Below are 114,750 nucleotides of genomic sequence, written 5' to 3' on the forward strand. Positions count from 1 at the left end.
ACATCCCACTCTCAAAAAGCGAGATGTGCTTTCTCACTTTTAAAAAGTAGGATATTGTTTGATTATTATATTTTACTCCAAATCAATTTTCCATAAGTGTTTATTGAATGTAGATTTGGTAAAAGTCATGGGGACAAGCTTTTACAATGTGGTGCTTCAAAATTTTTAATGTTATAAAATTTTATAAAATTTTTTAAACATTTGTAATATATTATATTTGTATAATAGAAATTATAAATTATCATAAATTAACATTATTTTTTATAATTATATATTTAAAAATATATTTTACTGTATATAGTCTAAAAATATTTTCATTTACCAACTAACTTTAAAAAAAATGTCCAAATATAAATTTCATTACAACAATTGATTTTTATTAAACTGACTTTTATTAAATAAATTTTTTACAAACAGGCTTTTGTCTAATGACAAACCAAACATGCACTAAGCTTTGAGACATATTGCAATTTAACTTACCAAAACTTTTGTTCATTAAAAAAAAATGCAAACTAAGATTTAGTATTATCCTTGAGCATATTAGATAAATTAGCAACCAAATCATTAGCAGGCCTTGGCCCAAAAAACAAAAAACATATAAATAAATAGCAGGCTGATCTGGACATATGGCTCTTCCCAAACACAGGTCCACCGCAAAGCCTTATGCAAAATTCTAAAAGCAAATCCAGAGACACCTTTAACAGCAGCAGCATAAAAAACAAGTATCCGCGTTAAGTTGGAAAGAATTTTCAGCTTCGGAGTCCAAAAATCAGAGAGACTGTTGCTAGCAAGTCTGCGCTGATTACCCAGAAAACACCAGTCAAACACCTCATTATTGCAATTGGCTTTCCAAACGTACCAGCACAAATAAGCAGCTAATTAAAGCTTGATTACAGTCATTGTTCATGAAATTATTGAGAGTCATACATTTAAAGGCCAACATTCAAAACTTCCAACCTCAAAGGGCAAGCAATCCAAAGTTACGGCATGTTCAATTATTTTCCAATTAAGGATGCGTGACATTTATGTTCCCTAAGAGCCTCTCTAATAGGCAAGGCAATGAAAATCCATGGGGCATCCAACTGATTTAAACACTAGTTCAAGCGTTAATTCACAATTGAAATATAGCCAAATTAATTATAAACAAAAAATTTTATTGGATTAATTAATATATTAGTTTAACAATTTATCGGTTTAATACTGTAACTACAAACCTTCCAAAGAAAGTGATTGATCTTAAGTTGGAATTTTAGAGACCAAATTTATTTTCCAAAAAAATATTCAAGTCTCATTTGGTTGCTAAAAAGAATAAAAATGGAATGAATTAAAAAAGATAAAATAAAATGAATGAAATCACCCTTCCACTTCATGGTAAATATAATAAAACTCAATATTATATATTACAAATGTGTAAATCATCACATCATTCAAAAATCTCATAAATCATTATTCCTAACCCTATCAACTAAAATTACCCTTCTTTCTTATGAATATGATTCATGTAACATCCTGAGATTTTAACTTTGAAATTTTAAATGTTTAAGAAGGATTAATTGATCAAAATAAGTGATTTTATGAATTAATGATGGTTTTGGATCACTACTATGATCATTAGACCTTTGGGCAGCTGTGGAGATGAGTTAGGGTGGTGTTTGGGTCAATTGGGCCCATGTGCAAAGCCCAAATTTTTCTAAGATTTGTTGTGCTATTTGCAACAACAGACACATGATGCATCATGGTGAACGAGCCTAAATTTTGTTAAATCAGGTGCATGATGACGGAACAGAAGAAAAAGGAAAAAGAGAGATTGGTGAAAGCACAACTTGGCTCTGCTAGAGCTTCATCTTAGGAGCATTTTTTTAGGGCATCTTGAGCTTGGAATCGTCATTGGTAAGCTTTCTAAACATTCTCCCTCTCCCTTTATGCAAAATTTTTGTGATTTTGAGTATTGTTGGGGTTTGATTTCATTTTTCTGGAGTTGTAACCAAACTCATTGGCTTAGTTGGGGCCTTGAGGAGTTAAATTAAACTTTTTTGTAGTGATTTGAAATTTTTTGTTAGAGTTTGGACAAACCCTAAGTTAAATTTCAGAGTTTAGGAGTAACGCGGGATAAAATTTATGTTTATTTAAGTGTGTGGGTGTTACATGGAATTAATGGAGTATGATGGAAGAGTTAATGGTATTAAAGTGAGATTTTTGGTATAATAGATACCCAAAATTAGACTAAAAAGGTTAATTAAAGTGAGAACTAATTATTAAATATATAATTTTATAGATTAAATATTGATCTAGCGTTGTTATACTACTTGACATTTGTGAGGTTAATATTTGACCACAATAACTCTTTTAGTGATAAAAGAGTTGAAGTAACTAAATGATTTAAACTTATTATTTATATGTTTCGATGGTTATGTGAAATTGTGAAAAATTATACTGTTGTTTCAACTAGTGTATTAGTAATATATATAATGTTTGGAATTTTGGAACTCTATGTGAAGTGGAATTTATTTGTATTTTTTTAGAATTTGGGTTTTTTGAAAATAGGATTATGTTAAAATCTAGACACGCACACACATTTGTGCAACTAAATGATTGGTTATAGTAATAATTGTCCAAGAGCAATTGCATGTATGTGGCTATATGTGTGAAATTATTGAGCATAATCATTGTGAAAAGGTGAGAGTTCGCCCTAGTGTTGTCAGAGGACATTATATGAAATTCATATGATATATTAGCATCGTGGAGGTCCCAGTGCATAGTTTTATTCTTGTTTGAAAATCCATTAGTATTTAAAATAAATTGGGCATATGACACTCTGGGTATTCAAAAAAAGGGAAAATTTATAGTTCATAATGGGTGAAGGTGCTTTTGGTCAGAGTTGCCTCCTATGATTGGTAAGTTTAAACTAGTTTAGTCACATGGCCTTAGTTCTATTGAATTGTCAGCCCATGAATTCAGTCGAAGAAACTAAGAAGGGTATAAGGCGGTGTATTAATCATGCATATCATTTTTGTATAGCCTTGTGTATCTGTAAATTTGATATTTTAATCATATGTTTTATTGTTACTTCATATAGCACTAATTGTTCTTATGCATGAGTAGTTTAATTAGATTATTTAGTTATTGAGTCCTCAACTCATCCCATATTTATGTTTTACAAGTGAAGGCTCTAACATGGGCAAAGGGAAGGAAGACTTGGTTGGGGATCTGAGGAGCTAAGATTTATATAGCTCTTCCCTATTCTTTTGGTTTTGTAACAAAATGTATAAATATGTCAATTTAGGAACATATGTTGTTTTGATTCACTTACATGATGATGTGTGATTGTGGTATCTCAGTCTAAGATGTTATAACTGTGATGAAATTTTGTAAAAGGTCAAGATATTAGTGCAAGTAATATTATTTGTTTGGTGTGTTTGATTAGTCAAGGGGATTGTGATATGTAAATAATGCCACCATTTTGATTTATTATGAAAATGGGCTTTAATGGCCAATTTATGTTTGAAATGCAAGTATTGTTGTATGATTGTTTAATCAATTTGTTTGCAGTCCATTTGAGTTAGTTCAATTGGTTTCAAAGTCATTGGTACTAAGTTGGGAAAATTAAACACCATTGTGTGTGCTTTAAAAGAAAAATAGATCAAATTATGTTTGGATATCTAACTTTTGAATAGTTGAGTATTTGATTGTAAAACCGATGCTAATGGCTAGGCAACTTTGAGAGCTACATGTAAACACTAGAATCGCTCAAATCAAATATCAGATGGCAAAACAGCGTGCTCTGAAAATTGGTCTTGAAATGCTATCATAATAGTTATTCATAACAATAGGGGTGCGCTACAGCATAAGGTGTGTGTGTCGCGGCACATTACACAACGAGAGATCTGATCTCTCTGTGCCATCCATTAAGGCAAATAACACAAGAGCTGTAGTAGACAGTGCATTTTTAGAGAATTTCTAGATTGCTCCATTTGATACTTTTAAGGACTACAATTGATTTCTATATTTTCACTATTTTATTTAACTTGTTTTAAATTATGGTTTAAGTTCAACCATCTTTTCAAAAAGAGTTTCTTAGGATTTCAATATTTTAAACTTTTCTTTAAACCTTGAGTTATGATAACCTCATATAAAAAATTTAATTAATATTAATTATCATAATGGTGATTTATGTCTCGTGTTTTGTGTCCTAATAATGTTAAGGAGGACATTACAATTCACCTATCCTCCCTTCACATTTAATAATCTTACATTTACTTTTATTTTTTTAAATCAATTTCTTTCTAATAACCAACTATGACATATTGAGTGTATACAAAATGCCTTGTAGAATATCATACAATCCTTCCTTTTAAAAAATATAAGGTAGTTTTAATCTTTCGAAGTGTAATTATTGCTTTTTTAAAAAAAATATTCATATTGATAAATAACTTTATATTCATTGTAGAGTATTTAATAAGTATAAATATGAAAAGATAGGTTTAGTTTGAAAGTTGGTAACTACTTTATTGAAGGATGATATTCGATTAAACATGTTTTATATTTTTTAATGAAGAAAGTATAAGAAAGGAAGATTTATGTGCAATCTCAATTTTTTTAATAAAAATATAAGCACATTGATCCTAGCTAGAGCTTATCAAGGCTAGTACATACCTCTAGATTCTTAGAATGTTTATAAAAATACTTATAAATCACTTATTAATAATGTTTTCATATTGGCAACAAAAGTTGGACCCATAACTTTATAAATTATAAGCTAAATCTTTATTAACTAGATCATTTATTGTTATATGCAATCTCAATTTTAATTTTTCATTGTCTGCGTATGAATAGATACATATAGATTGAATTATTGAAGAAATGTTCCTTAGAAGCGAAGGATCGTCCAGCGCGGGACTTGCACGCGAGTTTTGAAGCCAAGTCAGTGGACGGCTCAGAACAAACTGCAAGGTCCACGTCACTCTACTTTTCCCACCAAAATCAAATTGGAAAGTAAGCAGAAGCTCACCGTTGCTGAAAAAACAACAGAAAAGCTAGTTCCCACGAAGCTGCTTCTTCCTTTCCTTTCTCTCTTTCCACTTTCCCTTTTGGATTCAGCTGATTAATTCCACTTGAGGAATCAGAATTTCCCATATCAGATTTCTTGCCTGTGAACTCAACTATGGCTTCCGCGCACGCCCTTTTATCGTCCCCTCTGAGACTTTTCGTGGACAAAGAAAGAAACAAAGTGGTTGTGGGCGAAGCAAGTGCAGATTTCATAGACGCTCTCTTCAGTTTCTTAACCCTTCCTTTGGGAACCATCGTTCGGCTTCTCTCCAACAAGCAAACGTATCGATCACCAGAGGTTGGCTGCATCAACAACCTCTACCAAAGTGTCCAACATTTCAACACACAGGTACGTGCACTAATATTTTTGAATGTCCATGTTCAATTTTATTTTAAAAAATAAAAATTGCATGGATGAAACAAAATTTGTGTGTGAATAGGTTTTGTGGAATGGAATCTGCAAGAAAATGTTGCTGTGTCCGCGAAATCCGTGCGAGAAGCTTTGCCAGAAACTAAGATTCAATGTGGATGACACAGAGCCTACCAAGTATTTTATGTGTGGTTCCTGTAGAGGTTTAAGCGAGAAATGGCTAAGTACTTTTGAAGGAGCGAGCTGCACATGTGGGAAACTGATGGAACAAGAGATGAAGGTGGAGGGGGATGAAGATAATAATCCAAAAGGAGATGGTGTTTTTGTTAGAGGCGAGAGTATGTATTTGATCTTTGATGATTTGACAGTTCTTCAAAATTCTGCACGCAACACTGTCCACCAACTTGTCCAGCTTGGCTACACAGACTTCACCAAGCTCACCGAAATCTCTCCAAACGTTGGCTTAAACCAGGTCATTATTGTTGTCGCTTTCACTCTGTTTCACTCGATACACATATAATACATTGATTGAACCTGATGTTCAATGTGTGTGTTTTTAGATTATGGAATTGTTAAAGCGTGCTTTGATCTCAGCATCTCCTCTCAGTGACGTATTCTTGGCTCGAGAAGCTCGTGGATCCAAGCCCGTGTCCTCTTTTGCACCCAGACTAGCTTCACAAGATGTGCATGGGGGTGATTCTTCATATAATCTCCAGATAACAGTGAGCAAGTCGAAGAACAAAATCCTGTATGCTGAAGCTGAGGAAGATTTCGCTGATTTTCTATTCAGCTTTCTCACCATGCCTCTTGGATCTAGTCTCAAGCTTTTAGATGGCGATGTCAATCTGGGTTCAATGCATAATCTGTATAAAAGTGTGAAGGATCTGAATCCTTCATGGTTTGGACATTATCGCTCTCGATACTCTCCACTCTCTCCGTTACTGGATCTAAAGGTGGCTTCTCAATATGGCTGTAAGAAACAGCGATTAGATGTCGTTGAAGAAAATAGACCTGCATACTACTATGGCACAGGTGTGTATCGAAATAACACTTGCTATTTAAGCAATAATGGAGTGATTTCGAAAGACCCTTTTAAGATACAGAGTTCATCGTCGCTGATGTTATATGACCCAAGATCTGGTGATGGAAGGAGAGGATCTGTGGGATTTGTTAGGAGACCAGCCCTTTTTGCTGTGATGGATGATCTTCAAGTCACGCCATTGACCTCTACTTCAAGCATTTCTTTTCTGCAGAAATTGAAGGTCCCCCTGAACGATTTGGAAGAGCATAAGGTGACAATTCACAAGAATGAGGTAAAAATCTGCTCTTTTAAAGACTAAATTATTACGTGAATTAAGAATATGGAAAAAGCTGGGAAAAATTTGTTATTTTCATAGCTGTGACATCAATTATTTTACATGGTTCAGGCACTGAATCTGCTGGGAGCATCTTTGACATCCAAAGCTGCATTGACTAATGGGCTTTTCTACCTGGTGAAGAAGCAAAAAGAAGAAGCCACAACCTGAACATTTTGTATCTGGTTAAAAGGGAAGGGGCATGCTAGAGATTTTGTCATATATTTAATTTGGATGTTTAAAATTTATGCTAGTTTTTGTAAACTTAAAAGAGTGAAACAATTGTGCGCAAGTGATGGAATATTATTAATAAATAATATATCGAAAAAGGAGTCGGATCAAAGTCTTACCAGATTGGGGCGTAATAAAATCTACCTGACTACTCACATGAGATTAGACTACTAAAGACTTATTAAGGTAATAGAATTTTCCAACTAGTAGAATTTTCCAACTACCTACATAAGATCGGACTACTAGAGTCTATCACCTTTATTCACACAAGTTTAGACTACTAAAGTCATATTTAAGGCATGGGTGCACATCAAATGAATGAATGAACATTGAGAGAAAGCTGTTCACTCCAGGGTGAGTTTTTCCTTCAATATTCATCCATCACTATTTATATTGTGGAGGTCATCATAAAAAAGATAAACACAATTATCATAATTCGCCTCATAATAAAGGAAATAATTTAATTGGAATAATCACAATAAATGTGGAGAATGACTTCCTATTTTGGAACCACCACTAATTCCTGAATTTCGATCAACTTTCATAAATCCAAAATATGTCAAACCTCCACTAATTGATTCAACAAAATGACCCAATTTTCATTAGGGGTGGATAAATAAATTCCAACAACACGAAAAACCTCAAATGCTGAATATATGCATTCTGTTAATCTTGTTAACCTGAACAAACTCATGGAGAAAAGAGCACAAACAATTAATCCAAAAAATGAATTTGAACTAGAAATCAATATTAACAAAACATATAATTCTAACAGGTAATTCGGGTCAAGCCTGACAGGCCAGCCCGAATTTACCTGAAAAAAGTTAGGACTGAACTTGACTATATGAGTTTTTTCAAGAGAGTGTAATACTTTAAACTTGACTTGAATTGAGCCCAATCTGAATAAGCTCAACCATTAAAATTTTTGACTTTTTATGTATATAATGTTGATAATTTTGGTCAAATTCAATGAGTCAGTCCAAACTCAGCCAAAAAAAATTAGAGTCAAGCTTGGCTATATTAGCTTTTTTAAGAGAGTAGGATATTTTAGCCTGATCTAAATAAGCCCCGTTCAAATTGAGCTCGACCCAAATAAGCTCAACCAGCCCAAATTATCGGCTCTACATATAATGAATCTATCCTTTAGTGATTAGAACTAATCCCCACATGAGGTGAGGGATATGACCTTGGCTTAGAATTAGAAGAATCTATTTCAATTGTTGTTGTGAGATGACCAACACTAGTTATTTACGTTGGAATTACATCTACTACCTCATTGGGAATGGATATATTAATGAGTAATTATATGGCATTGATGATCAATAATTCCTTATATTTAGTTTAATAAGACGTGACTAACATTGTTCCTGATTAAATCCAACTCAAAAAAGTTTACCTACGCATTTAATATGAAATATTTTATAATATTAATTTCTTTTAATATGAAATGAATTATGATGATTAAAATTTCTCATTTCCTGACTTACACTATAAATAATTAAATATAGTGGTGGTGGTTGAAAGGAAAATTCACCCCATAACAAATATCTTTCTTTCAATATTTGTTTTTCTCTCACCCTCTCATGCATCTGCTGTGCATCAATAAAAGACTTCCCCGGTTAATAATTTTTATAGGTTCCGGATTATTATTTGTTTATAATATCCTTCAATTTTGATGGATTGTCTTCAAGTGGTGCATTGACTTCTTGTTCAAGCAAGCATTTCAGCACTGCCACTTCACCATAGCATTTGATGTGTATTGATTTGATCAGGGGAGGTGTAAATAAATAACTATCCATTCATTATTACTCACTAGCATATGATTTTTTTAGGCAAAAATATATTTTTCATTCTTTAATTTTATATAAAATTTTAATTTAATTTTTTAATTTTATAAAGTATTTTTTTTAATCTTTTAACCTTAATATTATTAGTTTTAAATGATTATTTTTTGTTTCACTCATTATTATTTTAAAAAAATTAAACTTAATATGTCAACATTTGAAGATGCTTTGTTAATATTTGAAATTCAATGTAAAAATTTGTCAAAATAAAATTAACAATATTAGAGTTAAAAGTTTAAAAAGACACTTTATAAAATTAAGAGATGAAAATAAAACGTTATATAAAGTTAAAGGATTAAATATATACTTTAGCCATTTTTTTATTAAAAAAGCTTTAAGATAATCATAAAATATTGTGTAAAGTTAAAGGATTAAATATATACTTTGACTATTTTTTATTGATAAAAGTTTCAAGATAATCATAATTTTACCTAAAATTTTAAAAACATGATGAGTCCTAAAGTAATTGTAACATTATTAATTACATCCACATTTGGTCAATGTTATATATTTAAATTTAAATTTATAATAATAATAATAATAATAATAAATATTAAAAATTTAAATTAATCAAAATTAATGCACCTTTCGGTATTCTTTATCATTATCCATTTTAACATGAATTGATTAGATTCATGAATATGAAAAGAAAGTGAAGAGTATAAATTTAACAGTCATTTTCAGGCCAAAGAAAAATTTAACAGTCATTAATGCTCTAGGGAACCTATCTATGTATAAATTTAATCATACATCTAAATCTGATGCATTCTTGAAGCTCTTTCATTATTCTCTTATGCTCCAGTCTTTACTGTTCAAAGATTACTTAATTATAATTTATAATGAGCACAAACTTAAAGAGAAAACCTATCTTAAAATGCTAGCCTTTTAAATGAGAGAGCTCTTTATATTTTTAAAGACAAGACTTATATATTTAATATATTTTCATCCAATTAAATCAAGATATGTAAATTTTAAGATGTTAATAATATTAATAAAAAAATTTATTATAGAATAAATAATCTATAATACATGCATATGCCTTGATTTAATTGAAAACAAATACCTTAAGTATGTAAGGCTAAGTATGTAAATTTTTCCTTATCTATAAATCTTACTCAACTTGTGAGGCTTCTTGACATGAAACTTGTGACAATATCATCCCATCAAGAGCCGACATCTTCATTAACTTCACTCTATCATGATACTTCACTAGGCCTCTTGCCAATTAAAATGTCGATGTGGATCTTATGACACAACTCCTTGCGGAATCAGCCAGCGCCATCCTCAAAGCAAATTTCTATTTGAGAAATTTTACCTAATAGATTTCATCTTTGCTTGCGAGCTAGGCTATGGCTTCCATGCAAGACCAATTATCTCCTTTGAAACTTTTCGTCGACAACGAAAGGAACAGAGTGGTGGTGGCCGAAGCAAGTAGAGATTTCGTAGACGCTCTGTTCAGTTTCTTAACTCTTCTATTGGGAACCATCATTCGACTTCTTTCACTAGAGATTGGTTGCATCAACAACCTCCACCAAAGTGTGAAAAATTTCAATGCACAGGTACGTTGACTGAAATAACGTGGTGCTGCTGTGTTCCATTTTAGAGACCATCAACTTTTTCTTTTTTCTTTTTTGAAGGTAAATTATCAACTTGATATGTGTGTTTGTATGTGAAGCTGAATTTGTCTCTATACAAAGGTTTTCTGGAATGAAATCTGCCCAAAAAAAAAAATTATACTGTGGCCACGTAATCCGTGCAAAAAGCTTTGGCAGAAACCAAGATTCAAGTGGATGACACAGAGCCCACCAAGTATTTGATATGTGGTTCCTGGGGTGTGGGTGGAAAATTGCTGAGTACTTTTGCTGGAGCGAGTTGCTCATGTGGGAAACTTTAGGCTAGAGAGATTGCAGAGAGATAATTCCAAAGGTGATGGTGCTTTTGTTAGAGGCGAGAGTATGTATTTGATCTTTGATGATAATTATTTGACCTAGCCAACACTGTTCAACAACTTGTCCAACTTGGCTACACAGATATATTAATTAAAAAAAAAAGATGATGTATTCTTGGCCTTGGATCCATTCTAAAGCTAGTAGGCAAGATGGATACAGGATAGAGAGCAGGATTCAAAATTCCTTTGGTTGGACTTAGTTGTGCTTTCTTCATTCATGTTTTTAGATTATGGTGTTTTAGTGGGCCTTGATCTACAAATCTCCCCTCACTGATGTATTCTTGGCCTTGGAAGATGGTGGATCTAACTAGCTCCAAGTGCAAATGATTGTTCAATTGATCTAAAGATAACAGTGATCAAGTCAATGAACAAAATCCTGTATGCTGAAGCTAAGGCAGATTTTTCTGATTTTCCATTCAGCTTCCTGACAATGCCCCTTGATCTATTCTAAAGCTTTTAGAAGGCAATGTTACTGCCGGATCTATACATAATCTGTGCGACAGTGTGAAGGGTCCTATTAGCTGTTGGGATTTGAGAATGGAAGAAAAAAGGAGCTTAATCGAAATTAAAATTTTTATTACAATCTCAAAAAGAAATACACCACTCTTAACTTTTCTCACTTCTTCTCAGACACTCTTTCTTCCGTCACTCCTCTCTCTTTCCTTATTCTTTTATTCTTACGCCACGCCCCGCCACACCCTCTTCTCTTTCTCTCTTTCACTTCCTCACACTCTCTCTATTGCTCTATTCTTTCTTTTCGATTACTCTCTCCATGTCACTCTTTACACCTAAACTATAAATAGCTTCTATGTCGGTAATAAAACTATGTGGACAGTTCTTCCCCACCGGTCCACCACCATTAGCCTAGAATCTACTGGAAGCTTGAGAGATAACTTAATAATATAACCTAGAAAATTCTAGAGGGAGAGAGAGTTGGTCGGTGACATCTTAACACAGCATCGCAGAATCTAAATTACAGGATTTAAAAGTGGCTTCTCAGTATGGTTGTATGAGGCAGCCATTTTTCTTTTCTTTTTTTTTTTGAATGAATGTGAGGCAGCCATTAAAGCTCGGTGGAGAAAAAAGTCCTACTAACTTTTCATATGGAAACGACATAATTTGAGTAACCAAAAATGGATATGCTTCGTGGTTAACCAAAAATGGAGACGCTTCATGGTACTGGCACCACTGGAGCTATAATATGGAACCCATGAAACTTTTCGACCGAAGATGTGCTGATGGAACCCATGCTGTGGGACTTGTGAGGAGACTAACACCTTTTGTTGTAAAGGATGATCTTCACGTCTTTCCATTGACTTGTACGTCAAGCATCTCGTTTTTGCAGAAATTGAATGTCCCACACGACGATTTGGAAGAGCATGAGGTGAAAATTGGCAGTATTGATGTAAAAATCCATTCCTAACTGATTTCTAGTAAGACCGATGATATATTAAATAATGTAAGTATATGAAGGCACCAAATCTGGCGGTTGTAAGCTCTAGTGGGTTGCACAATGACTAATTATTTTACATGTTCAGGCACTTAATCCGGTGGAAGCATCTTTGGTTGTCGAAGGCTGCATTGACAAATTAAATGGTCTCTTGTACCATGCGAAGAAACCGAAGGAAGAAGCCAACCTTATTGGCCCAAAAAAAAAAGCCAGCCTTGAACATTTTGTATCATATAACAGAAGCTGCATTGACAAATATCTGTTGGAAAATTTTTGTTTCTGGATATGAGGGAAAAGGGCATTCGAGAACTTCTGCAATAAGTTTGGATGTTTTGATTTTAAGCACAAAACGATTTGTTACTTTCTTAGACTGAGAGTGAGAGTGAGAGAAATATATTGGTTTAGAAAGTCCATGGTTGATGAGAATGCTCCTGGCATATGATGACTGGTATCCTCAGACCTTAAATGCTATGGTGATATGGTCGTATGGTCCTTCCCTGCTTACCAGAGATGATGCGAAGTGCTTTCATTGATAGAATCTGTTTCAGCAACCAGAAGAAAAAATTGCTTAGAGGTAACTAGCTCAACTAAAATAGAACTGTCATGACGGCATTAAAATAGAGAGGAGACATAATAGCAATATAACGCGTTAGATGAAGAGGAAACGAAGAGACCATTGTGCAGAGAAGTGCACACCAGGAAAACGAACCAGGCATTTTTGTGATATAATACATATCAGTCAAACATCAAAGACAACGAGCATCTTCATATATGGAACTTCTAAGTTGTGAAAATAGTTGGAGACCATAGGAAGCTAAGCTATCACCTTACCAATTGCTGCGCGCGCACAAAAAATGAAGTTTCTGAAAAATAACGGTGTTACTGTGAAAATGAGCACCTTTCAATCTTGACTACATTGACTTGAATTACCCGATAGAAATGTCCTATTTAGGGTGATGAAGTTAAGATCATAGTTCAGAAAGTTGCAAGAGCCTGTTTCACCTGTTATACGAGTTTTGGAGGAGCAGGGTCTTTCAGATGCTTTGTGTCTAATGCAAAGAATCCAAATGTGGAAGAGGACAACGACATGGATAAGAAACTTATCGACCCACTACGTCCTGCAAAAACTGAATGTTCCTCTTGACGATAGTATGTTAAAAGCATTGATTAGGGGATGAGAAAATAAGAAAAATCCGTTGTATATATAAATAAAACTCGTTCCTGTCTTGTAACTTTTGCATATTTATATGAACCAGATTCATGAATATGAAAAAGAGAGTGAAGGGTCATTTAACTCATTAATGATAAATTGAGCCATTTTAACTAATCTATTTTTAATATAGTAAATAAATATTAAAACATTTTCATTTATTTTGATATGTATTTAAGTATCAATTACTAATGTAATCATTTTTGGTGTATCATATGCAATATACAATACGCAACGGGACCTATTTATATATGAATTTTTCAGATCAAAAAATCTATATATAAATTTTAATCATATACGTCTCGCTGTCCTAAACACTATTAATCACAACACCATACTCAGAAAAATCCAATTTGAGAAATTTGACCATAACAGATTTCACATCTTTTCTTGCAATTGCTAACATGGCTACCATGCGAGAGCCTTCATCTACTTTTCGGCGATGAAGTAAGGAACAAAGTGGTCCGAATCAAGTAGAGATTTTGTAGACACTCTGTTCAGTTAGTGGAGAGAGTGTATACTTGATCTTTGATGATTTAAGGGTTCTTTCATATTCCCCAGCCAATCCTTCACCGACTTGTCCAACTTGGCTTCATTGTGTTGTTCACATGTGCATGTTTAGATTGTGGACTTGATGAAGCGGCCTTGCTCTCCATAAATCTCCTCTCAGTGATGATTGTTATCTCAGAATAACAGTGAGCAAATCAATGAACAAAAATCCTATATGCTCAAGCTAACGAAGATTTTTCTGATTTTATATTCAGCTTCCTCAGTCCTCACCATGCCTCTTGGATCTAGAAATAGCATATTTTGTGTAGCCAAAAATGGAGTCACTTCAAGGTACTGCAGAAGTTGAATGTCGCTTTGGACAACTTGGAAGAGCATGTGGTGAATATTGGCATGAAAATGAACTCTTTTCTTCCCTGTCTTCAAGATCAGGTTGAAGACGCTGTCATTACGTACATTATGTGAAGAGTACTCGCTTTTTCTCGGGAGCTTAACTCTAAGATCTTTTCTCATAACTCAAGGTTATGAATTCGCTTCCCAACAAGCAATCGCTTCCTTTTTAACATAATCTTATTTTCTTTCCTCTAATCCTTTCCCACACTACTCTTCTAAATTTCCTCTACGAGTGCCTTAGCTCAAAACTAGTATCAGTTATGTTGGAGATAATTAGGGCAGTGGTGGAGGAAAGTTGGAAGTTCTGAGAACACAGATGTTGGTTGAAAGCTTTAGTAAATGCTAATGGTTGGAAGATATGTTGAATGTCGGTATATGGTAGTTTTGAAATTATCCTATGGCTCATATAAGGTTTGAGGAGTTGTAAATCATGGAAATTTGCCTATGGTGACTTGAATAACCTCATAGGAATTTTCCTATAGTCGGCTTTAAAATGTTATTACTTATAGGTTAACAAATAAATACTTCTTCCTAAAATTTGATATTTGATTTATTGTTAAAAAAACCAAATGAATGCCCCAAAAAAAAAATCTTATGAGCTAGTAAAATATGCACGAATATTTGCTACATAGCACCAACATAGTAACAAATGAAACGTGGCGGTCCCGCAGGGAACGCCACTATGTGACAAGTGAAAACTGGAGGGGAAAGGGAAAGAAAAAATGGGACTGGTATTATAACGTGCGCTTTGGTTTGGTTTGTTGGGGCTAAGAACAAGAACCCGCGTTTGCAAGAAAGTGGACCCCACTCCTCCTGTTAATCATTGGTTTGGTTCAGCCCGGCCGGTTGCGGCAGATTATATATCTCTATTTGACTTATCGGCAATTCAACTTCCTTAGTGGCAAAGGCAAATACCTTGAATAAAATGCTTCGTACCCACTAGTCCTCGTGTCTGATTTCTCGGAGAACAGATAATTATCAATATGGAGCAGCCTCTGCTATCGGGTACAGAATTTTCGCCGGCAAGTTTCAATTTTTAGCGATGCTTTTCAATGTTACTCGTCTTTTTAATCTTGGTTTCTTTTGGGTGTGATTGGATCTTATAGAAACGAGACGTGAATCGGCTGATAGAGAGAGTGGAAAGTGGAGCGCGTATCAGTATGCGGGAAGGACGGGTTCTGGGATTCCTACTAATTCATCATTGGCTGGCACTGAGGTGACTGTCGATGAAATTCGTTCTGCCGCCGCTGCTTCTTCCGATTATTATCCGCCCTCTATTCATGGCGCTTTGGTGGGCTCGCCTGAGCCTGAGTCTTATCCTCCAGGTGGGTAATCTTGTTACTCCCAATATTCATTTCACTTGTGTCAAGTCTTATGAGGTTAATGTCCTAAGAAGCACATACTGACACAACAGGTTCCTGTTAATTTCAAGTTTCATCACTTTCATGTCACATACGGGTGTCTGGTGTGTCAATATCGGAACAATATGACTGTGTCGTAGACTCATAGGTTTAAAGTTCATGTCGCTTGTTCTGATTTTCTTTCCAAAACTATTTCATGGATGTGCTGATTCACGGCTTTTTTTTTTAGCTCGGTGAAGATGGGAGAAATTACCGGTTTCAAATTAACAATCTTTATGGAAACATGTGACCGTTTATTTTTCTTTTTCCATCATCTTCTGTAATTACAAGGCAAAGATGGACTACAACTTTTTAAGTTTTCTTGCTTAAAGTTTATTTCAAAATTCTACTGGCATTTTGTAAGCCTGGATGCTATGCTTTGTTGCAGAGCAAGCTATTGTTCCCCAAGTAGGATATGCAGGAGACTACAGTGGAACCAGAGCTGAATACCAGAGGTATAACTGATAGGGACTGTAAACTATTTCCCCTCCTGGAGTGTTCATGTTCAGATTCTTTGCCGATCAAACTGTATAATAGTTCATAAAAGAAGTGAAATCTTGGTTCTATCCTAGATTTCTCTCTACAACTGCTGAAATTATAGTGACGTGTAAAAAGTATGTCGTAAATCATGGATTACTAAAATGCATATTTTGCAAATTCTTGATGAAAGACACTAATGGTTTAACTACTATTCTGTATAGGTGAGGGGTTGATTTTTCAGTTGAAGTTACTATTCTTTCTAAAGTTAAACAGACCATAAGAGATCCAATCAACTTCATCTCAGTAACTGCAATGCATCATTATGGAGCATTCTTTGTGATCATTACTTCCAATGGTGATGCTGAAACATGTCCAATCAGTGTAGAGTTTATTTTTTTAAAAAAAGAAAGTGTTGCTGTTATTGTGCATTGTAGAAGCTACACTATAGACCAAGATTTGATCGAGCTGGTTAGCTTGCCAATTACAAAATTTATATGGGAGATCGGTGTCTAGTCTTCACTTGGTACATCTACTGTGCTGGGGCTTTCAGAACAAGTTACAAGATAGTTGCAGTTTGAAATTTGGAGTCATAAGAATTCAATAGGAACTAGCTATTTAGGTTTTCTGAGTGGTTTAACTCAAGGCTAAAGGAAGTATAAATAGGAATGTTTTTTTTGAATTATGTTAGAATCATAAAAGTAGTTAAAACAGTTCCATAATAAATTCCTTCATATTTAGACAAGTTAGTTTGATTGATGTCAGCAAATAAGGGGTAGACTGAAACTTGGTTTCGATCGCTTCGGTTAGATGTTGGTCTCCAAAGAATCAAATTATCTTGGCTTCTTGAAATTGTGAAATTAATGATTTTGGGTTGACTATATCTACTTTCATATTATGCACCATCCATAGAATCACATGCAAATGATAATGTGTCATGTATACAGCATGTAAAAATATTATAATTTTAGAGGTTGAGGTAACATTATAAAAGGGACCATTGTTTATGTTTAAGATAGAATATACTCTCTCCATCCCTAATTATAAGACACTTTTGAAGGAGTTTCTCCATTTCAAAATATAAGACACTTTGAATAAATTAAGATTTCATTAAATGTATCAATTTCAATATTACCCTTTCTTTCTTTATAATTAATTTCTGCCCCTTCTCTTTTCAATATATTAAATGATGGGTATTTTTGAAAGTTTATATTTTTGTTTTTAAAAGATAAGGTTGTTAAGTGTATTTAATAAAGTTTATTAGTGTATGAAATTTTGTCTAAAAGTGTTTTATAATTTGGAACGAAAGAAGTAATAAATACTCAAATGGGTTTGACATTTGTGAGAAATACATTAGTAGATTTCACCATTTAATCATGTCTTAGGATCATTGGAGTAGTAGAACGTTTTGTTATCAAGATTGTATGCATATTTATTGATAACTCAACATAATAGTCATGTCTGCTTTTGCATAAAGTTGCAATGTTGACACAAATCTTGTAAAATGAATTATCTATTTTTAGGGGAATCCTGGATGAAGTAGCAATACGAGAACTGCTCATTGATCATGTTGGTCATCGCTATTGTTGGGGTAGCCGTCCTGCTCGAACGTGGAAAATTCATGCTGTGGAAGACTGCAATGTTTATGTGGGAACTCTAGATACTTTTATTGAGGAAAGAGAGGTCATAAAAGAGACTGAGCCATATACTGGTGGCAGTGTAGATGGAAAGCATAATGGGCCTGAACTTGGTGTCTGGGAATTGGATTTAAGGTCTCAGTTTCCTGTGCTGTTTGTGCCATACAAAGAAGTGCGAGAAAAGATTCCTCATTCTGAAATTATTGAGAAATGCCCCGGTAAGGATTTGAGATTTGCTCTCTAGTTTTCACAATTCAATATGTATTTATTTTCTAACATTTTCTTTTTTTTTTTTATTTCCTCACAAAATCATGGAAAATACTTGCAGCTTGTGAAGGACGAGGTAGTGTTGTCTGCTCTGTATGTAATGCAGACCAAGAACCTGGATATTATAAAGAAAATCAGATGACCAAATGTATTGCTTGCCACGGAAGGGGTTTGATTGCTCATAAAGATGGATCTGATTCAGTGTGAGTAGTTTAATTGCTCAAGTGGAGATTAGATGATTAATTGAAGCCATGATACATGGGATCATGAGCTTTAATGATTGATGCTTGATGTCCAACTTGTTATTCATAGCGTGGATTGTCTAGTAAAACTGTTGTATTTTATTTATGCTGCAAAGAACTTAGCAAGGCACAAGATCAAGAATTTATTACATTTTAAATTCAAGGTTAAGATCTCAAGGCTGTGCTAGTTTCTATGAAGGCATCTGTTTATTTATACTCGTGGTTCACTTACATTAAGTTTTCTTGCAGATGTGTTAAATGCAATGGTAAGGGAAAGATTCCTTGTTCAACTTGTGGATCTCGTGGACTGATCAAATGTGCGAGCTGCAAAGGAAGTGGCTCTCTTTTGGCACACAACGTGGCAGCTGTTAAATGGTATGTCTTTGCTTATGTACATTCATGTTTACCTAATTCTGAAATTCATATCAGACTATCATCAAGTCACGAAACTCTGCATCATAAGAAACAAGCTTCACTAATAGGTGTTGGTCCTAGTGGCAGGGACAATGAAATTGACTGTCCCTGAGCTTTTAGATATTACCATGTGATGAGAAATATGGCAGATAGGATGAAATGTTGGAAATCTCACAAGCTTCCCTGTTCACTATTGTGCAATATCTGTTCTTTCAATTTGCTTGTGGCGAGTGCACTGTCCTTATACAATGCCCTTGTTTTTTGTGAAAATGCAAATTAAGAGAACATTTATACGGTACAGGAAAACACTGTCAACTCGAAAAGTAAATGCAAATAGTGGAGCAGCATCGGTTCCGGACGAGGTTTTCCATAGAGCCAAAGGGGTTCAGTTGTGCAACACTCAGGCACAGCAATGCACTCCAGGCTTCTTTGCTGATTCTTTCTTCCTCAACAAGTTTTCCTCCGAAGTCATTGCAGAAAGAGCCGCGGTACCTGTCACTGCAAGGGTCATCTGTGAGAGGCACACCATCTCGGTTGTGCCGGTGACTCGGGTCACCATGGCTCGCCGACGGCGATCTTTCAGCTTCTATATCATAGGGCATAGCAGGGAGGTGTACATGAAGGACTATTACCCTGCTAGATTTTGTTGGGGTTTATGCCCTTGCATGGAGTGGTTGAAGTTGTGATCCGGAAAAATCTTCATCCTATGAGCATTATGGCCTGTTTTTTATTTCTCAGATATTTGAGAGTGTGTTTTGCTCTGATTGTTTTTAGCAGTCAGAAACAGATTTATCGGTTCAAGGGATTGTATATGGAGCACTACACCAAGTGAAATATAGTATCATGTTGTATTCATTGTGTGTTAGTTTAATTCATATTTTATTGTGTTGGAAGTTTTTTATGCGTATTTTATTTCAAATTTAATAAATAATAATATGACATTATAACAACGTATCAAACGGATTGGTTGTTAACATAGCACAATAATGCCTTGTGGATTTCATCTAGTGGATTAAGGTTTGTTATAATAAATAATAACAACATTATAACTTGTGAAGAGAAGCATTTGTTTCTGGTGAGTTTTGGAGCTAGTATCCTGTGTTTTTCCTATTAAACGTTATTTTTACTAAACTGAATTTTTGTAAAAATTGTTGTCTATGGTACTGTTTACTATTTTCTCAAATCAAATCCGTGCAACACACAAAATTCAAAAAATTGTAAGAAATAATAAAAATAACAATAATTCAGAGCTAACTGAGTGGATAAGATGACACCTCAACATTTTGAATTGTAAAATTTAATTACTAATGTCCTTTTATTTGATTTTCTTATCAAAATGAAGTTGTTTTTCAAAATAATTTTCGGAAGATGGAAATGATGTATTTGTTGATGTCTTTAATTGCTTTCTACTTTACTTTCTCTGTTATTTAGATTCATGTTTGTAGGGTTCTTTCATGAAAATTATCACGCGGATATCTTCCATTAAATTTTGTATATAACGATAAGCGTTAAATCCCGTGCGTTGTACGGATTTATCCCAATACAATTAAGAGAAAAATCTAATAACTCAAACTTTTAATTTTTAAAAGTCAATTGATATTCTAATTTTAGAAATATTTATTGGTTCCAAATTATTTTTATTTGTATTATTTCTTACAATTTGTTGAATCCTGTGCGTTGTACAGATTTGATTTAAGAAAATTGTAAAAGTATCACAAGCCACAACTTTTACAAAAATCCAATTTAAGTAAAAATATTGTCTTATTAGATAAAAACATTTACATACATGCATATATAAATACAAACACACATTCAATTTAATGAATTTTCTCTCCCCTTCCCTCCAACTTAAGGGTATTCCTTCTCTCCCTCCCCTTTCCCACCCTCTCGCTTACCCCCACCCACTAACCATATAAATGGAATCCTGTGTGTTACATATGCTTGTTGCAAAAAAAAAAAAAAAAAATTCAAGATAGTATAGATAACAACATTTACACAGTTCAAATTTAAGCGTCTGCGCGCACGAGTGTTATGTTAATGAATAATAGATTCTTTAGTCATGGTTCATGTTGAAATGTGGAAGAAATTTTTTACGTAATTGATTTCTTGTTGTAAACATGAGATAAATCAAATATCTAATACTTTTGTTATTACCCTAATTTCAAAAAATTCCCACAAAATGAAGATTGAATTGGCAATTATTAACGTGGGTGGTGAGTATATCTCATTATCTTGTGCATTTACTATTATGTTAATATATCTAATAATTTTGTATATCTAATTACCAATTTAGTGTATTTATTTTTTTGAAATTGGAATTTTCAAATGGAGATTCTTTGGATGGGAAATTGTGATTGGAGAATTTTTAAATTTTTAAATTTATATCATTTTAGAATCAAAATCTAACTTCGAGAAATGTAATCAGACTAAGTGATACATTGTAAAAGCAAAATATAGATACATGAACGCAGGTTTCAAAATGATGCTAAAGTAATGATAGGATCAGACTTCAATAGGTATCAAATGTCTGGAAGGATGTTGCAATTAATGAAAAACACATAAAAGTGATACTATAAACATCCTCCTCAGCCCTATTTATAAGCTAGAGAAAAAAAATAATTTTTTTATCCTATTTATAAATCATGTTATTAAAGTTTTATCATAAATTTACTTTTATATCTTTCATTGAATGTTGAAGAGAAAAAATATATTACTGAAGTATGTATATTTAACAAAAGTAAAGTTAAGAATTTATTAAATTTTAAAATAAAATTAATAAGTTTTAAGATTTTTTTTGACACTGGTAAAACATGTTGGAAATAACTTATAAATAGGATCAAAAAATATATCTTCACTGTTAATCTTCACTAATGCATGCACTAAACATCCTCTTGCCTGTCTCAATAAAGATATCATATTATTCCTGGAAAGTTAAGAAGCACTCATAATGGAAGGCCTAACGAAAGGCCTTTTGCAATGTGGAAATATGAAGAAGTTTCCAAATTAAACCTCAAATGCTCAGATGCAAAGTAACGATAGCAATAGAATTGACGAAAGAACAGCAATTTGGTCTTCTAAAGAAAGAACATTATATTTAGTTCATAATCTCGTATAGGAATCAGATTGAAGAAAAAATAAATTAAAGCAGAAAAGATATCATGGGAAACTGAAAGTCGAGGATGCTATGCTTGTTGTATAATATGGGCATAGATATGGCAGCATTAGACGTCAAGGATGCTAATCCTATATGCATTATAACAACCTCTTTCTGCTTCGAGCATTTATTTAAGGAAAAATTGCTACTAAATCCCACAGAAGCATTTCAGTTACTCAAAAGTCCCATGAAATGAAGAAATTAACTAAAGTCCCGAAAGACTTTTGGGTAAATAAGTTTTGTTGTCTAATTACTATATTAGCCTCTCAATATTCCCCTCCCATATTCGAAACACTCTCTCCCCCCATCCTTGCTCTGTCAAAAACAATGGCCTCCGTGCGTTTCCAACAAAGTCTTATGTTTGATAAACTTAGAATCAATGCCTTGAAGTTCCACCAACAATCCAAGGATATCCAAGAGAAATACTTGCAATTACAAGCCCCCTAGCTTATCCACTTATTGGAAAGAGCAGAGACCTACTACCTACAAGAAGAGACAGGAGAACAAACTTATTGGCTTTTGGCAAATGACATGCCCTCCTTGCTTCTAGTCTCCAGCAAACGACGTCCTCCATCCTTTTGGTTTCTGTTGAAGCTTCTTCCCCCTCATCCTCCACCAAATTCCATCAGTCCAAGCTCAAAACTTCTTACTCTTCCTCAGCCAAACGATCATAATCTCCTCCGTCGAAGCTTCTCTTTCATAAACCCCATCATTTCTCTTCCTGTATCATAGATCTCCTTCAATCCCTCCTCTTTCTTTTGAAATTTGTTCTTTAATTTTTTGGAATATGAGAATTTGTTAACTATTGTTTGATTTTTCTAAACATTCAATAAGGATGGCTTCAATTTTTTGAGATTGTGTGATCAATCATAAGGAAAGTTGATAGCTGAAGGTTGATTGTGTTTAGGAAGAAGGGTAGAGTTTTGAGTACTACTGGAAGAAGAAGATTCAGAGGGCAATCTAGTAATTAGACAATAAAACTTATTTACTCCAAAGTCCCCTGGGACTTCCAATTAATTTCTTCATTTCATGGGACTTTTGGATAATTGAAATGCTTTTCTAGGACTCAATAGTGATTTTCCCTTTATTCAACTCATGCAACTCTCTAACCATATACAAATTAGCAATGAACTATAGTGCTACATTTAAAGAAATTTTCAAGAATTCTTCAAAAGCCTCCACCAATGTACATTACTATATCATTTTTCCCATCAAGCTCACTGATTTTTGTTTTTTGAAAAAAAGTACAACACAACATTGACCTCTCATTGAGTTTCTAGATTGACAAAAGGATGAAGAAAAACAAGGACCTAAATGTAAGAGAATAAAAATGAGAAATTGTTCTACAATGAAAAGGAGAAAGATGCATGCATTAAGCTGGGACATATTATGTTGCCAAAGGAGGAAGGGGGTTTTAGGCTAAGAAAGATGTCATAAATGAACGAGGCTTTAATTCGGAAAATTGGCTGAAATGTGGTGACAAAGCCAGAGAATCTTTGTTTTCGAGTGTTAAAGGGAAAGTATGGAAGGAAAGCTGATTTACACCAATTTGTACTGCAAAAAATACTGACTCTCATTTATGGAAACATTTAGCTGTTATGTCACCTAAAATCATCTCAAAGATTTGTTGGGAGGTGAGGAATGGGATGTGTAACATCCTAAGTTTTAGTCTCCTGATTAATTAAACCTAATTAGGATAATTAAGTAAGTTAAGGTGATGTGTAGCTAGGGAGGTCTAATAATCATATTTCATGATATTTCAGCCCTATTTGTGGGTTCGATATCAAGACGAGCTACCCGGGCATTAAAAGGAGAAGAAAAGGAAAAATTGATGGTGCTGTGCCATATGCCACAGCGCACAGACGTTTTTAAATGAGGGAAAGACCTCTTTGTGCCATACGACATAGTGCATTATGCATCTGCTATGGCGCATAGCCATTTTGTGCAGTTTATCAGACGCGAAATAAGACAAAAATAGAGAGAAAGAAAAGAGAAAACGTAGAGACACACTAAGCTCTACTAGGATTTACTTGTGGACGACATTGGGAGTATATTAAAGGCTATAAACACCCAAGGTAAGTATCATACTCATTAATCTCTTCATTTCTTCCACATTTAAGAGTTTATGATTAAGGTTTAATAGTAGAATTGGAATTTCGATGCATATGGGTTATAGGTCCGAATTTATTGATTCAAATAGAGTCAATAGAAGTAGATTAAAGTATCTAAATTTAGGTATAATGAGTTTTGTGTCTTGAGCTATTGGGTGCCATTAATATCTAAAAATCTCATTTATTATGGGTGGTTGAAAGATTGTGATGTCATTAATGAAAATTTAATGACTCATTAATGTTATTGGAAATTAAAGGTAGTTATTAAACCCAACGAAAGTCAAAATTTGCAATGGTTAAGAAAGGTGTTAGAGGAAGAGGTTGTGCAAAAAAATAGATCACTGCCTTCTCCCTATGAGACATATAGATATGATGAAATTAAGTGGCACAGAGGTGTTAATGGCAATTATTCTGTGATAGGCATGGTATTGAAACCCGGACCGGACCGGCCGGGTCAACCCGGAAACCGGTGACCCGGTCCCTTGTCCGGTCTGGGTTTACCCCTAAACCGGTGACAAAATAAACCGGTGTAACCCGGTCAACCCGGGTTCAACCCGGTATAACCCGGTTAACCCGGTGGGTTGACTGGGTTAACCGGGTTATTTTTTTTGAAATTTTTTTTTTCACTTTTTATTTTTAAGAGTGCTGAATTTAGAAATAAGATAACAAAAAAAAAGTAAAACTAAAGTCAAAAAATAAAAAATTAGAGATAGAGCACGCTAAGTCCAATTCAGATTTTCAAACAGCATTTATTTCGGCCTTTCATCTGTGTCTCTCCTCTCTCACCCTAACCTAATCAGTGTCTCTTCTCTAGCTTAGTCTCCGTCTCTTCTTCAGGCTCCAGCTCTATCTCTGTCTTTGCTATCTTCATCTCTTCTCCAGCTTAGTCTCTGACTCTTCGTCTTTTTTCTAGCTCAATCTCCGTCTCTTCTCCAACTCTATTTCCATCTCTTCTCTAGACTTTTAAGATTGAAGAGTTGTAAGTGTAATGATAGATATTTAAAATATTGTATTTTATTATTGTTAGACTTTTGAGTGGTTGAATTTAGTTGAATATTTTTATAATTAATGTCTTTTTATTTAAATTGTATTATTTTAATCATGACCGGTTTGCCACCGGTTCAACCCCCGGTTCAACCCTAATTGAACCACTAACCCGTGACCCAGTGTCATAACCGGTTCAATGACCGGTCCGGTTTTACGTACCTTGGTGATAGGTATGTACAAAACATTAATTAGAGGTGAGAGGGGTGAAAAGAGGATTTGGAAAATGGTTTAGAAATGGAGTGGTACTAGAAGAATTCAAACTTTTTTATGGCTTATTGTACATGATAGATTACTTACAATGAGTAGAAGACATAAATTCATGGGTGGTAATCTGAATTGTATGAGATGCCAAGTGAAGGAAGAAAATCTGATACATATCTTAAGAGATTGTATAGTGGCTAAGGAGGTGTGGATGGCTTTAGATAGAAAGGAGGTGAATGATGATTTTTTTTTCTCAAAAGGATTGCTAGTTTCTGAATAACTTGGGTAAAGGTGGTGAATGGATTATATTTTCTTGGGTTTGTTGTTGGTAGTTATGGAATTGGAGAAATAGATCTTTGTTTGAAGAAGGTCTTGTTATGCCCGATCATCTTGAAATTATTATTAAAAAATATGTTTGGGAGATATGTGAGATGAGAAGGAATCAGGAAGCTTGTAGACTAAAAAAAGAAAACAACAGACCTTTATTAAATGGTTCTTTCCTCCTACTGGTTGGATTAAACTAAACTTTAATAGTGTTGCTAAAGGATGTCCTAGAAGCACAGGGTATGGAGGGGTGTTAAGAGTTGCGAATGGGAAGTGGATTTGTGGATTTGCAAAAGAGGTTGGTATCACTGTTGCAATATCAGCAAAGTGATAGCGTGCTGTCTATGGCATAATATTGGCTCAGGAAATGGGTTTTTCTCAATTGATTGTTGAAGGGAATTCCTCTACTATCGCAAAGCTACTGCAAGATGCTTGGGATGGAATTGAGGTAAAAAAAATAGAATAATCAATACTATCATGAAAAACTATAATAAAGATTGGCAGGTATGTTTTACTCATACCTATAGGGAAGGAAGTTTTTGTATAAATTGACTATCAAATTATAGTCTTAGTTGTGGGGAGGATTTGAATGATCCTCCTGAGAATATGATAGATTTGTTGCATAGAGATACTGTGGAAGTTGCTTGCCCACGTCTAACTTTGATGTAATTGCTATTTAATTTTGGACTTTTTACCCCATGGACCACAAGAAAAAAAACAGAGAGAGAAATTGGCCTTCACTGTTGCCTTAATGTTGGCTTCAACTACACCATGAAATCAAACATAAATTAAGTAACAAATTAAATTCATTTAATTCATGCCTATCTTGCGCACCTAGAACACAAGAATCTAAAATTGGAGGAGAAATAGTACAACCCCAAACCACAATCTTAATTAGAAGAATAGTCAACAAGAAGCTAATGAAAAATTTTAAATTTAATTTAAACTAATGAGATTATTCATGGACAAAGAGAGGAAATGAATTTGATTGAGAAAAGGGTGGAAGATATAAAACCTACAAGTTCCATCAAAGCAAGCAGCAACAATAGCAGCAGCAACACTATAAAACAATAAAGATATGATGATGAGCAAGAGAAAATAGTTAGTTTTTCAAATAAATGAACATGCTAAGACAAGATCAGCAGAGGAAAAAGGTAATGAAAAAGAAATTATGGAAGATGAAGTCAAAATTATGAATATAAAAAAAACCAATATAGAGAACAAATATTCCATAATGCGAATCTCTCACCCGTTAGCTATAAAATCTCTAAGTAGACAAATCAAGTTATCCTTACTAATCTACCTTAATCTCCAAAGCTAAGATAACCAAAGGAATAACCTAAAAAGATTACTGACTTTGTAAATTTTTAAGATTTGAGATTCTAAGTTTCCATAATTTAAAACACTTCTAAATCTCATATATTTATTGAAAATCAAAATAAAATCACTATATGGAAGCATAGGAATCCAAGTTACATTATAGCATTTGCAAAAAAAAAAAGTGAAAAAGCATCAATTTCAATAAAACAACTTGATGCATCATGGCATGCTACATGCAAGCCATGGCTCATCAAGCTCTATGTCATACGCTGTGGCACATTATACAAAACTTGACAACACAGAGCTGTCACATGATAACACTTAGGGCAAATTTCTGACACGCCTCAGCACTCTGTTTGATGTCCAATTGAAATTATCTAAGTATCTATAGAGAGCATTCTCTTAACTCTAACTAATGGCATGTATTTCACAACTAAATTATTTTTCAATCAAAAGATGGACATCAATTTCTAAACTCACTCCTTTTTTTCACAATAATATACAACCAAGGTGTCCATTTCATAAAACAAGAACTAAAAGCCTACATAAACTCTTAAACCACACTCAAACGACCATACAGAACTCATACAACACACCACAGCCAAACAATCACCCATAAAGCATAATTTCAATACCTAAACCCTTGATTCACAAAAACATAAAGAGGAGCTAAATTCACATATAAATCATAATATGCATTCATTTACACCTTTCCCTATTTGCACTAGTATTTTAGTCCTATTTAACTTTACAACCACATTATAAATAGCCCAAGGCACAAAATACATATTCAAATCATTTCAACAATAGTGTAATAAAGATGAATCACATGTAATCTTAGTTGGAAAATAACAATTCAAAATACACATAATTAACTATGAGGCCTAAAAGTAAGATTTACATAGAATCCCATGCCTCCGATTGTTTTTTTGGTCCTAGTCCTAGTCCAATGAGCAAGTTTTGTAATATTGAAGAATGAGGAGTGAATGCAACCATTCAATAACGAAAGTCAATTTAGCCTTTGCAAATGCATATCAATTAATTGTAAATACAATTGGTAATTATAATTCTTTTAGCAATCAGTATATACATATCTTTTAACCTTGACCACAATACTAACAATCATATGGCCAAGTACAAATGAACATCATCACATATAATCAATACTGCATATATAGGGTCACAATAATAATAATAATCATGCGCCCCTATCAAGATGCACCGAAACACAATAATAACAACCATGTGGTCAGAATATAAAATGCGTGATTAATGCCAACCTTATAGTCCCTGATACCTCAAACATGAAACTGATGGTTATGTAGTAGCTATGTTCATAACTTGAACTAATCAAGCCTTTCACCTATAAGAAGCTACTTAGCCAAGTCTAACTCTCTCACTTATGATTTATAATGCCCCCCAATACTAATAACCATGAGGTATCGTACCTCTAATCTAACTTTCTCATAAATCGATTGAGACTAGTTAGATTTAAGTCTTTTAAAAAATAAGTAGGACAGTCCCTAATCAACCATGAGACAATTACTGTCTTCTAATTTCAATAATCAATTTTGAGGCAGACTTTTGATTCCAATGATAAGCCACCACTTCCACATGGGCTTAACAAATCTACTCCTCTTCCTATAGGTGAACTCCTGCTATAAATGACCATGTCATGCACATCAACATATAGTATGCAAATTCATATCATTCCAAGCATGAAAATTTATTTTCATAATAGCATGCTTCTTACTCACAATATAGCATACAATACATATAATCACATTCTCAAACTCCTATTTCATTATGCATAAATAGAGTAAACCCTCATTTCTCACCATTTCGCTAACATAAATTCATACCCATCAAGACTTGCCAAGATTTGCATTAAATAAAATTTATAAGTATCGATAAGTTTCAAATCCTTTTTTTCTTTAACATAATTAACTTATACATAAAAGTATAAACCAAATTTCCTCCGATTATATCAAACTTGTGAGAAATTAAATGTTTACCTCTCAAAACACAAACTTCCAAAGCTCTCCTCAAACTTGAATGGTGCCAAATTTTTTAATCTACAATTTAACCACAAGGATACTCATTAATATCCTCATTCAAATAATTTATAACACTCTATCTCATCCTTTCCAATTCACATAAAAAATATAATATAATCTCCCACTTCTCCTCACACCTATTAAGTTTACTAGATTTCTTTAACTCACATTGTTATTAATGAACCATCAAACTACTATTAATAGCCATTAAACACTCCCAGCCACTATCATTAATGCAAAATTTAGACATTAATGACATACACCAACCAAGAATGTGTAAAACCATTATTATTAGATTTAAATAACCTAAACAACTTTCATTAACTCTATTTAGCTAATGGGTTCGAACTCATAACTTATATGGATTGAAAATCACTTTTTACATTCAAACCCTAAATCAACACTTCAAGAAAATGGAATAGAAAAGGAGAAGAAAGCTTAGTACACTTACCTTACGTGTTCTCTAGTTTCAAAATGCTCCCAACCCTCCAATGTAGCAAGCTCTAGTAGAGAATTTTGATTGCTCTTCATTTTTTGTTTCTTCCCCTTCTAATTTTCAAGTCTAGTCATGCCTAATTTTTGTAAATTTTTGACTACGCATTATGGCACACATAGCAAACATTGCAATGCATGACACAGAGAGGCTCAAGTTCATGAAATGGCACACATGCACCACGACAAAGGTGGCGCACGCCACAGCATGTGGCACAAAGCCTACTTCTCTTTTCTTATCACTCTTTGATGCTCATGTGGCCTGACTTCATTTTAAACTCGAATTTAGAGCTGAAATTATAATCAAACACACTCATTAGACCTCTCTGGTCATATGCATTATTAATTAACTCAATTACTCTACTCTACTTAATTTGATATTAAATTTTTGGGATGTTATATTAGCAACCCCGCAGCAATGATGAGAATGGAGGAGAGAACAAAAACCGCTAATCAAAGAGGATGGAGTAGGAATCTATGGCCAAGCTCAATATTCAATGAAGGATGTCTGGCGGGCAATCGAAGGAAGAGGGCTCCTCTTCCCCTCCTGTCAATGCCATAAATATAGACGATGGTGGCCGGAAGAAAGAAAGGGATTGTGATGGACTTGGTGAGGTAGGTTCTGCAATTTCTTTGCACCATATTCTTTCCATGAGATCGAGAATGTAGAAAGACTACCATCTTCTACGCTTACTTGAAGACCATTAATTTAAAATTTGAAACTAAAAAGTGCATGGGGAAACGGATGGGGTGATAACCATAATGGAGACGACAACGGAAGTTATTACTGGCGAGAAAATCGGAAACATTGATTTCGAAGTTGAAAAATGAAAGAAGAGAGAACGAATGAAAAACAATATAAACATAATGAAACTCACCAATGATAATTCAAAATTTGCCACCTACCAAAAACACCAACGAGTGAGGAGGGAGAATTAAGTTTAAGACGAAGTTAACAGCCCAATGAGAGAAAAAACAAATTGACCAATCAGGACACTTTTCCATGAGATTTGTATATGTAGAGTTGATGATTTGCATTTATTTTACTCATCAGTTTGCTTTAAATAAAGCACTGCATAGAATTATCAATTATGGAGCAATGCAAAGAATCTCAATCATGAATGCTAAATAGGGATGTAGTTAGGGACAGGCTGAGCAGAGCATTTTGATGGAAGGTTGCGCTAGTCTTGCTGGCAACCCTTGTATGGTTCAATCAGAATATGTACATTTGGATTGTATATTCTTATTTTTTAAAAAACAATTTGATAATCAAATTTAGGGAAAATTGGAGAAAAGAATCTAAGAAGCAAATTAATTGAATAAAAGGACCTTACTTGCCGCACATGGAAGAAAATATACAGAATCATGGAAGAAAAAATGAAGATTTTGAATATGGTCTCTCTATTCATCATGGAAGGACAACTCACAACCTTTGATTAAAGCGCAATCAATCACTGGTATCTCTTGATTAATTAATCCACTTTGTGTTGTCTCAAATCCCCCTAACACCTTTAATTAAAACTAGAACATGCTCCCTTCAAATACCAAAAATACAGGTTCATGCTCATCCTATTTTTCATAAACAAAACACCAAAATTGAAAAATAAAACTGAGAATAACAAATAAATCACACCCAAATAAACAAATACCAAAAGAGTACTGCAAAATAGGGTAATTACTCTAAAGTGCTTAAAAATTTATCTTACATAATTTTAGGATTTTTGTTATAATGTTTTATGAAGTTTGTTAGTAATAATTTTTATAATTTTTTCATCAAAATATAAAATAAAAAGAAAATCAAATAATACTCATGTTTTAAGAGCAACTGTAATGTTATCTTGTTAAAAATAAATAAATTTTATGACAATTATATTTTCAAACAACTGTAATGGTTGAAATACTTATACATAAAAGACTATTATAAGATTAAAATAAGAATTTCATTTAGCATTTCAAAACTTTTACAATATGTTAATTTAAGAGGTCAAAAATATAAAGTTCTTATATTTTACTTAAAAATTAAAAAGTTAAGAGACCTTGGTTTCTGCTGATTCCCCTATTTTCAACTGTCACATAGGGTGATCACGAGTGCCATCTCTGAAGATCAGGTTAAGCGCTTCTAATAGAGTCAGTGAACATGAACACGGGGGACAATTGATTTCGCTAGCACACTTTCATTCCAGCATGTATGGCTAAGAGTTCAGCTTCGGTACCGGAGACAAAACCCAACTTTTGTCTGAAAGCCTAGGATTCTTAAGCCTTCAGAATTTCTGATTACACCTCCACATGCTCCAAGACGATTTGGTTTAACAGGCATCCACGTCAATGCGTAAAGTAGATAGATCTTTGTTTATTTTTTGGCCTAAAAAAGTAGATAGATTCAATTATAAGCTTTAAACATGCAGTAAATAAAACTTTTTTTAAGCAGTGCCTTTGTTTAGGAAAGTTGATCAAATTGGTTCACATTTCATTTATTGTCTCTCCTTTTTTTAATAAAAGCATAGCTAGAAAATCATAATAAATACTTTAAACAAAAGACTAATTTTTTCTTACAAATAGGAATAAAACTTCACTTTTAAAATTCTCTTATAAATAAGAGTGGAGGAAGCACATTATAGCATTTCAAATTCATACAAATTATTTACTTACTGCCTAGTACTATAAAGTTAGATATTTAGATATTGTCGAGATTAGTATTCATGATGTTATTTTTTCCATTCATAAAGTTTGAATCGTCAGCCTTATTTCAGGCCCCAAAAAAAAAAAATCGTCAGCCTTATTTAAGGAATATTGAGTTCTTTCCCCTCAATTCAACCATTCTTCGTCTCACTTTATATATTTTAGTCATCAGCGGAAATTTATTCAAATCAATCTAATAAAAAATATCATTAGTAAGACTTAGTTTAGTTTTGAAACCTTAACCAAAACCTGAACCATATCTTTTATGTTTTTAAATATAATCACTTCTTTTTAAATTACAAGATATTTTTATACAAAATCTTACGTACTAATAAATTTTATTATATACACTTGGCAATCTTTTTTTTACAACAAAAATATAAACTTTTAAAAATATTTTTCATTTAATATATTCAAAAAAGATAGGGATGAAATTAAATAAAGGAAAAAGATAATATTATAATAAACCTATTTAATGAAATCTTAATCTTTTTAAAATGTCTTATATTCTAGGATGTCAAAATTTCCTCCAAAAATACTTTATAATTTGGGGCGAAGGAAGTATTATTTATGAATAATATTAGACTATTAATGTTTATTTTTTAAATTTTGACTTCAATTAAAGTCTAGTCTAAACTCAAAATACTTTAATAAAATCTTAGACCAATCAATTTGTAATTTAACATGTTTTCCTCTGTTTTAGATGTTAAACTTAACCAGGACCAGTGGCCAAGATTACTTCATAAATATTTTTTTTGGATAATTTTAGATATAGATAGTACCTTTCTTTGATTTAAAATGAGTTAGTTTTCATTGTAGACATCAAGATAATTTGTAATGAAATTTAACTCATGTTATTTAAAAATGCATATACTCTAGTATTTATTGATAATGAAATTTGAATATTTTCCTTTTGGATATAATATTTAGGAAAAATCATGATGAAGGACCTCTAGAGCATTTTATTTTAAGAAAATGACTAAATGATTCTAAATTCATTCTGCATGATCAATGAACCAAAATATAATTTAATTTTAATATGAAAAGACAAAATTACCTCTCATTTTTTTAAAAAAAGATATCCTCACTACCACCACCCCGATCACTAAACCAAAAAAGAAGATTGACCAAATTTTTTTAATATGGCCAAGGGGGTTTGAACCCACATCCCCTTGGCTATCAGAAAGATTGTTAGCTATTAATTCCTTTCAATTATATAATACAAATATTTATATATATTTTTAACTTTATTTTCACTTTTCATGCTAATACTTATAATAAGCTTAATGGTTATTGTCATTTTATAAATGACTACTTGTTAAATTACTAATGAAACTTATTAGAAGTTTTAGAAAAAATATAACTTTAAGTCCCTGGACTTTACTCACTATTAACTTTTAAAATTTTATGTCATTTCATCACATTTTATTTAGATTTTGGTATATTTTATCTCAATTGTATATATTTTGGTTGTCCAAATTAGAAAAATGTGTATCTTATTTTGGGTTTGCATATTTGGCTTTAGTTTGAAATTTTTGAGCTTAATTTGTGTTTTTTTTAGTTTAAAATTTGATTAAATGCATTTCTATAGTTTTTATTGATGCTTTTGGATGAAGAAATCAAGTACATAAAGAATAAATTTTGTTAATAGCAAAAATAGTGTAAAATTTTCAAAGTCGTGACTTTTGTCGCTGTCAGCAAAACACTTTATTTTATTTATCTAAAAATGCTTGGGTAGGAGGCATATACACTGAGAGCTTGAACTAGAATGAATTCTACTCACTTTAAGACACAATTGGAGCATGGGTGTGCTGGGGTTTAAACATTAGAAGAGCTTGGAGCAAGGGATTGGAGTTTTCAAGACATTTGGAACTCCTTTTCTTTAGTTTTTCTATTTCTCTTCCCTTTGTCTCTTATAATCTTAAATGGTTCCAAGTTTTTTGTATATTTATAGCTTATGGATGATTATGAATAGCTAAATTTTTTGTTTTAGGATTATCTAAAACACTTTTATGGATTAACATTAAATTTCCCATATCTTTTTGTGATTAATGATGCGTGTGTGTGTGTGTTTTTTTTTTTTTACTCTTTTCTTAATACTTTTAAGTGTTTAGCTACCACTTAAATGTTGGATTCACTTGATTGATACTTAAGAGAGCTAGATTGAGTGTAGAACTTAGGTAAAATAGTGCAAAAACTTGAAGTTTACTTATTGAATGGATGGTTATGTTAGCAAGATAGATATACTTACTAGCATTGTATAGCCACATTAGAGTTAGTGTTTAAATTTGAGTTTTATTAATTGTAACAAGAGATTGAGTAATTAATTTAACTAAAGACTTATTCATGACTTGAGAGAACTTATCCAAATATTTTTAAAACTTTAGGTTAGCATTTATTTTTATTAAAAGCATTTAGGAGAGGAGATAATTTTGGTGTTATGAAATGCAATAAGGATAAAAAATCCTAGGTTCCATTTTTTGCTTAAAGTTTGTGAATAAATTACTTTTTTTTAGTATTAATTTAGTTTACAAAATTGACTTTCTCCTATAATTGTGTTTGACTCAACTTGATTGAATTCACTTCATTTTTTGTTTGATTGTTGTTTTTAAACAAATCCTAAAAAAAAAATGATACTTTACTCTCATTGTATTACTTGTTATAAGCCGTGCTATTGTGGAGAGCAACACTCACAGTTTGCTATAGGTCCCTGCACTTTTTTTGTATTTTAGATCCCTATACTTTTATTTTTTTTAATGTTTTAGGTCCCTAAATAAACAAAGTATAAGAACCTTGAAAGGACTTAGAATACCAAACAATGAAAAAGTAGAGACCTAAAATATTGAAAAAAATTTAGGGATCTATAGCAAAACGAGAGCAAAATGTAGAAATCAAAAGTTATATTTTTTTCAAAATTTTAATATGCATTAATTTTTATAAATGTTTACTTGTTTTTATTACTAAAAGTGACAAGTCCCTATTGGTAATTTAATAAATAATTATTTGTGAAATGACAAATGTCATTGCTAACTTTAAAAATTTTTCTTGATCATAAAATGACAAGTCTCATTATTGGCTTTGAAAATTTCTTCTGATAATTTGACAAATAAATTTTAATAAAATAACAAGTTCATATAATCTTTTGATGTGTAAACTTTTGGTAATAAAAATAAATAAATATTTATAAAAATCACTTTAATCTTTAACAAATCTTTATTGTTAATTTAAAAAGTATTATTAGCTTTAAAAAAATTTCTTAATAATTTAACAAGTATATTTTAGTAAAATAATAAATTCATATAAACTTTTAAAAATAATTAATGATTGCACATAAATTTAATATTTTTTTTATGTAAAACAGGTAGTCTCACTTTTAAGTTACAAAAGTAATTCCTCTTAATCATTAAATTATAATCATTTCAGTTCTCTCTATTCAAAAAGTAAATATTAGATTTTGGTAAAAAAAAAAAAGTAACATTAGATAAGCATTATTAATAAAATCTTACTTTTGTTAAATTGTATTATAATTTGAAACAATATAATACTTCTAAAATTATTTCATACTCCCTCCATTAAATTATATAAGATATTTTTAACTAAATTTTATATCTAATAAAGTAGTTTTTTATTTTCAAACTAACACTATCTTTTCATATTTATATTTATTCAATAAGAAGTTTCACCCTAAAATAAATATAAAATAATTTATTTAATAGAATAATTTTTTTTAAAAAAATAATAATTATATTTTAAAAGATTAAAAATATTTAATATTTTCAAACATTTAATTTTTAAAAATATACCTAACATTTTGTTGGGAAGTAATTTTGAAAGGAGAGAGTAATGTATTTTATAATAAATGTTTTATTCTTTCTTTTTTTTTAGATACGACGGAAATAAAAAAATGTTTTATTTAAATTGGTTTATCATCTCCAATGAGTGCGCAACACGGCATAGACGCTGCGGAAGTGCGGAACACAGAGAACGTGCTGGCATTTCGCAATCAGCAAAGCCTGATTCTCCTGTTTCATACCTTCTTCATTATTAGCCAGCACCTAGCAGCCCCTCCGTCACTACGCTACCTCTTCCCCCCATCGCTTCTCATGCTCTCTAGCTTCCCATCCGTCTTCTGATCAGATGGGTCCGTAATCCAACGGTTGATAAATCACCAAAGGATCATGATGAGCCTCAACGGTCGAGTAGAAAAATGGACCTAATGGAGCAGGGAAACCGACAGCGGGAAAAGACAGCTATTCGGTGCGGATAATTGGAACGCGGTTCCCTATAAAATGACACGTGTCACCACTCATTTCTCATGTTCGGAATGTTAGTCAGAAAGTTACGAGAAAAGCTAGTCAGACAACTAAGATTGCATTGTTCTCTTCCACTCCAACAACGCGCCGTGCCATGTTACCGTAACTTGTATTCAAAGCCTTTGTTTTGCTGCATGAAATTCCATCCCCGTCCGTGAATGCTTTGTCTGTTCGCACTACAACTTATCATTATCTCCTAACTACTATTTTCCCTGCTCTGTCTTTTAAAATTTTTTTATCCTTTAATATAAGAAATTATTAACATATTTTTTAATAAATAAATTATTATACTCTTATTAAATTAAAAATAAAAAATATAAATACTTTTATTAATTTATTTTAAAAAAAGAGAATATTTTTTATTTACACTAATTAAGGATAAAATTAAAATATTAATATAATTTTAATTAGATAATTAATTTTTATTAATTTACGTAATTTGATTAACAATATTTTATATATAATGACGAAAAAAATATCTACTAAATACTAAATCAAACTCATGGGTTGGAGATAAATATAGGATTAAGGTGCCAAAATATCTGCAACTTTTTTTCTTCAAAAACTTGCGATATTCTTGAGTCCAAAACAGTGATTGAATACTTATTAACATTATTAAAAAGAAATTAACCTTTTACAATCCGTTAAAATATATATTTTGAGTATTATATAATATAATGACATGTCAATTATTCTATAATATACATCCTTGATCTTGTATACTTAACTAAAATGTCTTATCATATACTTAAAGCGCTAATTTTTATGAAAAAAAAATTGAATTAAGGTAAATGAATTTTTTTCACAATTTAAATTTACACTCTTTATATATATATAAAAAATATTTTACTGGTTCAAACTCTGAAAAACTTGCCTCTTAGTTCAATTTTACTTTGAGTAACGTTGCGACAGTTTTCGTCTTTCAAGGGATTCAGTTTGCTACCGTCAAGTCATATTTGACTAAACTAACTTCAGTTAATAAAATAACAGTTTTTTTAAACAAATTGTGGTGGTTTATAATTATCCTTATAATTGAGACAGAGTTAAATCACCCAGAGAAACCAGGCAAAAACTAGTTGTTAAAAAAAATGAAATACGCTATTTTAAATATTTAATTAATTTTGACTCAAACGGTTTGGATTTTATTTTTTATTTTAATTTTTTTCATAATAGAAAGTTAGTGAGAAATTTTAAAAAATACAATTTAAATAATTTAAATTAAATACTGAAGATCTAAATGTTGATTTAAAAAATATAACATGGTGTATGACTTGTCTCGAGACAACATTAATTCCAAATGGAACAGGCAAAAACCGTCAAATCCAATGAACGATGCAAACCATATCGTTGAACTTGGTTTACAGAGCAGGGTTTGTTGAATAGGTTCTAATTAAGTATATATCTTGCCTTTCAAGTCATTTCATAGATAATTAACATATTCATTACTCAAAGGGGCAAGTCCAACTGGGTGCTCACTGCAAAAATTGAATTAGTGAATAGCTTAGCCTTACTTAACTAACAAAATTGTTGCTTTTTGGACTGCAAGGAAGTCTGGAAGGGTGTCCATGTCAAGAATTCATTTTTTTTTTTTAAAGAGCAAGTCTAGCTTCAAAATATTGTAAAAAATATCGCAGACAAGCTTTTTATACAGTAATAATAATAATAAAAATAATAATAATAATAATAGTTGTAGTAATAGTAATAGTAGTAATAATAATGATAACTATCATATGATTAAATATTGAAATGATTTTACTAATATTTAAATTTTTACTATTTTCAAGGAAATTCATAGCAAAAGTGTGTAAAATAATCCCTATAATTATACATAACTCTACTTCATACCAACGCAATTTTTTAAATCATATGAATAATAATTAGTTAATTTTGATCCCCGTCTTAAAATAGGATCTTGAGTCTTGTGAATTAAAAAGAAAAAAAAAAAGATCTTTACCATTATATGACCTAGCTACTTGATGCAAAGAATTAGGTTCAGGTTCAAGTTCAATGTATTATGAACGTAAAGAGTTCCTATTTCCTAATGACATGAATAAACTTTAAAATCATATGAAAACGATTTCAAATAAACTTTAAAATAAAGGGTATCATCAATCAAATATCAATCAAATATAAAATTTATGTTATGTTCATGAATCATGAGCCATCAGCCCATATAACATTCATAGGTTATAAATGATGTAATTTATTTCCGAACCTCCGTATAAGAATAGACTAAGTACATTACTAACTAATTTTTATCATAAACATAAAATAAAAAACTGAGTAAAGGTAAAACGATAGGGAATCTTATTTCTCGATTGAGCAATCAATAAACCAATGGCCAAGGAATTAACCGGGGGCAAAAACGTCATTATGAATAAAATCATTTTCACGATGAGAGAAGGTGGTGCATATATAACCGGACTAGCAATCCGAGATCGAAGAATGGCGCATTGCCTGGTCTGTTGTTCGCCTTTGATTTCGGAGTGTCTCCTTCTCACCTTCTCAAACCAACACAGCCATTCAAACAGGCGAACCCTCCCTCCAACCTTCAACGACACCTCTCCAATCCCCACATTTTCTCTCGCCCACCACCAAAATTGAACATAACTCTTGGGACTCCTTCTTCCGACGAAATTTCAATCTTTTTTAAAGGTTTTTCAGAATTTGATTGCCATTTATAGATAATTTTCCGGCACCGGCGATGTCGTCTGGCGGTCCTACGGGCTCCTGCAACACCAGCCCAAGGATGTCGGGGCCTACCACCACTAGACGACGCGTCGCAGACAATATGGACGCCGAGAAACAGACTGCCTTTTCAGATTTCTGTGAGGTCGAACAAGACGACACCAACGGCTCTAATGCTTCTGTTTCTGCTTCTTCTGCTGGGTCCCACCACCATCATAACAACCACCTTCACCCCGTGATTCGGTTTCTCCTGCTTCGCATGCGGATACTCTTCTTTGTGTCCGATTCGTTCGTCCTTCGCATTGAACACTTTTTCCTCTGGCTTGCCACGGTGATTCAGTCGATGAGATCCGGCAAGAACAGGGGTCGTAAGATTCTAGGGATTTTTATGTTCTTGATAGTTATACCTCTTATCGTGAAGGTATCGTTGATTGGTGGTCTCATGGAGGTTAAAGGGAGGAGTATAGGGCATGGTCATTTGATCTTGCAGAGGTTCAAAGAGGACTGGGTATCGGCGCAGAGAGTTCTCACCGAGGCCCAGACGGAGCCCTCCATGCCCAAGCGAGTTCTTGAGAGGGTATCTGTAAGTTAACATTTCTCATCGCTTTAATCAGTGTGTTGTTATTAAGAATCTATCGCTTTCATCTGAAAGGAAATAAAGTTCCATACAGATCCTGTGTCTCCTCATAAAACTCTCTAACTTTTAGGTGTAATTAACTTTGGTTTTTTGGTAATTTATTGAAAGTTAAATCTTTAGAAATAATAAGCTTATTATGAACGGCCTTTTTGACGAGTCACTTGATGAAAAAGAATTGAGATGCAGGATTTTGTTACTTTGGAGGGCTAAATAACTATCGGAAACAGAAGCATCAACCTCTTTCTTGTTTTTTTGTTTTTTGTTTTTAATTGTTTTTTGCTTTGGGGTGACCCCGTATAATTCACGGAAATGTAAAAAAGGTAAATTTTAGTGATGGAGCTCAACTTTTCGAATTGCTTCTTTTTCTTTTTTGTTTTTATATGCATATCAATTCAACTTTCGTTTGATTTTTCTTCCAGTGGTGGGGTCAGACTTTGGATATTTAATCAAGCTGTTTCATTCGTAATTTCTGCTTTTTGGGGTGCGAGTTTTGGTCTTGGTTTTAAACGCTGATGATGCTTTGCTGTAGCATTCTAAGCAAAATTGGTAATATTAATTTTGCCTTCACACTTCGTTGACTCAAAGGCTGACGGCAAAAATGCCCCTTGAATATTAGGCACTGGCAAAGGTGGCGCTGACCAAACACTAACATGGATTTCAATTTTTCCTTTTCATTCTCTCATATGGCAGCTCGTGCATGTTGATTTGATTGATAATATTTGGATGCTTTTTAATTTCTTGAGTTGTAATGTTTTTCTTGGTAATATCGCTGCTCCTGTGAGAACATGACGGTGGCATAATTATTATTTCTTTTACTTTTTTCTGTTCTTTCAATAGACTCCCGAGATATGGATGAAACCCAATAGCGACAACTATTATAAATGCATTTCACGATCCGGGAATAGAACCGGTTTGTACTAATACTCTTGATTTTTGTCAAGCATCGCTGCGCTAAATTCTAAATGAAGGCTTTGCTGACTTGTCTTTCCACTTTTCTGTCTTTCAGAGACACAAACAAATGGCTATCTTCTTGTTCATGCTAATGGCGGGTTGAATCAAATGAGAACAGGAGTAAGCTTCCCTTATGTTTCAACAGTTTTTTCCTAAATGGTATTTTCTCGTCTAACTCTTGGAAGCTTTCACTGGCTTTGCAGATATGCGATATGGTTGCAGTGGCAAAGATAATGAATGCCACCCTTGTCCTTCCATCTCTCGATCATGATTCCTTTTGGACTGATCCAAGGTCAAAGTTTCATTTAATAAAAGTGGTTCTTGCAAGTAAACTTCTCATATTGTCATTTCCTCCAACACGTAACGCGCCTAATATTTTTCAGTGGCTTTAAAGATATATTTGACTGGAAGCACTTCATCCAAGTCTTAAAACCTGACGTTGAGATAGTTGAGTATCTGCCAGTCAAATATGCAACTATAAAACCTCTCGTGAAGGCTCCTATTTCTTGGTCAAAGGTGTGAAATCCAGTTTGAATGCTTAACTAGATTCAAACAATCATCTTAGTGGTGTAGTGTCCTTAATCACAGATGTTTCATTTGCAGGCTAGTTACTACAGAGGTGAGATTCTCCCATCATTAAAGCGACATAAGGTCATTCAATTTACACACACAGATTCCCGAATAGTCAACAATGGCCTTGCTTCCTCTCTTCAGAAGCTCCGATGCCGTGCCAACTATGAAGCTCTAAGGTACATCCCAGACATTGAGGAGCTTGGGAGGACTTTGGTTGATAGGCTAAGAAACTATGATGAACCATATATTGCCCTTCATTTAAGGTATTTTAGATTATAATAGTCCTTTCTCGTTACTTATTACACCTGTGATACATTAAACTTAAGTTTTCTTTTCTTCCTTATTTTATATTCAAAATAGATACGAGAAAGATATGCTAGCTTTTACTGGCTGCAGTCACAACCTTACTGCCGAGGAGGCTGAGGAACTTAGAATAATGAGGTACGGAGTCCAGCATTGGAAGGAAAAAGACATTGATGCTGTTCAACGACGACTAGAGGGTGGTTGCCCTATGTCCCCTAGAGAGGCAGCTATCTTTCTCAAGGCCATGGGTTACCCTTCCACTACAACAATCTACATCGTTGCAGGGCCTATATATGGTCGCAATAGCTTGTCTGACTTGACTGCAGAGTATCCTAATGTCTTCACTCATTCCACCCTTGCAACTGAAGAAGAGTTAGAGCCTTTCAAGCCATATCAGAACCGCCTTGCTGCCTTGGATTACATTGTGGCGCTGGAGAGTGATGTCTTTGTTTACACTTACGATGGAAATATGGCCAAGGCTGTGCAGGGCCATAGGATGTTTGAAGGATTCAGGAAAACAATTAATCCTGACAGGTAAACATCAATCAGATGCCATTATCATTTTTGTTTGGGTAAATTACAGTTTAGTTTTCCATGCTTTGGTCCAAAATCATATTACACCAGGTGCTTCAATCCAGTATCACTTCACCATGATGGATGTTCCATCTAAAAATTGAATCGAAATAATCGTGTCAACATTTAAATGAAAAAAAGTTGTGTTGAAAGTCTGTAGCACTTACATTGTTTATCATTCTAAGATTCACGCGATAGGGGAACAATTATTTTGAGCCAAACCACGAGATGAACTTTGATTTATCATTTTCTTTTCTTTCCAAGTTTTGGTTGGCATGGTGTGGTTGAGATGCACTGATTCCCCCCCCCCTCCCTAAATCTATTTCAGAATGAATTTTGTTAGATTGATTGACCAGCTTGATGAGGGTACCATGTCTTGGGAAGATTTTTCTTCCAAGGTTAAAAGTCTGCATTCGAATCGGCTGGGTGCGCCTTATCTTCGGCAGGCAGGTGAGTCACCTAGGATGGAGGAAAATTTTTATGCCAACCCCTTTCCTGGTTGTGTCTGTAACAAATCTCAGGAATTCATCACAAGCCTGAAACTTGACCAGAGACTGAATCTAGCTGCTGAGTCACAAAGATAGTATTTTTTCCGCTATGACTATCCCATGCACCTTTGTTCATGATAGATTATGAATTTATGATGTCACTGCCTAAGAGGCACATTCGGGTTGTGGTGGAAAACGTACTTCATTTCACAGCCTGGTTGATGGTAGGCTGCTGTGAATGATCAAGGAGCTTTTCGGGTTTTCATGCCACTAAAAGAGGAGTTTCTGTTTAGGCAAATTCCGTGAGAAGGTCAAAAGGAGGCCAAACAATGTAGGAAGTAAAGGCCAGTCGCGAGTTAGTTTATAGTGTGAGATTGATTGAGAATTTGAGATTGGAGAGTATATATCCCCATTGGTCTGAGAGTTATACCATTCGTTCGTTCATTCGTTGATTCTTGCTTTGACCATAAGTTGCTCACAGAGAGAGCATCATCTGATTTTTGAATGTAACATTTGATACAGTCCGGAGTAGAAGTTTAGCTTCACACGTTGACGTAGATGTATTGTTAATAATATATTCTGTTATTTGGTGTTGCCACTGTACAATTATTATTCCTTCATGTACTGAAAAGGTTGTGATTTTGAAAAATTCAAAAGAGTTCAGAGATGCTTTTGGTTAATTTTTAAAGCAAATACAATGCAAGCTTCTTTGAAAAAATTATTTGCATTTTGGCCCTGCAAATACTATGCGAGTTTTTTCTAATGAAAATGTGATCCATTACTCAAAAAAATACAAAGTCCAGAGTAGAAGCTAAATCAACAGCTTCTTATCATCCGGATAAACTGTAATTTTATGGAAACAATTTAGTCATGGGTCAAAATCTTTTAATTTTTTAACATTATCAGTAGGAATCTGAGGTATATGATATATCATAGAATTTTCAAGGGACATTGTTATAATAGAAAAATTGGCTATAAATTTAAAAAGAATTAACTGCAAGAAGTTACTTCATTATAAATAAGAGGTTCTTGGGCTCTGATGAATGCTTATTATTCTTGTTCAATAATAGTAGTTCTCAGACATGGAAGGATAATCTTATTTTGCCAATGAACCAACTTTCTCATAGCGTAAAATCAATGTATCAATCAAATAACATTATTAGTAAAATAGAAGCTATATATTATTCACAAGTTCTAAAAAAATGGTTGATTTTTTATATTTTGCACAACATAGTGGAAAATAATGATTATAACTTCGGACTCTGAAATTTAAAATAACATATCTTTCTCACATGAGTGATAATAATTATACATCTTGGCATATTTTTTCAGGTCAAGTATTTTTTCTCAGTTTTTTTTTTTGTCTTAATATGTTTAGGTGGAGATAAAATAGGGTCTATTTTGTACATTACATAAACAAGTCAAACTATTGCACCATCAGACTAGTGACTACTCAAACCTTATTTTTCAAGGCTTCAAATCTTACCTTCCATAATTAGATTTCTAGGAGGCTTGTCACCTACTTTAATTAAGGTAACAAAAATGTGATTAAAAAAACAGCTATTTGTCCTTATATAATAAAATATAACAAATGCCTCAAATTAAACTCTGTTGAAGGATTTGACCACAGAGAATTAGAGATGTACTTTTGCAATATTCCCACGCAGTCATAACATCCGACGGATACCCAACAGGTACGTTGGCAGAGTCATTCTATACCGTTCGATCCTGGCGCTGACGACTGCCAAGCAAACTGTGCAGTCCAAATGGTGGAGGGGGTTTCGATATTCCTAAGATGTTCTTCTCGAAATTTCTAAACTTCACGGCGGGGTTTTCTGTTTGTACACCTCATCATTAGTTGCCGGAACTGGAGTTTGCCGTTTCTGAACTGTTTCGTTTTTGGGTTCATCATTTTCACAGGTGAGAACGAAAGTCTCCTCGTTCTGATCATTTGAATCTCTGCTTTGAGCCACCCTTCGGTGATCTCATCCTTGGGGTTGTAAAATCTTTAATTATATGTTTTTTTTTTTGTTGATTTTACTAGATATGAGTTTGAACATGGGGCTTTGTTGCTTATGATCCATTCTATTGTATGTTGGTAGTTATGGTAAATTTGTATAAATTTGTGTTCCTGGGGTTTTAAGTTGATAACGTCAATAATAGATTTGTTTCGGATGAAAGGATTCCCAAGTTGTTCTTGCTGACCAAACTGACTGCAAATTACTTCCGATTTTTTTTTTTTTAAAAGCTCTCGATCTTTGCCTACAATGAATAAGCGCGAGAAATGAACTGTGCAAAATTAGGATGCCAATATTGAAGTATACCTAGATTTCCTTTTGGATACCTGAATTCCACGCCTTCCCGACTCTGAAGCACCTATGATAACACTTCAAATCAAATTACATTTGAAGTTTAAACTCTTTATATCTTGTGGCCATGTGATCGTTGCCTCTTTTCTTATCTATTTTGTTATGGCTATTACTCACAATGTATCTCAGAACACGAGTATACTGTATAGACATATATGACATGAGATTTGTAACACCTGAGGGGCTTGAAAGATTGTTGAGAAACAGGATCTAGCCACAACCATAGGGATATGACATTAACTATCAAGAAGATCTTTTTGTTTCAATTTTCTTTGGGTTCCCCGTTGGTTGAGCCTTAGCATTAAACATTGATGCATCTTGAACCAGTTGGATTCTTAGTTGACCCCACCAATGTTTGGTAGCTCCATGGTCAAATTCTTTCTCACTCTCTTCCCTTCATCATCCTTTGTTTTTCCACTAGTAAACATATGTTTGCCATTCTTCAAAGTTGGTAAAGTGTGTATCTATGTTGATCGTAAAGAATTATTTGGCTGTTGATATTGTGCAGAAAATGGGTTTCTGGACCTTGTTAGAAGGGTTTCTGCTCTTTGCAAATGCATTGGCAATACTGAACGAAGATCGTTTTCTTGCTCCCAGAGGATGGACAATAGCAGAAGTAACTGGGCCCAGGAGGAATACTCTCAAGGGGCAGATTGTAGGGCTCATACATGCATGCCAATTCTTGAGACTTCCCCTTATACTGTTGAATATCATCACCATAATTGTGAAGCTCTTCACTGGTTGAGTTGGAGAGACTGAATGAAAATCTATGTTCACTTTATGAACTTATAAGCTATACCAGCATCATCAATCGTGTATTGTTATTTTCTGTTCCCACCTGCAGCTGCATGTCGTTGCTTTTACGGTTGCTTGGAAATGGAATGTGAGGGAATTTTAATTTCTGGAGCCTCTGGAAACTATGTATAGATGTAACAAATTGAGAAAATGTAAAATTTATTTTCTATCTATGTTGCGAATTATACAAAGATGATTTTTTTTCTCGATATGTCAAGCTTAAATGTTTGATAGGTATGCCAGGGCCTAGGGAGATGAATGATCAAGATGCTCGTATATCGATCTCAAAAGGGAAAAGTACCATTTACCTTTTTGAAATCTAGTTATAACTTTAAATTTAACATATAATCAAGGAATAATAAAACTTTTAATATTTTAAGATTGTTTTAGTTATCGATTTAATTTTTCAAATTTAATTTTTATTAATTTAGCTTAAATTAATTATCAATTTAATATACTGTGTTAAGTATATTGATAAATTATCATGTATGTATAGTTAAATAATAATAAATTATCTTTTAAATTAATTTGATTTTTATCAATTTAGTTTTCAGTGTTAAAATTTTTTCCTTCTGTTAAATTTAAATTTCAGGAATTAAAAATTTTATTATCCTATTAATCAAACACATTTCTAAAAGGAGGATAGAACACTCCTCGTGTGCTGGTAGAAAGAACACTTCTCATGTCATGAGATTAATGTCATTTTTGAAAGTTTAGGAAAGAACAAAATGAAATCAATAGTGATGGAATGAAAATTATTGTTATTTTTGAAAGTTTAGGAAAGAATAAAATGAGATCACTCGTAATGGAATGAAAATTATTGTTTCGAGAGATTTTAATAGTTGGATTTCCATGAAAATTAATTAGAAGAAATTGGCTTAATGACTGTGAAAAATATATTAACAAAAAATTATTGAAGAAGTTTTTGAAAATTGTGAAATGTGGTTTATTTACAATTAATTGGGGTGTGATGTTCCCCTTTTATTCCCAAAACAAATAAAAAAAACTTGTACAAAAGAATAGTAAAATTCTAGTAATTGAATGATTATAACTGTGACCCATTAACAACTATATGCCACTTCAATATTTGAACACTTTTGAGTATTTCATTATTAGTTTAGTGGGCATAATATATTTTAGATTTGAGAATGAGAATATTCAGATTTGAGGAGAAATGATCTTTTGTAATTTCAATTTAACTTGAATATTAATCCAGCCACATTGCAAAATATTTGAAATGTTAGGTTATTATTTTTGTTCAATCCTATGTGTAAAAATTCCAATTAATCATAGAGATTTTTTTATGAAAGAAAAAAAAAAGAAAGTATTTTTTTTTCACTCAAGGTATTACCGCAGTCGACAACCATAAGGCTAATCTCTCGAGGAATTTGAGTGCTATTTAAAGGGTTATCCTCTCTCAACTAATATCTTTTTATACACACCTCCAAAAATTAAACCCTAAAATAATATTTAAGGAGTCCAAGCTACTATCATCTATGTTACATTTGCTACCAACTGCTACCTCTATGAGTTGAGTGATCGCTCTGGCAAGTGTACGAGATCACAGTAATAAATTACCCAGAGCATTTTAGGTGTCGAACCCACGAGGAAGTTAAACTTTTACTAATTTAAATAATTAATAGTTTAAGAAAAATAGATAAAATGGATAAATTTGATAAAAATATAAGGAATAAAATTAAATCAAGAAAATAATGATGATAAAAACACAATCACTTGAAGCATTGGGATTTAGGATTCACCCTATAGGTTGCTAGTTTCTACCTTTTGAGTTGACTCGAATCAATTATAGTGACAACTATTCCTAAGGTGTCCTAATATTCTCTGAATTATTAGTTCTTTTTTAATTAGTCTTGAATTCATTTTCGCGATACCCAAACAACTAATTAAACTGTGAATCTATAGTTTAAGTCACCATAAATTTGTAGAACTATCCCTAACCTAGTTATTTATGTTTATTTCTCTAGATCTAGGTTCTCTCTTCACCTCCCAATCTATCAAGATTATCCATAGATTTGATTAAATGGTGGCCAGTCATTAAATTAATATGAAGAACAAAAGAAATAAATATAATTGAGAAAAAGCAAAAATATTCATAAATATAAATGCAAATAGTCAAAATAAAGGAAATAGAAAAATAGCTCCACAATTGGGCTAATCCTTATCCCAACTGGGTAATTTAAAAACATATAATAAAATCAAATAAAATCATTCTAAAATCCCCAATCATGAAAAATGATCACAGAGAAAATTAAGGAGTAGAAAAGAAATAATTATAATTTGTGAAACTCCTCAATAATCTCACTTTTAACCTTCAGAATGCTTTCACAAGCTCCAAATATCTCAAAGAGAATTTTTAAGGTACTTAAATAAGTGATTGGATGCCTTCTCTCTTGATAAAGGGAGTATTTATAGTTAAAGTAGAGGCTCTTTCTTTTGTTCCTTGTCGATGTGAGACTCTAATATATATATATATATATATTTTTTTTTTCTTTTATTTTATTTGGTTTATTCTTTTTCTCTACAAAATATAAAGATAAAAAGATATGAGTAAATTTTATATTAAAATTTCTTTTTATCTTATAATTAAGTGATGAGGGAAAAATATATAAATATCAATTAAATAGATATGAAATCTTAATAAATATAATCAAATTCAAACTAAAATTTACACCTATTTAATTATAAAATATGCACTTATTAAATTCCCCCACACTTAGCTTGTTGCTTGTTCTCAAGCAAATACTTCAGCGTTTAGCCTTATTCTTTAAATAAGTATATCAAATACAGGAACTTTACTCAAAGTACTAGTAAAACTTAATTGTATAACCAACCTACAGAGCTTCAATGTGAGAGAGAAAGCTAATAATTATACTAGTACCACCACAAGGAGTGAATTAAATTCTGATTGAGCACTTATCTGTAAAATAAATTTGTCTATACCCTTAGACTTTACCTATTTCCTTTTTTGAGTTGGTGCAACAGGGTCACCATCCTTAACTATTCATGAATTGCCTTTCTTTTTAAATACTTCTTAGGTCCTTTTGACGTGAACCCTCATATTGATGATATAAGGGTCCAGTTACTCAAACTTCAAGAACTTTATTGGCACACTCTTGATACTTACTAAGCTGTTTGACGCGAAGGCCAACATTGGTGATGAAGGTCCCCGATTACTAGGCCTAGTTGGCATCAGTGGAGTGGGTACTCAGCAATTTTTTTCTCTCTCTTTTTTTTATAGGATCATTCCCCCTTTTAATTACTTTGCAAGGTGTTAGCTTTCTAGGCATAGATATAAATAATTAGGATAGATAATTCATGCATTAAATATATTTTTGATAAACTCCTATGGGATATTAACAGTTTTAAATTCTTTTTTCAAACACATAGTTACCCTCAGTAGTTATATAACTAAATAAAATAGTACAAAAGAGCAAAAAGTTGTAAAAAAATTCAAAAAATTTCAAAATTAAGGCTGATTATAGCATGTAAATTGCTAAGGAAATTATAACAGCATAAGCAATAAAAAATTATCATAATATTCCCTTCCCCACACTTAAATTTCACATTATCCACAATGTTTGCAAAAAAGGAAAAAGATATAGGAACTGAAACTCTGCTGATTTAATTTTTTATATATAACTTTAATAACCTTTAAGAAGCTCCCTTTTAAGCATTGTAATCCTGTAATTCATCTTAGAGGGAGTTTTAGTGATCAAATAAAATTTTATGGGGATAACAGACAGTAAAAAGAAATTAAAATAACAAAAAAAAGGAAATAAAAATAAAATTGGGTTGCCTCCCAATAAGCACTACATTTAATGTCTATAACTAGACATTGCTGTGAAAATCAAGAGATTCCTTTTGAGTATGGTAGAAATTATTGTCCTCCTAAATCAGAAGACACCTTCTTATTCCAACTAATATTTATCTTCTCCTTGGAGAGGGTTCTTGTTAATGAGTAAGGGACTTTCCAATTTGATTTCAATATATGAGTGATAGAGCTTTTGTGAGGACTAGTGAGCAGATTTTTAGGTTGCCTTTATAGCTCCCTCCCTTCTCCATTGCTAATTTCCTCCTCTTTATTTTCTAAAGTATGTAAGGGAGGATCTTTTGGGTATTTCTCCTCTTCCTGTGTCACTTGTATGCTACATAAATTTAAATATCTCTTTTTCCTCACCTACTTTGAATATTAATTCTCCCTTAGGCACATTAATTAAGGCACCTCTAGTGGCTAAAAATGATCTTCCTAATATAAGTGAGACATTTCAATTATCTTCAATGTCTAAAATAATAAAGTCTGCAGGAATATAAAGTTTACCGACTTTCACTATGACATCCTCAACTACACCATATGAATATTTGAGTGATCTATCTGCGAGTTGAAGAGTCACATTGATCGGTTTGATATTTATTATACCAAGTTTCTTGCATAGAGAATAAGGCATTAAGTTAACACTAGCACCCAAATCACATAAACAATTTTCAATAATATTACAACCGATATCACAAGGAGTAGTGAAACTCCCTGGATCCGTCAATTTGGGTGGTAGCTTTTTTTGTAGAATCGTATTACACTCTTCTATAAGTGTAACCGTGGCATATTCTTCTAACTTTTTCTTGTTTGAGACCAGATCCTTGATATATTTGGCATAAGCAAAGATCTTTGCCAATGCCTCTATAAAGGGAATATTAATTTGAATTTTTTTTGAACATCTCAAGGAATTTTTGGAAGCCTAAATTTGAATCTTTTTGTGGAAGGCACTCGGGGTATGGAATGGGGGCATATAAGGTTTGGCTTCAGAGGGAGAATGCCTACTTTTAGTTCCACTATCGACCTCTTAGGATTCCTTACCATTCTGTATGATGACTACCATAACTTACTCTTGTGGATTGACTTCGATATTGCTTGGAAGTTTACTTTGACTCTTTCCAGTAACTAAGCTAGCCAAATTGTTTATTTGAGTCTCCATATTCCTCAAAGAATTACCCATTTGAGATTCTATATTCTTTATAAAAGCTTGAGTTGAAGTAATTGTTTGTTTTAGTTAGTCAATCTCTTGATTAATACTCTTCATGCTATTCACTTGGTAAGTTGCCATTTGAGCCAAAGCTTCCTCCAACTTCGTTGTACGATCTTCAATTATGTTTCTTTATTGTTGAAAGCCTGGCTGTGCTTGTGGCCCCTGAGTAGAGAAATTCTTCCAAGAGAAATTTGGATGATTTCTCCATCCAAGGTTATATGTGTTGGAGTATGGGTCATTCCTTAAATTAATTGGATCATTACTAGCTTCCATATAATTAGCCTCCTCCACATAGTCACCATCACAACATGTATGAAGAGAATTATTAGTAGAAGAAAGGGAATTAACAGAACCAAAATTTTTCAATAATAAATTCAAACTCTTTATTAAATCCCCTAGTTCATGTGAGACATCTGATATAGAAACTTCATTAACCATCGCCCTCTTTCCTCAAACTGCCTCCTGCCTTCAATTTGCTGCTAGCATTTTATAAATCTCCTCCCTTTTTTCAGCTGTCATATTACTTGGATCACTTCGAGCTACATTATCAACTTTTGATTGGCATTCAACATTAAGCCCATTATAAAAAAAAATCCATCAAGAGTATGTGTGGAAATTGGTGATGAGAATATTGGCTTATGAGGAGATTATAACGTTCCTAGGCCTCATGAAACAATTCACTATTTTGTTGTGTGAAGAAGTGAATTTTATCTCTTAATTCTGAAGTTTTTTAAGGAGAATAATATTTCAATATAAATTGCTCATACATCTCCATCCAAGAGCTTATGGAAGCTTCTAGTAATCATAAAAGCCATTGACAAGCTTCTTCTTTTAAACAATACAGAAAGCAATGTAGCTTTAAATCATCATTCGATAGATTATTTAGCGGTAGTGTATCAATTACCACATAAAATTCTCGTATAAAATCCAAGGCATCTTCAATTCGGTGCCCGTTGAAATTAGGTAGCGCATTTAAGTAAATATTCTTAAATTCATAATTACGTGTTCTCGTACTCAGTTGGATGCATGACAGATTAGATGTGATGAATGGGCATTGAATATCTATAAATGTAATGGATGGCTCTAGAATAGTTTCATCACCCATCTTTCTTCTTCTTTGAGATATATTTTTCCTGCAAAATCGTTCAATTTCTAAATTAATAGGAATCAAATTTAAATCACCAGAACTTCTTAGTTGCATAAAAAAATAAAATAAAAAATTAAAATGAACTAAAAATTAAATAGTTAGTAAACTTGTGACTTCCCCGGCAACGGCGCTAAAAACTTGATCACTCTCGTAAGTGTATGAGATCACAGTAATAAATTATCCAGAGTATTTCAGGTGTCGAACCCACAGGGAAGTTATACTTTTATTAATTTAAATAATTAATAGTTTAAGAAAAATAGATAAAATGGATAAATTTGATAAAAATATAAAGAATAAAATTAAATCAAGAAAATAATGATGATAAAAACACAATCACTTGAAACGTTGGGATTTAGGATTCACTCTATGGGTTACTTGTTTCTACCTTTTGAGTTGACTCGAATCAATTATAGTGACAACTATTCCTAAGATGTCCTAATATTCTCCTGAATTATTAGTTCCTTTTTAATTAGTGTTAAATTCATTTTCACGATACCCAAACAATTAATTAAACCGTGACGTTATAGTTTAAGTCATCATAAATTTCGAGAACTATCCCTAACCTAGTTATTTATATTTATTTCTCTAGATCTAGGTTCTCTCTTCACCTCCTAATCCATCAAGATTACTCATAGATTTGATTAAATGGAGGTCAGTTATTAAATCAATATGAAGAACAAGAGAAATAAATATAATTGAGAAAAAGCAAAAATATTCATAAATATAAATGTAAAGAGTCAAAACAAAGGAAATAGAAAACTAGCTCCCCAATTGGGCTAATCCTTACCCCAACTGAATAATTTAAAAATACATAATAAAATTAAATAAAATCATTTTAAAATCTTCAATCATAAAAAATGATCACAAAGAAAATTAAGGAGTAGAAGAGAAATAATTATAATTTGTAAAACTCCTCAATGATCTCATTTTCAACATTCAGAATACTTCCACAAGCTCCAAATATCTCAAAGAGAATTCTTGAGGTACTCAAATAAATGATTGGATGCCTTTCTTCTTGATGGAGGGAGTATTTATAGTTAAAGTAAAGGCTCCTTCTTTTGTTCTTTGTCGATGTGGGACTCTAATATATATATATATATATATATTTCTCTTTTCTTTCTATTTGATTTATTCTTTTTCTTCACAAAATATAAAGATAAAAAGATATGAATAGATTTTGTATTAAAATTTCTTTTTATCTTTTAATTAAGTGATGAAAAAAATATATATAAATATCAATTAAATAAATATAAAATTTTAATAAATATAATTAAATTTAAATTAAAATCTATACCTATTTAATTATAAAATATATACTTATCATTGAGATTTTTTTTTTTTGGGGGCCAGCAAAATGAGATTGGTAACCGTCACGCGTTCATCTAATTTAAATAAAATTTAAAACATGACGTTTGAAGAATCTTTGTTGCCCCAAAGCTTGGGGGCAAGTTCATGTTCAGTAATTATGAATGGTTCTTTTTCTTACACATTCTGAGAGACGTGGGCTCCAATCGTTGAATTTAAATTCAGCCCAAAAAAAAAAATTCTATTTAAAGTTTTTGCATTGAATTTATCTTCTTAATAATGCACTACTCCATGCTAATGACAACGTTAATTGCTTTGTAATGAATCATAACGCATTATTCTTTATGGTTATGATATCAATTCCTTTCTAAGTATGAGGTTTGCGGACCAACTGCAATATCTATATCAATTAAAATAACACACATTCGGTAAGGTGAAATGATTAAAACATAATAAAATTAAATGAGTTGGACGGGAAATAATATTTGCGTCATTGCTTTAAGCAACTAAAAAATATTCTCACAAAAAATATTATCCAACGTAAATAAAAAAAAAATCTCTTCTAATTTTAAAATATCTATCATACTAAACGGCAAAGAGGAAAAGTTACAAAGTAGATAGAATTACTTTTATTTCGAGCCTTTCAATTTTCGAATTTAACAGAATCGACAATATTAGATATCAAATTATCACAGTCACTGTCATTATTACTATTGTTTTTATTATTATAAAAATGACAAATAGCAATACAATGAGTGAATGAGGGACGCTGTTGTTAACCCTTTTTGTTGGGCTGAAAGGTTAACTGTTAACCTAATCAATCATATTAGTTAAGAAAATAAGAGAAAGAATAACCAGACCGAAATTATTAAAAAAATAAAAAGAATGACCTTGACCAAGTTTGCATTATTGACAAGGCAAAGAAACTGTAAGAAAAAAATTCAAAAGGGAAAAAGAAAATACCACAGATTTTCAATTCAATTTTTGTCTCGAATAATTAAAAAAATAGCATATAATTTTTTTTCCATTGATAAGATTTCAATCCAATTACAAATCTCCATAGAAGGAAAAAAAAGTTTTGAAATCCAGCAATATTATTGTCTGGATAGTAACGCCACCAGCTCATTGAAAGAGAATTTGACCTCTCTCCTATTTTTAAAAAATAAAAAAATAGACTGGGTGGGAACTGAGATGAGTAGTGTTTTCAAATTTCAAATTCAAATTTCAAAATTCCGCAATCTTGTCCGTCCATTCAATCAGCCCGTTGCGTTCCTCAATCACAACCCTTACTCCCCAATACCAAGAATTCCACGGCTCAGTTTCACTCAAATCCAAATCATATTCGCTTTCTCATTCAAGATCTAACCGTTGCTCCTGCCACAACGCCAATCACTTTTCTATAAAAAAGAATCTTCATTCGTCCCCACACTCACGAGCCCTCGATCTTTCTCTCCGCTCCACTTCCCTCACTGTCTTTTTGGCATTTCTTCAAACACCTTGAACCCTTCCTTTTCTTATCTTCTCCCTTCTCTTCGTTTCCTTTCCTTCCTTTTCAGATCCAAGATGCGTGAGATCCTTCACATTCAAGGTGGCCAATGTGGCAACCAAATCGGTGCCAAGTTCTGGGAAGTGGTATGCGCCGAACACGGCATCGATCCCACTGGAAGGTACCATGGAGACTCGGATCTGCAGCTTGAGAGGATTAATGTCTACTACAACGAGGCCAGTTGTGGGAGGTACGTGCCGAGAGGTGTGCTTATGGATCTCGAACCAGGAACCATGGATAGCATCCGATCTGGACCGTACGGACAGATTTTCAGGCCCGATAACTTCGTCTTTGGACAGTCTGGTGCCGGAAACAACTGGGCGAAAGGACATTACACTGAAGGCGCGGAACTCATCGATGCCGTTCTTGATGTTGTACGAAAAGAAGCCGAGAACTGTGACTGCTTGCAGGGTATGTTTTCTGATTTTTTGTATTGACAGAAATTAATGTCATATTTTGTTTATTTTCCTGATTTCTCCTTGTTTAGTGTTTTGGTATGTGTTTCGTTGCTAAAATTGACACTGAAACTTTGTGAGGTTTATAGATCTTTGCTCTGTTTTGCTGGTAAGTGTTAGTTATTCTTTAATAAATGAACTGTGAATGGTAAGCATTTAAGTTTTCCGCTTTCAAAAACATGCGCAACTTCCACTGTGGTTTTCAGATCTCCTGATCTGTTCTATGTCTTATGATTAGATGTTTCTTTAAAATTAGTTGTGATTCGTTGATGGGTGTGTGTGTTTCTGATTGAGAAATTGTAACTTCCGGTATTTTTTAAAATCTCACGCCATTTTTTATGGACTGAAACTTGATGTTTCCTCTATGACAAATGAAATGCAACGATTTTTTATCCATTATCTCTCTCCGCTTGCTAGCTGTGTACGAATTTGATCTTTACTTTGAGGCTGACTTTGAATTTGATGCGGTCTGTAGGTTTCCAAGTGTGCCATTCTCTCGGAGGAGGAACAGGATCTGGAATGGGTACTCTCTTGATTTCAAAGATCAGAGAAGAATACCCAGACAGAATGATGCTTACTTTCTCAGTCTTCCCTTCTCCCAAGGTCTCTGACACAGTGGTAGAGCCATATAATGCGACGCTTTCTGTCCACCAACTAGTTGAGAATGCAGATGAGTGCATGGTACTTGACAACGAAGCACTTTATGACATTTGCTTCCGCACCCTGAAGCTCACTACTCCTAGCTGTAAGATTTTATGCCTTCATGTGAATCTTTATGAATGCCTCCTAAAATGATTATGTGTACTCGCTGTTGCTGTCTGAATGACGCCTGGTGTTTCCTTAAGTTTTGTTCTTTTCCAAAATTGTGTAATTTAATTTAATTTAACGTTCATACAGAGCTGACTATTTTAATGTCCTAATGAGCAGTTGGTGATCTGAACCATTTGATTTCTGCAACCATGTCTGGAGTGACTTGCTGTTTAAGGTTCCCGGGTCAGCTGAACTCAGATCTCCGCAAGCTTGCAGTCAACCTTATCCCATTCCCTCGTCTTCACTTCTTCATGGTTGGTTTCGCACCTCTGACCTCGAGAGGTTCTCAGCAATACAGAGCTCTTAGTGTTCCTGAGCTAACACAGCAAATGTGGGATGCAAAGAACATGATGTGTGCTGCTGACCCAAGACATGGACGCTACCTCACCGCCTCAGCTATGTTCAGAGGGAAGATGAGCACGAAGGAGGTTGATGAGCAAATGATCAATGTCCAGAACAAGAACTCCTCATACTTTGTGGAGTGGATTCCAAACAACGTGAAATCAACTGTGTGTGACATTCCCCCTACTGGGTTGAAGATGGCTTCCACTTTCATAGGAAACTCCACATCAATTCAGGAGATGTTCAGGAGGGTGAGCGAGCAATTCACGGCCATGTTCAGGAGAAAGGCTTTCTTGCATTGGTATACTGGTGAAGGAATGGACGAGATGGAATTCACTGAAGCTGAGAGTAACATGAACGATCTTGTTTCGGAGTACCAGCAGTACCAGGATGCAACTGCTGATGATGAAGAATATGAAGAGGAGGAGGAACTTCGAGAGTATGACGAGTAAGGGTACTGTTGTGTGCGTCTGCTGCAACTTCCTGTTGCCGGTTCATTGATAGTTCCGGCTGGTTCGCTTTAGGCATATATATGATATTCAAAAACTTGTTTCGGGTTTTAATCTGTTTTCTGTGCTATGTACTTTTGTTGGTTAGTACTTGCTACTTATGAAAGACAAGTATGGTTCAAACAAATGCTAATATTGTTTGGAATTGGATTCGTTATTGAAAAAGAGATCCCATGTACCAAACAGAGAGTCATTCAACATGCTTATTTTTATTTATTAGTACTAATAATACAGAAAAAGCATAAGAAATGAAAGGTGTTAAATTTCAAGAATAATCTTCAAGTAAGAAAAAAGCAGGAAAGTAAATATAATATAATATTATTGTTTTTTCTCTTATTTTTTAAGAATAGTTAAAAGATTTTAATTTAAAATGAAATAATGTTATCAACTAATAACTTATAAAAGTAAATTAAATTGTGCTTCTGCCTTCAATATACTGGATGAGAGAGAGTACAAAATAGTCATGTCACGAGAACTTGTGAATGCGCATTTCTTGAATCTCATTTTTGCCCACTACAAAATGGAACCAGGGATAGTGGAATAATATCTCATCGCTTTTCCTTTAAAAAAGCAAAAAATTATTTCTCTCGCCAAGTCTTGTCAAGTTTTAGGCAGCTCGTTTTGAAAGTTTTTAAAGCAGGGTTCCCATTTCCCAGGGCAATGAATGTCTTCTGGAACATAAATTGCTTATTTTTGGTAATACAATGAATTCAAGGTTCTAACTTTTCAACTAAACCTTACATTTTTAAACATTTTGGATGTTTGAATTGGAGCAAACTTGTATTTTTTGTTTCATTTATGCATTTTGTGGCTAAACAATATGGATGAGAGGAGAGCTCTTCCCCTTGTTTGGTTAGGAACAAATAATTTTATGAAATTAACAATTAGAACTCATTATTTTAAATAAAAGATATTAAATCTAAAATGATAGCAAAAAACGATACAATTAAATTTAGAAGGTCTATTTCCCTACTTCCCAATGTTGAGGAGCAAAACGATACATTAGTTAATTTAGGGTACAGCAAAAGCTTGGTTTTTGAAGCGGCATAGGTTCAAGTTTTTTAATCCATTCCTCTATGTAAATTAATCCTAAATCTGTTTCACCGAAAGGCTTAAGCATAGAGTTTAGTCACAACAATGTTTCCAGGACTAATTTACGTAGACAAATGAAATACAACTCGAAGACAAAATCATCTACTTCTTCATACCACCATTGATGCCACTTTTGTCCACAACTTTCTTGTATTCAAACGCCTCATCCACACACTCCTCCGGCACCACTGGTCTTCTATTCCCAAACTTGTTCCAAAATAGCACAATGAAACCTATCAATCCTCCAAATCCAACCCCAATCAGCATTGCAGAAACTACGCTGAAAAAGCAATCACACTTTGGTTCCACGCTCAGATTTTCACTCTTCTTATCAATAGCATTTGGATTCAGAGGCTCTGAATGTATCCAATATGGGAATAGCCTTGATGTGAAGTTCCATAAATGAAGAAAACAGGTTTCAGATGTGTTCTCCTCCACAGTACTAAATCCCACAAACATTTCCTTCTTCTCTTTCATGGACATGTTGATTTTGTGCCATAGAAATGGATGAAATGGCCTTAAATTGCCATATTGACTCAACCTGACTTCTAAGCGTGAGGAACTCGCTTTATAATCAATCCAGACATGAAGCTTTTGCTCACTTTTCATACCCATTTTCGCAGTGGAAGCAGCGTCATTAATTTTAGCTATAACTGAGCTACTATTTCTACCATTACCATCTCTTGAAATGGTTACTTCAAGAACATTACCCAGAAAGTTTCTATTTGTCAATTCAAAAGAACTCCCATATAAGCTATCATTACCAAACGCTACAACAAAACCCAAACCATTCTCTTCCTTCGAAGACATGGAAAATGCAAAGTAAGTCGAGAAAGAGACTAATTTTCTTGATTTACCTTCCACAAGCAAGATGGGTTTCTCGTACATGACTCGTCCGGTGCCGGAAATTTGAATCGCGGAGCCATCATCAAACGGAACGATCTTCGCATTGCCAAGAAGAACCACAGTAGACTTAAATTCCAGGTCCTTTTGAAAATCCGTAAACGAAAACGAAGCGATTGGGTCGGAAGCTAGGGTTCGGTGGAAGAAGACGAGAAAAAGAGCAAGTACGGTGAAGCGAAGGGAAGTGAAAATTGGGGCCATAGTGAAGTGGGTTTCAGATTGAGCTGAAATGGAATTGGTGGTTCCAATTTTGCAATAAAGATGAAATGGGGTGATTTTGGAACTGAGAAGAAAGAAGAAGAAATGGTGAAAATTGGAGACGGTGTATTGTAAGTGTGACTTACTTGTTTCCTTTTCTGAAACGGCGTGGTTCACTCTTGCTCAGTGGAAGCTGATGACGACGCAGGGAACATGTGAGTGGGCTAGTCTCCATAAAAGCTCAGCTTTTCAAGAATCTGGTTTGACCTCTTTACCGTGCCAGCCATCACAAATTCACAATTGAGGTAAATAAGAGTAATGTTTAGTTTAATTACGCTTTTATTTTTTTTTACGCTGTAAAAAAACGTAATGTCGTGTTAAAAATTACTATTATTATTAAATAAAATATTATAAGAAATCTGGACATCTTCTGGTTGATTCTAAAATTGGTGCTAAAAAGCATATAATATCATCTTCCATACATCTCATTTTACAAGATGTTTTTTTAATTTAAATTATAAATATCAATGAAATAAATTAAACATAATTTTAAATTTTAAATTTTTAAAATAAGAAATATGAATTTATAAAAATACTCTTCAATTAATAAATAAAAGAAAGAAGATATTTAAAGAATGAAAGATAATTTTGAAATAAATTCATTAATAAATTATTATTATTTTTAAATATATTATATTATAGAACATCACATCATTCTAAATATTATTTATTCCGTATCAAATATAAGACACTTTAAAAAATATTTGATATTCAAATGTATAAGATACTTTAAAAAGATTAAAATTTTATTAAATAAATTTATTTTAATATTATCATTTTTCTCTTTATATATATTTAATTTATATCAACTCTCTCTTTTTAATATTTTAAATGAAGGATATTTTAAAAGTTTATATTTTTGCTTTAAAAAATAAAATTAACTGTATTTAATAAAATTTATCAATATATAAAATTTTGTTAAAAAATATTTTATAATCTGACACGGATGTAACACATTTTGTAAAATGAAGAAATGAAAATAAATATTTTTTCCAGTAAAATTAATAGAAAGAGGAGGCATCTTTAGTCTTATTTATACATGATATATTATTGTCATGATAGAAATACCAATAAAAGCTCCATTCTAAAAAGTTGATGTATTTGGATTTTTTTCCTCATCATTTGAAAAAAGCACTCAAGCAAGGAGAAATATCATCTCGATTTATATCAATTGAATAGTCTTCAGGCCGTGGGGCTCAACTTTATCGAACACTGTCCTTCTGTCATAGAATTTAACACTCCCATGTAGAATGAATTTAGTATAAAATAAATGCTATGAAGAACAAGCATTTAATTTGTTGTCTTGGTAAGATCAGCTAAAATTGCTTATAGTATTTCATGAACCACCCCACCCGCGCAAATATTGTCAATTAATGAGATTTTATATATGCTTTCTCCAATTCTATATATAATGCAACTTTTAAAAAATTAGTCATCTTGTAAGCTTGTTGAAACGTCAAATATTCTTTTTCATACATGCCTTGTATTAGAAACTACTGTGATGTAGAGATAGTAATTCACTAATTAATGAGATCAGATCATGCAAAAGTCGATCTATATCAAATTGTTAACATTTCAAGGCAAACGTAGCATATTAACTTATAAATATGGGTGACAGTTTTTTTGTTAAAATAAAGATGTACTTTTAATATGTTTATAAATCTCCTCATAATTAATTTAGGTGCAGTGAAGCACTCCATTCAAGTCGATCAGCTTAAAAGTTTGGTGTTTTTGGAGTCAGATTCTGGTGTTTAGGAGGCTTTCGTATTATTGCATCCCAAAAGAGACTTTTGGTCAGGCGCAGGGAATATTCTTCTCAGTAGAGATTAATTTTTTCCATAACACTGAAGACAATAAATAGATCATTTCTAATTTAAGTTTGGTTGATACACAAAAACAACGAAAAGGAGAACTTAATTGGAAGAGATCTATTCTTCATCTTCAATAGTTTTGAAGAGAGAGACGGAATCTGTTCGCAGAAAAAAAAAAAAAAAAGAAAGCAGGACTTTTGCAAAGAAAAGAGAGTGACAAAATGGGGCATAAAGGGCGTGTTACTCACACACACACACTCCCCAATACAAGAGCCTGTGGGAGATGGAGATTGGAGAATATCAAAGTCATTTTCGGTTGTGGGTCTGTTGAGAACTGCAAGAAATACCATTGGAGAAAACAAAAGAGTCCCAAGAAATTCTCAATCACTTGCCACGCAAGTTAGATATTTTCACATCTGGGGAAGTTGGGAGTCTTGAATGCATAGTGGAGGGCACATGATGAACTTCCCCAAGCTGAAACCAAAAATTTATTAGCAACAATAGACCACTGAAGATGGTGACAGAGTAAAGACCAAGTTTCACGTGGACGGGATGTCCATCCAATGCATATTGGAATTGAATTCAATATTGCTATTACTATAACCAGATGCCTCTCTCTCTCTCTCTCTCTCTCTCTCTCTCACTATGTCTAATCTAATCTAATCTATTGCTAATCTAATCTTCTAGCTTCACGTGAACCCTCCAAGAAAATTGTCTACTTCCATCTCGGTCAAACTCTATCACCTCTCCAGTTCAACTTTTATACTCTCTCTCATCCTAATTGCAGGACTCTTTTGAATATTGTGCTTTGCTCCCTCCGTTTTTATTTATAAAAAAAAAAATTATTATTTTTTATTTATTTTTCTATACAAATAAAATCATCTATTTCAATAAATATTTATTACACATTTTTTAAATTATCCTTCATAATTTAAATTAATAAAAAATAATTAATACATATTTATATTAATTAATATAGAGCATGTTAGTTCAATTATTTTATTTTTAGACATAATTATTGTAGTTAATAAATTTTTTTAAATTGTATGATATAATTTTTTTTATAAATAAAAATGGAGTGCTCTTTTATAATAATACTAAATTTGTCTTCTACATTAAATGCATTTTTAATCAAAATACCCTACATTAAAACCCAAGTCTTTCTTGGTAAAAATTCCTTACTAAGTCTCTCATTCCCTAATTATATATATTTTTTAAAACACAAATATCAAGAAAACACTGTAATTTACAATATAAGGCCTTTTTATCAAATGTTTCCCATTTTACCTTTGTTGAATGTTGATGAAAGAAAAAATGTCATTAAAATATATATATTTTTTGAACCACAATATAGAGCGCTTTCTAAAATATTGGCTAATTCAAAATAAGGGCATTGTACAAAATTTTAGAAATCAAGACTTTAATTCACTTTTTTTAGAAATATAAATTAATTAATAATGACTTATATTATCATTTAAAGGAGGGAGTATATTTAATAGAGAATAAATTTTTAAATTTTTAGACAAAATAAATAAATTTTAAAGTTTTTTCAATTTTTGATGAAACATGTTAGTATTAAGTTACATAAATTGAATAGGAGAGAGTAGTTGATATTCAAAAAAAAAAATTGTTTTTCTTTTTCTAATTACTAGACCGATTAAATGCTTTGGGGTAGTTGTGGAAAAGTAACTCGAAAATTTGACACATTGATTACAGATAATTAATTTAATTAATCTTGATAAATTAGTTAACACGAGGAATTAATGGATTTTGAATGAGGCATGGGATGGGATCAACAATACACGAGTCTTTGTTGTCAAATACATTTAGATCTTACTAAATATTTGGTTAAATTATTGTTTTGGACCCGGTAAAACCATAGCAGAGAAAAGAAAAAGAAGGCAGCAAGAGCATGACCACACAAGCAATTTCAAAGCAAGTTGGCCTCACTTTTATGCCTTTTACTTTGGTTATTTCGCTTTCGCTAGTCGTTTATAGACATTTTGCTTCATCTTTACATCGGCTATAAAACAAGTGTTGGACCAGAAGAATATATATATATATATATATATATATAATTGGCACAAAGGAAGAACAAGATTTTACCCCAAAAGCCAAAGCTCTCAGCATTTGAAAGCGTTGGATCCCCACTGCAGTAGCTGTATTTTAGTGGATGGCTACTGCTTTAAAGTTTTCATGATATTCAACTTTTTTCATCTTTTTGGGTGACTACTCCAACACAACTTTGGCCAACTTTACTCCCATTAAACCCAACAAGATAAAAAGTTACGCCAAAATATGATAAGAACAATAATAGAACCAGCTTTTTAAATGTCGCGCTTTTTCTCTTTGAAATCAAAATGTGGGCTTCCTCAGTAATTCAGACGGCACAATGGAATTATATCTTTTTGCATCTCTTTAAACTTCATTCTTGTGCAATTTTTATTATATTCCTATAATAATTATTCAGTAGTTTCTATGCTTTTTCATTATTTTTTAGAAAGGGATATGACAGTCATTTTTAATATTCTAAGTCCCCCCTACCTCTTCTATTGTCAGTATTGTTTTGTACACTAAATAAGCTCTAAAGAGTAGGTGACTGAGTGTCCAGTTTTTCAATAGTGTGATTTCATGAAGTTTTTTTTTTTTCTTTGTTTTGTTTTTTAATACAAGGCCTCCATAGGCATCATGCGAGCGAAACCTGATCAATACAAATTTGGAAACAAAATATCTTTACACCTCGAGAGAGGATTTTGGTAAATTCTATGGAAAATACTAGTGTTGAGAATGATGTGCCATCCCATCAGCATACTTGTTCCTATCCTTAAAAGCGAAATCAAAAGTAACAGTCTAGTTACACCGGATCATGATCAGATCTTCAATGTTTTTAATACCTTTACTCATGTCTCGTGCTAACCAAATTCAATCAAAATGAATCTAGTGCTGTATAAAGGGGAATATGAACTTATAAGAGAGACATTTTATTTTTTACCTATGATTTGTAGCACTGAAATATGGCTATTAGATTTACGTGTCATTATTACGTGTAACCGATTGATTCAATACAATAGTTCAAACTTCAGGATTAAATCATTTCTATCATCCCCAACTGGTAAGCGATTCAATCATTGGTGACTCTTGTCAGGTTTAGCAGCTTTCAATACTTTATTTTGATGAAGACAATTAAATGCCCATATCATGTTTAATTGAACGCTCCTTAGTGCTTAACTTTGTTTAGATAAATTGAGCTGCTCATGTAACCTTATGCTCATGAATACAATACTAATATTAAATTCAACTCAATACATCTTAAAATGACTGATGTTCTCAAGTATAACAAGAGGTTTAAGCACGCTAAAAGAAGAATCCAGCTACCTTCAACTGCTCTCGTGAAGAGAATTGCTGTGCTTCGTCTTGCACATCAACTTATAAGGTTTTGCTTCTACTAGCAGTTTCACTTTGAGCATTTTCTCTAATTCCTTCTTGTGAGAACTACATCAGTGAAATAATTTTAAGTGGGTTGGACCAGAGAAATTTCTTTTGACCAAGGAGGCTCTTGTAAGTTGTGTTTGTCAGGAGAATATACATCACTTTTAGGTTGAAAAATAAGCTGCGGAGCTGCGCTTTTGCACTTTTGAAGAATACATGGCGAAGACAGCTCACAAACTTGACTTAAGGAGTGGGATTAAGCACAAGTTATGAACAAGTTATTTCCTTCTGTAATGATCATTATAGCCTTCTCAACCTAGATATCAGTCATCCAACAGCACATTCTGAATATTACTCTAAACTTTCTTTCAGTCTATAGCAAGCTCTACGGATTGAAAAAGGTTTTCAAACGCTTGATAAAATTTAAAGCTAGTTACATGATCAACTAACATAAAACACATACAAAGGACCAAAAAGAATAAACATTCAGTTAAGAAATTACTCAAAAGGCTCTGAACAATTAGCTTGTAAACAAAATCCTAAAAAGAATTTTCCTTTCATGGGAACATCAATGGAGATAATAGGCAACTATGAGATGCTGATGTTAGAGAACTGCGTTACATAAGAAAAAACACTTTTCCACCTGTCGTCTCTGTTGTTTTTCTTTTTCTTTTTGGGTTTGTTTTATATGAATCTCTGCTCATATAAGTAGAATGAAAAGGAAAATTCAGCTAACACTGACAACTCCGGGGTTCTAGTGTATAGGAAAACTACACATCAATATTGAGAAATAGAAATGTAATCAAGCATGGAACATTCAATTTTTCATCTGAAGCACCAAACTTGAGATAATATTTCAATCACTGCTTGCATCACAATTAAGCTTTTTAATGGACTGTGAATTCCCTAACCTTTATATGATTCATGATTCACATTTAAGCACTTAAGAATAATTTTAATTCTAAAAAAAATCTAAAACAAAAACTCCATTTACAACTGCTGAAAGCAAGCACTGGATGCCAGCATTTTTCCTTAAATTATATGCAAAATTATTGACTAAATATCTGTCCCCTCATTGAAACACTCCCACGTTTACTTATCCTAAGAATCATGGCAGCATTACTATCTCAATATTGAAAGTTTAAAATAATTATAAAGGACACTAAGCAAATACAAAATTGTGAAGCATACCATTTCAGATAGCCTACAAAGATCAGCTTATCTCTCGAGCAATTTTACTGGCTTCTATGTCGACAATATTCTCCTTACCAAATAGAGTAAAAGCCACGGTTGCCTGTAAGAAAAATGATGCGTTAGTTCAAATACAGATTGAAGAAAAATGCTGGCATGAAATTAAAATTTCACGTAATTTTGACCCTTCTTCCCCACTAATTTACACATTTGAACAACCTTTACAGCCATTTGGAACAATATATGCATTTTTTGATAAAAAATTTGGACCAATATATTGGGCAATCATATTCACTACATCAAGCTATGTCAATTTTGTTAAGGAGGCAACTCACTAGTTTGGTTTTGCGATTCAGCTTCTTAAGAGTGCCTGTGAACCCTGCAAATGTTCCAGAAAGAACTCGAACAGTTGAACCTGGCTTCAGAGTAGATGATTTTTCAATGGTCATGTCAGAAGTTTTGCTCGACTTCCTTTTTGGCTTAGAATCAGCTTCTGATTTAAAACCATCATCTGATTCCAACTCTGCTTTCAGAACCTCAGAGTTCAGGACTGCATTTTTCTCTTCTTCCTCAAATGTTTGGTCAGCTTTTTCTTGCTCTTCTTTTGCCTGCCTAAAGATTTCTTCCATATCATCAGCAGATACTGGCTTAGGCCTGTTAATCTGCCTCTTTCTGCAATGTAAATGGTAAGAGTACTTTCAATAAGGCTAAGTTAGGGAAGCATGTATTATAATACGGACAACAAGGACGGCAATGCCAAATAGACATTTGATATAAGGCCTCTGGAATTAGCAATCAAGGTCACATATGAAAGCTAAGAAGACCACCCATAAAATAAAATTTAAAAAAAATAGCAAACGGGTGAAAAATCTTGGGGAGAATCACAACCAACTTAGGTACCTCAAAACAAGAACCTTCTTGAGTTTGAAAACTATGTGACATGCTCCACCCAGTCCTTTTTATAATAGACCAATAACTAAGATATCAGGACCATAGAATTCATTTGAAATTAATTGAAATCAATAAACATATTACCAATATAAATTTCTTTCCAAAAATACCCTTATTTAATAATTGATTGGTGACTTTTAATAAATAAATACTTCTTTTTAATGAGAATAACAAGGGAAATTTTTAATAAATGCCCTCAACAAGAAGTTATTGTTTCTTAAATAAGACCATGAAAACTCTCTTAAAATTCTCTTATAAAAGAGTCCTGAGGTAGTACTATATTAACAACTTTTTTTTTTTTTTTTGACAAAAGGAATTGAGTGTCTATGTTGCTCAGAAAGACTTTAGCTGTGATTCTCCCAAAATCTTCATCTGTTAGGAGAAACCAAATGGGCGGATAGAATTATCACCCATTTTTAATTAAAGCCAATGCTAAAATACTTATATATCTAAAACTTCTTGGTTATCTTGTGGCTTCTTCTTTTGCACAAGAGTTTTTAATATGACCTTGCAGTAAAATATACAAGGCTCAAGATATTAACTATTTCACTTGCCGTGATGCTACTTTTAAAATAATAGCAATAAGTTTAACACAAACACCATACACTTAGTTACTTACATGCTTCCAACCTTAGAACCAAGAAATCCTCCAATACCATCATACTCTCTTATAAAGTCGTGCAGCTCTTTGTTCAGTACACATCTAAAAAAAATACAACCTGGGAATAGGGGCCTTGGTGTAATTGAGTATGATCCATTCTTTAATCTCCTTTTCACTTGGACGGCTGGAGCATATAGCTGAAAACAAACACTATCAAATTCAAAAGGTAAAAATAGATAAATAAAAAAGACGACATAAAACAACATTTCTTAAGTTGATGCTTCCCATAGAGTTTGTTTTCTCATCTCATCAGCTAGTAGGGTGTTTGGTATGGTCAGTTAAAAAAGTCAATAACCCATAAACTCTTATTCTTCATAATTCATCCATATAATCCGATTAATCTACAAGATTAATAGAGAACCCAAGAAATGAAACTCTGTCAAACTTTATTAATATATATAAACGAAATAACATTTCATTGTTATTACTCCCTCTGGTCTTATACATTAGTCAACTATTAGAACAAATTGATGGTCCTGTATATTAGCCGCTTTGCATAAAAGGGGAGAGCATTATTTAGCTTTTTCCAAAAATGACCCTTGCTTACGAAATAAATAACTTTAAACAGTAAAACGGTAGGCCATAGATTCTAATTCTCTAAAATTTTCTTGCTTAAACCAATATAGTAAAAGCAAGGACAAAGACTCAGAACCATAAAATTGACTAGACTCGGAGTTACTCAATTCACATCTCAAGTTAATCCACCAAGAGCCTAAGAAGAAAATTTAAGATTGCTTGAGAGCCTGGAAAATGAAACACTTTCAAAGTGTCTGTGAAGAAAAAGGAGACAACATTTCTGAATTATTATTGCTCATGTATTTTGCCAACAGCTGAGAGAGGTGTTTGGTATATTCAGCTAAACAAGAAATCGACAAACTAGAAATTCCTATTCTTCATCACTCAGTAAGAGAGGAAGAGTAAAAGCATAGCTTTTAAATTCCCGTTCTTCATTATTCATTCAGACAAGCAAATAGAGTAAATACTATGGTCCTAAATTTGAACTAGCTCACGACAAAAGGTATCAATTTCACAGCTCTTACTAATTAATTCATCTAGGGTGGAAGATCAGAAATCAAATTTACAGAACAAGAATTTCGATTTATAGCACTTACGTTGACCTGTTCAATAACTTTTCTCTATTGATCAGTTCAATAATCCGTACATTCTCGATTTTATAATTCATCCTTGCCAACAAATAGACTAGTGAGTACAAGCAATGGTCATGGAATGGAACTAGCCTACAGCATATCCATTTCGAAGTATAACACTCAATTACCTTAAACTCTAAATCGGGGAAGTTCCTAGCCAGCGAGCGAGCTAGAAGTTGGGCAGTGTCCTGACCCCTGACCCGAGATCCTCGAATAACCCACCACTGGGGACCCAATTTAGCGAGGTTATCGAGGTTAAGTTTCTCGGTCCAAGAAGTTTTCTCCTTCTTGGGTTTCTTGATGAGCCTCTCTTCCACCTCTTCTCTCCAATTCGTAGTGGTTTTGCTCTCTCTCCTCTCATTTCTAAGGCGTCTTCTCTCTCTAGCCGTGAGCTCTTGAATATCGGTGGAATCAAGCGAAGCAGAAATTGATGAGCTAAAGCTTCTGGTTTGAGGAAATATGAAAGAGAGAGAAGGGAGAGAGGGCGTTGAAAGAGAGTGGAAGCCAGGATTCCATAGCAGAAGCCCCTGCTTCATCTTCGACAGGCTACAAGCGGATGGTTTGATAAGGCGCCGTTATGATTTTCCATATTTTTAATCATTTGCCGTACCAAGCGTCATTTTATCGATTGTAAATTTTTTTACTTAGATTATTGATTTTGCAAAATAATTTTTAAATAATAATATGAAAAGTTTTAAAAAGCCCGTTTGAATTTCAATTAAATATAATTAATTTTAAAAATAATTAATTAATATTATTGAATAAAATTATATATTTAATTAATTATAAAAATTTAAATTTAATTAATTGTATTCATAAAATTAGAGATTTGAAAAATCTTATACAATTAAAGTTAGAGGTTTAAAAAATTTTATACAATTAAAACCTAATATATTTTAACGAGTATGCTTAATATTGATAAGGGAGATTCAACTGTCATCGCTTTCGTTATTTGACAAACTCAATTTTTTATGTAAATTATATATTCATTTAACAAGTGACAATAGATAATTAATAAATATTGTCAAGAAATTAACGAGTAAAGTTATGCAATTAACAAGAAATCTGGTTGTTTTTTTGAAACAACAGTTAAACTAATGTTGTTATGATATTAACAAGTCAAGCTGGGTAATTAACAAGTATTGTTGCGTAATTGACAAGTAAAATTACATGATTAACAAGTAATGCGGTTCAGTTGAAGGGGTCATGGATTTGACAAACAATTAACAAGTCTTATTAAGGTATTAACAATGACAGTTACATGATTAACAAGTAATGTAGCTCTATTGTGAGAGTCACGAACTTAACAAGTTAAGTAATTGACAAGTCCTGTTAAAGTATTAACAAGTATAGTTACGCGATTAACAAGTAATTTATTTCTGTTCCAGGAGTCGTGGGTTAACAAGGAAAGTTAAATAAATAATAAATCCTTTTAAGGTATTAACAAGTAAAGTTACATGATTAACAAATAAGGTTTATTATATATATAATTTTATACATCGTATAATTAAATGAGTTAAGTGGTTTGGTGGTGTAAAACTTTTTGGTGAACTAAGGAGTCTTGGATTCTACACCCACCTTAGCCACCTTTGAAGAAATTAATTTTCCATAATTCTCCAGCCATTATCGACGGTGGGTCAGTTGACAGGCAGAGCTTTGGCGACGGAGGTCCAGTGGCTACAGTCGTAGGCAAAGCTCTGGTCACCGACAACGGTGCTCCAGCAACAATGGTTGGTGGTTTTCTTGTTTGTATATTTGAATTGAGTGTATTTTGGTTTTTTTCTACTTTCAACTTATTTTCAGTTTAGTTCTATAAGACTGAACTGATATTTTGAAATTCTTTGAGAGCCACGTGAAGATAAGTTGCTTCTGTGATCCTTAAATGAAATTCTCCTTTTAAATTAATAATTAGATCTTTTTTAGTAGAAATATGGAAACACTTGTTCTCTATAAATGAAAAAAATATCAAGTATGCTAGAGACACTGAATCTTTAATGAAAACAAAGAGTTCTTGGGCTTTCTTATTACAGTTTACTCAAATGTCAAGAGACAAAGGAATTGAAATAACAAATGTTTGATTAATAAAATATGCAAATTACAAAGTCATAAAGATTACAAAGATAAAGATGACATTAAAAACTATATGAATAAAAAGTTAAAAGTGCAATGGGCTTAAGTGATTGATTGTTGTTCGGTCCTTTCTCTTTATGACCTTCTTTTCCTTTTATATTAGTTTAGCCGAGACGGTTGCCCACAAAATCTAGAGCTCGTTCACAAAATATCGAGGATTTAATAGGCATGGCCTGTGATTCATGGCATGATCTTCCTATTTGCAATGCATATAGGCTATCATTAACTGCCAGCCTGTGTCCCTGAAATATTCATAGATAATGCCCATGACCTTGCGAGATTTAGGCTTTTTAGTCTTAAGGGGTTATAGACCCGAATTGACCATGATCTGGACCCAAACTTGTTATGGGATCGCTTATTGGGCCTAACTTTTTCATTTATCCAGCCCAATTTATGCTATAGCTATTGTGTCCTTTTAAATAAACATCGCTCTAGTTTTAGCCTAAATAATGCCCTCACTTGTTAGTGGCTAGTAACTATAAGCCTATAAGCCATGCAGCATGTTTGAAAGAGATTTGAAACACCATTTCATTTTTGTGTGTCTTCTGAAAAATATAAATTTTTTCCTTTTCTTTTTGTCAGTTCTTCCAGTATACTCTACCATTTCTGGACCCTTAAGCTTTCGCTCTTTGTTGCTTCCACATCTTTGTTCAACAATATCTTCCTCTTCTGCTATTGCCACTTTCAATGCTATAACATCCTCAATTTTAAACCTAGATTAATTAAGCTTAAATAGATTAGTACAGTGAATCTTTGAGGTGTGTGTGGCCAGAGATGCCTAACGACCGTGTTTGATCTTGATTTCAGTTCTAAACGCGAGTTCAAAGGAGAATCAGGTCACCCGGGGATAGAAGAGGAAGAATTTCTGAATGGAGTGATTATGTGCCACACATCGCAGCTTGTGGTTGGTCCGCCGCGGCGCATGCATGCCAACACGCTTGAAAGAAGCTCTCTATGCCATGTGCTACGGTGCATTATGCGTCCGCCGTGGCACATAGCTAGAATTTTGCACTATTGAGTCGCACATTTGAAGTGAAAATAAAGAGAAAATAAAAGAAAATGAACGAGTGGCGAAAAAGATAAGCTAGGGCTTGAAGGAACTGATTGTTGAGAGTAATTTGGAGTTCATAAATACTAAAGGTAAGCTTCCTAACTTAAATCTTCCTCTCTTCTTCCATTTTCTTGATGGTAGATGTTAGGGTTTGATTTCTAATGGTGATTTTTGATCTATAGAGGTTATAAGTCCAAAAACCTATTAACTCAAATAAAGTTAATGGGGGTAGATTGAGTTAAGTAAAATTGATATTTATGATTTTATGATGATTGGTAATTGGAGAACATTAAATGTCTGAAATTCCCATAAATTTAGTGGTTAGGAATAATGTAGCTTCATTAATGCCCATTTAAGAGTTTAATGTTATAAATGAGAGTTAAAGGAAGTTAAGAAACCTTATGGGTACTTTTACATGAGTTTAAAGTAAAGCTTAAGTATTAAAAAATGATGAAAATGCTAGTGAAAAATAGCTAAAAATAGATATTGATATTTTGCACAGTAAATACTTGTAGTGTAATTATCATTGACACCATTCAAGCTTCTTGGAAGCTTCAAAAGCGAATAGTTGAGGGGTAAAACTTTTGATATCTCAAAGGTTTGAGGTAACAGGGGAAATTTTATCTTATGCTTGTGTGTGATTATTGGTTTATTGATTTATGAATTATCATTTGAAGTGTATAAGTTTAAAGAAATGCAAGTGTGGCTTAAATCATGAAAAAATCTATTAGATCAAATTTGTGAGTTTTATGCCTTATGATGCAAAATTTCCCTTGAGAATAATAGTGGTGGGTTTTCATATTATTGTTCATTAAGAGTGCAATGACTTCTATAAATTGAGAAACAAAATGAATCTTTATTTAGAAGGAGTTCAATAATGTACAAAAATAGGGAAGTCCAATGATTGTGCAATTTAAAGCTCTATGAATTATATATGTGTGAATTATCGCATGAATGTCCATGGCATGATCTAAAGAGACGGGAGTTCTCCTAAGAAGCAGAATAGATGATAAATCTACGTGGTAAGGCCCCATCCATGTGATGGACAGCCTAGATTGATTTTATCTATATCGTCCCACTTGTTCAACAAGAGACTGTCCTACTGGTTCAATAAGGGACTTGAACCTAGCTAACTATCCACCGGTCCAATAAGGAAGCTAGTCTAAGGTGTATGAAATCCCATAGTGTGAGAAATGAGAGAAACCATGATACATAAGTGAGTTGGGTATGCCTTAGCTGGGTAATCCCCTCATAAGTGTTTAGGTTAAGAAAGTCAAAGAATATAAACTATCCCATTGAGTTATAGCCTACAGTTTCGTGTTAGAAGAATAAGGACGATATAAAAGAGGTGTGATCATGCATATAGTGAGAAAAGGCACGTGTTGTCTATATTGAGTCCAAAATGTGGATATGTTGAGTTGAGTAATAATTTTTTCCATACACTTGTCAATAAATTGTGTGAGCAATTTTATTTATATGAAAGATGCTAAAAGCATTGTCTTTTTAAGTGAATGCCATTATGTGAGCTAAGTTGTGAATTCTTCTTTCAAATGTTTCTCATAGGATAAAGTAATAATATTTATTGCCATTTGCATTTAAACTAATTGATATGCATTAGTACGGGCTAGTCGGACCTTGGTTACTAAGTAGTTGTACTCACCCTGTTATCTTCAATATTTCAGGGAATAACTCAAGAAGTGAAGACAGAGGAAAACAACCCGAGGCTTAAGATCACGATTCATTTGTAATAGGTCTTTTTATTTTTGGTAATTTATGTGTATATGACAATTTCGATTGCCAACTAGGATTTTCCTTTTTGTTGCTTACTTGCATTAAGTGAAATATAAATTGAAATAGTATTTTGGGCCTAGAGAGAGAGTTGATTATTATGTACTATAATGATAGGGCTAAAATATTAATGCAAGTGAGAGTAGTAAATATTATATGATGATTTGAGAAATATTGATGAAAAATGTGGTAAACTCTCCCTTTCTATGATTTTAAGTTAAGGGGTTGAGTAATGAAAATTTGATCTGAAAATATTTCTTATATTATGTGGTCATATGGTTGTTGGTGACTTATGGTCCTTGGTATGTGTTTTGAACATCTGAGATTGTGAAATTGGTTATAGTAGTGTAAGTTTTGAAAAGGGTGTCCAATTTTTGTTTTAAAAATAATTTGAGCCTAAAACCAATGCCATTAGTTAGAGCCCAAAAAGAGCTTTCTGTAGACTTCTAGTTCACGTCATTTGAAGGTTGGATAGAGATTTAGGGTGCATCGAAAGTTGGCCTTAAAGCTATCAAATTGACAGTAGAACTCACTGTCAAAATTCATGCATTTGCACCGCAGCACATGGCGTCACGAGCCGCGGCACATGTCACAGAGGGAACACACCACAGTGCATGTTCAATGAGCCGCGGCGCACGCCTTTTAATTTTTTAAAATTTTTCTTGTTCCAGATTTTTGCACTTATATAACCACTTATGTAATAATTATTTGCTTTCATGTATTTGCAAACTTTATTTTGCCTCTTTGCAAGACTTGATTGACTTTAAATTTATAATCTTGGAGTCCTCATTTTGTTAACTAATGAGAATTTTGTATTTGATGATTACTATTATCTCATTTTCCTAATTACTTGGGATTTGAGTTTTAATTGTGGGATAAAAGGAAGAGGATATTACAGATGTTACTCAAACCAATGCTCCTACCACTACCTTACTATGATAAGTGTTCTTTCTTAATCTCACATTTTTCTTAGTTTGAGTTTCTAGTCTAATGTTCTTTCTTTCTTTTTCTTAGTAAGTTTTATTGTTCTATTCATGTGTTAGTTTTTGATAAGATTCTTTGCTTAGGTCAAATTCTTACGTTTTTAATTAATGCTAGTTTCAGTTTACCCTTCTTCTTCAATGCTTTTCCTTAGAGCTTTCGCTCGGCCAATCAAAGCAACGTGGGGATTTTGTCTATAGCTCTAAATGTATTAAAGGTGGTTAATTTAAGTTTTAAATTCATTGATGAAAATTTTGGCTTTCGCATCCATCGTTTATAAAATTCTATGATACTTAAATTTTTTTTTCAAATGAGGTCCCAAATTTTTACCATTAAATAAATAAATATTATTCAAAATAAGACAAATTCAGAGTTATAAAGTATACAAAAATATGAGATGCTAATCGTTTGAAAAACACTAAAAAAAGGAGCAAAAATGTAATTTCACAAAATTATTGGTCGTTAATCACGGCCAATGATACATTCATCACGATGGATCACGGTGAGGCTAATTTAGTCTATATAATAATCAATATTTTATACATAAACAATGAGGATGATTTGCTCAAAATTTCAAAGTTCAGGGTCAAAAATGCTACTCGCATGATAGTTTAGGGTATATGGCACTAACTAAAAAATGACACATTAGTAAGGGACTAACATGTTAGCATTTAACTGGGGCCTATGGTAAATAGCACTGCATTAACAAAAAAGATGATGGTAGGGTTTAATTTTTCATGAATTTAAAAATTTAGAGTCAATTTTGTATATTTTAAGAGTCTAAGGTTAAGGTGTTTTTCGAGTAATACATCAAGGTCTATTTTGCTCATTAACCTGATTAAAAAATTAAATTTAAATTCACAAAAGGTGATATTTGTAAATTTAAGTCAAGCTATATATTTGATTTTATTAACTTTTAGAAAATATAAATTTTTTTATTTCTTTCTTAAATAGGCAAACTTCATAGTTATTTCCAGATATCAACTTCAGATAATTTAAATCCTAAACAATTATATATAAAATTGTTATTGTGTATATTAACAATATAAAAAATAATTTATTATTTCTATATATATGTTGCGGTCTCTAAAAATATACTATATATTATTATCACATAAATTAAAATTTAAATAATAAAACATTTTATCTTATAATTTTTTATTGTACAATTTATTATTTTATATCTATAAAAAATACAAGCAACAAATAATTTATTTTATACCTATGATTTTTATTGTGAATTTTATATTCCCTCCATTAAAAAATATATGACATTTTTAATTGAATTTCACTTTCAAATAAAGTTATTTATTGTCAAACTAATTCTATTTTTTCATATTTAATCCTATAAACATCCTAAAATAAACATAAAATAATTAATTTAATAGATATTTTAAAAAAATAATTACACTTTAAAATATTAAAAATATCTTACATTTTTGAACATTTAATCTCTTAAAAAATAGCTTTTATTTTTAAATGGAGGGAGTAACTCTTATTAATTTTTTTTTATCATGAACCCTACATTTATTTATTTTTTATTATGAAGCCCATATGATATTTTAACATGCAAAGTAGTATTCTTTTTTTTTTTTTAAAATTGTTACTGCTTATTTAACTGGAAATGAATGGTAACGATAAATGTGTGTGTAAGTAGAGTTGAAAATACAGGCGAGCTTGACCCTTATGGGCTTGAGCCCTAAAGCTTAGTTTTTCATTTTGAGTTTCATTTCTCAAACCAAGCCCTTATGTGAAGGGTTTAGGGTCGGGCCCACAAGCCTCTTTTTAAAAAATAAAAAAATTAAAATAAAATTAAACATTACTCCCTCCGGTCCCATTTATAAGTCCAATTTTAGAAGGTGTATTTAGTCCCATTTATAAGTCACGGTGCATCTTTTTAGGTAATATTTGAGAAGTATTTCCAAAATTACCCTTCATGAGAAAGAAAAAGTAACAGGACATTACTTTTTAGATTTGTTATATAGGGGCATGTTTGGAATTTTACTTACTTTTATTCCTTGTACTTTTATTATATTGGTATTGATGAGGTTGGTAGAAATGACTTATAAATAGGACCGGAGGGAGTATAAATTAATTAAAATATTTTGAAATTAAAAAAAATTAAAATTTCCATTTTTTTAGAAATTAAACAACATGCATTTAGAAGTTTAGTAATAAAATTTAAATCTTAGTTAAAAAATAGTTTATTTTTTATAAATATACATATATAATAATTATAGAAAAATAAAAAATATCATAAATTTTATACCATACACTGATATTTATTAAATTAATTTTAGAATAAATTAAAATTAATAATAATATAATGTGTATAGAATTAGGTGAGTAGGTCATTGGTTTCAAACACGTGTTATAATAATAATAATAATAATAATAATAATATAATAGGGTTTGAAGGGTTGCTCGAGCCCAAGCTTTTTTTTACAGGATTTATCAGGGCCAAGCCCTCAAGTACGATTACTTTAAAAAAATTCATTTTTAAAGTTTAAACTTTTATTTAAATAAGATTTTTAAATCCGACCCTTATATTCGGCTCTATGTGTAGTCAGCAGGCTGCTCCAATTTTTATTTTTTTTCCCTCCAAATAAAATTACACTTGTCAGCTTAGCGAAGAGCGAATTGCTATGTTCGTTTGGCAGTTTGCCGCCAAAACGCCCGAAATAAACTCCCAGAATTCGGCTTTCGCACGTTCGTTCCAAAATTTCAAAAACCTCCCGCGTTTCTTCCCAATCTCATCCAATACTTTTTCTTCCATTTTCAGCCCAGATGCATATCGCATTTCTCATACCTTCTCATTTCCCTCTTCCTCCGATCTCAATCTTCCTTAACCACCGAACCGATTTCTTCTTCCTCCTTCTTCCTTGCTGCCTCAATTTTTCCGAAGATGGGGAAGCAATCCAAACCCAGAAAACCCGAGGCTTTCGGAAAGGGGAAGGTCACTCCTATTCAGATCGCATTCATTGTCGACAGGTACTTATGCGACAACAACTACTCTGAAACTCGCTCCATGTTCAGAAACGAAGCTTCATCCCTCATTGCCAATTCTCCAATGCAAGAGGTACGTTTGCTCATTTGCTTCTTCGTCCACATTTTTCGTCTTCCTCCCTTTTAGATCTGTATCTCCTGTTCGTTAATTGTATATTGTTAAGTCCTATATTCATTTTGTTATCGGAGTTTCTGAGGGTTTGGGTCTTGATTTTCGGCGACGTGTGTGTGTGTGTGTGTGTGTTTTTTTTTTTTTTTTTTTTTGGTGGTACCAGGCACCCAAGACATTGTTGAGTTTGGGAGAGATGTTGGACGAGTATATCTGCTTGAAGGAGCTGAAGGTCGTATTGGACCAGGAAAGAGTCCGTATGGATCAAGAAAAATACAGGGTTCAGATGTTATTGCAAGGCATGCAGAATGTTATGAACGCTTATAATGCAAGTGGGAGCCTTCCAGGACCTGCGCCAAATCTCCCAGCATCTGCCGCCAAATCTATGGTTCCTCAACCTCAGATTAGCAACAAGTCTCCCTCCGGTACCATCCCTATATCCAGTAGTTAATATTTCTTGTGTTCCGTAATTCCGGCGATCGTTTAGGAGTTCTACGATTCAGACATTTTCATTAATTAGTGATTTAGTGTATATATATTTCCTGGTTGGTCTGTACTCAATTACGGGGGATAATTTGATGTTTTCTTTTAAAGTGTGTTAGAAGATATGTTAGATATTATCATTAATAAAATCTCACTTAGCAACTCAAATTCTTCAGTTGAACTGCATTTCTGAAGAGTTGGACAGGTTGAAGTTGGTGTTTTCTTTTAGATATACTTCGCTAATGGCAGTTAATGGCAACTAATTAGCAGGTGTACTTGTGATTTTGGTTCCTAAGGCAAATTGGAAACGTGTAGATGACTGCAACTCAATTGGGAGGAAAGGGGGTGGGGTGGCTGTAAAACTCCTACTGATTTGGTTGTGCTGTGGTGTCTAAATTATGTTTACTTCAGCGTTTTGATTCAGTTTCAACCATGTGTAAACTTTGCCAAGTATATTCGTCTTTGCTATTTAATTAGGCAATCCTACTCCAATGCAAAACACAATGAATATACAAATTCGGCCTCAATCTACCAACACCCATGCAGAGGTGACACCCATGATGAATCTGTCAGACCGAAAGAGAAAGGATGCCAAAGTCATGGATGCCCCTTCAGCTGCAAAGAAATCACGTGGTAGATCGTCTGCCCGGAAAATTCCAAGCCTAGGTATAGCTATCTCTTGACTCAGAATGTAAGAAGTACATTACTATAAGCTAGTATTTTATTGGATTAATACATTTCAGCTTTAACTTCATTTTCAGGTCCAAACACACTACCCCAATCTGATAATGCTGTGAATGATCAATTAATTGCTCAGCCCTCTTGTGCTGTTCAATCATCACCTGACAATTGCATGCCCGATGGGACACAGGTTCAAGGATCTACTGTTGCTAAATGCTTGTTCAATGAACCTTCACATTCTATTCCAGCCAATTCGCCAATTCTAAAGACGCTTCCGAGAGCAAATTCCTCTCACAGTGACACGCATGTATCTCCGCCTGAGATTTCTTCAGTTGCAAATTGCAACAAAAGCCATGCTTCTCGGGAGATTACTCCCACTCGTTGCACTGTAATTTCAACCAAAAGAGTAATGGTCAGTCCTGCAAAACAGATGGCTTACATAGAGAGGCGCCATTGCATTTCTCCTCTTAAACCAGATTCAGAAAAGACAAGTAAGAGGGAGCATGTAAGGAGCAGGTTGGACTTTGATGGCTCTGATATGCCAGAGAGCTTGGACAAGCCATCATCTAATGACATGTCCAGTTCCGAGTCTGATAAAGAAATGGACATTTTTGACATTGACTTTCCTAACTTAGATGCTTTGGGAATGGATTTCTCGTTCACTGAGATGTTAGGGGAACTAGACCTTCATTGTGAAGGCATTGACTTTTCTTGCCTCCCAACATCAAACCTGTCCGAGGATAATGCTTCAGGGTATTTTTCTGTTTAAACCTGTAGTTCTCTCTTATTGTTGATTCACTTTTTCTATCTGATGTTATCCCATTACATGAACAGGCCATCTAATGACTGTGATCAGGCTAACCAAGTCATGTCTGAAATGTCTCCAAACGCGGCAGAAGTCCTATCGGAGAAGGAAATGAATATACAAGGTACTGATAAATGAAACTCATCTGTGTCGTAAACAATTTTTGAATGAGCTAGAGTTTACTAAACCTTCCATTTCTGCAGGTCCTGATTGTTTGACTGCAATGAAATCCGTCACAAAATGCATAACAATTTTAAGCCCTGGTAAGTTCTTTCTTCAAATGTTCCCTGATTTTTGAATGAAGTAAAACTTCAAATATTTCCATCATAATAATAATAATGCTTGAAAAACGAAAATAAGATTGAAACTACAAAGTTCTGTAAGAGTCAAAACATCAATTGTTCTAAATTTTTTATTTATATTTGTTTGCAATATTCCATTATTATATATTGCATCATTAATTCATTACATCATGCCTACAGTGAAAAACCACCAGCGCCTGCTGGATCAAGACGACTCTAGGAGAGGGTGATTTGTCAAGAATGAAGATGTAAAGAATAACTCAGACTGACTTGGCACCTGCACTTGCTGCAGGAGATTCTTGTGTTCCGAAAGATGGCTTCTTGCAGTTGCTCGTTTAGGATAACTCATTCATTCACACTCAGATTACATCAGCCTAATTTAGATTAGTTATATTTTGATGGTAACTACCCATGTTTAGCCAATTAGTATGTTTAGATTATCCGAAATAGATAAATTATTGTATACAGTGGTAAGAATGGATAATGAGAAGAACAGGTGAATATCGTAAACACTGGTATTGCGTAATCAAGAGTTTAAGCATTGAAACCCGTAACTTCAAAAAGGTAGGTTTAGTTTTTCCCTTGCAGTCTCCAGAAACTGAAAGGAACAAAAAGGAATTCCAGGCGGAATTTTCTATTGGGTTAGACGATGTGCTTCCGTGGACCGTTTGCCTGAATCAGGGTGATAAGGCCTGATGAAAAGCAATTCTTTAATATTCATTTTTATGGGGGAACAAATTGCCAGTCAATCTGTTTATTGCTTTTTGACTGGTGGTGTTGCCTTCAAAATGATTCCTTAATAAATACACTTTTCTTTGGATGAATCTTATACTATTCTGAAAACCAAAAAAATTGGCCCCAAGTTATTAAAGTTCAGTTGATAGTGACATTCGTTTAACTAGAATATGCTGTAGTTCCCAGTATACAAATATATATGGTGGATGCTTTTTGGATATTCCATTTACATGATTCGGATGAAATTTTATACACAGTGGTGTCCAGAATAATTGAAAGATCTGGAATCATTTTTATCAAACCAAAGAAGAGCTTGGTAAAAAAAAAAAAAAAAAAAGTTTCTTCCGGGGACCAATTATAAAGAATGAAATAAGGAAGAAATATAAATCTGGCTTCAAAAATACTTTTGAGAGTGAATATTGCTTTAGAAGATTGAGTCCAGCATAATGTTGACAAACAAGTGTCTTTGGATCAACATATGAATCAAGCTAAATACTTTTCCACCTTCTCCACCTCTTCTTTACTGCCAATGTACAGTGGAACGCGCTGATGGATCTGTTCCAAAAAAATAAAATAAAATAAATAATAACATACATGATTATATTTACACCTTACTTGTTATGAATCAGAATCAAATGTGTTTGGTTGTGCGTTGAATTTGGTCAAAACCACATCTTGATCAAAGTATTCTGAGAATAGCTTCGAGCAAGATAAGGCTTTCTGCATTTTTTTTTTAAAACAAGGTGTGTGTGGGTGTGTGTGTGTATTCTTATATTTTTTTATACAAAAAATTTAATAAAATTACGTATGATCTTCCTTATCAAATCTAATCATATGATGCCAAGTCAAGTGCCTTTTCTTTTATAGACTATCATAATCTCTTTAAGTATAAGAGACAAGAAACGTACTTCCAGGGGTTGAATGTCAAGTATTCTCTGATGGCCATCAGAGCCTTTACCACCAGCCTGCTCTACAATGAAGCTCATGGGAGCACACTCATAGAGCAGCCTTAGCTTCCCATTCTTGCTCTTCTTGTCTCTTGGGTACCCATAAATCCCTCCATACAGCAGAGTCCTATGGAAGTCCCCTACCAAGCTCCCTATGTACCTTGCCGAATATGGCTTCCCTGAAGGGCCCGGGTCCTTCAGATCGTCTATGTACTTCTTCAACTTGTCATCCCACAGCTGGTAATTCCCTTCGTTGAAGGCATAGATTTTGCCTGCTTTTGGGATCTGAATCTTCTCTTGTGTCAGCACGAATTCCCCGTACATGGGGTCCAACGTGAAAGCATACACTCCTTGTCCCAGTGTGACAACGAAGATGACGGAACTGGAGTACATGCAGTATCCTGCTGCTAGCAGGTTGCTCCCTGGCTGGCACACGTTCACCACGCATCTCTGCTCTGCTTTGTCAAGCTGCAAATCAAAATCTCAAGGCATTGAGTTTATAATTAATATGTTGAAGTGAGTGGAGTTGATGAATGTGAGGTTGGGGGACACTAACAGTGGGGTCTTCGCCGACGTCAGCGAGGCACTCGTCGTTGGGGCTGTAGATGCCGAAGATGGATCCCGTGGAGACGGCAGCGTCAATGTTGGAAGAACCGTCAAGAGGGTCAAAGACAACAATGTAGTTTCCTGAATAGCTCTCTTCCACTGCCACTGGCACATCCTCTTCCTCTGACGCTATTATTCCTGTCCTCCCACTTGATCTCAGGCAGTTTGAGAATACCTGAAATTGTTAACATATTCAATGAACCTAAATTAATCTTTTATCATATGATATATCATGTAAACTAACAACTTGATCCTTAAATTCTTTTGTTTCTTTTGCCTGTACTCTAAAAAAATTGATGAGCATACTAATTAGTAATTTCTTGTTTAAATGAAAAAAAAATCATACTACATTACTTTTTTCTATATTTTTGGTGACTTAATACAAAATTCATGTTAAATATATAATCAAAATTAAATTTTATATTTAAAAAGAATCTATATATTAAAATGGCAAATAGTCAGGAAAGGATGGAAATACAGAAATCAGATATAATAAATTGAAGAAACACTTCAACCATCCGTTGTAGTCTAGTTGGTTAGGATACTCGGCTCTCACCCGAGAGACCCGGGTTCAATTCCCGGCAACGGAACGTTCATATTTTTCTTTTTCTAGAATCTTGCAGAACGGCGAAACTACAAACCTCGTTGGAGACGACGTCCAATTTCTTCTGGTCTTCTCCTTGGACGTTAACGGCACCCTGAATCCCTGTGAGGTTCGATATGTTTGCTCTCTGAACCAGAGACGCTATTTGCTTGCACGCCATTGAAATGCTTGACAACACTATCGTCAGCTCTGCGTCTATCACCCCTGCCACCTCTTGCTTCAACAGCCACCCCGTCAGCGTCTCTATCTCATACCCACTCTTTTTCTTCGTCCTCGCCGTCGCTTCCGCCGCCGATCCCACCGCTGCACATCTGAATCCGCCCTCACCCGCTTGCTTTTTCCTGCCGCTGGTGTAATTTGAAGCACAAAGATCTGATTTTGGGTCGAAGACGCATAACTGGAAGGGACAGAGACGCGAGGGAGAAGCAGAGGACGAAGAAGAAGAAGCTGATTTTGAAAAAACAAAGTGGGAGTATGCTGTTGCTGCTGCTACGGCAACCATAGTTATGATTTATTGTTCTTCTTCTTTGGGTCTTTTTTTAAAAAGAATTTTTTGTGTGGAGTTTTGAGCTTCGTCTGGTACTGGGTGAGTGTGGATTGTTTTGTGCAGATGTAAGACTGGGAAGAGATTGAGATTTGTGAGGTGGTGGGTAAGGATCTGTGGTAGTTAGGGACCCACTTATCATCCTCATCTCATTTTCAAAAAAATTGTGATTGGAATTGCTTCAAGAGGCCAGCCTTATTGCCGCGAGGGATTGTCAATTCGACAATTTCTCTGTACTGCATCCAACTGTGAAGAAATCTGGCCTTGCACTCTCATTTTTGGGCGAGATCAACTTGACCTCTTTTTATTATCCGTACAATATATTTATTTTTACGGAACAATGTAAATAAGTTTTTTATATAATTGCGATACAGTGATGCTGATACTTTGGTGAATTTAGCTGACTTAAATGAACTGTACGAAGCTGAATTCATAACTTCAATGTTTGAACACTAATAGAATTTATTGTTGTGCAACACCAATAAGCAATGCCGAATTTAAATTTTACAACCTCTGTAAAAATAATAGATAATATGTTTGTAGGTACTTTTATTTCTAACAAGTCCAGTCCACTATTTTTTTTTCATTTGTTAAAAGAGTAAAAGATCTAAAAATTTTGATTATTGCTTTTGCAGAATAATAAAACCTGATAACTTCCAAGTATTTAAGTCATTAATGATTTAATTGAGTTATACTGAGTGAGCAAAGTTCAATGTGTCGGGTTTAGAAAGTCCACCCTTGTTGGATTTACTTTTATCAAACCTACATTATTGAATGAGGCTCATTTGAATATTAATAAGATGTTTGGGTTCTTGAGTGTAATATTCTCCTTTTTGTGTGTAGGAACAATTTTTAGGAGACGCACCTTTAGATATTACCCATGTATACAGGTGAAAGTAATATAGTGTTGAGGATATAGTTAAATTTGGACAATTAACTCCATAAGGTTATTCTTGATGAATACTTCATTCTTTGCTCCTCTTCCTCTTAGTGGTGCATTTGCTATGAATTAGAGGCAGAATTTGAGTAACTCAGTCATTCACATAAAAGTATTATTTGATGCACTAACAGGTATGCCTTTGAACTCCTAATTTCTACATCAGTATTAGAACATATGTTTGATTTTCTTATAGTAAATAATGCAAATTTCATTTGCCATATATGTTTTGTTATTTTTGTTTGGTTCTATATTTTGTGATATGAACATTTTGTGTGATATCTTGGGTCATAAATGAGTAGACTAAACTTTTGAAAGTTTGTACACGTTGGATGTAAAACTCTCCATGCGAGATACATAATCAAAATTGCCAAACATAAACAAAAACCAAAATTTAGGTTCTTAAAAATGACATTTTTTAAGCAAATGGTTAGTACTATTGTGTAGAGCTCCAAAAAAAAAGGATACCAAAAATGCGCAAAAACAAATGTCAGACAAAGGAGATACGATGCTCCGAAGTTTTAGGTTAGATAGAGAATCGAGTCATCGTGACTTCGTGAGAGGTTGAAGACAACCCAAACTGATATCGTTTCAATGCCCATAAAAAAAAAGTTGTTGTAAAAAAAAAAGAGGGGGGGAAGAAAGTGGTTTAGGCTAAAGAAGAGAGGCCTAACTAAAAAAAAAAGGTTTTTGGGTTTTAAGCCCAATAGTCTAAGGGTTTTTTCTAATTTTTTTCCAACAAAAAGTTCTGGATCTGAGTCAAAAAACTAGTCAACCCTTTAAATAAAATGATAATGTTTTATGTTAAATTAAAAAAGGAAAAAGAAAAAGTGCCAAGTGCCAAGTAGGGCCATCGAAGGATTTAATAGACGCGTGAATCGCACCATTTAAGAGGTCTTGGTGTGTGGAGTTTGTCCCAATGGTGTGTGTAGTCATCTGAGGTCTCTAAGGTGGCACATGGCTTACACTCTTCTTCATTGAAAGTGGGCTTTATTGGAATTTTCCTATCTTTCTAGAATTTTTGAACCGAACTTATTTTAGCGCCTTGTAAGGCCCGTGAAGCATCTGATTGAGATATGGTTTGTTTCTAAAAATTCCTAAATCTAATATCTATATTTTGATATGTAATTTGCTTATTTTTAAGAATATTTGAATCAATTTAAGAGGCTTTCAATGCTTGTGTGAGTGAATTTAAATATAAGGGTGAATTTTAATTATTTAAAAATCATAAAAAATAATTATAGTCATTTAAATTATTTATCATATGGATAAATATGAATTGTTAATACACCAAAAGCACTAAAATGTTGAAGAATATTTCTCTAAAAGGTATTTTAGATAAAACATTTATTCTAAAATGTGATCCTTTGAGTAAGGATTCTGAAAAGAGATGTATAGAGACAAAAGTATCACGTGGTGATGATCTAAAAAATGACCTAAATAGAATAATTGTTGATTCGAACCAAACATGAACCATAATTTAATAAAAGTAAAATATTTTTAGTGAAATGTCAATTGTAAAAGTACAATAAATATGAAGTTTCACAACTAACCTTGAGCAAGTTTTTCTGATGTGAAAAAAGGAGAGAGGACATATGAACAAGTATAAAAAAAATAATACTTATAATAATATAGCATAAATTAATTCCTCAGAATCACTTCTTAGGTGGAGTATTGATGCTTTAAATAAGTTCAATTAAACAAGGAATAATTTTTCTTACCTGAAAGAGTTTGGGAAAATGTTATACTAAATTCATTTCCTAATTACAAAATTTTAAATCTGATTAATTATGAATCATTGAAGAGACAAAGAGATAACTATACATATGTGTAGGGTTGAAGTTAAACTCCTAATATGTTGAAGAAAATAGGAGTAAGGCTAAGGCCATTTATATATGGTTGTCTCGATTCCCAAACTGAAAAATGGTTTAAAAGAAAAACATATGGTCTAACCATATTGGGAAGGATAAGGCATTACAAATGTCCTCTCTAGATTTTGAAGAAGTTAAAAACAAAAATCATCTCATCTAAATGATAAAACAAAATTCCTTATAAAAATTAAGGACATAAATGCTTTTATCATGAAAATAAAAATGATAAAATGATAAGTGATAAGAATACATGAAAGTACCTACTTATATGATTATCTTGTACTATTTGATTTTGTGTTTTCAAATATGTATAAAGACTATGTGTTTGTTTTTTTAGTATCATGAAGTATGTTTTAGACATTATTTTATTAAATGTTTTAATATAAATATTGTTTGCTTTATTTGAGTGGGAACTCTTATAAAATGAGTTTGTTAGTCGTAAATGAAAATCTATTTTGAAATACTCATATAAAATTCTTGGTTGATGTTCATGGCATTATTAGAATCCATGTGATAGGAGATGCAAATGTAGTCTTTTAACCATGGACCTGATGGTGTCATTTTTATTCTAGTTAAGAATGATACAAGTATATGACATTATATGCTTACTGAGTTGTATTGTTGGAATTTTTTTTGGCTCAATTAAATAATAGAAAATACTATTCATATGGAATACTTTTGTAATTGAATTGAGAATAACTGCCAAGAACATAATTGCTGAATTGAATAAAGGGTATAACTTAAACAGGGACAATTGGGATATCTGATACCGAAAGGTATCATACATATTAGAGGAACAAGATGCAATTGAGCCATTGACTACACTAATGATGGATCTTAGAGCTAGGAATATAGCCTAACATAGGAGGGATTGTGAGGCTTACATGGCTTGAAAAAGAAAAACAACATTGCATACATTACCTTATTGAGTACAATAGTTAATGACCTGATGTGCGAGCATAAGAAATACACTACTACAGGCCATGTGGATCGCACTAAAGGATAAGTTTGGAGGTACTTCCACCAAACTAAGAAGGTTGACGATTAATTTTTGACACCCATCATTTGAAGCCCTATACTCATATAAGAAAGCATCTATATGAGATAGCTAACATTATCTAAGAACTAAAAAAAGTTGGGCACATATTATTTGATGAATAGCAAGTTCAGGCTATTATAAGATCACTCCCTTCTAGCTAGCAGTACTTGAAAGTGAATATGACCCATAACGAGAATGTTGTCACTTTTGACAATATAACAAAACATTTTGAGCTCGAAGATGAATGCCTTGAGGCTTATAAATCCTTTAAATTGGCATACATAATTGAGGAAGTTGTTCCTTTTAACACCCAACCTAATTCCTAAAAGGGTAAAAAGGTTAAGAAGGATGGATTAAATTTCAAGAATAAGAAGTCATTTAAGAAGAAGGGCAAGAAACGTGGGAAGAAAATTAACCTAAGAATGGTTGAATGCTATACTTATCATAAAATAGGTCACTTCACAAGGAATTGTCTTGAGTGAAATAAATAGGATAAAGTACTAGTAAATTGAGTCAATACACATATTTCAAATGTGACAAGTGATCTATTTTCTAACAAAATCTATTTATTCTTCTTGAATTATAGACTCAAACTCCACAAGAAGAAATGATAAGGACTAAGGATCCCTCACAGAGTACTGTCACTTGTTGAATTAAAAGAAAGTGGCTTTATATCAGTAACAAGACAAAATTGAGGAATTTGCTTTATTTGGTGAAGAAGACTAAGACTCTTTATAGTGTCTTTTAAGTACCAAAGTACTGACGGAACATTGTTTTTTAATTTTCATATTATAGGTTTATTGTGAACTTTCATGATAAAGTTTCAAACATTACAAAATGAATAATTTATTTTTCATTCAATTTTTCTTTTAGGAAGTTCTTTGGATATTGTTAGTGACAGTCACTTTTATAAATGTTTTAACTTTAATATTGATATGAGTAATAGACGTGCTAAGGTTAGAACATATAAATTAGAATAGAGTGAGTAAAACTAGCTAGATAAGAAACACTAAACTCATTTTCTAATGAGAAAATATTTTTATATGAGAATTGTCTAGCTGATAAAGTAACGAGAAAACCTTTTAGATAAGAGAATTAAAATAAAGTATCCATTACAACTCTTTCATTCTCATTTATATGGTGTTGTAAGTGTGAGGGAAATCACAAAGTTTTAGTAAATTGTTAATAATTATTCATGATATGATCATATGTATTTGATTTCACAAATCTACGGCTTTTGAATGCTTTAGAGAGTACCTAAGTGAGGGATAAAATCAAATGAACAGTAAGATTTCTTGACTTGTTACTGATTAATTGAGATTGTAAATATTTTTTTAACCAATTGAACTAACTCTGTGAAAAGAAAGGGATAATTAAGTGGTTAACTATCCCAAACACTCTACAATAAAATGAAGTTGTTGAAATAAAATACTATTAGACATTGTTAAGTCAATAATAGCATAGACAAGTCCACAAATTTCATGTTAAGGATACTTGACTAATAGTTATTGTTAGACATGACAATATGCCCTCAATGTCAGTCACATCCACACCCTTTAAGTTGTGGACATAATGCAAATTGAATTTAAATATCCTTAAACTATAGGGGTTAATTGCAATGTCCATGACAATTCCCACAAACATGGAAAAAAAAGTCTATGAGGGAAGGAATGTATGTTTATTAGATACTTTAAGCAATCAAATGGTTACATTTTTCATGAGTAAAAATAAAATTAAAATTATGACTGAATTTGAATTAAGAGGTGTCACATTTCTTAAAGAATGAACTCCTTACCTGGGAGGAAATTGTTCATATTGTATTTCTTCATGAGACATGGAATAAGGCAATATAGAACAAGATAAAGACCTCAATCATCCTAGCATATGTTGATGTGAGTGGGAGCTTTGATAGTAACAAAGAGAATGTCCCTAAGAAATGCTTCTGCATGAAAGAGGAAACATTCATAGTTACTTTAAAAGAGAATGAGGAATCATGTTCTATATAAGTGAGATAAAATAATGGAAGAAGAAAGTGAAAAAAGTTCCTTATATAAGTGTTGTTGTTATGGTATGCAATAACACATATAAGCCTAATTATCTATTTTGTAGTAAGATTTATAAAGTGTTACTAATCCAACCACAATAAAAAAAAATACCAAAAAGTAGTGAAAAGAATTTTGAGATGCTTGAAGGGTATTACGTTGTCAAAGAAATTGAGTTTATAGCATGTACTGTAATAATATAATAGACTATATGGCTGAGAAGTTTCATGGAACGCTTTGAATTTGTAAATGAGGCCTATAAATCTAGTGTACATATGTGTGTAAACATTATAGCCTTTACTATGCAAGAATAAGACTCCAAGTATCATAATAAGATTGAAAATGAGAGTGCAAATTATAACTTTGCATGAGCTGTTATAGCACATGTAGTTGTATTTATGCAACTAAGTCCTACATAGTATGTGATAAGAAATTCCCTTACAAATCTAATAGCCAAGGAAGTGTGCATAAAATGTGTTAAGTCCCTTTGTAACCTCCTTGAGGTTAAACCACAAATTAACTCCAAAACATAATTATCTGAAGTTTTAAAAGAAGAATTCTCTAAATTAATTCAAAGAAATCTTAATTTGCCATTTTAAATCCCAATACATAAATTTAAGGACTTTAAATTAGAATTTTAAAAATAAAGCGAAAGCTTGAAAATCAATTGGGACCCAAAAAGTAAGTTTTAAAATCCAAAAACTATTTCTATGCAGAAAATGACACGTGCGCCACGATGTGTCTTCTCTGTGCCATACGCCACGGTGCATTGCACGAAATTTGATAGATCGATGCTGTCATTTGATAACATAGGGAGTGGACTTTTGACAAGTCCTAAATCTTCGTCCGATGTCCGATTGAGGTGATTTCAGTGTCTACATAAAGCTTTCTTCTAACTCTAGCTAATGGCACTAGTTTCACATTTAAATTTATTTTCTATCAAAAATTGGACACCAAAACTCATTTTGACACATTTTTATAAAATTTCTTAAATGAGGTGTCCCAACTCAACCACACGTGTCAATAGCCTATACTAACCCTCCGACCATACTCAATGAACTCTTGTGAACTCGTGCAACACACCACACACAACCAAAATTACTTATTTCACAAAATCATCACTCAACCTCAATTTTCACAAAACATAGAGGAGGAGGAAAAGTTACACAAAATCAACTATTTCATTCAAATTTCTCAAAATATACATATATTTATACTTGCATAAGTATTTTGGCCTTATTCCTGGGTTCACAACAAAAACTCACTAACCCTGGGCACAAAATACACTAGTTAAAAACAAAATCATGCAAGTAGTATACCAATTATGACAATTAATCCTAGTTGACAATTACATCAATAAATATACATGAAAACAATTAAAGAGAGGCATAAAGAGAATTTACTCCACAAAACCTAAGCCTCTGTATGTTTTTTCCGACTTGGATCCAATGAGCTAGGTCCTAAAAATATTGAAAATTGAGGGGTGAGTGCAACTATTTAGTAACCAAGTTTTACTTAACTCTTACAGTAACATATTAATTGTAAATAGATGCAAATACGCATATAACACATATATCACATAGTATTGGGCCACGGTTTACAAAACTAACAATCATGTGATCGGGCTTACTACAAAACACCATATCATGTTATTTTTAAAAACATAATTCAGGGTCATAAAAATAACAACCATGTGCCCTTAACAAGCGCTGGACCATAAAACTAACAATCATGTGGTCGGACTTATATGCATGATCATATGCCAACCTTATATCCTTCTGTTACCTTCGACACGAAATTGGTGATTATCATGTGGCTATCGGGTCAGGATTAACTCACTCACTTATGTAACTCAATTTCTCACAATACTAACAACTATAGGGTGTCATATCCTTAATCTAGCCTTCTCATGAACCAGTGAAGAGTAGTTAGGTTTGAGTCCCTCATAAAATAAGAGAGACAGTCCTGAATCAATCATGAGATAAGGGCTACCTCTCGATTTCAATGATCGGTGCCAAGGCTAGTTCCCAATTCCAACGGTTACTGCTAATAACATGTAGATTTCAATCAATCTACTCCTCTCCTTAGGTGAACTCCTGTCAATTATCATGCTCTGCACATTTCACATATAACATGCATTTTAAAAATCATTTCTCAAACAATGAAATCAGATAACACATATGCTCATAATTAACTCATATTTCATTACAATTCTCCACCCCTATTTATAAATCACAATTAATTTCACAAAATGTCAAGGGTGGTAGAAATCAAGATTTTCTTTCAAAAGAAACCATTTCACAATCACGCACTTGCCAACATGCATAATCAAATTAACCATAAAACACATTACATATACAATTAACATACAATTATAAAAATTAAGTTTCCCCTAGTTACATCAAACTTTTGAGAGGTCAAAGGTTTAGCCCTTACTATATCAACTTTTCCAAGCTTCAACGAGTTTGAATGGTGCCAAGACGAACGTCTTTACAACTATATCACAAGGATATCATCATCATCTAACTCTTTAAGCTTTATCAATATAAAACTCCTCATACACTATTTTAACCGACTCATAATGACTACCCATTCATACCCAATGGGTTTATTAGATTTTATTTATGCACATTATCATTAATTACACCTTAAACCATTATTAATACACATTAACCTCTCCCAACTATCTCATAAATACCAATTTCAGATATTAAATGCTCCTATAGACCAACCACTTCTAAAATCATCAATGTGGTGTTCTAATATATTAAATCACTCTCATTAATCTCATTTTAACTAATTAAATCGGACCCATACTCCTATGAATTGAAAATCCATCTCTCAATTCAAACCCTACCATAAATCATTACAAATGAGGGAGAGAAAGGAAGAAGAAGGCACCATGATCTTATCTTGAGTGTTTGGGAGCTTTAATCTATCAACAATGAGACCAAATGTCGTGCCCTAGCAGAGCCAAAATGAGTTCTTCATCTTCTTCCTCTTCTCTTTATGTTCTTTTCATGCAAAAATAAATTAGATATATCTGATTTTTGACTGTGTGTCACGACCTATACTGCCCTTTGCCACTGCGCATGGCATAGAGGAGCCTGTTACATTTAAATTGTGTTCGTGTGCTGTGACGGACCAACCACGCGCCGCAGCATATGGCACAGAACACAACTTTTTACTTTTTTCATCCTCTTTCTTTGCTCGAGTAGCCCGCCATCAATTTGGACTTACTTTTAGGGCTGAAATCACAACAATTATGCCAAGTTAAGCTCCTCTGGCCACGCACCTTATTAAATCACTAAATACCCTAATTAAGTTAATAAATCAGGATTAAAATTTTTCATATATTACACCATTGGCATGTGTAGGAAATGAAATAGCATACATAAAGTAGTTTTTTGATGAAAATTATTTTATTATCGTTAAACATGTATATGTGAAAGTATATAATGTCCAGTATGTCATCTAGGTAGAAAAGGTTAGCTCCCTTAAATAAGCAACCACATTTAAAGCTCAAGAGGAGTGGATAAAGTTAAGACATTTGTGTTCACCAGCAAGACAGCAAGAGCGCAAATGTGGAGGAAAAGAAACATAAACTATATGTCACCTCAACATAAAAGGAGGAGTATGTTCAGATGAGAACCATATATATATAGATTGAATTATAGATTCTCACATTTGTGATACCTATAGCCAGACAACAAATTTTTCAAGTTTGACATCATGAGAGATGAGTAAAAGAATTTAGGTTAGATACTATATGTGTGTAAACTTAAGTCTATGTAGTGTTAATAATAAATGAAAATGACGTACGCTCTTACAAGAAAGAGTAACGTCATAACATGTGATTCATACCACATGTACTTAAGAACTGCAATTTGGAAAGCAAGTGAAAAGATCTCTACTTCATTGTTGTGTGAGTCCTAAGAAGGAATAATCTTTTCATAGAGGTCCTTTGACTTTGATAATATCATGAAGATAAGTTATAGTGCCTGCTACTTTAGCATACATCTTGTGATCATGATAGATATGATCTAAAGGTAGATTACTTGATATACATATACACAATTATGTTAGTATCTGAGATTAATCCTTTATGATATCATTTTATGAATTTCATAAGTATGGACACTGTACATATGAGAAAGGCAATCTGAGTCTTATACTAACTTAAGAGGGGTTATATTGATTAAGAGAAAAGTGTATATAAGGTACATCTAGGATATCCAAGGCATAAAGTCAACATAAGAACGAATCAGCTTTAAGGTTATTTTGTGCTGGTCTGTAATATGATTTCTACTATAGATGCCTAAAATGGAGACGTCAAGCATATGCAATTATGGCAAAGCAACTGGTATGAAAAGAAGGAAGAGAAAGAGATGGGATTAATAATATCCAATCTACCAAGTGTGAGTAGAGAAGTTGGATTTAGTAAGTTTACCCTTGGTAGATCTGGTTTTAGCCTAAATCTAAGCCCACATTGTTGAATGTGGCTCACCTAAGTATTAATAAGATATTTGGATCCTTGAGTGTAATATTCCTATTTTTATGTGTGTGAACAATTTTCAAGATACGCATGTTTGAAAACTACCTATATATGTGGGTGGAAGTTATATAGTGTTGGAGGATATAGTTAATCTGGACAATTGACTCCATAAGATTATTCTCGGTGAATAATTCATTCTCTACTCCTTTTCCTCTTAATGGTGTATTTGCTGTGAACTAGAGGTAGAGTTTGAGTAGCTTAGTCATCTGTACAGAGGTATTACCTAGTGCACTAACAAGTACGCCTTTGAACTCCTAATTTCCACATAATGAACTTTCTAATGAAATTGAGTAGTGTCATAATTATATAAAGTAATCCACCATAATGAATCCATAAATACAAATACCAAATATTAAAACTATGAGGGTGTTAGATTTATGAGCAAAAAACAATCAAAATACTTGCAAATAATGAAAAGAAAGACTTGAAAGAAGAAAATATTACACATTTATAATACAATACATTCTAAATAACTTTTTCACTCTCTCTTTTCTACACTACTTTATGACATTTCTCTCTTTTTCACTTTATGAACAAATGACTTGTCTAAATATCTTATTTATAGATGGAGGAAGTGCTTGCTCAATAAGCCACTCATGTTGTTTGAAAGGTTACTTTAACATAAAAATATGCATTGTCTTGCTTTCAAAGTTGCTATTTTAATTTTTTTTATTTAGTGTGTTTATTGAACTGTAAGAATGGTACTTAAAAGTGAAGTAAGTGTTATTGTGTTCAAAAAGCTTAATTCAATACCAAATAATGTAGAATCACTTCATTCAATGTGGCAAAAGTTGTTGGAAAAGAGTAAGAGGATGAGTAAGAACACATGGAAGTAGAAAGCAAACGGGTGTTTGATGTAATGAGTGTGATTTCTCACTACTCTTGTGATCAACGGTGGAGCCAGGACCCCAAGTTAGGGAGTGCAAAATAATTTAATAAAAAATTAATATCTTTTAAAAAATAATAATTATACTAGAACAAAAATTATAATAACATAAATATTTTTACCATCATTTTTCATTTTAAAAAAATTATATTGAATAGATTAATATGATTTTGCTGTTCATATCTTATCTATATCATTAAAATAGTATATATGTAATGAAATGTTTGAGTTTAAATATTTTTTATTTAATTTAGAGGGTGCAAAATATTAAGAGTAGGGGATGCAAAGTTGTAAATTTTTACATACTCCACTTATTATTTTCCCCAAAGTGAGGGGGTCATTTGCACCACCTTATCTCAATGTGGCTCTGCCATTGCTTGTGATAATGTCTCTCTATCTACTCCTATCATAAGATATTTTAATTAATTTTAATTTTCTTCTTGTGGCTGAGTGGAATCTAGGTTCAGCGAAATTGAATTGTTGCAATTTAGATCTTTATTCAATAATAATTAGTCCATTATTTTCTTGCGCTATGGGACTTGTTATTTTGTAAGGATGATGACATTGTTGATGAGGATGAAAGATGATTGAATCAAAAAGGAAAGAATTGAGTCAAGAAACAAACATTTTGAAGACTAGGTGTCGTCACCTCGTATTGCAAGAAGACTAATTTAGAAATCAAAATTGTGTCGTATTTGTGGCAACTAAACAATCCTTCCGATGGATTCTTGAAAGGCCTAACAAGACGATAATAGTAACTGCAGCCCTTAGAATCCAACAAGAAAAACAAGAATTTGGACTTCAATGAAGTTGGACCTAAAGAAATACAATTTGTATTATGTCAACAACCACTCAATGAGCCTAGAATAAAATACAACTTTCTTATTGAATATGAATTACTGAGTACAACAATCAGGCCCTTTGAATATATATAGGCCAAGCAACTAAAGTTTAGAATACAAAAGCAATCTGAACCTTAACCAATACATATTACATAAACAAATCCTAACTAACTATGATACAACTAACAACTGCATTTTGATGCAACAGTGGGGCCGCATGAGTTCAGGTTATGGAAAATGGTTTCTTGAAATTTAAGAGCAGGGTTGCTCAAGAAATCTGTTGCATATTCGTCCAAACTCAGCTATTTCCTAACCTTGTTATTGATCGAATAAGTACCTTCTTTCAACTTTGCCTCAATGCTTCTATCCTATAGATCCCTCATCCAACATAGTAACTAGAGGTGATGGTGGCTCAAAGAGCTATCCTTGCAATACCATATTCCTCATGGTCTCAGTTGCTACCAATTCCCCCCACGAGCCACAAGAACCATGGAACAATTCTTATTAGCATCAAGCATCTTGAAGCGCCTCAACATCTTAAGCTCTTGTAAATTAAATTTTAATTTTAGATGAAAATTACTTGTTTAATGAAAAGTAAATGACAAAAATACTTTTTTTTTGTACAACGACTTTTTTTTTTTTCACTTCAAAGACATTACTATTTATAAGCAAAATTTAGACCATTGACTTATCACCAAAATAATTCAGACCTTTGATGCCTAAAATGCAAGGATCCATTTTAAAGGTCACTGCTATTTTAGAGGAATAAAGAGATGTGGGTTCCGAATAAAATGAATCTCACTTCTATTTTCTTTTATTTTAAGGGAAGTGACTTCAAAATATTTATTCAACCTATAATCGATTCAATTTAAGTAGTTCATTTTTTTTTTGGATAATTTTAAGTAGTACTTTTTTTTGTATTTAAAAGTTTAGGCGAGTTAAATTCTAGGAATTCACTGAGGCCATGACATGTTTCTAGGATGGATTGGATACACACATTCACACAAAACGTACATAATACATAAACAGATTATATTCAATACTCCTATTTAATAAGTAGTTATTTGTCTTTAAATTAATCTCATCTTTTTAAATTTTTCCCTATTTAATAAGGTGTTTCATCTTAAAATAAATATAAAGTAATTTATTTAATATGGCACTTTTTTTTAAAAAAGACAATAATTATATCTTGAAAGATTAAAAATACTTTATATTTTTTAATATTTAACCTTTCAAAAATGTCTTATATTTTTTAAGAGAGGGAGTATATTTTTATCCAATCAAATCAAAATAAGTGAATTTTAATGTTTTGATAATATTAATTACAAGAGTTTGTTGCAACATAAATAATATATATAGAATTCATATGTTTTAATTTGGTTGAAAACAAACACATTAAATATAATTTTTTTCCTATATATAAACAAAAATTGTGGAAATTGGACTCGATTCTGGTCATTATAAATGAGAAATATAGGAAAGAAATATATCAAGGGAAGGTGAGTGCATATTATACGCAACATTACTCTGGTCAGAAGATTATAATTTAAAAAAATAAAAAACAATTGATTACTATTTACAGCATGACCGTATGCTTCTTTTGGTGCAATAAAATAACAACAATCAAAGACGAGAAAATTCAGAAAATACTGCATACAAAAATTCAAACGCGCGATCATGCTTACGTACGGAAGGAAGAAAATTAAATAACGAAGAAGATTACAAATGAAAAAAGAAAGCAGAGAAAAATCCCACACCAAGCATATGATAAGCATCAAATCCATCAAGCTGAAATTGAAAAATAATTATGATTAAAAAAATTTTAACAAAGGTTAATCTAGTTGGTTAGAATTTAATCCATAACCTATAAAGTTTTAAATTTTTCTGCTAATGTGAGGATTTTATTAGTTGACGATTTATAAGTATTTTTATAAATATTCTTCGAACATAAAAGCAGACATTAATCTGGCAAGTCCCCAGGACATGATAATTTAGGAGTGATAGCAACTTAGCAATGGATAGAACAAAGTCCAGGAACTTGAAGTTTGAAATTGAAATGGGGGAAAAAGCAAACAAAGAGAGAGAGAGAGAGAGAGAGAGAGAGAGAGAGAGAGAGAGAGAGAGAGAGAGAGAGAGAGATTTATGAGTGAGGAAGTGCATAGCATACGTATACCAAAATAGCGCTTTTGCATTTTCAACGAACCATAATTAATTCCATGATCAGGTCGGTCTGACTCTCACAAACTTATAATTACTGCCATAATTAACATTTTATTCTTTACTACAATAGCATGCGTTAAAATTCGATGAATCGGTCTTTGACAACTCTTGTTTGTTTGTCTCTAGACTTCACACCACCATGTTCGAAAAGTTCCCTGATTTGAATTTGCAAACTTTATGGTTCTTTACACACATCGATTAATTTCCATTTGCCCATTAGGTCTCAGCCTCTAACTATATATATTTGTATATATAATCGGGTATTATGTTGTAAATCTTCATCATAATCAGGTATTTTTTTCAAAAGAGCCATCTTATATTATGATCTATAAATAGTTAACACACACACACACACACACACCATCCAACGTGAAACTCTTCGAGTGAAAAAATTATAGTAAAAAGTTTAAGATACACCAAAAGTTATATGTAAGTATGTATGTTAGTCCAGCTGACCCGTATTTAAAAAAAAAAAAAAGGTTAAACGTACCGATTTAATTTCTAAAGGTTGACTTTATTTTCTAATAAAATAGTTGCTATTAGCCTATCATAAAAGCTCTCGTTTGAAAGAACAGTTTGTATAACAAAACGGAAAGTCTTCTGCTACTATTATTTAAACAAGAGAAAATAAATAGAAGCTTAGGCTTCTAGATCCACACATAATTTAAAGATAATGTAAGTTATTAATGAAAACAAAATAAATTGATTAATTGAGAATCAGACAAGATAGTAGATAGCCCGTAATGGGTAAAGAAAATATGAAGTTGATATTATTAATTTCTTTGACTAAAACAAAGATATATTATTAATTTCAACATTGTGAACCGGTCAAGTAATATGGTTGAAAAATTAGGAGAGGCCAATGTCATCCCTTCATTACTGCATTATCATCCCTCTTCCCAATCAAACAAATTAAACTAAGAATCCACATTACAATTACAAGTATACAAATGAATACACAAAACAATCTTCATTATTTATTTTTCTCAAACTCTAACATAGATTAAAATGATTTTGTATATAATTGATGGACTCAGCACCGAGTAGGAAGATCAGCTGGAGGAGCAGGAAGTGTGGTTTCTGTTGTTGGTCCATTCTCAACCTCAAAAGCCATCGTAAGTCCCCAAGTCACGTGATTTTCAAGATGACAATGCACCAACCATATTCCTGCATATACAATATAATAAACAAGAAATTAATTAACCAACTTGAAATACTTTTAATTAAAAAATCACAGTAAACCAGGTCAACATAATTAGTTAAGGGAAGAGATATGATCGAACCTGGATTATTCGCTTGGAATCTGATGACGGACCAGCCTCCGAATGGAACAGCAACAGTGTTACGAATCTGAGGATCGTTAAGATTGAACTTGGACTCATCATTTGAGGCGTTGTAATTCCCTGTCCCTTGAGCCAGAACATGGAAATTGAATCCATGAATGTGCATAGGATGGTTCTCAGCAGCAAGTATGGCCGTGTTCTGAAACACGACCTGAACCGTGGAGTTGAACTTCAACGTCTTCACCTTCGTCGATTTCGGTGCGAAAGCCAGAGTCATATTGTTGTTAATGCTTGGGTCGGTGTAGTTAAACACCAGAGGAGGCTCATCTGGAAAATCTCTGGTGTAAACTCCACTAGTAGAGTTTCTGTAGAACGCATCCAACATCGAGAATCCTCGTCCTCTGGGAAACACAAACGATTCGTTGTTCATGCTCGCAGACAAGCGATTACCATTGGGACCCTCACATGTCGCATTTTGTAGAGTACAGAAATCGAGCCCGATTCCGATAGTGATGAACATGTGTTCGTCCACGTCTTGTGGAACTGGGACCCAGTGGGGGCCACCAACTAACCCTGTGATGCTGAGGTAGAAGTTATTGGCCGTTTGGGTGTCGTTGTGGGCAGGTAAGGTTGGCATTAGGGGTGTCGTTGAGGTGGATCCGTTGTAAACGACAATGCCTGTGGTTGTCGTGTCGGCCAATGGGACCACCGAGGCGTTTAGGGTGTTGTAAGCAGAGGCAGCCATGTAGTATGAACCCACCGTTTGGTTGGCGATGAGGAGGGCGTCGACGGTCTGGCCCGGCGCTATCACGATGATATCGGTGGCGTAGGGATTCGTGTACGCGGCGTCGACCGCGACAACAGTGAAGGTGTGGCTCGCTATCCTGAAGAAGAGGTGTTCATTGAGTGCAGCGTTGATAATGCGCAACAAGTAGGTCTCAGCTTGCTGAACCTCAAGTTGGAAAGTCTCTGTATTAAACGAAAATTAATATCACAGTAAGACAAAGGCAACACACACACACACGAGTGTTTAATGAGGGTGAATAATATGCTGGACTTACGATTTTGAGAGCAGTTGTAGAGAGCTCCGGGCAAGCCATTAATGGTGAAGGCATCGGATATTGTCGGAGTACCACCAAATTCTATTGCTTCCTCCTCAACTTCCATAACATTAGCATTCCACCACTCACCTGCAATGATTTTAGAATGATTTTTTTTGTTTTGTACGAGCATAGGGAATATTAGGTTCCATCAACAGCAATGATTATCTCTTCCAAAATATTGGGCAAAGGGCAAACGACCTCTTCCAACTAAGTTGTTATTATATAAAGACTAAGATCGAACTTCCAACTGATTTAAGCGATGAGAGTTAATTATTCTTACTACACACGCCAAGTTTAGTTGGTTAGGAAAAAAATTATTTGATTTGTTACTCACCAAATACTATGGGGACTTCTTGGTAAGGTGCAGGGAAAGGGTAAGAGTTTCCTAAGCGAGGGCGAATGATGAGTGCTCCATAGACCCAAGCACGAAAGAAAGAAGAGTGAGCATGCCACCAAAGAGTTCCTTCCTGCTCCGTTACATTAAATCTATATGTGTATCTTTCTCCTGATAAGATTGGACACTGTGTTACATATTCAGGACCATCTGCCCATTGAGTCATCAATTGAAGTATTCCATGCCTGCATTAAATTAACAATATGTTAAGGAAATCTCATCCAAATTTATATATAGCATGAAAACTCAAATTTTATTCCTCATCATATGAAACTCTATAATAAATTTAATCAGTCTATTTTAATTTTATGTTTTGTAATTGGGATTATCCGTGAGAGGTCCAAGTGGAGGAAATATTGATTTCTGAATTTGTTAGAACCGAAAAAACAAATAGATGCGTTCGTTAGGGAAAGTCTAGACGAATTATAAAAGACATTTCATGAAAATGATATAGAGAAGAAAAATGTTACTATAAGGTAACAATATATATTAGTCAATTCTTACGGTCAAACTATGTGATGTCTCTATTTCTCTAATGTAACTTCCTAGTTAAGCATCAGATCCATTCATTATATTGACCAGGGAGAGATCGTGAGAGGTAAGGTTGACATAGTCAAGCATACAAATTTTATTTTTCTCTAGCCTGCAGAAACATATGTATGTATGTATGTACCAATGAATAGTGAGATTATAGGGTGAATTATTGATGGCGTGGACGACAAGAGTGTCGCCCTCTCGAACGTTAATTGTTGGTCCTGGCAAGCTTCCGTTAACTGCAGCTATCACCGTTTCATTGCACAGTCTCTGAATTGTCACGTTCGCTACCTGCAATAATTATTAGATCTCACAAATCTCAGTAATGAACCATTTAAGATGTGAGACACTGTAACCGGCTAGGTTATATACGACCATATATAGTTGGTGAAGTAAAAGATATATTTAGATTTAGCAGAATAAAGGATAAAAGAAATTAGCTGGGATTATTAGATATTCTCATTACCGTAAACCTGAATCAAACTCTTAATCCAAACACATGCAAGCAGATATTTAATTAAGTAAATGATCCATGAAAGAGATGACAAAAGGATGAAGTTTAATGTATAGCACTTACTTCCCACGTGTATTCCAGTACATCAGCAGAAACCAAAGAGGAAGAGGAAGCTAGAAGAGCAAGAGCCCATGCCAGAGATAACAATGAAGTTCTCATGCTGAAGAAGAGACAGTGATATATATGAAGCGTTGTATTTTAAGAAGCTCTCTCTCTCTCTGTGATCTGGTCGATATATAGATCCCAGACTAATAAGGCGATTGCGTATGTTCAATATAATAATCCAATAGGCTTTGATAAGAATTTGAATTTTCGACAAATTACGTAGTATGAACATATATCATCTTTCGATCAAATCGTTTATAAAGTTGGTAAATATAACGGAGAAATTAAAATGACATGGCCAAGGAGAATATATACAGTATGGCAATAAGCTGGTCAGATAATTGTTATTATACTATTACCGTGTACTTTGAATTTCGGGGGCTTCTGACTCTGCGATATATTACGAATTTAGTACCAAATTTAATTATACATATGCGCCCATAACAGTCACATGTAATGAATTTCCTGGTTTCAAAATGATCCGGGGAACATCAACTTTTACCAGTTCAAATTAAAGTTTGATAAGCAACCATAAAGTATTTTGAAAAATTGTTTGTATATCGATCGTTATCTTCATTTGTTTTAGTGTATTTGTGTATAGGAAGAAGTAATTGCAGTGGAGCTAACGTATTGCGGAGTCAACTGCAAATTTTTTACAAAATTTGGCCAGATATTCAATATTTCTTAGCTCGGGTGAAATCATAACATTTTTCTTTTTTAACATATGCAATTTTTTGTAATAAACAAATTAATACTATTTTTTTAAAAAATTTAAACATCTCTTCTATTTTAAATATTTTTTGTGTTTTTCTAAAATAATAAAAAATTGTAATCTATATGTTGGTGTTAGTTCTGGTTTTGGGTGCAAAGTGTTGTGCCTCTTCAGAATTGCCAAGTATGCCAAAGGAGTAAATCCTCAAAAGAGTGATTAATGTTAAAGCTGGTTTAGAGATAGGAATACAACTACTAAAAAAATGCAAATTAATAAAAGAATTTAATAAGGGATTGTCAATTCCTTTTTAAAATAATTGACTAGAAAAGTAGTGAGACCTATTTATACCTCTCTGAAATGAAAAAATTAGTGAGAAATTAGCTAAAGATTTTGTATTACTCTCTAAAATAAGATAATTAGATATAAAAGTAGCATGGCATTTTTATACCTCTTTAAAGATAAAATAATTATTGAAATATTAAAGGTGATAGTGATGAGGAAATTAGTAAGGAATTCTATCCCTAACTAATCACTACAAAAAATTAATTTTTAGTAATGACATTTAATTATAAATTTAATTAATTTTATTTAAAAAATAAAAAAATGAAATTTAAAAATTAATTAAAATATTTATAATAAAATTATTTAATATTTAATATTTGTTTCATTTTAAGTTCATTCCTAACAAAAAATAATTTTTTTTGAAAAATATGATACGAAGAGTAGTATAAATATAAATTAGTTTATCATGTTAATAATTGAATATGTATGTATGTATGTATGTATGTATGTGTATGCATATTTTTAATAATATATTACTCCCTCTGTCCCAAATTATAAAATACTTCTAGATAAAATTTTACATACCAATAAACATCATTAAATACACTTAATAATGTTATCTTTTCAAAATAAAAATATAAACTTTTAAAAATACCCATAATTTACTATATTGGAAAGAGAAGAGATGAAAATTAATTATAGAAAGACACAAGGTTATATTAAAATAACTCTATTTAATAAAATTTTAATCTTCTCAAAATATCTTATATTTTGATATGCCAAAACTTTCTCAAAAGTGTCTTATAATTTAAAATGAAATAAGTATTTCATATATAAATGTATAGTTAAATAATAGATATTTAATTTTTTATATAATAATTGTAAATTCATTTCAATTCAAGATGCAAAGAAGGGGGCATAATACTTGAAAAATAGGGGGTCAAGAAATTTGGCAAAGCAAGGGATCGATTCCCTAACTAAATTAGCAAGAGAATGTATTTCGTTGCTAAAATTAGCGAGCTTGTTTTCCTCTACGAAACTAATTAGTTTTTATATAGTGATGGATTCATCCCTTGCTCAAATAAATTTTTTCAATAGTGTCATAGAAGTGCGTGTGAACACAATATTGCATTACTAGGTAAAACAAACTAACTAGCCTAGGAGGTTAGACTAAGAGATTGAGATGACATTTGGGCAAAGTTAAAAGATCAAGGTCACGTGAGTTGAAATTGAAGTTGATACTGGGTCGATTGGTTGTACTCAAAGCAAGTTTGATTGTTGAGTATTGTAGGTTGAAATGAGAGCTCTTAGTTATGCGCTCGTTGCCTTTTATATGGAAAGGCAACAATGTGTTCCTTTTAATTTGAGTTGTCACCAAAAGGAGCAATAACTATTCGTGCCTATATGAGGGCCATGGGTGTGCTTCATTGAGGGTGTTAGCATGGTGAGGTGAATGCTCCAAGTTTCTTGAGAAGTGAAGAAAATGACCTTAAAACTTAGTTGCCACTCTGTTGATTTGTTGAAACATGATGTTTTACTAAATCTTTTCATGGTTTGGCCTTAAGGCTGCATTTGGTTTGAGAGAAGGGGAAGGGAAGGGAGGGGAGGGATGAAGGGGAAGGGAGGAGAAGGAGGAGGAGGAGAGAGGAGGGGGAGGAAAGGGGAGGGATGAATCCCTCCAATTTGGTGGGGTGGTTTTGGATGGGAGGGGAGGGAAAATTTTAAAAATTTCTCCTCCCCTCCACCTTACCAAACAAAGGAAGGGGAGGGGAGTTCCCCTTCTTCCCAACCAAATAAGCCCTAAAGGGTTGTAGTCTAAAATCTCCCTCTAAATTGGGTCTTATTGGATTCATCTCAGGACCAATGCACCAATTTTAGTCCAAAAACTATACAATTTTTTATTTAAAAAATTGTGTGGTATTTTTTCTTTTAGAAAATATATGTAATTTTAAAATAATTTATGAAAGAATGATATTGATTCTGAAGTAGATAAATTTTTTATTTTAGAAAATATACATAATTTTAAAATAATTTATGAAAGAATGATATTGATTCTGAAGTAGATAAATAAAAAACATATAACTTTTCTCTTTCGCTTTCTATATAATTAATTTTCATCATCATGGCGGTCTCCCTGACTTACTGTCATAATTGACATTTGCTTTCTTTGCTGCATTAATTATATGTGTCATAATTCGATGAATGATTGGTCTTTGACAACTCTTCTTTGGCTGCCTAGACTTTACACCACCATGTTTGGAGTTTCCTGATTTGAATTTGCCATCATTATGAGATTCTTTACACATATGCATATTTGCCCATTGTGTCTAAGCCATTAATTAGTTATATGATTGCCTATTATGTTGTGAGTTTTCATTTCATTCGTGATTAGGTATTTTACCAATCTATCTTATAAATAAATAATAATCAACGCACACACGCGCACACACGCGGAACGTTTTTGGAATATTCACCTTTACAAGGGAGAAAATTATAGAAGAAATTTCAAGATGCGCCAAAAAAGTAATATATTAGTCCTAACTATAGTAGTTTTTTTTTAAATAAAATATATCGATTTCTTAAGGTCTGATTTATTTTCTAATATGATATTTGTGATTACAGAAGCTTTCGTTTGAAAGAAAAAGCCTTCTGCTACTATATATTATTTTGGAAGTAGGAAATAAAAGCTTAGGCTTCTTGACCAGGCCACATGCATATAATATGAAGGTAATGTTAATTATTAATGAAAGCGAAGTAAATTGATCAATTGAGAATCAAAGAGGATAATAGCTAGCATACAGATCACAAAAAAGTAGCAGATATTATTAATTTCCATGTTGTGGACAAGTCAGGTAACGCGTGAAGCATAGAGGCTAAATGTTTACCCTTTTATTGCTACGCTCTCTTCCCAAATCAACAAATTAAATTAGGAACCCACAATATATAGAAATATACAAATGAGCATTTAAAACAAATCTTTATTTCTGTTGCAGAAAAAAAAAGATCTTTATTTCATTTATTTGTTTAACTCCAAGATATATAAATGGGTATTTTTATAAAATGATATGATTTTGTTTATAATTGATGGAACTTAACACTGAGTAGGAAGATCAGCTGGTGGAGGAGGAAGTGTAGTTTCTGGTGTTGGTCCGTTCTCAACCTCAAAAGCCATGGATAGGCCCCAGGTCAAGTGAGTGTCAATGTGACAATGCACGAACCATATTCCTGCGCATACACAAGAAATTAATTAATCAACTTGAAACCAAAAACTACTTCATTTATATTAAAAATAAAATAAGACTGTGCTGTCTGCAATATCGATAAATGAAGAGAGGACCAAACCTGGATTATTTGCTTGGAATCTGATGACAGCCCAGCCTGCAAATGGAACTGCAACAGTGTTACGAATCTGAGGATCTTTAAGATTGAACTTGGATTCATCATTTGAGGCGTTGTAATTCCCAGTCCCTTGAGCCAGAACATGGAAATTGAATCCATGAATGTGCATGGGATGGTTCTCAGCAGCAAGTATGGCCGTGTTCTGAAACACGACCTGCACCGTGGAGTTGAACTTCAACGTCTTCACCTTTGTCGATTTCGGTGCGAAGGCCAGAGTTTGATTGTTGTTAAGGCTTGAATCAGTGTAGTTAAACACCAGAGGAGGCTGATCTGGAAAATCTCTGGTGTAAACTCCAACACTAGCGTTTCTGTAGAACGCATCCAACATCGAGAATCCTCGTCCTTCAGGTAATACAAACGATTCGTTGTTCATGCTCGCAGACAAACGCGTACTATTAAGCGGACCCCAACACGTGTTGTTCGGAAGATTACAGAAGTCGAGCCCGATTCCGACGGTAATGAACATGTGCTCGTCCACGTCTTGAGGAACTGGGACCCAGTGGGGCCCACCGACCAACCCTGTGGGCCCTGAGTAGAATGTATTGGCCGTTTGGGTGTCGCTGTTGGGCGGTAGGGATGGCATTAAGGGTGTCGTTGTGTTGGATCCGTTGTAAACGACAACGCCTGTCGTGGTCGAGTTGTTGTTCGTGCCGTTTAGGGTTTGGTAAGGAGTGGCAGCCATGAAATATGAACCCACCGTTTGGTTGGCGGTGAGGAGGGCGTCGACGGTTTGTCCCGGCGCCACCACGATGATATCGGTGTGGTAGGGATTCGTATACGCGGCGTCCACGGCGACGACGGTGAAGGTGTGACTCGCTATCTTGAAGAAGAGGTGCTCATTGAGTGCAGCATTGACAATGCGCAACAAGTAGGTCTTTCCTTGCTGGACGTCAAGTTGGAATGTCTCTGTAACATATGAAAAGTAGCAATATGTGTGTATGTATATATATACGAGTGTTTATTTGATTCATGAAGAAAATGATTCATTCATACGATTTTGGGAGCAATTGTAGAGAGTTCCGGGCAAGCCATTAATTGTGAAAGCGTTTGATATCCTTGGAGCACCACCAAATTGTTGTGCTTCCTCCTCAATATCAATAACATTAGCATCCCACCACTCACCTGAAAGAACAGTCAACCACGTCTCATCAATAAAATGTCTCCTATATTTTTAAATGATTTTTTTTAAGTCTTATTTGACAGGTGTACTTCATTAATTACCAAATACTATAGGGACTTCTTTGTAAGGTTTAGGGAAAGGGTAAGATTTTCCCAAGCGAGGACGAATGATGAGTGCTCCATAGACCCAAGCACGAAGGAAAGAAGAGTGAGAATGCCACCAGAGAGTTCCTTCTTGTGCAGTTACATTAAATCTGTAAGTGTATTTTCCTCCTGACAGGATTGGACACTGTGTTACATATTCAGGACCATCTGTCCATTGAGTCATCAATTGAAATATTCCATGCCTGCATTTAATAATATATTAAAGAAATCTCATCCAAATTTGTAACATGAAAAAACAAATTTCGTCCAATAACGCATTACAAGCACAAGTTCAGAGAAAAAAATTCATCTCATAACTAGCTTATTGGATGGAAAATTCTTATAACTTCTAAATCATACTTTTTTGTTAAGATTTCTTCCAAAGAAAGATATTGAATTTTTCTTGTTAGAATAGTAGTAATAAGCAAATACGTGCCTTCCATACGGAAAGTCGAGAACAATAATAAAAGATATTTCATGAAAATGGCATGCATAGGGGAAAAATGATACAAGATAACTGTATTAGTCGAATATTCATAAGGTCAAACTATAGGGAGTCTATATTTCTCTAACATAACTTCTTAGTTAAGGATTAGATTGATCAAATTGACCGGGAGACATGGAGATATATATTTAGGATATAAAAAGTTTGATAATATATATGTGTATGTATATACCAATGAAGAGTGAGATTGTAGGGAGACTTATTGATGGCGTGGACGACAAGAGTGTCGCCCTCTCGAACGTTAATTGTGGGTCCTGGCAAACTTCCATTGACAGCAGCTATCACCCTTTCATTGCACAGTCTCCGCACTGTCACGTTTGCTATCTGCACACACCCAAACTCATTTAATTGAACCATCATGCTTAACGGAATAATGAAGTAAACGATATAATAAAGAGCACGGTGTTGGGACGGCAATCCTACAGGCCAGGTTAATATACGATCGTAGTTAATAATGAAGTAAAAGATATATTTAGATGCAGCTGAATGAAGGATACAAGAAATTAAGTATGAATAGATATTCTGATTACAGTGAATCTGAATCAAATGCTTTGATCGTTGAAGAAAATGAGCGAGTATTAAGAACTTACTTCCCACGTGTGTTCCACTACAGCAGCAGAAACCAAAGAAGAGGACACTAGCAGAGAAAGAGCCCAAGCCAGATATAACAATGATGAACTTCTCATGCTGAGAAGAAGAGATGGTAATATGAAGCTTTTCTTCAAGGGAAAGAAGTTTTGTATTTTAATGAAGCTGTCCCTCTCTCGTGTTGTCTATATATATATATATAGAGAGAGAGAGAGAGAGTCCCAGACTAATGAGATAGCGTGTTCAATATAATAATCCAATGGGCTTTTAGAATAATATGGCCCTTTGAATTTTCGACGCATTACGTAGTCTGAACACATACCATCTCTTCCGATCAAATCGTTTAAAAGTTGGTAAGTAACGAAGAAAATTACATGGCGAAAGGTGAATGTATTGGCAATTAGCTGGTAAGATATGTACTTTTTAGTTTTATTATAAATAACTACTATTGCCGTAAACTTTGACTTAATTTCTGGGGCTTATGGCTCTGCTACATATATTATGAGTTTACCACCAAATTTAATCATACATATGCAGTCTTAACAATCGAATCTCATGATTTCCTGGTTTCAAAATGAAGGAACATCAACTTTTACCAGTTCAAATTAAAGTTTGATAAGCAACTTACAGTACTTTGGGAAATTGAATAGACCCACAATATATATGTACAAGGGGAGAATGACAGAGAGCTCATTTTTCAACTTAGATCCCCAAGTGCAAACTCCAAAAATTTACAAATTCAGCTTTAAATTTTACAATTTCATCGTGATAAATTTGCAACTTGTTTTTTAAATTTTAATATGGTTGAAGAATAAATAAATTTATTTTTCCTATCAAAATTTAAAACATAAGTTGCAAATTCATCACAATGAAGTTATAAAATTGAGAGTCGACTTGCAAATTTTTAAAAGTTGGCACTTGAGATCTACATTGAATTAATTAATCTTTTTAGGTTCTCTCTGTCATGGCAAGAGACTTATTTCATCAATTAGATAAAGACAATTCAAAAATAGGTCATTATAATTTCACTAAAGAATTATTATTGTCAATACAGTTTATGTGTTCAAGCTAGCTAGTACCAAGGTCAGAAGACTTAGTGCTGAATATTTCAAGCAAATGGACCATATTCATATTTTCATAGTAAATGGGAAAATGTGGTAAAACAGGGGGCAGGAGCCATTAATTAGTTTAAAATATATACCAAGATAAGAATAAATGATGTATCAATATATACATATATATATTCTTAGGTTTGCTTAAATTATGCAAATATTTTATTTTTAAAATATGAAAAAAATTAAAATATAAATTAATTTCTGTTTTAATAAATAAACCTCTCTTAAATGAACTTAATGTGCAATTTGGTAACTTTAATATAATTTATAAATATAAATTAAATCTTTCTCTTTCTATATACTGATATTTTATTCATATATATGATACCGAATTAATCCATAGCAAATTAACTTCATCTAGAAACAGAAGAAAATGTGGATATGTGGACTTGACCGATCCTAAGGCCAGCTAGCTTGCCTCGTCGTTGTGTTAGGCAGATGTTGACTATTAATTTAAGAATTTGAATGTTTTTGTAAATGAAAACGGCGAGCAGCACAGTACACAGAACAAGTTTTGCAACTTATTGATGCTTTACTAATCAGACCAATAAATGTTAATTTATGTATAACTTCCAACAAGGATTATGATTTTAAATGATACTTTATTTATCTCAATAAAAGCATATTATTGACAATCTTTGTTATGGTGTTCCTGTAGGGATCGATTAACATTTGAATTTGTTTTTTTATTACCAACTAGTCAACCTGTCCTTTTTATAGAGATAACGAGACTCACACTGGGAAAAACTAATAAATAATTAAGCAAGAGGAATGACATTAAAAGACCAAAAGTTTTGAAAATCTCAAATAAGGACCAAATATTTTTTAGTAAATTGGTCTAAGGAGATTCATATTTGTAAAAAAAAAAACTAAGAAATAAAAAAATGAAAAAAAAACAAGGGGAATGACATTAAAAGACCAAAGGATTTGAAAATAAAAAATAAGAACCAAATATCTTTTAATAAATTGGTTTAAAAATTTGATCATTTAATAATTTTCAACTATTAAAACAAGAATTTATAAGTGAAATTCGAAAATTTGTAAAGGAAAAACTTACCAAACTTATCACCACTTTTAATGCTCTGTCACTCTCATCATCTTCTTATTTGCAATTCTTAAAACACGAATTTTCATGTTAGATTTATTAATTAATGAAAGAACAGGATTTCCAAATAATGATATATTTGACAAGTTTATCATTTATAAATTAGCAAATCTCACTCGAAAATTTTTGTTTTGAGGGTTGGAAATAATGGAATAAGAGCAGAAAACTTTTATATTAATTATTTTGGTCCTTATTTAAGTTTAATTTAATTTTTTAGTCAATTAATGTCATCATCACAAAGAAAAAAAACACACTGGCAGTGGTATTCGCTTAACTTGCTCAAAAGGCTAAAATCAAGTCAACAAAAACATGCATCATTGTATGGGAGGATTCAAGAGTAACTGCAAGCCCCCCTACTCTTTTTAAAGCTTTTTCATCCTTGAATCAAAATTATTGTTGAATCACTTATTGATTTTTTTAATATTTCCTTCATAATTGTGGACCACTAAAAACTGTAATAATGGATCATTTTGAAATGTTATGATATTCTTTAATAGAATCAAGAATATTAATTAAGTATTATTCGATCAAATCCTAGCCATTATGTATGTAATAATCTAGTTGGGAAATGTCTATTATCTGCTCTCTGTGTCTGGAGAAGGAGATATTTTTTGCTATCAGCAAAACCTATTCCTCAATTATGCTTTCCAAAAATGAATATTATTTAATTTTAGTCACTTTTCTTAATTGTCTGATTAAATTATAAGAGTTTTATAGCTGAGAAGTAATAGTTATAACTGATAAGGTCAAAATTTGGGATCTCCGTTGCTTCAGCGTATACTAGTTTTACTTTGATGATTGAATGGGAGAAAAGTAGAAAAGTAAATGGAGAAGTATGGTTGAAACCATGAATAGTAATTAAGGTAGCAGGGGCACTTGTTGAAACTAATTAAAATCAACGACGACAGCTTTTTCGCCTATTGTTTTCAAATAATTAAACTTCTAATTATAATTTTTGAAAATCTAAATCTCCGAGCCCATCTTGAACTACAAGGAATTTAGAGCAAAAAAATTAGATAGATTAATTATTTAGCTTTAAAAATACCTTGTTTAAAAAAATCTCTAACTAAAGCATACAATTTTTTTTATAAGTAAAAGAGTAAATTGATCCTTATATTATAAGTTCAGGAGCATCTTAGATCTTAAACTCATTTTTTATGTAATATTATATTCTCTTTTAACTCTATAAAATGGTGTAATCTAATATATACTGTTAACAAAAATTAACTTTAATTGTTAGTTAATCAGAAATTAATAAAAAAAGATTTGAAAAATTACAAAAAAAGAATCAATAAAATTTGCTTGCTTCTTTCTGCATTGCTTTAAAATTTGACATAAAAACTGGAACCCAGCATGAAAAGTTTTTCCTGCATAGTGAATTCACTTACATTTAGGTATTGCAATATATTATTTCTAAGCTATCAAATCAGAGAAGCAAATGCTTCTTTCGAATTGATTAGCAAAATATGCCCAAAAGATGTGAAGGGGTTTTACAACATTGCTATCGAGCCACCAGTTGGGAGTAGGACGACTTGTTGGCTTTTTTTTTTTTTTTTTTAATATGCAAATTAAACTAAGCTTAAGGCTCATTAGTTTTATTTTTTTTATTAATGGCTTGTTGTAAGAGCGCTTTAATAAACTGTTAAATGCATTTGCAGCAGATATATACTTATTTAGTTATGAAACACATTTTCATGGTTTGAAGAAATTGCTTCAACTAGGATTATAACATTTTCCTTTATACAAAATATGAAGTGAATCACGCTATTAATAACTTATGAATATAATAGTTATAGATTTTAGATTTTATACAAATAAAGAGACGGTAGTTGAGTTATTGATTAATAATTTTTTAATTATCTTCATTTAATGATTATTCAAATAAGGATAATAGTCTCCAAGGGGCTGTGGCTGTGATATAATATAAAATAATCAAGTTGAATTTTCAAAGTAAGAAGTTAATCCGTTCAGTACGTAGCCAGCAAATCGTTGAAGTTAATTGAAGTGTAAGAAACAATATCCGCCAAAGAGAAAAACGTGTTAATTAATTTCGCCATATACCGAACAAATTTGAATATATTATCATCATCTCCTTTTTCTGATGAGTAATGTCTTGGGATTTCACTAATTAATTAATTATGACCCTATAATGATACTTATCCAGCCCTATGGAATATCTTGATGATGCTCATAGTAAACTACATAATCATGAATAATTAGTTAGCCATTTTCTATCATGAGACACATAACTCACTCTCTCTCTCTCTCTCTCTCTCTCTCTCTCTCTCTCTCTCTCTCTCTCTCTCTCTCTAAACACCAGCTCATTTTAATCATTTCTAACATGCAGGTTTGGTTTGGATGGAGGAAAAAGTTAAAAAGAAAAAAAAAATGCATACTAGGATGATAATTTTCAAAAATAGTAAATTTTTTCCATCCAAACGGAGGGTTAACTTATTATCTGTATTTTGGTTTCAAACCTTGAAGTTTAACTTAACAAAACAAATTATGATTCTTAACGATGATTGGTTAGGTCAATATTTCCCGATGATTATTCACAATTGTCTATAGCTATGATTAGTTTAATTAAGATTATTGTAACTATGAGGAACTCATATGATGTACTAGTTAAATTGATCGAACTAAATTTTTATTGATTTATTTTCTAAAATAACACATATGATAAACTATTTTTGATTTTTTTTGTTCATCCACATAAGCCGTAAACCAATAGCATAGATACGTTTCCTAAAAAAAAAAGCTGTATACTCCATCTGTTCAGAAATATAAAGTATTTTTTAAGAAATCAAATATTTAAAAATATAATATATTTTTAGTATTTTAAGGTGTAATTGTTGTCTTTTTTTTTTAAGTGCCTGTATTGATAATGACTTTATATTTATTGTAGGATGTTTAATAAGGATAAATATGAAAAGATAAAGTTAGTTAAAAAGTAAATAATTATTTTATTAAAAAGTAAAATTTAATTAAAAATATTTTATATTTTTAAACGAAAGGAGTACTATATTTGTTCGCAAATAAAAATTGCATCTAGAAACCGAAGAAATCGCATGGCATCTTGGACTTTTGCTCAAGCTAGCCTTGTCGGTGAGTCAAGCAATGAATATTAAATACGGCCTATGGTTCTATTTAATATTTACATAAGTTATTTTTAACATTTTTATTAAAAGTAAAAAAAATCTTGAATATACTTAAATATACTTTAAACAGGTTTGCAATTTTATTCTTATTAAATATACTTTAAACATAGATTACTGTAACATTTAATAACTTTTTTAATATTTAATAGGAATTGTATTTTACAAATAGGATCAAGATAAATAGTATTTCTTTATCCTATAATTAAGACCAATATAGCCATAAGTAAAACCTGCTGGTGAATTGATCGAAATGGGCTCTTTCAAGAAAATTATTTATTGATGTTATTTGATCACAAGAATGATTGTGAGAGAGATTCTTTATACTTTCAGAAGAAATAAGGACTAAGTTACTTAAATTATATTATTATTTCCAGAACAAGGAAAAATAAATTATAGTTAAAGTAAAATAAACCAATATATAAAATATAACAGGAAAAACATACTTTTAAATCTTTACACTTTTCTCATATTTTGCTAAAAATTTCTATACTTTTTTTCGATGTTCTAAATCTTCTATATTTTTATTTTTTGATATTTAGATCATTTCAAAGTTCCTATGCTCTATTTATTTGAAACCTAGAACATAGAAAAAAAAGTATAGGGACCTAGGATCTAGAATACAATATATATATATATATATATATGAACCTATAATAGAATACGAGCAAAATATAAAGATCTAAAATTTTTATTTTTTCAATATAATAATATTCCCTTGTTCTATTTGAAAGACTAGATCTTATTGAAATAATAAGTAAAGTATGGTAACTGCTCTTTCATTTTACAAAAATTATAGAGATCTCTCCTTTATTTTTAAAACTCATAGTTTAATCTTTAACACCATTAAAAATATTTTATTAAAGATTTTAAAATACTAAATTTTTTATTTATAATTATGTTAAAAATTTAAAAATTATTAATTTTCTCTTATGATATAATTGTCTACTTTCTCTCAAAATTTAAAAAACTTTGAATAATTAAGAATGCCAATATTTACAAAAATAAATTTAAAATTTTTATGCTAACATTAATGAAATTTAAAGAAAAATAAGAAAATTAT

The 114,750-nt window shown here is 32.7% G+C and overlaps 11 protein-coding genes and 1 non-coding gene across 15 annotated transcripts; 7 read left to right on the top strand and 5 right to left on the bottom strand.

Moving 5' to 3' along the window:
• Positions 1-5,028: 5,028 nt before the first annotated feature.
• On the top strand, positions 5,029-7,123 carry LOC129288812 (uncharacterized). Its single transcript, XM_054925573.1, has 4 exons — positions 5,029-5,395; positions 5,487-5,888; positions 5,977-6,729; positions 6,844-7,123. Exons 1-4 carry the CDS (start codon positions 5,162-5,164, stop codon positions 6,940-6,942), a joined length of 1,488 nt encoding a protein of 495 aa, XP_054781548.1. The 5' UTR covers positions 5,029-5,161; the 3' UTR covers positions 6,943-7,123.
• An 8,000-nt stretch (positions 7,124-15,123) lies between these two features.
• On the top strand, positions 15,124-19,646 carry LOC129287595 (uncharacterized). Its single transcript, XM_054923797.1, has 7 exons — positions 15,124-15,359; positions 15,461-15,679; positions 16,143-16,209; positions 17,755-18,086; positions 18,197-18,338; positions 18,627-18,752; positions 19,093-19,646. The coding sequence occupies exons 1-7, from the start codon at positions 15,338-15,340 to the stop codon at positions 19,475-19,477; spliced, it is 1,293 nt and encodes a 430-aa protein (XP_054779772.1). The 5' UTR covers positions 15,124-15,337; the 3' UTR covers positions 19,478-19,646.
• A 19,298-nt stretch (positions 19,647-38,944) lies between these two features.
• LOC129288483 (O-fucosyltransferase 19) lies at positions 38,945-43,314 on the top strand. 2 transcript variants are annotated; one of them, XM_054925078.1, is made up of 8 exons: positions 38,945-39,760; positions 40,652-40,724; positions 40,821-40,885; positions 40,969-41,057; positions 41,149-41,281; positions 41,369-41,601; positions 41,699-42,175; positions 42,543-43,314. In XM_054925078.1, the coding sequence occupies exons 1-8, from the start codon at positions 39,194-39,196 to the stop codon at positions 42,796-42,798; spliced, it is 1,893 nt and encodes a 630-aa protein (XP_054781053.1). In that variant the 5' UTR covers positions 38,945-39,193; the 3' UTR covers positions 42,799-43,314. The 2 variants fall into 2 exon arrangements, with proteins under 2 accessions (XP_054781053.1, XP_054781054.1); XM_054925079.1 differs by having other exon boundaries at positions 41,735-42,175.
• A 1,081-nt stretch (positions 43,315-44,395) lies between these two features.
• On the top strand, positions 44,396-46,035 carry LOC129288484 (protein transport protein yos1). The gene is made up of 2 exons (XM_054925080.1): positions 44,396-44,622; positions 45,580-46,035. Exon 2 carries the CDS (start codon positions 45,583-45,585, stop codon positions 45,814-45,816), a length of 234 nt encoding a protein of 77 aa, XP_054781055.1. The 5' UTR covers positions 44,396-44,622; positions 45,580-45,582; the 3' UTR covers positions 45,817-46,035.
• Positions 46,036-54,778: 8,743 nt separating this feature from the next.
• LOC129288378 (tubulin beta-9 chain-like) lies at positions 54,779-57,149 on the top strand. Its single transcript, XM_054924914.1, has 3 exons — positions 54,779-55,317; positions 55,837-56,106; positions 56,289-57,149. The coding sequence occupies exons 1-3, from the start codon at positions 54,924-54,926 to the stop codon at positions 56,963-56,965; spliced, it is 1,341 nt and encodes a 446-aa protein (XP_054780889.1). The 5' UTR covers positions 54,779-54,923; the 3' UTR covers positions 56,966-57,149.
• A 767-nt stretch (positions 57,150-57,916) lies between these two features.
• On the bottom strand, positions 57,917-59,483 carry LOC129288785 (L-type lectin-domain containing receptor kinase VIII.2-like). The gene has a single exon (XM_054925525.1). The coding sequence runs from the start codon at positions 59,216-59,218 to the stop codon at positions 58,217-58,219; it is 1,002 nt and encodes a 333-aa protein (XP_054781500.1). The 5' UTR covers positions 59,219-59,483; the 3' UTR covers positions 57,917-58,216.
• Positions 59,484-64,348: 4,865 nt separating this feature from the next.
• LOC129289537 (uncharacterized) lies at positions 64,349-69,039 on the bottom strand. 2 transcript variants are annotated; one of them, XM_054926315.1, is made up of 5 exons: positions 68,595-69,039; positions 67,277-67,455; positions 66,042-66,378; positions 65,707-65,809; positions 64,349-64,578 (listed from the first exon to the last, which is right to left on the bottom strand). In XM_054926315.1, the coding sequence occupies exons 1-4, from the start codon at positions 69,000-69,002 to the stop codon at positions 65,729-65,731; spliced, it is 1,005 nt and encodes a 334-aa protein (XP_054782290.1). In that variant the 5' UTR covers positions 69,003-69,039; the 3' UTR covers positions 64,349-64,578; positions 65,707-65,728. The 2 variants fall into 2 exon arrangements, with proteins under 2 accessions (XP_054782290.1, XP_054782289.1); XM_054926314.1 differs by having other exon boundaries at positions 64,349-64,831.
• An 8,119-nt stretch (positions 69,040-77,158) lies between these two features.
• LOC129289487 (uncharacterized) lies at positions 77,159-80,631 on the top strand. 2 transcript variants are annotated; one of them, XM_054926256.1, is made up of 7 exons: positions 77,159-77,495; positions 77,698-77,956; positions 78,492-78,680; positions 78,776-79,448; positions 79,530-79,624; positions 79,704-79,763; positions 79,983-80,631. In XM_054926256.1, the coding sequence occupies exons 1-7, from the start codon at positions 77,322-77,324 to the stop codon at positions 80,030-80,032; spliced, it is 1,500 nt and encodes a 499-aa protein (XP_054782231.1). In that variant the 5' UTR covers positions 77,159-77,321; the 3' UTR covers positions 80,033-80,631. The 2 variants fall into 2 exon arrangements, with proteins under 2 accessions (XP_054782231.1, XP_054782232.1); XM_054926257.1 differs by having other exon boundaries at positions 78,561-78,680.
• A 276-nt stretch (positions 80,632-80,907) lies between these two features.
• On the bottom strand, positions 80,908-83,319 carry LOC129289488 (fructose-1,6-bisphosphatase, chloroplastic). Its single transcript, XM_054926258.1, has 4 exons — positions 82,732-83,319; positions 82,041-82,265; positions 81,446-81,952; positions 80,908-81,092 (listed from the first exon to the last, which is right to left on the bottom strand). The coding sequence occupies exons 1-4, from the start codon at positions 83,194-83,196 to the stop codon at positions 81,021-81,023; spliced, it is 1,269 nt and encodes a 422-aa protein (XP_054782233.1). The 5' UTR covers positions 83,197-83,319; the 3' UTR covers positions 80,908-81,020.
• TRNAE-CUC (transfer RNA glutamic acid (anticodon CUC)) lies at positions 82,608-82,680 on the top strand. Its single transcript has one exon. It is a non-coding gene; the product is annotated as a tRNA-Glu (tRNA).
• A 15,176-nt stretch (positions 83,320-98,495) lies between the features above and the next one.
• Positions 98,496-101,646, bottom strand: LOC129288777 (laccase-7-like). Its single transcript, XM_054925513.1, has 6 exons — positions 101,522-101,646; positions 101,084-101,235; positions 100,351-100,595; positions 99,975-100,103; positions 98,914-99,882; positions 98,496-98,797 (listed from the first exon to the last, which is right to left on the bottom strand). The coding sequence occupies exons 1-6, from the start codon at positions 101,615-101,617 to the stop codon at positions 98,664-98,666; spliced, it is 1,725 nt and encodes a 574-aa protein (XP_054781488.1). The 5' UTR covers positions 101,618-101,646; the 3' UTR covers positions 98,496-98,663.
• Positions 101,647-105,357: 3,711 nt separating this feature from the next.
• LOC129288730 (laccase-7-like) lies at positions 105,358-108,475 on the bottom strand. The gene is made up of 6 exons (XM_054925461.1): positions 108,315-108,475; positions 107,897-108,048; positions 107,178-107,422; positions 106,950-107,078; positions 105,900-106,862; positions 105,358-105,782 (listed from the first exon to the last, which is right to left on the bottom strand). The coding sequence occupies exons 1-6, from the start codon at positions 108,408-108,410 to the stop codon at positions 105,649-105,651; spliced, it is 1,719 nt and encodes a 572-aa protein (XP_054781436.1). The 5' UTR covers positions 108,411-108,475; the 3' UTR covers positions 105,358-105,648.
• Between the last annotated feature and the right edge of the window lie 6,275 nt (positions 108,476-114,750).

The sequence above is a fragment of the Prosopis cineraria genome, unplaced genomic scaffold (genome assembly GCF_029017545.1).
Source record: "Prosopis cineraria cultivar Desert tree isolate PC_DT_omini unplaced genomic scaffold, ASM2901754v1 PC12, whole genome shotgun sequence".
Lineage (NCBI taxonomy): Eukaryota > Viridiplantae > Streptophyta > Magnoliopsida > Fabales > Fabaceae > Prosopis > Prosopis cineraria.

Bases quoted from the DNA above. Each gene is read 5' to 3' on its own strand.
- LOC129288812 (XM_054925573.1), top strand. From the start codon at position 5,162: ATGGCTTCCGCGCACGCCCTTTTATCGTCCCCTCTGAGACTTTTCGTG. The intron at 5,889-5,976 runs GTCATTATTGTT...GTGTGTTTTTAG, and splicing joins CAAACGTTGGCTTAAACCAG to ATTATGGAATTGTTAAAGCG. The intron at 6,730-6,843 runs GTAAAAATCTGC...TACATGGTTCAG, and splicing joins TGACAATTCACAAGAATGAG to GCACTGAATCTGCTGGGAGC.
- LOC129287595 (XM_054923797.1), top strand. From the start codon at position 15,338: ATGGAGCAGCCTCTGCTATCGG. The intron at 16,210-17,754 runs GTATAACTGATA...ATCTATTTTTAG, and splicing joins ACCAGAGCTGAATACCAGAG to GGGAATCCTGGATGAAGTAG. The intron at 18,339-18,626 runs GTGAGTAGTTTA...GTTTTCTTGCAG, and splicing joins AAAGATGGATCTGATTCAGT to ATGTGTTAAATGCAATGGTA.
- LOC129288483 (XM_054925078.1), top strand. From the start codon at position 39,194: ATGTCGTCTGGCGGTCCTACGGGCTCCTGCAACACCAGCCCAAGGATG. The intron at 39,761-40,651 runs GTAAGTTAACAT...TTCTTTCAATAG, and splicing joins GAGTTCTTGAGAGGGTATCT to ACTCCCGAGATATGGATGAA. The intron at 42,176-42,542 runs GTAAACATCAAT...AATCTATTTCAG, and splicing joins AAAACAATTAATCCTGACAG to AATGAATTTTGTTAGATTGA.
- LOC129288484 (XM_054925080.1), top strand. From the start codon at position 45,583: ATGGGTTTCTGGACCTTGTTAGAAGGGTTTCTGCTCTTTGCAAATGCA.
- LOC129288378 (XM_054924914.1), top strand. From the start codon at position 54,924: ATGCGTGAGATCCTTCACATTCAAGGTGGCCAATGTGGCAACCAAATC. The intron at 55,318-55,836 runs GTATGTTTTCTG...TGCGGTCTGTAG, and splicing joins GAACTGTGACTGCTTGCAGG to GTTTCCAAGTGTGCCATTCT. The intron at 56,107-56,288 runs GTAAGATTTTAT...CCTAATGAGCAG, and splicing joins GAAGCTCACTACTCCTAGCT to TTGGTGATCTGAACCATTTG.
- LOC129288785 (XM_054925525.1), bottom strand. From the start codon at position 59,218: ATGGCCCCAATTTTCACTTCCCTTCGCTTCACCGTACTTGCTCTTTTT.
- LOC129289537 (XM_054926315.1), bottom strand. From the start codon at position 69,002: ATGAAGCAGGGGCTTCTGCTATGGAATCCTGGCTTCCACTCTCTTTCA. The intron at 66,379-67,276 runs GTAAGTAACTAA...TTTACATTGCAG, and splicing joins GGTTCTAAGGTTGGAAGCAT to AAAGAGGCAGATTAACAGGC. The intron at 65,810-66,041 runs GTGAGTTGCCTC...TTTTTCTTACAG, and splicing joins TGAATCGCAAAACCAAACTA to GCAACCGTGGCTTTTACTCT.
- LOC129289487 (XM_054926256.1), top strand. From the start codon at position 77,322: ATGGGGAAGCAATCCAAACCCAGAAAACCCGAGGCTTTCGGAAAGGGG. The intron at 78,681-78,775 runs GTATAGCTATCT...CTTCATTTTCAG, and splicing joins CCGGAAAATTCCAAGCCTAG to GTCCAAACACACTACCCCAA. The intron at 79,449-79,529 runs GTATTTTTCTGT...TTACATGAACAG, and splicing joins TCCGAGGATAATGCTTCAGG to GCCATCTAATGACTGTGATC.
- LOC129289488 (XM_054926258.1), bottom strand. From the start codon at position 83,196: ATGGTTGCCGTAGCAGCAGCAACAGCATACTCCCACTTTGTTTTTTCA. The intron at 81,953-82,040 runs GTTAGTGTCCCC...TTTGATTTGCAG, and splicing joins ACGTCGGCGAAGACCCCACT to CTTGACAAAGCAGAGCAGAG. The intron at 81,093-81,445 runs GTACGTTTCTTG...TTTTTGGAACAG, and splicing joins TTGACATTCAACCCCTGGAA to ATCCATCAGCGCGTTCCACT.
- LOC129288777 (XM_054925513.1), bottom strand. From the start codon at position 101,617: ATGAGAACTTCATTGTTATCTCTGGCATGGGCTCTTGCTCTTCTAGCT. The intron at 100,596-101,083 runs GTACATACATAC...AATTTAATGCAG, and splicing joins TATAATCTCACTATTCATTG to GCATGGAATACTTCAATTGA. The intron at 99,883-99,974 runs GTAAGTCCAGCA...CGTTTAATACAG, and splicing joins CTACAACTGCTCTCAAAATC to AGACTTTCCAACTTGAGGTT.
- LOC129288730 (XM_054925461.1), bottom strand. From the start codon at position 108,410: ATGAGAAGTTCATCATTGTTATATCTGGCTTGGGCTCTTTCTCTGCTA. The intron at 107,079-107,177 runs GTAATTAATGAA...CTGTTCTTTCAG, and splicing joins AGAAGTCCCTATAGTATTTG to GTGAGTGGTGGGATGCTAAT. The intron at 105,783-105,899 runs GTTTGGTCCTCT...GTGTATGCGCAG, and splicing joins ATTCCAAGCAAATAATCCAG to GAATATGGTTCGTGCATTGT.